This window comes from Ostrinia nubilalis, chromosome 7 (assembly GCF_963855985.1).
Source record: "Ostrinia nubilalis chromosome 7, ilOstNubi1.1, whole genome shotgun sequence".
NCBI classification, from domain to species: domain Eukaryota; kingdom Metazoa; phylum Arthropoda; class Insecta; order Lepidoptera; family Crambidae; genus Ostrinia; species Ostrinia nubilalis.
Genome location: NC_087094.1, coordinates 9,453,224 through 9,597,402, shown reverse-complemented (window position 1 = coordinate 9,597,402; position 144,179 = coordinate 9,453,224). Strand labels below are relative to the sequence as shown.

The 144,179-nt window shown below is 37.8% G+C and overlaps 4 protein-coding genes and 3 long non-coding RNA genes across 7 annotated transcripts; 2 read left to right on the top strand and 5 right to left on the bottom strand.

Moving 5' to 3' along the window:
- Positions 1-25,999: 25,999 nt before the first annotated feature.
- LOC135073240 (T-complex protein 1 subunit beta) lies at positions 26,000-42,016 on the bottom strand. Its single transcript, XM_063967345.1, has 10 exons — positions 41,907-42,016; positions 41,575-41,748; positions 41,318-41,453; positions 41,004-41,223; positions 40,753-40,891; positions 40,468-40,676; positions 40,196-40,370; positions 30,445-30,622; positions 28,746-28,949; positions 26,000-26,559 (listed from the first exon to the last, which is right to left on the bottom strand). The coding sequence occupies exons 1-10, from the start codon at positions 41,907-41,909 to the stop codon at positions 26,387-26,389; spliced, it is 1,611 nt and encodes a 536-aa protein (XP_063823415.1). The 5' UTR covers positions 41,910-42,016; the 3' UTR covers positions 26,000-26,386.
- Positions 42,017-43,906: 1,890 nt separating this feature from the next.
- LOC135073239 (uncharacterized) lies at positions 43,907-47,769 on the bottom strand. Its single transcript, XR_010257603.1, has 3 exons — positions 47,612-47,769; positions 46,969-47,158; positions 43,907-46,398 (listed from the first exon to the last, which is right to left on the bottom strand). It is a non-coding gene; the product is annotated as an uncharacterized LOC135073239 (long non-coding RNA).
- Positions 47,770-49,172: 1,403 nt separating this feature from the next.
- LOC135073607 (uncharacterized) lies at positions 49,173-50,331 on the bottom strand. Its single transcript, XR_010257660.1, has 3 exons — positions 49,887-50,331; positions 49,635-49,791; positions 49,173-49,275 (listed from the first exon to the last, which is right to left on the bottom strand). It is a non-coding gene; the product is annotated as an uncharacterized LOC135073607 (long non-coding RNA).
- Positions 50,332-50,635: 304 nt separating this feature from the next.
- LOC135073238 (uncharacterized) lies at positions 50,636-55,986 on the bottom strand. Its single transcript, XR_010257602.1, has 6 exons — positions 55,511-55,986; positions 55,259-55,415; positions 54,843-54,899; positions 54,341-54,410; positions 53,698-53,887; positions 50,636-53,127 (listed from the first exon to the last, which is right to left on the bottom strand). It is a non-coding gene; the product is annotated as an uncharacterized LOC135073238 (long non-coding RNA).
- An 8,474-nt stretch (positions 55,987-64,460) lies between these two features.
- On the top strand, positions 64,461-65,834 carry LOC135073237 (synaptobrevin-1-like). The gene has a single exon (XM_063967344.1). The coding sequence runs from the start codon at positions 64,581-64,583 to the stop codon at positions 64,944-64,946; it is 366 nt and encodes a 121-aa protein (XP_063823414.1). The 5' UTR covers positions 64,461-64,580; the 3' UTR covers positions 64,947-65,834.
- A 9,492-nt stretch (positions 65,835-75,326) lies between these two features.
- On the top strand, positions 75,327-83,346 carry LOC135073236 (heat shock protein beta-1). Its single transcript, XM_063967342.1, has 3 exons — positions 75,327-75,679; positions 81,464-81,644; positions 82,472-83,346. The coding sequence occupies exons 1-3, from the start codon at positions 75,492-75,494 to the stop codon at positions 82,664-82,666; spliced, it is 564 nt and encodes a 187-aa protein (XP_063823412.1). The 5' UTR covers positions 75,327-75,491; the 3' UTR covers positions 82,667-83,346.
- A 3,796-nt stretch (positions 83,347-87,142) lies between these two features.
- LOC135073235 (ankyrin repeat, SAM and basic leucine zipper domain-containing protein 1) lies at positions 87,143-93,229 on the bottom strand. Its single transcript, XM_063967341.1, has 8 exons — positions 93,064-93,229; positions 92,622-92,733; positions 92,406-92,534; positions 91,980-92,206; positions 89,697-89,956; positions 88,999-89,250; positions 88,030-88,258; positions 87,143-87,347 (listed from the first exon to the last, which is right to left on the bottom strand). Exons 1-8 carry the CDS (start codon positions 93,136-93,138, stop codon positions 87,192-87,194), a joined length of 1,440 nt encoding a protein of 479 aa, XP_063823411.1. The 5' UTR covers positions 93,139-93,229; the 3' UTR covers positions 87,143-87,191.
- Positions 93,230-144,179: the final 50,950 nt, after the last annotated feature.

The following is a 144,179-nucleotide window of genomic DNA, read 5'->3' as shown; positions in this document are numbered from 1 at the left end:
TGGATAAAACTAGAAGGCTGAATTTTCATTAGCTATGCAAGCATTGTAAAGACACGGTATATTTCAAATTTCATTCAATTTGAACCAGTAGTTTAAGAATTATAACGGGTCAAACTTACTTAATTTTGTCACTCACTGACTCACTGACTCACTGACTCACCGATCATCAAAATTCTAAGGCACTTCTAGCAGACCTAGAAGCTTCAAATTTGGAATATAAGTAGTGTTTGGTGTATGAATTAAGGAAAAACTAAAATATTTGGGGGCACGGTAGTGCAACCGCCAAGTCGAGTAAAATTTTTCAATTTCGGTCCAGTTTTCTAGATACATAACTGCTGTCTACAAAATACAAAAAGAAATGAGATCCCATCAAAAACAATACTTGTCAAAAAAACCAAGTCTCGCAACTCAGTTGTTCTACGGTAAAAAGTTGTGAGATCCATGTAATACCAAGTCCAGGCCAGGAAATCTTTAACGTTTTACATAAATATATTGACTTGGCCATCGCATGAAAACACGTGTAAATTAAATTATTTAGTGCGATGGCCAAGTCAATAATTTATGTAAAACGTTAAAGATTTCCTGGCCTGGACTTGGTATTACATGGATCTCACAACTTTTTACCGTAGAACAACTGAGTTGCGAGACTTGGTTTTTTTGACAAGTATTGTTTTTGATGGGATTGGGATTGTCAGATATTCCCACTCTGACATGAAGTCTACGCTCTCTAGTAGGGTACGCTCAGAACCTTCCAGCCTTCCCTACTTACAGCAAACCCTTTCCTCAAACGTATCACCCATATATTTTAATAGAAACACGGATAAAATCAACCGAAATACGTGTGCAGGTGCTCTCGGGCCGCACATAAGTATGACCGTCAATATGTAAGTGGAGCAGTTTAATGCGCCGCGCTTTATATTCAGCCCACATCCACGCTGCGTTATTGCAGCCGACGCGATTTACGACACCCTCATTTTTAAAATAAAGCTATTCCTTCTAAAATATTGTCATCTACTTTAAATATTTCACTTTATGCGTCCCATAGGCGACGTTAAAAAAATTCAGCCGGATAATCTGAATGAATGGTTCAATGGATTCCCGATTTAATATCACCCCTTGGTGCTGTTTTCTTTAATGTTTCGGGAAAATTGTTTTTGTCATTGAGCTTACAGGTGAAGGTGAATTTTGTAGGGACCTATTAAGTATAATGTATTTTGTTGGCGCATTGAATCTTTCCACGACAAATTAATAGGAATCATATGTTGTGTTGTGATTTATAAACAGCGTAGGCGTTGGTTCTTGGGAGAGCCCAAAACATTCTTCTTACAATCGAAAATATTGTCTGGGTGAATGTAATAAATAACATAATAATAAATAGCAATAAAAGAAAAAACGGGATCATATTACGATGTAAGGTAATCATGACGAATGGATTTTTCCTGTCGTGTTTTCAGGAATACTTCATGTTTAAGTCAAACTTTTCCAAAGCTAAAAAAGCCTACTAGCTTAATTCTTAATCCGTGTTATTTAGACACTATACCAATAACAAAGGACATGGCATTCTTACCAAAATAGTTTCATTTTTATACTAATTGCCTTTTTGTAAGTACGAAAATTATGCGACTGTTAACCCCTACAACGCCAGCTCCTTCTGTAATTAACTTAAATTATTCTATTTTAAATAAAATAATTGTTAAACCATGTAGCTTGAATATTTCTAATTTATTTCTCTGGAAACCTCAATTTAGTCCTTAAGTGAATGAAACCATATCAGGAGTTGATGACTCAATATTCATTTCTCGCTAAATCTAGTAAGTTTGTAATTAACCGAGTTACCCTTAAATACCAATTAAAACGTACCCACTTTCTTTACCCATGCATTGTAACGTGCATTATGTACGAGCTCCTAATTAATATACACGCATAGGTAAAACCTAGTTGCTAATTAACAAGAATGCTGTGAAATCACGATTTGTCACGTAGATTTTAATGTTTTAATTCTGTTTACTTGTTTTGTTTATGGCCAGCCGACAGGTGGCGCTTCCCACGGAGCAATTAACGAGGGCCTGGAAGGGGTAGCTCTTGAACCTCAAAAAGGAAGGGCGCAAAAACATTGATGTGTTCACAGCCATTATTTTGTTCTTTGCCGCTTTACCTACGGTCGTAAAATATATTTAGAGAGCGTGGGCTGAAGGCAGTGTAAGTTTTATAGCCATAAAGGTAGGCAGGTACAGCCTAGAATGTACTTACGTTGTAATAAGATTTTACTTTTTTAGCTAGATGGAACGACGACTGGCAAAAGTTCACTGGGTGTGACAATCCCAAGATTTTTTAAAGGACGCGTATTGGGGGAAACCTATTCCAGCAGTGGACTGCTGTAGTTAGATGATCTAGGAGTATACTTACTATCAATTTAGTAATTAGAAAAAGTAGGTAGATTCTTACAGCTCCATTAACTAAATCCATTAATCATTCTGAATAAACAACATTATTTTTGATTCTGAAAAAACAAAGGGTGAGAACCCTTTCTTTAGCTTTTTTAACAATCATACCCTCAATAGGGGTTGTTAGGGTTCCGTAGCCAAATGGCAAAAAACGGAACCCTTATAGATTCGTCATGTCTGTCTGTCCGTCCGTATGTCACAGCCATTTTTTCCGAAACTATAAGAGCTATACTGTTGAAACTTGGTAAGTAGATGTATTCTGTGAACCGCATTAAGATTTTGATGCAAAAATAAAAAAATAATAATAATGGGCTCCCCATACTTAGAACTGAAACTCAAAAATTTTTTTTTCATCAAACACATACGTGTGGGGTATCTATGGATAGGTCTTCAAAAATGATATCAAGGTTTCTAAAATATTTTTTTTCTAAACCGAATAGTTTGCGTGACAGACGCTTCCAAAGTGGAAAAAAGTTGGTCCCCCCCCCCCCTCTAACTTCTAAAATAAGAAAATGAAAAATCTAAAAAAAAACATACATGATGTACATTACTATAAAAACTACCAACGAAAATTGTTTTGAACGAGATCTAGTAAGTAGTTTTTTTTTAATACCTCGTAAATCGTAAACCGCTTATTACCGCGTAATCTTTCATACAAATGAGTTAAATTAAAAAAAAAATACGGAACCCTTTGTGCGTGAGTCCGACACGCACTTGGCCGGTTTTTTTTTATTTATCTTTTCTTTTTAAACTCCCCAGGGTTACAAAACTTTAAAACTGCAGAAGAGCATTATGCATTTACTTAATATTTAAAAACTGTGGCGATCAACTCCACTTACATAAGGGCCGTGGATTTTTGTATACTACTGCGATTATAAAATTAAGATTAGTATCTTCCCAGCCATTAACTTAAATGAGAGTCTAACTTTTTAGAAGGCCAATTCTCATGCATAAAATTTAATGAATCCCCAGCGTGCAGTTACACATAAAAACAAAGTCGAGATTAACCCTGCGTGTCGTGAATATCTCGAGGAGCTGCAGCCGCTAAGTTAGCGCATGCAGCGGGACTGGCCGTAACTCCGCACGCAACATTAACCCGCGCCGGCCGCGACAGAGGTTACGCCGCGATACGCCTCTGGAATAGACATCTTACTCATAAATATATAAATAAATAACTTGCAAGTAGGTATACCTAACATTAAAGCCTACATTAACTCTAAATGCTTTGGGCACTTTGAAGAAGACTTTTCTTCTTCAAAAACCGCTGAAAAGTTCATCAAATCCCAAATTGGTACAATGATTGTTATAATACTTCGGCACAATGATTGGTATAACGGCCATTCTCAGATGAGCTAGTTTTTGCGTGTCCGGGCTGTTAAATCGTTAAAAATGACAAATTAGAGACATGCAATTATTTTTATATGTTACTTAACAACCCCACCCAGTTGTGCATTAAATCATAGGCCTCTATTTTAAGTATTTGTGACTTAATTAATTTCATGAACCTCTGTTCTCTAATTACCGTTACGCGTCCGCACACCGACTTAATGTTAAAACTTGGCTGTAATTTTTATGTCGTATAGATTTGGTTTACTCCATTCAACATTTTAAAGAGTACAAAAGATTGTCTTACGCATAGCAAAATATCTATTCAATAGAACCATTCTGTAAATAATTAGAATTAAAAAACTGCTTGTCCGAGCGAAAGTCCTAATTCCCGTGACGTTTTCTGTTTTTGGGCACACAAGCCTAAATAATAACATTTGACACATCATTTACGCGCGCGGCGCGAGCCCTTAGTTAGTTCTAAGACCTGTTAGCAAGTAGACGTCTATTGCGTTGGCGTACCGTCGATGAATTGCGTAAGAGTATAATTACCATATCTTTGGTTTTCAATTTTTCTATTTACCGTGTCCTTATTTTTATACTCGATTTTTGAAGGTAGATCCACGTTGTTAATTTAAATAGATTCAGTACTTTGGCCTTCATACGTTGTAGTAAGACAGTATTTTCATAGGCTGAAGATTTTGGAGATTTTGAAGAAAAACTATCGTTTTATAATTTCCGTGTACTAATTACCGTATATTTATAATCACCGTTGTATGAAATTATTACCTACAAATTGCACTCACGATTGAATAAGTATGATGATAAAATATGAAATATAAGACTTTTCTTCCAATCTGACAATCAAAATTTTAAAAAACTTTCGTTAGAGTAACCTCGAAATAGATTCGATTTCATGACAAATGTTCAGCTTCAGTTGCTGCATGGTTGTTGGATTTAAGAGTATATTTTAACCCCTAAGGTGACCCCACAAAAAGAAGTTACCTGGAGTGAAATCGGGGCTTTCTGATGGCCAGGAGATGTCACCCCTGCATGAAACATGTCTCGTACCAGATATTTATTTTTACTATTAGTATAATTGATATTAACATCTTAAATCATTAATTAATTCTAATATAATAACCATTAACATCTATCCATAATACCTTTGCCCTAAAAAGATGAGATTTTCCAACAGTAACACTTACCTGGCGTGATCACATTAAGAACAAAAGAGAACAAATCAACAGACAATGGGACTTTTCAAGGCAAGAGTGTATAGGCACTTTGTACCATCCTAAACTGCATCCTACCTGCTTTGTTATGCATAGAAAAAACTTCGTGATATGCAATGGGTACTGGACAGAAGAAGCTTGGAGAACAAACTAATACAAATGGATCCTAAAACCCATGTAGACATGGCATCGACTTAGCCTCGCAAATGTAGAAATACTTTAACGTTTTCAAAATAAAGTTTTAAAAATCTTGAGCTGTGCACCTTGGTTTACAAAGTCCACTGAAGTGATACCAAACGTCAAAGAGGGTGTGGAAAATCCTGTAAAGCTTACAACCAAAGACTAGACCTTCATGCAATCTATTTGCTGCATCCCTTCTAAATTCTAAGAATTCTGCATTTAGGCTCAGGAGAAAGCGAATAGCATCAATCTGAAAACTTAATGTAAAAGAATCGAGGTGACAAATCATGGGATATGCTGAGCTGGAACTGTCATTATTACAAATTCAATTTAATCTTATAATGGGTGATGGCTGATTGCAGATAGATTAAAAAGAGGAAAAATCACTTAAATCATTAACTAATTTTTCGATATATGCATATCCGAAAAATCAAATTTGTGAGATCTTCTGATCCATTATCTGTACGTTAAATCGTTTGTGCCACATTGAAATCAAATAAATGATGATTAAGATTCTGATGAAAAAATGTGACACGTAGCCCCTTCTGGCCGAAACTAAGTGTTCCTGTTATAGCCTCGATTATTGCAGTATACTGAAAATAAAATATATTGATACAATAAATAATAGAAATGAGTGTTTTCCTTTTTTCAAAGGGTTATTAAGTGTACCTACAGCGTTTTTTATGACGCTATATATTTATATACAAATTTATCAATGCAAGATATTGTTTTCTTGCTATTTTACATATTTTTTCTAATTACCGTTAGATTAAGTATTAGCCTTATCTAATTACCGTGACCATAAAATTTTTGGGTCTCATTTACGCGAAAACCGCTTGGAATAATTTGACGCCTTAACGATTGTTAAATTCGTACTTTTCATGTGTTTCATATTTAAATGCGTTTAAGTCAATTAAGCCAAATTTCAAAAATGATATGGTAATTAGGCTGAGAACGCCTTATCGTGAGAATGACCGATAATATCATAACGAATATTACACTAAAAGTCATGAAAGTAATTCATTTTCTGCAAACAGGCTTTTGAAAACCGCTTTTACTGCTTTTCAGTCTACAGGGTGGAAACGATAAGTCTTAGTGATCTCACTCGATTATTTCTAAACTATACAAGATAATCAAAAAACTGTACTGATCCTGAAAGTGATTCACGAGCTCTTTCAAACGGTACCAATAATAGGTTACAGAATAAACTGGATCCATTCGAAAATTCAATAGTTCCAGCTTCCATACTAAATGTATGCCAGACACACAATATTAAAAGTGTATTTTTTTATTAAATAATAAACTCGTAAAATAAGTTAGTGAATTGCATTGTTATTTAAAAATATTTATGGAAAATATTGGTTTTAGGCTTTTATTGCTATAATATTATCAAGAGATGAGTGCCACGTCTGTGGTAGAACTTAATGTATGGAAGATGGAAACATTGAATTTTTGCATAGATCCAGTTTATTCTGTAACCTATTATTGTATGGATACCGTTGGATAGATCTCGTGAAGTACTTTCAGGATCAGTAACCATTTTTACGATATCTCGTACAGTTTTTAATATTATGTGGCTTTACTAAATGTATGGAAGCTACAAACATTGAATTTTCGGATAGATCCCGTTTATTTTGTAACTAATTATTGATACCGTTGGATAGAGCTCGTGAAGTACTTTCAGGATCATTAACCAGTTTTCAGATATCTTGTATAGTTTAAAAATATTCGAGTGAGATCACTTATCGTTTCCACCCTGTATAGTCTCTAGATTGAAAATTGTAAAAACTCAAATGTTTGTGATTTTGTAAATCATGGAATGAAAAAGCTGTAAATACTAGTTACATTGAAAGAGCTGAAATTATGTCACGTTGGTATTGAATCAAACAGAGTTACTCTTATTTGATACATAGATGTCCGGCCAGTGGCAGCAGCAATGAGTATTGACGCACGCCTCCCGCGGGAAATCTGTCTAGGATACCACTAGAATTTAATCAGTTAAAATATTGGAAAAACAACTGGCAGTTGTCACGTTGCTGTTATTTATTAGCTGTATTTTTTCAAGTGACACAAGAAAATAGAGTTACAATTTAAAATAGTAATGAGGAGTAAGTACCTACTATTTTATTTTTCAGGTTTCACAGGACGTAAGCTAGTAGACACAAAATTCAATTAGATACTTTCTTCATTTCTTTTGAAATAGTTGACAATTATTTTTTAACTTAAACAAAAGCCACATCTATTTAATGTATGTTTAGGTCCCGTGCTATGCTGCACATATACTTACTCCGAATTCTGTTTAGCAATTTTAGTCACAATCTCTGCTTCTTTACACAAGTGTAATGGCGGAGTTACATTAATAAACATAAAAAACGATAGCTCGTTCGCACGCGTCGAGGCGATGGGCGCGACTGGTCAATAAGGTCGAGTTCCGCGGATCACAAAGCGCGGCGGCCGTTGAAAAGAGCGCGCCGGGTGAGCGCGCGAACCCGCGAAACTCAAGCCCGCCAAATCCGAATCCGAGCGTCAGAGCACAGATAATACAATACTAGTGTTTGGAGGGCCGTTACATACTCCCCCTCTAGTTCGAACACAGCGTCCTCGCGTTCGGACTAGGACTATACCTGCGTGGGCGTCCGCGCCTACGCTTCTCTCTAACAGGGGCCTCTACGTCACCGATGAATGGGCTTAGGTTGGATGCGTGATAGCGACCTATAAGTTCACTGTTCCTAATCCCCTCCAGCAGGTAAGTCGTAGGACTAACAACCTCGCGAATGCGATAGGGTCCATCCCTGCGGGGTATGAACTTGGCGGTCTGGCCAGGTGCGGCGTCGTTGGGCCCTTGGGTCTTTAACAAAACAAGGTCACTCACCTTATAATCCGGGGGTGCGCGCCTACCTTCGTCTGCGCACGCCTTCTGGGTGGCCTGCGCGCGCTCGTGCACGTCGCGGGCCTCCAGCAGCGCGGTGGACAGCTTCCGCAGGTAGGGTGTGATGCTCGCCACGAAGTTGTCGCTCTCCGCGATGGCCTTCATATCAGCCACCACGTCAGACGGGGCTCGCAGCTCTCTCCCGAAGGTGAGGTAAGCTGGTGAATGTCCAGTACTCGCCGTTACAGCGGAATTCATCGCGAACCTGATGGCAGCGAGGTGGGCATCCCACGATGCGTGGTCCTTCCCTACGAGTATCGCCAGTTGGGGCTTCAGGTCGCGGTTCTTGCGTTCAACGGGGTTCGCTTCCGGGTGGTACAGCGGTGTCAGCGACTGTTTGATACCCATCACGTGACAAGCCTGCTGCATTACTTCACCAACGAACTGCACTCCGTTGTCGCTGATCATCCGTCGGGGAACTCCGTACCTCAGGAACACTTCTGCGACGAGGACCTCAGCGCACTCGGCGCTAGTGGCGCTCTCCAGGGCAAAGAGCTCAACCCAACGGCTGCAAACGTCTTCAATTATTAAAATCCAGCGGTTTCCCTTCGCGGTCTTCGGTAAGGGTCCGAATAAGTCCACAGAGACGACTCCAAATCTCCGGGTTGAAGCAGGGGTCTGGAGTAGTCCGGCCGGCTTCCTGTTGTCTGCCTTGTAACGCTGACATGCAACGCACCGTTTGGTGTACTCGGTAACAAAGGCTCTCATGTCTGGCCAGAAGTAACGGCTCCGGATGCGTTGCAGAGTGCGATCGACGCCGAAGTGTCCTGCGGTTGGAGCGTCGTGTAACTCGGTGAGTATCTGCTCTCTCTCGTGCTGTGGAACTACGAGACACGTGCAATCTTCATCGTCAGACTCAGGTAAGCATCTATACAGTATACCGTCGGATATCAGGTATCCTCGGTTCGACCAGTTCCTCCCCCTGAATGGATCGTCGATCTCTTCCAGGTCTTCGATTATCTTCTTCAGCTCGGGGTCCTTCAGCTGGTTTGCACGCACGTCAGCTGGTGTCCTGTGCGGTACGTCGACGGTCACCAAGCACACTTCGCATCCACCTGGGTTTTCTTCGCAACAGGCGGGGCGGCTCAGTGCGTCGGCTATGACGTTAACCTTCCCGGGCGTATACTGGATCTGCAAGTTATACGCCTGGAGCGTCAGCGCCCACCTCGCCAGGCGGCCGCTGGGTGATTTTAAGCTCATCAACCAGCGCAGGGGTTGATGGTCGGTCTTCACGACGACTTCCGATCCCTCGATGTAGCCTCTGAATTTGGTCACCGCCCAGACGACGGCAAGGGCTTCTCGCTCGGTGGTCGTGTAGTTTCGTTCTGCAGGTCCTAGGAGACGGCTGGCGTATTCTACGGGCCTCTCGTCGGGGCCCTCCCCCTGCATCAGAGCGGCTCCGAGGCAGTATCCGCTGCTATCCGTCCTCAGGGTAAAAGGCTTCGTCTCGTCCGCCTGGCGCAGAATCGGCGCGGTGACGAGGAGCTCCTTGATCTTGTTGAATGCAGCTTGCTGTTCTTCGTTCCACACCCAGGTGCTGTTCTTCTTGAGGAGGTCAGTCAGCGGCTTAGCAACAGCAGCGTAGCCTGGTATAAACCGCCGGAACCAGCTGGATGTGGCCAGGAAACCCTTCAGCTGTCTTTCATTCTTCGGGGCAGGCATGTCTGCGATCGCTGATGTCTTCTCCGGGTCGGCCCGTAGGCCTCCAGGCACGATGATATGGCCCAGGAACTTGACAGAGTCTCGGGCGAAGCAGCTTTTCTTCCTGTTTACGCGCAAGTTGAACTTCTCTAACCTGTCGAGTACTGCTTCAAGGTCTTCTAGGTGGCCAAGGAACGATTCTGATAATATAATTATATCGTCGAGATACGCTAGGACGTTTACAGGCCTCCTATTCTGCAGAGCAGCGGTGCCTCCTCCTCTGTCCTTTGGCTCAGCATTATCTCCGTTAACGAACAGGTTCGTTTTGAATCTGTCGATTAGTCGCTGGAACGTGGCGCCAGAGTTGCGAAGTCCCATCGGCATCCTCTTGAAACGGTAGGTACCGGACGGCGTAACGAAGGCGGTGACGTCACGGCTCTCATCAGCGACGGCCACTTGAAAATAGCCAGATTGAAGATCTAGCGTTGTCATAAAGCTGGTGGTCTTGGCTGCATGAAGAACGTCCTCAATCCTGGGCAGCGGGTACCGGTCGGGTTCTGTCACGGCGTTCAGCTTGCGGTAATCTACGCACAAGCGTACTCCACCATCTTTCTTGTTGACAAGAACCACGTTCGAAGCCCAGGGGGACTCACACTCTTCAATAATATCGGCCTGCAGCATCTTCTGAAGCTCTTCTTCCAGGATCTCCTTTTTGCCTTGTGACAAGCGGTAGGGCGGTGAGGCGATAGGTTCTTGCCTCTCATCGACCCGGATCCGGTGCGTAGCGTAGCTGGTAGGTGGGCCAACCTCGGCGAACCGGTCGGCGCGGCGCGCTAGCAGCTCGTTCAATTGTCTTCGCTGAACAGGTGACAGCTTACAACCCTCGTCATCTCTCAGCGTCAGGGCCGCGGCATCGAGGCGCATCAGCTCTGCGGCGTCGGCGGTCGGCGGGGGCGCTGGTGTCAGCAGGTCGTAAGTGTCTACAAAAGAAAACTTCTGTTCAGGTAAATCGGAAAAACTCCAGCTACGTTGTGGTATATCTAACATGACGTCAGCGCGCACTATAAAATCATGACCGAGGAGGGTACGATTCTCAGCCCCAAGTATCACGTAGAAAGTGGTAGGTATGCTGCGTCCAGCCAGCACAACGGCGGTATTACAAATCAAAACATCTCGTACCTGCGAGGTTCCATCGGCGAGTCCTACTGTGTGACGTGCGGCGTGAAACTTAACACCATTTTCCAGAAGGATCGCGTACAGTCCAGGGCTAGCCACGGAGTGAGTAGCACCGGTATCCAGCATCGCGACACCCGCGCGGCCGGCCACCGTGATGTTAACCAGTGGGCGCGCGGTGCGCGTGTTGTCAACAATAACATTCTGAAAGTCAACTTTGTTACTTTCCCTACTCACACTCGCACTTTTATTCGCACAAGTGGTACATTTAGAGCGCACTGTACCTTCCTGACCGCATCCATAACAATATAACTTACCTGCCGGTCGGTTATTAGGAACAGGTGGTGAAACATTCGCTTTAGCAGGTGTAGGTTTCGATCTACATTCATCGGTGACGTGCCCAAAACGCTTACAGACATTACAACGTGGACGATTACGTATAGATTTCGCTGTGTTCGTACTAGAAGAGGTCGTGCTATTATGATTGTTGTCAACATAACTAGACTGAGCACGGGATGGGTTAACATGTATCGTGGTATTGGATTCACGCGAAATATCTTCAACACACCTCGCCTGCGCGAGTAAACTATCAAGGTTAACAATATTGTTACGCGGCACTAATTTTTTAATGTCATTATTAAGTAGGCCGTACACGATGTCAACTTGCACTTCGTCATCCAGTTTGTATGGTAATCTCGAGAGATTAGCGCGCACTCGCGATATAAACGAATCGGCGTTTTCTTCGCCTTGTTCCGAGGCGAAAATGTCCCGGAACACGCGGTAGGCGGGACGAGGGGCGCCGTACATGAAGCGTAGCCGGCGTATCGCGTCGTCCCAGGTCGTCACGGTGGTCCGTACGCCCTGCCACCACACGGCGGCGTCTCCGGTCAGCAACATGGCGAGGCCGCGCAGTGCGTGTTCGTCACTCACTGCGGCGCACTCTTTGTACACGACGATGTTCTCGATGAACGCCTCCAGTACTTCGGCGCTCCGGGTGGCACCGTCGAAGCGTGCGGTGCACCGTGTGAAGTTGCCGCCTTGCGGCGCGGTCGCGGTCGCTGCCGCGGGGTCGGTAACTCGGGTCGGAGTCGCCGGCGGCGGCCCGTGTAGGTCGCCGGCCGGGGTCGGAGTCGGTAAACCTCTGATGACATTGGTGATCAGTCTCGCCAACTGGTCCTCTGTGATGCCGATGACGTCGTTGCGGCTGGTAGTAGTCGGCGTCGTCGCCGAAGCTTCGCGGGCGGGTATGGCGGCGCCGGGCCCCGCGTTCACAGTCGCGTCGTCGTTTTCGTCATCGCTGGAATAATATCTCTCCTCTTCTTGGCTATCTTTGGCCGTGCCTCGGCGTGTCTTCGGTGGCATTTTCTCACTTCAACACAATTTTCAATCAACACGACTCACTGGGGTCGCGGTACTTGTGGTTTCTCTCGAACGTTCTCGAACTTAGAACGCGAGGCCACTCGTTGGGCGCAATTGTAATGGCGGAGTTACATTAATAAACATAAAAAACGATAGCTCGTTCGCACGCGTCGAGGCGATGGGCGCGACTGGTCAATAAGGTCGAGTTCCGCGGATCACAAAGCGCGGCGGCCGTTGAAAAGAGCGCGCCGGGTGAGCGCGCGAACCCGCGAAACTCAAGCCCGCCAAATCCGAATCCGAGCGTCAGAGCACAGATAATACAATACTAGTGTTTGGAGGGCCGTTACACAAGTTTAATAACACATTTACTCAAAGACATTTCTAGAACATACGTAATTAACTTTCAAATTAACATTCCGTACAATATTTAAATCCAATACAAATTCAAATTAATCTGCCGTACATACCTACGTATTATAATTAGATTTGTATGTAAGTTCATTAAAGGCAGGTATGAGAGCGATCGCGCCTTTGCAGTTAATGTTGTCTTAATTTATTCAGAAGCGGAACGGGATCCAGCCCGATCCTTAACAAGATCCATTAAGAAAATTAACGCTTGACTCGCTTCTCTTTTGAGACAAAATTCCTTGATTGGCCTGCTTACGTTAGAGAAATTTAATTATCACGCGTGATGTGAATAATGGAACGTATCGGGCATTAGCAAAGATTTAAATCCGGTAATTTCTGGGAGCAGCTAGTGTAACGAAACAGTGGAGTCCCGACGGGCTATCGTTTAAACTAAGTGCCTATAATTCGCAAGAGTTTACCCTCTGCTTCCCGCGGGAATCGCGCTCCGATGCTCTGAAATATTTCTGACGCACGTTCAAAACTACGCGCGTTTATTTATTTCCATTTATTGACTATCCACTATGATAAAAAGAAAGACCAAGATAACTAAAAAAGAGGTGTGTGTTCTGTGAGATGGTGAGTATTTTTAAAATTCGCTTCATTTGACTGTTTAATCAATAATACATAAGTTCATAGAGTTCATGTAACTTCTCTACATTTCATGATGAGCGATAATGTTACATTGGCACAAAGTTATAGATAGATAATTAATAAATGTACCTACTTCACTTTTAATAATTAATAATTATGTGTCCACTTTATAAACAAATAATATAATTTTGTAAAATTTCAAGTTCTGTAATATTTTTCACCGAAGTTGAGTCTATAGTGGTGATGGCCACTCAGATAGAATTTTCGGAGAGGTGACCAAAATGAATTTTGTTTTCAGATGCTTATTAAAATTGAAAAACTTAATATAACGGAACAAAAAATTTCAACTTCCACTCAACAAGTTTTTCGAATCACTGACCGGAGCGATTGTATCATTGAAACTCAAACACCGCATCGGTGGAATGTATAAAGTTGCTGTCTCGAGCAGCGTTTGGACTTGCGGAACATAGTATACTAAGTTAGTACTAGGTGGTTGGTTTCGTGTTGGTTCAGCTCAGTCTGTTCAGACGACTTCTTATTTTGTTGAGAACAAAGTATAGTACTTTGTACGAGTATCAAGTACCTATATATTTTTTTTACAAAGATAATATTGGTAGTACACTCGTATTTTTAGGTAGAGCAATGTAGGTAGGAAAACTTATGGCATTGCATTTACAGACTGTAAAAAGTTTTCAATTGGTCATACGTTATGAAGAGAGGAAGAAGAGGATTTTAACGCTCATCAGCTAAGATGAATTTCCAAACAAATCATGACTCCATTTGCTCAATACCAATAAAAACATGTTATAAATTTGACGCAAAAAAAGCTTTTGATAGTAAATAAATACATACAAGTTATATAATAATAATAATGACCCTGACCACCGGTAGCTTGGGCCCTGCTCCGCTACCAGCGGATTAACTATTTTTAAGTTTTTTTTTTATAATGTATTTTTAGTTTTTTTTATAATTTACATTGTAAAAAAAATATTAAAAATAAGAAGGAAAATGAATAAAGAGATAATAATAATAATAAAATGTTTATTGCCATTAAATCAATGTACAGAGTATTCTTATATCACTCGCCGTAGTCGGATAAAACGCCCAACCGCCAGACTACCTACATTTTTATTTGATTTCTATCGGTCACATAGTAAATGGCTGGTGGGGTGACGAACAAACGGGTGAAATGGCAGTTAATAGGGGTAGGTACGCGTATAGAGAATAGACGCTGCAGGGGCAGGGGCTACATGGTTTTATTGGCGTCACTAATGAGTTGCTAATTGAATTTCACGCGCGGAGCCGCGCGGCCGGCCGGTGCGACCGCCGAGCGCTTGGCTAGCCGTGTATTCAAATTCGCACTAACAAGAACTAAATTGTTGGGTTCAATTTGAACTTATTGGAACCAAATATGTACTATAATTTTAATGCCTGATAAATGATTATGTATTTAGTCAAATAAAAACCATTGGTCTTGTCTAACTTGTCTTGCCTAATCATCAATAATGTAGATAGGTTCTACGTGAGAACAAAACGCTGAGTAAACAACAAAGCAATAAAAGTGACTACGGATGCCGCGTTACGTTAAAAGAACATTGCTACGTGTAGGTACTGCGACACTCATCAATATGCAGTGGAGTCAGCGACGACGTAAGGGTGTCCCTGGCTTTATTGTCTTGTTACTTCAACCTGCAACGGTTCGGCTGCAGGTGGCTGGAGGAACCAAACGACGCACTATATTATTCATAGCCTCGGCGCACTAATAACGCCCAGTCAAAACACCGCTGCCATATATCTGATCGCTTCCATTAACTTAATGTAGCACATAAAACCTTTGTGTCTTCGGTTTATGACGATGCGGTCGCTCGCTCAAAGAAACTTCCCCAGGGCCAACAAATGAGGGAAACTTTTGATTCCCCCAAACCTAACCAATCTTTGTTCAGAAAATAGCTCTGCTTTTTGTCTAATCAAATTATGACAAAGCTTGTTCGGAAGTTTGAGATAGTTATTGGAATTGTTGTATGTCGCGTACAGATAATATGGAGTGGCACACAATGTAAAGTCAGGCTCCGGCTTAACTGGCAGCTTCTCTACAACAAAGTTACGAATCCGGGAAGAAATAACACACTTTGAAGTTAGCGAATTCAATCGCTGGGAGACGTGAACTTTACACAATTGTTTTCTTTCTCAAAGTGTAGCACTTGGACGAATTCAGCGGCAGGTGAGTGGCTGACGTTCTTTTTTCTTTGATAGTCAATTTGATTTTCAGTGAAGGTGAATAGGGCATGGATACCGGTATACCGGTATACCGAAATACCGGTATACCGGTCAAAATTTTCGGTATTTTGATACCGGTATTTAAGGGGAAAATACCGGTATTTCGGTTTTTCGAAAAAAGTGATCTAATTTTGCAATATCGGCAGTTTTTCAACTAATGGAAAGTCATTGATAGGTTTGACACCATCTCTTTTTATTTTATACTTATTTTTAACATTGATTCAGATGATAATGATTCGAATCATCATATCGATTCCAATAATCGATTGAGTCAAGTCAGTTCTGCTGATATCATTGAAGCGAGCACGAGCATCTTAATAAGCATGAAAATAAACGTATTAATTAATGCCCCTCTCTACGTCCAATGGCTCGTCACCACACGGCTCCCAAAACTTGAAAAGGGCCGTCTTAACCAGCGTATCCCTGTCAAGCCACACGAGTTGGATTTGCCTATCCTTGTTCCCAGCCGATCCTTAACTACGGTTGCTGAAACTCTTCCCAGCACTCTCTTGAACGACTCTGTGTTATCTACTATGGCTGCTCCTCTTCCTTGCACCCTACTGCACGACTGCGTTGTCTAGCCGTATACCTGGTCCAAGGTTCGACGCGACGAAATCAACTTTGTACGCGTGAAAATAGTTTGAATACATTTCCGGTGCTTGCAACATTTTTCTTTACTGCTTCGCCCCTATTAGACGTAGCGTGATCGTATAATATCCTATAGCCTTCCTCAATTTACGAGCTATCCCACACAAAAATAATTATTTAAATCAAACTAGTAGTTCCTGAGATTAGTGCATTCAAACAAACAAACTCTTCAGCGTTTTAATATGAAACTGTTGTTGTTGATTATTGGAGTCGAACCTTGGACCAGGCATAAGAATAGGCAACGCAGTCGTACAGGAGGGTGCAAGGAAGAGGGGCAGCCACAGTGGATAACACGAAAGTCGTTCAAGAGAGAGCAAGGAAGAGGCGCAGCAACCGTAGTAAAGGAACGGCTGGGATGAATAAGGATAGGCGAATCCAACTCGCGAGGCTTGACAGGAATACGCTGGTTAAGGTGGCCCTTTTCAAGGCTTGGGAGCCAGTGGGTGACGAGCCATTGAACTTAGAGAGGGTCATTAATTATACGCATATTTTTTACTTTGTCGAAGATAAGCACGAAAACGGTTTGTCTAAAATATATGAATTTCGTCTTATTCAATGCAGGATTAAATGCCCTTCACCTGCCATGAAGATCAATTTTCTATACTGCAAGTTCTTTATTTATACGGTATAACCATAAAACCGGAAAAACGCCCCTTTCGGGGGCCACACCTCCGTCGAAGTCGAAAACTTAGGATAGTCTTAGTGAGCAACAAATGAAGCTATTAAAACAAAACCTTTAGGAATTATTTCCGATTTGATTAATTTTCACGTCTTATTCTACTGGCCTATTAATAACTTTTCGCAAACGAGACTTACTAATCGTTCTTGGAAACATTTAAACAGTAAATAGCAGTATCTCAAGAAATACCGAAAAAATACCGAAATTTCGGTATACCGGTAATTGAAATTTCAATACCGGTATCAATACCGGTATAAAACTTATTCCGGTATTCCATGCCCTAAAGGTGAAGTCCCTAGACGGCTTTTTAAGGCTTTTTATAAATTTTAATCTAACTCTACACAAGTTTAAATTAAAAGAAATGAAGACAAAATAGTTACGGTCATCTAAGTAAAGATTCAAGGATCTTTCAGCCGTCAGTGACTGAAAACAATTGATTTTGAATCAGAATCATGTCTGTTATTATTAAAGAACTGACGATGAACTTTAAGCTCAATCACAAACAAAATAATCCGTTGTAAAACCTTCCCTTTTCAACAATAAGTCCTACCTACTGCTAAAAGCTAACATCTACTTATACCAAAGCGTGCATGGTGTGGTACCAAGTGCTTAGCCTTACAGATAGTGCTTTTAACATCTAACGGATGTGTCCCAATCGGGTGCCAAGAGCCAATGGAAAATATAGCTCAACTATCTTTGGTTCACATAATAGAATCACTATACCTAAAATGTAAGAACTTTTTAAATAAAGCAGTGCTTTATTAGGCCATTTTTATCACTATGTTCAACGTGGAAAGGATGAATAATTTAGATAATATTATTACCTAATAGCATTTAATCCAAGAAAGATGACTGTAATAATAAATAAATAAATAAATAAATACAATATTTATTTTCATGAAAAGCTAGGTACAATACAAGGCAGCAGTAGTTATGGCACTAGGCTCGCAGACCTGTATCGCAATAACTATAAGTAATAATACTTATTTATAGTCTTCTTTTGTCTGAATTAACAAAGTATTTGTTGTGAACTGCATTTGTTTAAGAAAAGAGACAATGTAGAGACCTGTTTTCAGTTACTAAAATGTCACAAATTGGCAATAGGGAGCCCTGCCGCTCTATTCGGCATTAAGTGTCGACTCACTAGTATCCGCCCATAAAAGTTTTATAGTTATTGCTGTCAGTTTGTAATGCATACGAGATTCAGTCACATGCAAAATAGCTAAGCAAACAATTGTATGAGCGAGCGCTATGTTTCAGTGCCAAGAAATAATCTCTTACGTGACAATAACATACATCATGTACAGAGCAGCTGCCAAAACTGTCTGCCAGCCCCGCTACTTACCAACTAAAACAATATTACTTAGCCGAGTTATCCGACCGCGGGAAACTTTCAAATTTACTTTTACCGTATTTTACACTGATACGTTACGACGTTTTGTAATAAAATCCTTTACAGCGTCTTGCCGAAACATTATTCTAAATAAGTAACTTTGAGCTTTTGTACTTACGCAACTTTATCCGCGTAGATTTTATTTAATCAAAAGCAGTTTTTGTGTAAGGATGTTACAGACACCCATGCTGCTTACAAACTTTCCAATGTAGTAATATATAGGAAATTATGCGCTATATTTCATACGATATGGAGGCTCTACCATTCAGATATTAATCCCAATTCAAATCGCATTTGAACCAAAACCCCCTAATATGAAATCGTCCAAAGCTAACGTAGAGCTATTAGCCGTCGATAAGTAAAGGTGTGCATTCCGTTAGTATTGTGGTATCGACACGGATTAGTGCCGCGCAAATCTCTATTTTAGTGGCGGGATCGTGCCCACCCGAACTGGGCCAATTAGAGCTTATGCGCACTAATCTCGCTGTCGGTGTGGGTACACTGGGTACGTATTATATCGCCCACAACGCCCTGCAGACATTCCGACTATGTACGATCTTGTTGTAAGCTACGCTGCATATTGGGAAGCTGGTTGTAACTTTTCATGAGTCGTGATTGGATCATATCTAATACCTAGGTCTGCTGATTCAGTTTACAAAGTCACAATACAGTGTACAAGTAGACAGAGACACGAACATTCGAACAAGGGATAGGTACGTAAGGTACTTCGAAGCAGGTGTGTAATTAAGCAAACTGGATACTGGATGCATTTGTTTCGTGACAAAAATAAAATACTACAGGTAATATATTACTTAGTTAGACCATAAAAGGCTGAAAGAGTGAGAGATAATAATAATATTTTCTTGAAAAGACACTTTTACACGAACAACAACGCAAAATTTAATTTTACAGTTTACTAAATTAGCTAAATTGAGTGTTTTTATTAGAAAATTTGTGATCGCTCAATTCATAAATGCGCGTCCCCTTTGACTCATAGATAGGTTATCGCCTATCGGCCAGTTATCACTTACATTATTGCTGACAAATCTGGAATCAAAATATTTTTATAGAGAAGGGGTGACACACTATGATGGGCTTGATCTCTGCTAGACGGTTAGATGCGGATCATAAACCACGGGTTAGTTTTTACTGCCGGGGAGAGGAAACAGAAAAGAAATGCTATTTTGAAAACATTTGGCATCTTTTGTCCTGAAAGTAAAATTGCGTCTTTGACCATTTCTGGGTTGTTATTGTTATTTTTATGTGCTTTTCATTAACTGAGAGAGAATGTATTTACGGACATAAAGCATTAATTAAAACATGTAAGTTAATGTGAGCTTAAAGTGTAAGATACTAAAATTAATTTTGCTACGTGGAGTATCCTACTACGACATACCTACCTTGAAACAACTTTGTGGTTTGGAATGCAAACCCACCAAATATTTTCGTAAAAAAAAACAGGTAACAATATCTACATCGAATGTTCGGATGCGACCGTAACCTGTGCCGTAACCCATAAATCGGAAGGTAAGTATGTAGGCCCGGTTATGTTCATATTGTGGCCGCGCTACGCCCGCGCCCCGGCTAATTTTCTAGTTATCTTCGGTAATCGCTTCGCGGAAACTCCATCAATTGTCTTCGAAAAACACAGATAATTTATGTTTACATCGACTAGTCGGATGCGACCATAACCCATAAATCGGAAGGTATGTAAGCCCGATAATGTTCATGTTGCGACCGCGCTTGAATACGCCCTTGCTAATTTGCTAGTTGGACGCCCTCTGCCCCATCTAGGGGTCTAGGGGACATAGGACCATAACATAAGTCAAAAGTAAGTCAATTTGCTAGTTATCGTCGGTAAACTCCGTCAATTGTCTTCGAAAAACGCAGATATGTAATTTATGTTTACATCGACTAGTCGGATGCGACCATAACCCATAAATCGGAAGGTGTGTAAGCCCGACATATTCGTGTTGCGGCCGCGCTTGAATACGCCGCTAATTTGCTAGTTATCGTCGGTAAACTCCGTCAATTGTCTTCGAAAAACGCAGATATGTAATTTATGTTTACATCGACTAGTCGGATGCGACCATAACCCATAAATCGGAAGGTATGTAAGCCCGATATATTCGTGTTGCGGCCGCGCTTGAATACGCCCTTGCTAATTTGCTAGTTATCGTCGGTAAACTCCGTCAATTGTCTTCGAAAAACGCAGATATGTAATTTATGTTTACATCGAATAGTCGGATGCGACCATAACCCATAAATCGGAAGGTATGTAAGCCCGACATATTCGTGTTGCGGCCGCGCTTGAATACGCCCCTGCTAATTTATTAGTTATCTTCGGTAAACTCCGTCAATTGTCTTCGAAAAACGCAGATATGTAATTTATGTTTACATCGACTAGTCGGATGCGACCATAACCCATAAATCGGAAGGTATGTAAGCCCGACATATTCGTGTTGCGGCCGCGCTTGAATACGCCCCGCTAATTCGCATGTAATCGTCGGTAATCGCCACGCGGACACTAGCCAATAAAACTCCAGCCAGTTAAGCACCCTCGCGATAGCCTGTTTAGCGTTGCGGATTTTAATTATGCAATTAATTAACCGTTAATAAAACAACATTTAGGCCCTCTAACAAGCTAATAAAGTATTGACAAAACAGTAGCACTTGGTTCGAATTTACATAACAATTTGTTGCCAGCTACGGAATCTAGGGCATTCTAAAATAACGTTATAAAGCTAATAAAAGAGAAGTTTAAGGCCCAGAACAGACGATGAAACGCAACTGCAACCAAACTACAACTGCTTTTTACTTTAGTTACTTTTGAGTTGCATCTAAGTTTCTGCCATAGCGTCCGTTGAGAGACCACACATGACGCGACCAGTTTGAAACTTTCAGTTTCAGTTTTATTCATCAGAATCATCAGAAAGTTGCAGTTTCGTTGCAGTTGCGTTTCACCGTCTGTTCTGGGCCTTAGTTTCTATTTATTTACGGGCTGGAACAAACAAAATTTTAAGAAAATAGAGTTCTGCTTTTCGGACTCTACAAAAAGTTACCTTTAACTTTTACTACCTTTAACCAGTATTATAACCGACCCAGTATTTAGAATACCTATTAGTACCTACTTATTTGGTTCGAATGTCTACGTAGTAACTCTCTAAAGAAAGCTAACAATAATATAAATTAAGGCTTACGCCTACGCAATTCTACTCAAAGTACCTAAATCTCCAATCCGTTCGCGCCTACGAAAGGTGCATTACTGAAAGAAAATAAGGTAGTGGCTTATTTACCAACTAAATAGGCAACGTAATTATCCCCTGGATCCCGGGCCAATTCCACTGTTTAAGAAAGATAAACGAGGAAAAGAAAACTATTCCGACGAAGCTTGTAACTTTGCTCGGATCACAATGGTCTGGTGATTACTGCCGTCTATCTGGCAAGTGCAATTTTAATCTTACAAAAGCGGAGACAGGAAAATCTAGGTGTTGTCAAGAATTATTTTGATGGTGCCAGTCATATATTACGGGAGATGTGAATGTCAGGGATAAAAAAAATATTTACTTACTTTTACTTCATAATTTTTCAAGATTTTCAGAAAGATAAATCATACCAACAAAATTAACTACTCTACATCTTAACTCTGAATGTAGGTATCTCTTCGTACCTATTCATCAATCTATTTCCCCCAGGAGATTCAATGATTCAATCACGACTAACATTGTCGTTCGAAGGTAGAACCATAATAAAATTGTAAAGGTACCTACAGTACTTTTACATGATGAAAAACAATCATTTACCATTCATAAAAACTTTCGTGTTAAAAATGTTAAAAACAGTTATGTAAGTATTCCTCGTTATGAGTTTGTGAAGCTAATTTTAATTAAGTAATTTGTTAGCGACAAGCGTGTCACTTCACAAGCAACCAATCCATTTTTATTGAGTTCATTTTCCCCGGCGGGATCATAAAAATGATAAAGGCATGCAGGCGCTTCAACGCGAGCGCAGAGTACACCTAATATTCATGCTCCACAAAGATCTTACGACAGGAATAGAAATGCCATTGTTGAAGATGGCGCCCGGAAGCCTCCGCGAGCCACTCCGGCCGCCGCGCGGTGCGTGCGTGATAACTCTCTAAATATTCCACTTTATTGTGCTCGTTGTCATGTGAAGAAGTTATGTCAGGAGGCGGGCCTGAATAATTTACCCGGGCGGCGGCGGATGTACCATTTATCCAAATTGTCGTCTCCGGTATAGAAGCAAGGGTGGGAGTTAAAAATGAACGAGCTGTCAGTTCCGAGTCGGGTTCGCACCGATTCGCCCCGGCAAAAGTAACACTATACGTAAAAGGGTCCTATTTATGTTTGCCTTTCTGTGTCACAGTCAATTCAGCAAGGCGACTCGCCTTTGTAGGACCGGGCTTAGATTTATTTTTATTTTATTTATTCCTAGTTCCGCCGCATACATCATTCGACTCTACAAAACAGGTTTATACATCAGCTCGATTCAGGTAACTTGGCTGATGAATGTGATAAGTAGAGTAGGTGTATCAGAATAATTTATATCATAGCTTTACTTATGCATGTAGGATTGAGTTGAGTTTGTGCCTAAATGGTTTCGAACAAGCTTATCGTCATAATTATTAATAGTTGTAGGCTAAAGGAAAGTCATAACATTACTGAACCAGTTTTCCTTTAACAGAAAATGAAATGTTTTCTTCAAAACCTTGGGTACGTGAGCTTTATTAGCCTCAGTGGAAACGAAATGACTCATAATTATAGCAATATTTGAATTGCCTTTTTCCATAAACAACAATCGCATGTTGGCAGACTATTTCAATGCGGCAAAATGATTATTTTGATGTCTTTTCGACGCGAGGCGCAGGCGCCCGCCCAGCGGGTTAACCGCCTATCTACTTAAATATCAAAGTTACATTAAGTACGGCTATTTTACCATGATAATAAATAGCTGTTTGTTTCCATAACATTCACCTTGAAGTCTCAAAACCTATTAATAGTTGTTGGCAGGAAAATTATTTCCTCTAATAAACTAATCGTTAATCGAACGACGCAATGTTTGGAAACGTAGATTTTCATGATTTCCATTAAACACTTTGTACAATAAAAAAACTGATTCCTATTTGAACATGAGTGCACAACTTTAAAGGTAAGAAGTATTTAATGCCGGCTTTTAATACAAAGCTGTGTGATAAAATGTAATTTTCTTATAAGGGAAACTGAATAACAAAATACATGGACCCAGTCGTGTTGAATACCGGACTCGTAGTAACAAGAGGATAACACTATTGCACCGACATAAAATTGAAGGACCAGGTAAATCAAATAATAAGGGAAAATTCCATTATCGTTCCGTTTCAAATGGCCGAACATTTCTCGCGAAAAGGATTTTCAGTCAATTCTTACGCGCGTTTGTACCTAGAGCTAGAGCGATACCTGTACAAAAGTAGTGAAATCAATCTAGAATCTAGATGGAGAGAAAAACAGATTGATTTTAACAGATTTTTTGTTTTGTAGTAGGTACTTAGATACTTAGTATACTATGCATAACTGCAATACGAGTTTGTTTATCTTGTAAAGAGACATAATAATATTATTACAAGCTGGGGGTGACGTGGTAGAGGTTAGAGATACGGAGAGTCAAAACGTTGTGTAATTCGTTTTAGATTAACTTTTAGTGGGTACTTTACTTACTCTTACCTATTTATTTAAATTACCTACTTATAGTGATACAAAAAATGAATTGATTTGATTTAAAAAGAATAAACATTATGGAGGCCGCGTACCGGAAAACGCGCAGCGTGAGACGTCCACCTACAACGTGGACACGACACCATAAAGGTAGCAGGAAAGCGCTGGCTGGACGCAGGCCGCTACCAATCGATCAACATGGAAAGCATTGGGGGAGACCTACAAAAATTGAATTGATTTGATTTAAAAATAATAAACATTTTGGAAGGCCGCGTACCGGAAAACGCAGCGTGAGACGTCCACCTACAAGGTAGACCGACGACATCATAAAGGTAGCAGGGAAGCGCTGGACGCAGGCCGCTACCAATCGATCAACATGGAAAGCATTGGGAGAGGCCTATGTTCAGCAGTGGACGTCCTATGGCTGAAATGATGATGATGAAACATTACACAGTACTTTTTAACTATTACTCAAAAATAATAAGTCCTACCCAAGTTGTCTGTAATAATAAATAAGTAATGAATATTAAATTCGTGGTGAAGCAGAAAGTAATTCGGTAATAAGTCATCATCACTTACCAATGTCATGTTGCGTGAACTTGCGTGTAGTCGACCACCCTGTATATTTCTAGCAGTATAAAAGGCCAACAACGCATCCTTGAAAGAATCGGCCTGTAGGTACACTCCAACTGTAATCAATCTGTCAGTAGCGTTAGTGAATCCGGTTGGTACTAAATTATGCAAACGGTGGAGCAAGTGCGATTCGTTATTACCTGTCTCTCTGAGTGGTGCCTTCGTTGCCTACTGTCCGTAAAGTTAACATGCTGTTCACCGTGAATAATGTAGTGTTACTACAATATTGTTTGACGGCTGCCTGACTTGTTCGGTATGAGAGCTATGTATGTTACTTATTTGGTACAGTCAGCGTCAAATAAATATTTGATGACACCCAAAGTAGCCCTACAAAAAGTTCACAACATGAGGTTGTGTTGTCAACTTTCTGGCTATTTTTGGTGTCACGAACTATTTGACCCTGACTGTACCAGTGAGTCCAGGAGGTGTTTAGATGGTGAACACTGACCTATCTGTACCTCTAGTAGGAAAAACTTTCGAGTTCGTTTCGTTGCGTATTCAAAGTGTCATCGAAAAATTTTGTATGAAAAATTAAACAGCGCCCCCTAGGGCGGCTATAATATAGGGGGCGCTGTTTAATTTTTCATACAAAATTTTTCGATGACACTTTGAATACGCAACGAAACGAACTCGAAAGTTTTTCGTACTAGAGGTACTGCACTATAAAAATCTCACGAGCTTAACGCGTCGCAGTCTTCAATTTGTGAAAAATATAAAAAAAAAGCAATAATTACCAGATCAACCGCATATTCGAAAAAATAAGGCAAGTTTATTACGAGTACAAGTTACATAATGTGTTCATCTTTATTGCACTGTCAAATTGGGCCCGGATTGCCTATTACGCCGAGGGCTTACTTACCTACTCTCGAATCTCGATGCTAGTATCAGGGTCTAGACTCTAGACCAGTGGTTTTTAACCATTAAGTCACGAGGGACCATTTTACCAAATTTCTGTTTTGTCAGGGACCACTTATATTTTTTTCAAAATCCTATGAAAGGGGAGATCGATTTCTCGCCCACTGTGCGCCGTTTGCGTTGTGTTGACTCAACTCATCACGTCACGTCACTTGTTTATTACGATGTCTTCGTGGACCACCTGGAATGCCTCCAGGGACCACCAGTGGTCCGCGGACCACCGGTTAAGAACCACTGCTCTAGACCCTCATCCATGAAATTGGTTTAAGCGTGGGTTTTTTACCTTTTTAGTGAGACTAGCGCACCATGTATTACACTGTATACGATGTATGTAACTAATGCGTATCGAGAGTTCGGAACCTACCGGAGGGTAGCTGATTCTCAACTCAGAAAACGATTTCTTTTTCTTTTTGATAAGGAAAAACTAAGCAATAACTAAATGAAAAATATTTCAATATTTCGTGTGTTAAGTTTTTATTAAATCTAAATAGTTAATACATAAAGGCACCTGCAGCGATAGAAACTAAAGCCTATTCATGAAAATTATCTTGCAGTTCTTCGTCATTTGTATTTTTCTAGCAATACTAAAACCAACTAAAATTAATCACAAATAAAATGTAATTGTGACATAAAAATAATTATTTCTCATTCATCACAAATAAATGTTTAGTTTGACAAATCAAGTGCATTCATTTTATTAAAAGTTAAAAACTCCTCTTGTGAAGTGAAGCAAAATAGTATACGTTCAAACCAGTTGAAATTCAATGTTTTTCAACACGATCTGACAAGCTCACATCGCATTAGACGTTATAACGATAAGCTGGATATAAGATAACTCCGGTGCTTAGCATGGGCGACGATCGGGTCCGCGACGACGCGGCGCCGACTTGAGGATGTTGTCCACACGTAAGATGACCTCAGCGGCTTCGGACGCTGAGAGCAGAACCTGGCGCTTCACTACATAGGACTCGGTGATGCCCAGTGTCTTCATGTCGCCCACGCGGCCGTTCTCCATGTCTGATAAAGGAGATTAGATTGTTAGCTACAGGTAACGAGATAAAAATATCTAAAGAGAAATCGATAGCATGAATAAAATTTAGTTGCTTATAAAATTACACCACTACAATAGTCCTAGTGTTCTCGCCCTGCGCGTAGCTGGCCCGCAGGCGCGCGACGTGCTCGGCGCTGTCATAACCAGCGTTGTCGGCCACGGCGCTATGGCGAAGGCTCAGTCACCGCCTGTCTGACGTGTGACGTAGTAACAACAGAGCACTGACCTACTCCCATGGTGTCCCCATGCCACGGCAAAGGCTTCAGTCACCGCCTCCTACCGACGTGTAACGTAACAACCAGACCACTGACCTACTCCTATGGTGTCCCCATCCCACGAACAAGGTTTCAGTCGCCACCTATTGTCTGACGTGTGACGTAGTAACAGACCACTGACCTGGTCTAAAAGTCGTCTCGTCCTGCATCGCCTCCTATAGACTGACGTGTGACGTAGCACCCACACCACTGACTGACCTAGTCCTATAGTGTTCTCGCCCTGCGCGTGGCTGGCCCGCAGACGCGCGACGAGCTCGGCGCTGTCATAGCCAGCGTTGTCGGCCACGGCGGACGGCAGTCGGCGTAGCGCCACGGCGAAGGCTCAGTCGCCGCCTCCTTTACCGGCGTGTGACGTAGTAACAGAGCACTAACTTAGGCCCTTGGTGTCCCCATCCCACGGGCAAGGTATCCTATTGTCTCACGCGTGACGTAGTAATCAGACACTGACCTAGCCCCATAATGGTCTCGCCCTGTGTCGCCTCCTATAGTCTGACGCGTGACGTAGTAACCAGACACTGACCTAGTCCCATAGTATTCTCGCCCTGCGCGTGGCTGGCCCGCAGGCGCGCGACGAGCTCCTATTGTCTGACGTGTGACGTAGCACCCAGACCATTGACCTAGGCCCATGGTGGTCTCGCCCTGAGTCGCCTCCTATAGACTGACGTGTGACGTAATACCCACACCACTGACTGACCTAGTCCCATAGTATTCTCGCCCTGCGCGTGGCTGGCCCGGAGACGCGCGACGAGCTCGGCGCTGTCATAACCAGCGTTGTCGGCCACGGCGGACGGCAGCCGGCGCAGCGCCACGGCGAAGGATCAGACGCCGCCTCCTTAGCGTGTGACGTAGTAACAGAGCGAGCACTAACTTAGGCCCTTGGTGTCCCCATCTCACGGCCAAGGTCTCCTATTGTTTCACGCGTGACGTAGTAATCAGACACTGACCTAGCCCCATGGTGGTCTCGCCCTGTGTCGCCTCCTATAGTATGACGTGTGACGTAGTGACCACTGACCTAGTCCCATAGTATTCTCGCCCTGCGCGTGGCTGGCCCGCAGACGCGCGACTAGCTCGGCGCTGTCATAGCCAGCGTTGTCGGCCACGGCGGACGGCAGCCGGCGCAGCGCCACGGCGAAGGATCAGTCGCCGCCTCCTTGAGGCGTGTGACGTAGTAACCAGACCACAGGTGTCCCCATCCCACGGCAAAGGTTTCAGTCGCCACCTATCGTATGACGTGTGACGTAGTGACCACTGACCTAGTCCCATAGTATTCTCGCCCTGCGCGTGGCTGGCCCGCAGACGCGCGACTAGCTCGGCGCTGTCATAGCCAGCGTTGTCGGCCACGGCGGACGGCAGCCGGCGCAGCGCCACGGCGAAGGCTTCGGTCGCCGCCTATCTGACGTGTGACGTAGTAACAGAGCGAGCACTAACTTAGGCCCTTGGTGTCCCCATCCCACGGCCAAGGTCTCCTATTGTCTCACACGTGACGTAGTAATCAGACACTGACCAAGTCCCATAGTGTTCTCGCCTCCTATAGCGCGACGTAGTAACAGCCCACTGACCTAGCCCCATAGTATTCTCGCCCTGCGCGTGGCTGGCCCGCAGACGCGCGACTAGTTCGGCGCTGTCGTAACCAGCGTTGTCGGCCACGGCGGACGGCAGTCGGCGCAGCGCCACGGCGAAGGATCAGACGCCGCCTCCTTAGCGTGTGACGTAGTAACAGAGCGAGCACTAACTTAGGCCCTTGGTGTCCCCATCTCACGGCCAAGGTCTCCTATTGTGTCACGCGTGACGTAGTAATCAGACACTGACCTAGCCCCATGGAGGTCTCGCCCTGTGTCGCCTCCTATAGTATGACGTGTGACGTAGTAACCACTGACCTAGTCCCATAGTGTTCTCGCCCTGCGCGTGGCTGGCCCGCAGACGCGCTACTAGCTCGGCGCTGTCATAACCAGCGTTGTCGGCCACGGCGGACGGCAGCCGGCGCAGCGCCACGGCGAATGCCTCGGTAGCCGCCGCCTCCTTGCCTGGAGTACGCGCAGCCGCCTTGGATACGGCTTCGGCCATTAACATCTCGCTGGCGCCTAGAACAATTTGTTGAAGTTGTAGATTTGGCAAGATAGAAAATGGAACTTCTTCGAGAGAGAATTTATGTCATACAAGTATTTACAGTTTAGAATTCATATTAATTTATCATGCTCACTCAAAAAGAGCAATAACAATAGGAACTACAACAAAAAAGACAGACAGCATTGCCCCTAACTTTAAAAACAGTAAACATAACTAAATACACAACTACATGCGGTAGATCTATGACACTGGATGCGGGCAGCGCAGGACAGGTCTTCGGAGAATTACTTGGGGGCCGTTTTCGTCTAGCAGCAAATTATGTACTATAGTTTGATAACTTGATAAGTGTATTACATTATTTAACCCTTCATTTGATTTTGTTCACTGGGATGAACATTCAATTGAAAAAAATAATATGCCGAGTGCATACGTCTTAATTTCTGGTAAGTTTTTTTTTTTCACTAGAAAATATACTTAAGTTTTGGTAGAAAAATATTTTTATGTGCTAGTCACAGTCTGAAAGTGTTAATTTTAGCCAAAATGCCGGCCATAGCGAAGACCAGGCTTTAGTGTCAAGATGTTTATTCAAGTTTTACATGTTTTTTATTATAATTGAGTAATGACAGTGGTTTTAACGTATTGCATAGTGTTCATGCTTAATAACTTGATTGATTTACAATGCTCATTTAATAAATAAGCCATGTTATACCAGGTCAAAGTCGAGTGTTCATCTCAGTGAACATTGCCAAATTACTAATAATCTTTGATTGTTCATCCCAGTGAACGTTGTCAAATAGGCTATGAAACGTTTATTTTTGCTTAATTTTATTTCAGTGGACTAATTTCTTTATTTAGAGTAATTTTTTATTTTGTTTGGGATGTTGGCAGCTTAATACTGTATATTGCATGAAATGTAATATCAGAATAATGTTTTGTTACTGGTAAAAGTGGACATAATTGTTTTCTAAATTTTCATGCAAAATAATTACATATTTTAATTTAGCGGTTGTTTGTAGATTCAAAGTTTGTAGTTCCAAGGAATATTTTTGATTAAAATCATTTTTACTTTTTTATTTAAACCCTGAAGAATATATTTTATAAATGTGGGAGCTGTTTTTTATTATTTAGTGCGACTTGTCCACTTTTAAGTTACATGAACAAAAAATTATGATTTTTTCTTTAAAAACATTAAACATTGTTTTACCTCAACGATCACACAAAATTGTATGGTAATAGTTACTTTCTTACTACTTTGTGCACCAAAAAGCGTTTAATAATATAAATTTTACTTTTTATATGAATAATTGTTTTAATTTAATGCCGCTACCCTAAATTGGCAATGTTCACCCCAATGAACATTGTTTTTTTTCTATTTGGTGAAGTTCCGATTTTTTATATATTTTTTTCTGACCTATAAATAACCCTAAGAACATAAATCTGACGATGTATTTTTATTTTTTGATAAATAATGAGTCTGCCAGATTAAGGGTTAAGAAAGTGTCCACTCACCTCCGCCATAGACAACTTTGGGCTCCTTCACGGTGGCGGCGAGCACGCACAATGCGTCGTGCAGCGAACGCTCGGCCTCGTCGATGACCTGTTGCGTAGCGCCGCGGATGACCACGGTGCAGGCCGAACCAAGCTCGACGCCGGAGAAACGGATCAGGCACTCGTCTCCGATCAGCACCTGCATTTGTTTATGTTATTTAGTAGTTAGTCTTTTGTCTTTCTTAAAGAACTGACGTCATAAGCCAGTCATGAAACTTTAAAAGCCAGAATGGTATAAATCAAGCTTATAATGTACTAGGCAAACTGGAAATCTATGTATATCTATAAAAGCGAAAGGTCACTGACTGACTGACTCACTCATCACGAAATCTCAGAAACTACAAGTGCTAAGAGTCTCAAATCTTAATGGCGGTTCCTTTTAGAATGTAGGTAGGTGCTCACTAAGAACGGATTTTACGAAACTCCACCCTTAGGGGGGTAAAACGGGATCCACGCGTACGAAGTCGCGGGCGGCCGCTAGTAAATACATAAAAATGAAAATCGACAGCTATATGAGAAACTGCAAGTGTAAAGAGTACACCTAATGTGTCTGCTTTGTAGAAAATTTCATGATACCTAAATAATACTTTGTATTGTGAAGCTTATTTAACCTCGTAGCGCCCACGCGCCTTTTGATAACCCAAAATAAACATGGCGACTACAGCCCAGAACTTTTTTCAACTAACTTTCAATTACCGCCCATGCGCCTTTCAGAAGGCCATATTATTAAACTTTGTCTAGATTTTTGAAATTTCGCGGCTTAAAGAAATAATTTAATTCGATTTCTGAACGAAATATTAGGGAACAGTTTCCGGTATGCTACCATTGGCTGTCACAATTGACAGATGGGATTTTTTGAAAAATGGCCGGCGGTATGGACGGCTCACTAACACGTAGTTAGTAAATCGCATTTTTTTATGATAATCCGTGGTTGTCGAGTATGTTTTTATGCAAAAAGTTGCTAACGAATAGGTATTACTTAAATAGAGATAATTACTTTGCATTTTTAGGGCAGAAATTCTGCGAAATCTTGGTTTGAAATAATATGTACTTTGTGAAGGCGGTTGGGTCGAAGCTAGTACTAAAAATATCATAATATTTTTAGTTTGTGGCTTTGTGTTATATTGGTTTATGGAATATTACTAATATAAAAATGCAACTTATCTTTCACTAATAATTAATTTAATTAATTAATTATTTGTCGGCCGTTTGGTGTAGTAGTTCTAAAAGGGACTACTATGCCGAGAGGTCCCGGGTTCGATTCCCAGCCGGGCAGAAATTGAAATGATGAATTTTAATTTCTGTGATGGGTCTGGGTGTTACTAGTATAATATGTATGCATTTAAAACGTATATAATGTAGTTAGGGAATGCAAAACCGGTTAATCGGAAACCGAAAAATCGGAAAAACCGCTCTTTTTCGACGAATTCTAAAACCGGTTTTAAAAATCGAAACCCGGATTTAAATCGGTGTTTCTATCTGTATACACGTAACAAATTCCATAAATAAGAAATATCATTTTATTATAATATAACCTGGGTATTTTGATATTTGACGAATATTTGGTTATTTTACAATTTATAACTTGGCAACATTGTCACTTGGTTACTCCGTCGTTTACCTTTGAACGGGGAATCCCCGATAATTATTTAAGACGCGTACCGCCCGCGCCCGCCACCTGACATGACCCACCCCGCGATTCAGATTTTTTAATGAAAATGAATTTTTTAAAACGTATTCGTTGACAATTATTACGTACAATGGAGATAAACTACCATCCCTTGAGTTAAATTTAGCTTATTCATTATTCAGACGACTGGAATAAGGGGCTTTTAATTACTGTGCCAAAGAAAGGGGACCTAAGCCAGTGTAGCAATTGGAGAGGTATCACTTTGCTCTCGATATCGTCAAAGGTTTTCTGCAAGATTATCTTGGATAGGTTATCGGGGGCCGTTGAACCTCTTTTGCGTAGGGAACAGGCTGGCTTCCGCCCGAACCGCTCGTGCACCGACCAGATCAATACTTTGCGTATCATCTTGGAGCAGGCATCAGAATGGCAAAGGGAAGTCTATCTTACCTTTGTAGACTTCGAAAAAGCCTTTGATACGCTAAAGTGGGCTTGCCCAATTTGCTATATGGTCGCGACTCGCTGACATTGGTGTCCCGCCGAAAATTATCGATCTACTGAAGGCCATCTACAAGAAATATTCTTGTAAAGTCACTCACGACGGCCTTATCTCCGAAGACATTGAGGTGCATGCGGGCGTCCGGCAAGGCTGCCTGCTTTTGCCGCTTCTCTTTTTGGTAGTCTTGGATGGAGTCATGTGTCGTGCATATCAAAACCAACGGCGTGGAATAGAGTGGGGTATAATCGGAGTCTTAGAAGACTTAGATTATGCCGATGACCTCTGTTTGCTGAGCCACACGCATCACGATATGCAATCCAAAATTGATGACCTACATCGAGAGGCGGGCATCACGGGGCTCAAAATTAACTGCCGGAAGACCCAAGAGATGCGATCTGGAGTGAGGAATTGCACACCATTACGGATTGGTGTAGAGGATGTGGAACGTGTCCACAATTTTACCTACCTCGGGAGCGTCGTGTCAGAGACTGGAGGTACCGAAGAGGACATCACTTCACGCATTGCCAAGGCTAGAGCCACCTTCGCACAACTTCGCCCCGTATGGCAGTCACGGAAACTGACCCGAAGGGTCAAGATCAAAATTTTCGGGTCCAACGTTAAATCCGTGCTGCTCTATGGGTGTGAAACGTGGAAGGTCACCAAGGTCATCTCGCACCAGCTGCAGGTCTTCGTCAACCGCTGCCTTCGCCGAATTCTCGGCATATACTGGCCTGAGAAAATCTCCAACGTCGAGCTATTGGAACGCTGCCACGAAATTCCGATCGACCAGCAGATCAAGCGCCGCAAGTGGAACTGGATTGGCCACACTCTCCGAAGGGATCCCGATCACATCCCCAAGCAGGCTCTGGATTGGAACCCCCAAGGAAAACGCAAACGTGGTCGCCCCAAGCAAACTTGGCGGCGCACTGTGGCAGACGAGGCGAAGAAGATCGGCAAGACTTGGAGCGAGATCAAACACATAGCTCAAGACCGAACGCGATGGAGGACTGTTGTGGACGCCCTCTGCCCCATCTAGGGGACATAGGACCATAAGTAAGTCAAGTCATTATTCATTATGTGCCTATATAATGCCTAATGAATAAGCTAAATTTATCAAACTGTTATAACCCTCTCTTAAATAATGTAATCTAACACAAAACGGACAGGACGTAACAAATCGCTGTATGTAACTACTAGTTGATTGAAAAAAAAAATAGAACGATAATAACCGATTAAAAACCGAAAACCGGTTTTTTTTCTTGGAAACCGAAAAAAAAATCGGTTTTTGATAAACTTTCGGTTTTGCATACCCTAAATGTAGTATATCCGTTAAGCGAGCACCCATAACACAAGCATATTAATTGCTTACTATGGGGCTAGATAGCATTATGTGTGAAATTGTTCAAAAATATTTATTATATTTATTATTATTATTAATTTAATACTCTTTACACTACTAATTTTTTGTATTATTTAATTTTACATCACTTAATACTTTCTTTTAATCTAGAATTTGTGGCCCGATGGCCTTTGTAAAGAACAAAAGGTAGATAAATAGCGACGTTTTACCTGAAAATAAAACGTTTATTAAACATACTTACCTTATTCGAAGCCTTTATAATGAGAGTAGTGTCTGTCTTTTCCTGTTTGAGTACTAGTTTTGACGTATAATCTGCCCACGTGACTTCCGCTCCGGTCCCCCACCGCCTAAGCACGCCTCAATTAACGACACTAGCGCCACCAACGGTAGCTCGAAACTAGGTTTCGATATTCTCGCCATTGTGTTTTATGACACCAGGTAGATTTAAAAAGTAGGCTTCGAATAAGGTAAGTATGTTTAATAAACGTTTTATTTTCAGGTAAAACGTCGCTATTAAACAGTACTGTACCGTTATTCGAAGCCTTTATAATGAGAGACGTGTCTATTATCTCCTGGTGGCGCTGTGTAATCGCCAATGTGATCAATTGAAGAATAAGACATTGATCAGTGAGAAATGTTATGAATTAGTTTGAACTTTAGCTTATCTGTCTACTGAGTGGTAATGTACTGTGTGTAGGTACATTATAATATTTTACAGAACGCAACTTGCATCTGCATCTCCGTAAATTCACGTCTAATGCATCGTTTATTAACAACTATGTAATAATGAACTATCGGTTACTTTACGTTATGTAAAAGGCGCAAAAGCTACGTTCACTCTCAGTATCAGACCGTTGGATGAATTCAATAAGCTTCGGTAGGAGTGAATAATTATTAGGTATGGATAAGAATATTCACTGGTACAGTTAAGGTCGCTTGCCGATAGCGGGCGTTTGATGATCTCCAACATTTCCCACATTTAGGTATCAGCTCAGATTTTAATATTTATAAACCTTTACAGGACCGTAGCCTAGGTGGACGGTGTAATAAATAGGTGACAATAGCTAGCCGGCTATGTATAGGTACGATACTTTTGTATTGCCTGAGTATTCCGCGTTATCGCTGTTCGCTAGGGATAGCGAAGTTTGAGTCGGAATTGATAAAATTTATAATAATACAGACTTTACTAGTACAAACTTAGTAAACTTTGCGGTTTACAAACGTCGGTGCTGTGGTAAGACTGTGCGACCATTATCTTTAGGGCTAACAGTGATAACTTGTCAGCTAGATCAGCTTATTGACGGTTAGTCAACCAGCTTAATTCAGAGCAATCTTAATATGTAATTATGTATTATTGTAATTACAATTATGATAATAATGTTATAGGGGTGAACAAGAGTTTGTTTGCATCAACACAAAAACTATCTTTGTGTTGGAGTCCTTTAACCACGAATTCTATGTATAAAATCATAATAACATCATTCTACCACCAATAGTAGCGGAGCATCAATTAGAATGTTGCGAAAGCGGGAAAAGTTATGCAAACGAAGTCGCAAGCACAGCTAGAATTAAATGATAGTTTCGTAGCCGATCTAAACCTTATCAGGTTTCATCAAGGCCCTTAGGGTGGGCATCGGATTTAATTTCGAATGATTTATTTTCATCACCCTGAATGCCGTTCACTCATGATTCATTGAAGTGTACATACCTAAGTTGCCAGTAGGTAGGTAAGTACTAATTTTTGTGACAATAGTCAGCAGAGACAAATTACTTTATTGACCTAGCGAGTCGGGTAGGTATTAGAATATTTCACGAGGCTGTTGTACTTAAAACAAGTTAACTCGTAAACAGTTGTGTGTGCCACAACATTTTGCTTGTGACTACCTTCGTTACAGTATAATAATTGATGGATTTAAATCACATCAAATACGAATTTTGTAAATTGTACTATGTAGGTAGGCGAAGGACTTTCGGCCCCAAGCAAAGAGCTTAAGAGTGCGGCACATTACCCAAAATTAATTCCAACCATGTTTCTGTACTTCTGTGTGACCCTAAGGTCACAGTGATAATTGGAAAAATCAGAGTTAAATTACTTTCTTGGACTGAAGGTTTTGATTCATTCCCTTTAACTCCTCGTAAAAGTCGTTCATATTCATACGACAATTTTTATTGAACCACAGAGGTGCACAAAAGGTCGAATTAACAATATGACATGGTGTCATATGACATTAATAATAAATTATATTTATTTACTTAAATTAAGTAGACAAGACGTAGTCATTGACACTATAATAGGGCACACGGAAAGTTCAGTTAAGAGACTGAAGACTTGTGTGACTTTTGGTATGCAATCTTTTCTCCAACGAATGTAATGGCTTGTATAAATGAGAAAATAACAAATTGTAGTATGTAAAGCGGTTTAATATATATTTAGTAAGTACGGTTTACTAAAGTCACTGTTTTCGTTGTACAGTGAAATTCAATTGCGAAATGCGTTACCATGCAGCGTGCCCAATTTGTTTTAAGCTCAGATAAGCTTTATACTTTTGGTTATTGTGGATCATAAGTTTGGTATTGGGTGCCATGAGCGCCTCAAGTTGGCGGTTAAAATGCTCTTTGCCTTACGCAAATCATGAATTGTAGTGTTATAACATGAGAAGAGCCAATGCTTTAGGATTTGTAACGTTACGTGACTTGATCTGTATGTTTTTGGTAACCGAGACTCGGTTAGGCCATTTTGTATTTATGGAGTTCACCTTTTACTGTTACTAGTTTGTAAGACTATTATTATATTGTTTATTTAATTTATATAGGTAAGGACCGACTTCATTGTGTTTATTATCCAGACTTGTGTGCTTTTATTACAATAGGGGCATGGGTTATATTTTATCTGACCCCGAAGCAAGGATGGGTCCTGAGTTACCCCAGAATGAAGTCGTCCAATAGGTAAGGGCGCGAATGTCGCGACTCTTTCTGTGCGAATCAATTGCCGTCAGAACATTTGCATGAGTCTGTCGGTGTACTATTATTAGGTATGTATAGCAGACAAATACTTATTTTAGTATTCAGTACTTAGTGGTACCCGCCATGCGTCTATGAATGTATACTTTATTTAAAAGACTATCAGGTCAATAGTTGTAACTTTACTATGCAGAGGCTGCATAAAGGCTTAAGTTTATTTAATTTCTCCAGGCGTTAACTGTTCGGTACCAAAAATTCAGGGCGCATAGCTGCGGCCCCGATTAATTAACATCCTTCAAGATTCTGAAGGTTTAGGGCGATGCCCTTGTATCATCTCGGCAGTAATGAAATAAGCCAAACTGACACGAATCGAGTAATTTTTGCGTAATCTCATGATCTCTGTCTCCACCACTTTTGTCATGAATAAAGCATTTTAATTAGGGTTCCATAACCCTTGAAAATTATGAGGATTTGGGGCGATGCCCTTATGTCCTCCCGGCAACATTACTTTAATTTTGCCGTGCAAAATAGAATTTCAGACCCTTTTATAGTTATGCGGATTTAGGGCGAAGCCCTCATGTCTACTAGGCAACTTTACTTATTTTCGTTTGCCGTGGAATAAGGCGTTTGGGTTCTATAACTCTTCAAAAATTATGAGGATTTAGGACGATGCCCTCATGTCTTTGAACCGCAAATACAAACGAGCGAGGTTGCTTGGCTCGAAATGTAATGATTTGAGTCCGATTCTCCTTGGGTAATCTCCTATCCCAGTGGGATGAGGGATAACATGAGGGTTTAGAGCGATGCCCTAAGACCTCTCGATGTAAATAAAAATGAGCGAGGTTGCTCGGCTCGAAATGTAATGATTTGAGTCCGGTTCTCTTTGGGTCCCAATCTCCTATCCCAGAGGGATGAGGGATAACATGAGAGTTTAGAGCGATGCCCTAAGATCTCTCGACGTAAATAAAAATGAGCGAGGTTGCTCGGCTCGAAATGTAGTGATTTGAGTCCGGTTCTCTTTGGGTAATCTCCTATCCCAGTGGGATGAGGGATAACATGAGGGTTTAGAGCGATGCCCTAAGACCTCTCGATGTAAATAAAAATGAGCGAGGTTGCTCGGCTCGAAATGTAATGATTTGAGTCCGGTTCTCTTTGGGTAATCTCCTATCCCAGTGGGATGAGGGATAACATGAGGGTTTAGAGCGATGCCCTAAAACCTCTCGACGTAAATAAAAATGAGCGAGGTTGCTCGGCTCGAAATGTAATGATTTGAGTCCGATTCTCTTTGAGTAATCTCCTATCCCAGTGGGATGAGGGATAACAAGAGGGTTTGGACCAATGCCTTACTAAGACCTCTCGACGTAAATAAAAATGAGCGGCGTTGCCTGGCTCGATATGAGACTCCTTGAGTGTTTGAGTTTTCTCCTATCCCGGTGGGATGAGGGAGAAAAGGTTCTGGCTCCTGGTTTTTCCCTGTTTGCTCCAAGAGAACTTACCCTCGCTACAGGATTATGCTGCTGCGTTTTGGTTACACTGCCATCTAGCTTGCCGTGTAGCCAGTTTGAGTTTTCCACTGTAGGTATTTAGCATAAGGCGAAATCTCAGATCGATCTGCGGAGCAGAGTTGCGATCGTATTGCTGCCGAAAAATTTTCCAGACGCCGCTAGCATCAAATAAACTGCGTATCAGGCTGAATAGACGATGTTCATCCTTCACCGTTTATTACACAGACTCACTGTTTATCTACACAGTAACAGCATAGCGTTTTCCTGAAATCATAGTTTAAGAAAACCACAAAGGTATTATTATACCTACGTACCGTATCCTAATAGGACAAACTGCACACTTCACTCTTGGGTTATAAGCCATGCGTTAGACTTCCATAATGGCGGTAGAATAGGTACGTCGGTACGCTACCCTACCTAGTGGAAGTTTTCATACTTTCCCCGGATGCATATTGATAAAGGTAGTTTACCGTTTATTTATTTTGTTGATTTATAAATCAACACAATCCGTCCGATGGAATTCGTATGTCTGAAATGGTATTGGTAAGTTGGTACTTACAGCTTATTGTAGCAAGCAATCACATCTTGCGACTATCACATTACACCACACCATCCTTTGATTTGACCTCTACGCCAACTCTTGCTCCTCTTCTGCACGTGGACATAATATTTCCTCTTTCCTTTTGAAAATAAAGACATCTAACGGAAAACCCTTAGGAACAAACACAGCTAAAAAGGAGTGTTATACCGTTAGGAATGAACATTGCTAAAAAGGAATATTAGTTTTAAAACACATCTAACGAAAACCGTTAGGCACAAACATTGCTAAAAAGGAATGTTAGTTTTAAAACACATCTAACGGAACACGCCGTCAGGTACGAACATTGCTAAGAAAAAAAGTTAGCTTAAAAACATATCTAACGAAGAACCGTTAGAAACAAACATTGCTAAAAAGTAATGTTACTTTTAAAACACGTCTAACGGAATACCGTTAGGTACAAGTATTACTAGAGAAGAAAGATAATTATTTAAAATTACACTGAGTTAGATTGAATGCAATCTACCCCCGAACGGTAACACCGTTGTAAAAATAAATTACACTGCGAAATAAGTAATCACAGTAATTTTTATAAGTTTTCAGCCAGTACATAATAATTTAGAAGTACTTACATTATGATGGTAATATTTTACCTGAATCACGTCACGACTAGTACCTGTGAGATGGGTCGCGAACTAGCGGAGCTAATTCTACGACCGTCTCGAACGGGAACTAAAACACCAATGACGAGAATATCGAAACCTAGTTTCGAGCTACCGTTGGTGGCGCTAGTGTCGTTAATTGAGGCGTGCTTAGGCGGTGGGGGACCGGAGCGGAAGTCACGTGGGCAGATTATACGTCAAAACTAGTACTCAAACAGGAAAAGACAGACACTACTCTCATTATAAAGGCTTCGAATAACGGTACAGTACTGTTTAATAATTGAATTTAAAAACACATGCTAATATAATCATAATTATACCCTGAAAGTTTCACTTCAAACCGGTAACTCTAACACATACGAATTTCAACTCAAAATCTTGGGCTGATAGGACTATAACTATAAGTCCTATAAGAAGGACGGTCGGGTCGTAGTTAAAGAGGATCCAAAAAATCCGTGGGCGCTACGAGGTTAAGTCTGAATTAATGAATGAGCTACTAAATTACTTAAGTTAATGTAGCACAACTGTATAATTACAAGGTAAGTTAGTTGAGTCATTACCTGCTCAATAACTTTGCAGTGGCCCAACTTGACTTTGTCTGGTGAGTCAAATGTGGAGACAATTTCACCACCAGTGACAAGAGCCAGCCTTTCAATGCCGTCAAAGTCTGCGTGTTCAATAGCCATTACACCAGCATCGGCAAAAAGCTGCTCGGGGTAGTTGTAGATCAGTTGTCTGGAAGGAAGTAAAATAAAGATCATAATTTAATCCATTTTTACCTGTTTTTATTTGACTATTAATATCAAATGAATATCAAATGAGAGTAACCCACCTGTTAATAAATACATTGCATTTGTGTGCCAAGATTTTGTTCACTTTTTCTTTCATTTTCTCTTTCTCAGCAACTTCAAGCTCAGCAATTTTAGCCATAGAGTCAACCTTGATTGTGGAGCCAAATACTTTGATTTTGTCTGTGTCCATGGGAGTGTTGGCGATCAGAATATTTGCATTCTCAACGCGTTTGGGTTGATGTACACCAACCTATTTAAAAAAAATATATAGTAAAAGTTTGTGTACTTTTCTATCAACAAGAAAAACAAAAGATATTTTTCTTTACCTTCTTATTGAGTAGAAAACCTTCATCCAAGAATGACTCTTCCAATAAACCACCAGATATTTTAATGATTTGAATAGCCTTGAGGTTGCCAGACCCCTTGAGCCTCAGAACTGCATCGACTGCCAGCTTAGTGAAGTGCCTAAATTGACAAATCAGACATGAATTTAACAATTAATGAATACAAAAAATTATCTTGTTCAAATATTCTCCAAAAAATTGTACCATGATAATTTGTTAATGCAATAACTTACTCTTTGTGGTTTGACAAGATCTTTGAGCTTAATGTGGTGCGAGCAATGTTTTCCAAGTCAGCTCGGAGAGCAGCGTCATTGAAGTTTTTGTTGTGATCAAAACTGGCTTCCGCCAGAGCCTGCTTAGCGGCATCTACCGCAATGCGCCATCCAGCAATAATGGTTTGAGGGTGCAGCTTCTGTTCAATAAGTTTTTCAGCTTCGCGGAGTAATTCTGCAGCTGAAAACCAAAATTGAGGTTTTAGACTCAATAATCAAGACCTTTTCATTTCCCGACGTGGTTTAGTAAATACTATATTATTATAATAATATACCTAATACTGTTACTGAAGTAGTTCCATCTCCAACTTCATCATCCTGAACTTTAGCCATGTCTACTAAAATTTTGGCAGCAGGATTATCAACACCAATGGACTTTAAGATAGTGGCACCGTCATTTGTGACTTCAACCTGAAATAAATAATTCACAAATTAGAAAATGCCTTTGAGGTTATGTTTGTTACATTCTTCTATTACTTAGATGTACACAAATGGTAATATTTATCACATTTCTTTCCATTTAATTACACACCTGGCCCGAATTTCTGCCACAAGAAACCAAGATTTTATCCATTCCTTTGGGGCCCAAGGTGCTTTTGACCAAATCACCAATAGCGATTGCCCCAATAAAGCTGGACATACGGGCTACTTCAGCTTTTTCTTCTTCTGCTTCATTTTTCAAAATTCTTATCGGGTTTAGCGAAACCTGAAGATGAATCATTCAGTTAGTAAGTCACATGTGCAACAGTATACGGGCCGACACCAGTAACATTATTTACTGAAAAAGGAGAAGTTTCTAGTTTTTCGGACTTTTGACTGCAGTTTGACTATAGATCAATGAATAAATTTTCATTAATTACTAACCATTTTGACGTTTATTTATATAAAGTACACGAATATTGAATATTTCTTGAAGCCGAACACAAACTCCGGCAGCCAAAAAATTTTATGTCAAAAAAAGCAAGAGCTGCAACCAAAGACAAAGAGTTATGCCATAGAGTATTAAGAAATGTAGTGGTGCGGTACAGCGAGCTAATCAAAGAGCTAATTGTAGCTCAATCCAATGTGCAATGTTCGGTCCGAGCGCGAGCGGTGCTGTATCCACAAACGTGTTCGTGATGCATTTGACGTTCGTTTGAGACTTGAAAGAAAGTAGCTTTCTGTCACGTCAGCTTTTACGTAAAGACGCTGTTGCACTCCGCCAGGCCTGGCTCACTCCGCGCGGTACATCCGATAATTACCTACAGCGAAGCGCCCCGCCGCACTATGGAGCGAAATTGCGATTTATGGACATAGCGATTTTTTTCACAATTTCTATTTGAAAAAAATACCTATCGATAGGTTACGTTATTCTGATGAATAAATGCTGCACAAGTTTTTCTCTAAAACCAATAGTTTGACTGGAAAAAAATATTTTCCATTTTCGTTGTATGGAATGAAACATAAAGTGGTCGATTTCGACTAAGCCTTGACAGATCTTGCTTTGAAACTACTTGAGCCTTGTTCTATGGCTTGTTGACTGTAATCCTACGCTATCAGCGCGCATCCAAAGTTGCCCGTTCACAAGTTATGAGGTTCTGAAAAATTAAAAAAAAGTAAGGAAAAGCGACTTTTTTTTGGAATATCTTTAAAGATTTAACAAAAATATAAAGATTTTATACGTTAATAATGTAAATTAACCTTAAATTACTGCTAAAAACACATTTTAATAAACTTAAAAGGAATTAAATCAGCGATTTTTTTTTCACAATTTCTGTTTAAAAATAATACCTATCGATAGGGTATGTTATTCTGATGAATAAATATTATGGACGTTTTTCTCTAAAACCAATAGTTTGGCTGGAAAAAAATATTTTCCATTTTCGTTGTATGGAATGAAACATAAAGTGGTCGATTTCGACTAAGCCTTGACAGATCTTGCTTTGAAACTACTTAAGCCTTGTTCTATGGCTTGTTGACTGTAATCCTACGCTATCAGCGCGCATCCAAAGTTGCCCGTTCACGAGTTATGAGGTTCTGAAAAATTAAAAAAAAGTAAGTAAAAGTGACTTTTTTTTGAAATATCTTTAAAGATTTAACAAAAATATAAAGATTTTATACGTTAATAATGTAAATTAACCTTAAATTACTGCTAAAAACACATTTTAATAAACTTAAAAGGAATTAAATCAGCGATTTATTTTTTTCACAATTATTGTTTAAAAAAAATACCTTTCGATAGGGTATGTTATTCTGATGAATAAATATTACGAACGTTTTTCTCTAAAACCAATAGTTTGGCTGGAAAAAAATATTTTCCATTTTCGTTGTATGGAATGAAACATAAAGTGGTCGATTTCTACTAAGCCTTGACAGATTTTGCTTTGAAACTACTTGAGCCTTGTTCTATGGCTTGTTGACTATAATCCTGCACTAACAGCGCGCGCCCAAAGTTGCCCGTTCAGAAGTTATGAGGTTCCGAAAAATGCAAATTAAAGTAAGTGTTTCGAGCTCAGGCTTTCGAATATATGTAGGAATAAGGGTCTCTTCAATGACTAATTATTATTGAAATTACGGTTTTAACGTTTATTTAAAGTGACAGGTTTACAGACTGTATGCAACGAGATCAAATTCACAGATGAGACAGGGACAGATAGGAAACGGCCCTATGATTGGTCCGTTCATAGTAAAAGTTCCGGCATCTATGGACTTCCATTGGGTAGCGCTAAAAAAAAAAAAAAGATCGTAACTTTTTAATAACGACTGCCTTAGCGACGTTGCAGTACCGCTTTAATATATTTTATAACGAGTAACGTTACCGCACCAATAACGGTACGGGTACATTATTATTTCGAATTATTTATAGAAATAAAAAACCAAATACATAAGTTTTATTAAAAAATTTATTTCATAAAAATACAACTTAAAAACTAATGCATACAACTATCGACAAAATTACAAAGGTGGTCCTATCTTTTGAGCACTTGAGTCTGAACATGAAGTACATCTTAGAATTATCTACACGTTCGAAGATAATATACCAAGCGGATGATTTCTTATTCCGTAAGGAAAATTACAAAATAATAATGGAATAAAAAATCATCCGCTGAACTCGATAATTATAAGTAAGCACCATAAACTTAGGAAACTATGAAATACTATTAGTAAGTAAAACTATACAGTCATTAATTCACAGAATCATCAACTGTAGGTTTTTAAGAAAAATAAAAGAAAACCTACCGCGCCAATAGAAAATAAAGTCTAGTTGGGCTTTATTTTCATCAATAACATTGAGACTGAACTATTTATGACATAATATTTAGTAACTAGCTGCTGCCCGCGGCTTCACACGCATGAAATTTAGTTTGTCAAAGATCGTCATAAATTATACAGGGTGGAACTTTGTAATGCCACCTGTAGGGAAAGTACTCTTAATACTGTAGATAGAAAATTTTACTCAAAGGAAACATTCCTTTATTTTTGTAAAGAAAGGGAACTGCATTCAAAGATATTCTGGGTTATAAAGTATAATACTGCAGTTTCATCAAAATCCGTTCAGTAGTTTTTGCGTGAAAAAGTAACAAACCTGTTAACATTCAGATTCCAGACGTCCATACAAACTTTCGCATTTATAATATTACATAGTACGAAGTAGGATTTGAGTAAATCTATCTTTAATTGCCAAGTAAGTAAATGTTAAAGACTCTTAGTTATTTTATCTCTGTTTGAGTCAATTTCAGTCATAAAACCCATTATACAAAAAAAATTAAGCCCGGGATGAACCTTAGAGAATTAAACCTCCTCTATGAAAGGGATGAACACTGGTTTAAAATTACATTTCCATCGTTCGTTTCAGCCAAATGACGTCCACTGCAGCTGGACAAAGGCCTCCCCCAAGGTTTTCCACAATGAACGGTCCTGCGCTGCCCGCATCCAGGCTCTTCCCGCGACCTTTACCAGATCGTCGGTCCACCTAGTAGGAGGCCTGCCCACGCTACGTTTTCCAGCCCGTGGTCGCCACTCGAGAACTTTCCTGCCCCAACGGCCATCGTCTCTACGAGCTATGTGCCCCGCCCACTGCCACTTGATTTTAGCAATTCTGCGAGCTATGTCGGTTACTTTGGTTCTCCTACGGATCTCCTCATTTCTGATTCGATCACGCAGGGAAACTCCGAGCATAGCCCGCTCCATCGCCCTTTGGGTGACCTTGAGCCTTCTTATGAGGCCCATAGTAAGCGACCACGTTTCGGATCCATATATCAACACTGGCAACACACACTGCTCGAAGACTTTTGTCTTGAGACACTGCGGTATTTCGGACATGAGTATATGGCGAAGCTTCCCGAACATTTCCATACTAAATGTCAATTTTACCTAGAGTTTAACTTATTGAAATAAATAGGTACCCACCATTGAAGCCAACAGAACAGAATAATATAAATTAATATTAACTTTTTGCAATAATTGTTTACAAAATTTCAAGCGAGCGAACATTTCTATTGTCGCTGACTATAAATCCTACTATATTATAAAGGTTGTGTAGATGTTTGTTACTCTTTCACGCAAAAACTACTGAACGGATTTGGTTGAACCTTTACAGTATTATTATTTGTAATCTAGATTAACATATAGGGTATAATTTATGCCAATCTGTGGCACTAAATTTCACGCGGGTGAAGCCGCGGGCAAAAGCTAGTTATAAATAAATGGTACCTAATTCTGTTTACAATAAAAATGATGATTACCTGTAATTGCGTAACACTAGACAGCCATTAACAAAATGAATCATTTTTACCGTATTTGCATGTTTATAAGAAACTAGCTGACCCGGCGAACTTCGTACCGCCTGTAAAAATCCGGTTATAGCCTATCTTCATTAGGGAAAATAAAGGATTCTAATTGTGAAATAATTTTTCAAATTGGTCCAGTACTTAGTTTCGGAGCCTCTTCAATACAAACAAACAAACAATCATATATGTCATCTTATAACTAAAATTTGTGTAGAAAAAAAAATACTACGATTTTCTTTAACTTGCGTAAAACTATACAGCCATCAACAAAAGACATTATCTACTATAAGGTAATGAAAAAAAATTACCTACTTAACAGTACAATTTTCCATAATAAATTATGGTATTAACAAGTAATTATCAGTTTCCAAAAAAGTGAATAATCTACTGCAAGTTTCTAAGAAAAAAAAGACGACAGTAAAATGTACCCTAATAGATTTATAAATTATTTTTTTATACAACAACTACGATTTTCTTTGACTCAAGTAAAACTATACAGCCATTAACAAAGAAATTCACAATAAGTACATTCTTGAGGCAAAAATAACAAAAAACTTTAGTTAAAAAACTATACACTGGGCCGGAATCTGAAACAATTTGAATTACATTATTATGATTCTTATTACAAATAATAACAGACTGAATAAGCGGTTTATAATAATAGAAAAAGAACTCAAATTGGCGACTTGTACCCGCACGTGATGTTTGTCGACGCTTATTCCTTTCATATTAAACCAGATTCAATTTGGTGTAACATTTACAATATTATTAAGGATAATACTACTACATACTGGGTGACTCTTTAAGGTGTTGCCATTTTTTATGAGCGACTCAGAATTATTAGTAAGTTAATCGATTTATCCATGAAATCACAGTCATTATGGCGCACGAAAATAAACCTTTAATGCCTTTACAACTTAAGGTATATGCACATGCGCATTATCAACAGATTATAGAGCAGTAGCGTAGTCAATACTGCGTTACCGCAACATATTTATGAACAGCTTATGATTACATTTGTCTGAATTTGTTTTAGATTTGTATGATCGTTAAAACGCTTACAATATTTTTTTAAATTGGCACTGCACTTATATTTATGAACTCGACTGTACATAATTTACATTTAAATGATATTATTGAGCGTTTGTCAAACCTACCAAATTTGGGGCTGTATCATTGCGGCAGTTTTTTCACTCAATACCTTCATTTTCTTGATCGTTGACTAGGCAAAATAAATATGTGGCGCAATAGCTCATACGCTTTCGGGCTCCGTTTTAAAAAACCAAAGAGTCCACCTTTTGTTTGTGTGTACCGCCTCTGCTTGATGGGTTTATTTGCAAGCTGAACCTGAAATAATTAATAACAATAGTATAATACATGTATTAAACATATTATAAACGCTTACTTAAAATTAATTATCTACTTTGAAAAAAGCATCAAAATATGTAACTGAAATACTTAATATTAATAATTTTAGAAGAATACTAGCGGCCGCCCGCGACTTCGTACGCGTGGATCTCGTTTTACCCTCTTCATGTATCTTACGCGGTTTAAATTTTTTCATACAAATGTTTTTTCCCGCTCTTTCCCGTTCACGTGGGAATTTCAGGAATTCCTTTCTTAGTGCATCTCTACGGTACCTAAGCTACGTCCCTTCCAAATTTCAAGTGCCTAGGTTTAGCCGTTTACGCTGTGCGTTGATCTATCTTACGCGGTTTAGATTCTTTCATACAAATGTTTTTTCCCGCTTACTCCCGTTCCCGTAGGAATTTAAATAAATTAAATACATTATTATGATACCTTAGGACGCAGCAATAATATTATCCATAATGACAGATGTGGCTCTGATGTAGATGGCAGGATATAGTTTCTGAAATATTTAATAAAACATAATTAAAATTTATTACACAATTAAAAAATTAGCATAAAATAAACCTATAAAATTAATTAAGTATGATGGTATAACCTGTGTTATAACTATGTAAAATTAATTTAAAAAGATAGTTAAAATTCTAAATTGTGCATTTACCGATAACGCCTGGAAACAGGCCTCTCTCCCTGTGCGTTTCGGAGGACTAGGCACACGTCAGATATCGCATATTGCCCTTCCAGCTTTTCTGTCTTCTGCGTATGGTACAGCCGAACTCTTTAATAAATTACTGTCCCCTTCTTTAGGGGTAGTGGAGTTGGCTCACCTCGCAGAGGCCAGAAACGCTTGGACTAGGGCATGCCCGGGAGCCGATCCACCTACCTCTCTATCGTCTCAGAGGCAGTGGGACGAGCCGCTCTGTTTGCATTTTCAGAGTGATTTATTGGCTTCCTCCGAAAATGCTGCAGAGCGTGCTCGCCTACTAGCGGTCTTTCAGGCAGAGTCCGGTTATTGGCTACATGCTCTTCCTTCGGCCAATATCGGGACTCTGCTTGACAGGAGTACACTGTCCCTCGCCATTTCCCTTAGACTTGGCGTCAAGACAAACCATCCCCATCGCTGTCGTTGCGGTACTCGCGTCGGTGAGTTAGGACACCATGGCCTCTCATGCCAAATGAGCGCTGGTCGAGTCTCCCGACACGCCTGCATCAATGACGTCATCCGCAGAGCTCTTGTCGCCGTCAATGTGCCAGCAGTTTTAGAGCCTAACGGCATATTCCGTGACGACGGCAAGAGACCTGACGGCATGACGCTCATTCCCTGGAAGCAGGGACGTCCTCTTGTGTGGGACGCAACATGCGCGGATACGCTTGCTCCGTCTCATACAGGAGGTACCTCCCTTGCCGCAGGCGCGGCGGCGGCCTCGGCTGAGTGCTCCAAGCGGCGCAAATATGCAGCTCTCAATGAGAGTTATATATTTGTGCCGTTTGGGGTTGAGACTATGGGACCATGGGGTCCAAGCGCTCGTTCCTTTTATAAGGAACTGGCAAAGAGGCTCACCGAGGTGACCGGTGATCAAAAGGCTGGCAGCTATTTCGGCCAGAGAATTAGCCTGGCCATTCAACGTGGCAATGCTGCCAGCCTTTTGGGCACCATTCCTGACTGCGGCGCTGGGGGTGAAGTATTTTTTATTTTGTAAATAATTTTTATCATTAGTAATTTTAAAATTTTAGTTTTTAAGTCATTTTAAGTGAATACTGCAACCTCTACTAAATATAAATATATTGGCAAAATCCTGTAAAACTTAATGTACAATTAATTATCATACAAAACAATATAATTTAAATAACTCAAGAAAGAGTTTTCTTTGCAGAATTAATGTAGGTATTGCTTACAAAACATTACAAAAGAAAAATTACTATCACGAAAAATCAGTTTAAATTACGTATTGAAATTATAAATTATGTTCAAAGAATATTGTAAGTGACTCATCAATTTAAAAGTACTTAGGTATTATTTACAACTGAGTTGAACATACCTTCACTCACAGCATTATCTGGCAACAACATTGAATTGAAGTTATCTCTATTAGCAGCTAGAAAGAAAAAAAATATAAATAATCATCTATTGCAACATCCTGTATTGAAATCTTAAATGTTAAAATTAATGTTTCAATTTTTAGTGGTAAGTTACCGTGTCAATAATATAATTTATGTAAGGTGCCTAATCCAAACAAATAGAATAAGGATAATTTGTTTTATTGAAATGTAGTAAAATATCTCTTTCTATTTTAGTTTTATTGACTAAGATTGATCTTAAAATAAAAGTAATACTTATTAAGAACATTGTTTACTTTTTTAGTCAAATCAAAAAATTAAACTTTCTTTATTCGTATAGACTAATTAAATTAGTACTTGCAAAACACTTTATGGTTGAATCTAGGTATATACTTACTTTAACTTACTGGATGACCTGATCAGCAACAGCTTGGATGGTCGCCGAGATGTTATTATTTTCTTCATGGATAAATAAAAATAGGACATCCATTCATCATTGTCATAACCAATAGATTGTTTTAGATTTATTTATCCTCAAAATGTGATTGGCAGACCTGAAACAAAAATCAGTCAGTTCAGTCCTAGGGAAATTGCAGCAAATTTTATAGCAATTTGGAAGGTTGTTTAATAACCTAAAAATATGACTTGCCTTTCTTTGACGAAGTTGCTCCTTTGTCATAGTTCCTCATAAAGGATTTGCAGGCAGGAGGAGGTACTGTATCCTTAGAGCCTGCAATGCTTCATCACGTGCTAGAGAAAAAACCCTGGACTTGGTGGACGAGCAACCAGTCACGATGCATTTGGTGATAATAAGAAACCATCTTGTTTATACGGTAAACAATGTAAATACGGTAAAATGACCATTATTTGTTTGCTTTTATTTCCGAATATTTCGGAATCAAGATTTTTTTCTCGGAATTTCGAAAAGAATTGAGTGAATGAATGATTGACTGAATGAGCGAGCAAAATCAGCGAATGAATGAGTGGATACTGTCCTGTCAATGTCATTAAAATGACAGTTGACGTAAAGGATGCTCTTTTTTTTTTTAATTGGCCCAATCCTACAGGCTATGTTTGCTGAGATTATGTGGATGCTCCTAGAAATGACATTTGACTAACCATCTGTCAAACACTATGGCGTTTCCACACAGATGAGACAGGGACAGATAGGAAACGGCCCTATGATTGGTCCGTTCATAGTAAAAGTTCCGGCATCTATGGACTTCCATTGGGTAGCGCTAAAAAAAAAAAAAAGATCGTAACTTTTTAATAACGACTGCCTTAGCGACGTTGCAGTACCGCTTTAATATATTTTATAACGAGTAACGTTACCGCACCAATAACGGTACGGGTACATTATTATTTCGAATTATTTATAGAAATAAAAAACCAAATACATAAGTTTTATTAAAAAATTTATTTCATAAAAATACAACTTAAAAACTAATGCATACAACTATCGACAAAATTACAAAGGTGGTCCTATCTTTTGAGCACTTGAGTCTGAACATGAAGTACATCTTAGAATTATCTACACGTTCGAAGATAATATACCAAGCGGATGATTTCTTATTCCGTAAGGAAAATTACAAAATAATAATGGAATAAAAAATCATCCGCTGAACTCGATAATTATAAGTAAGCACCATAAACTTAGGAAACTATGAAATACTATTAGTAAGTAAAACTATACAGTCATTAATTCACAGAATCATCAACTGTAGGTTTTTAAGAAAAATAAAAGAAAACCTACCGCGCCAATAGAAAATAAAGTCTAGTTGGGCTTTATTTTCATCAATAACATTGAGACTGAACTATTTATGACATAATATTTAGTAACTAGCTGCTGCCCGCGGCTTCACACGCATGAAATTTAGTTTGTCAAAGATCGTCATAAATTATACAGGGTGGAACTTTGTAATGCCACCTGTAGGGAAAGTACTCTTAATACTGTAGATAGAAAATTTTACTCAAAGGAAACATTCCTTTATTTTTGTAAAGAAAGGGAACTGCATTCAAAGATATTCTGGGTTATAAAGTATAATACTGCAGTTTCATCAAAATCCGTTCAGTAGTTTTTGCGTGAAAAAGTAACAAACCTGTTAACATTCAGATTCCAGACGTCCATACAAACTTTCGCATTTATAATATTACATAGTACGAAGTAGGATTTGAGTAAATCTATCTTTAATTGCCAAGTAAGTAAATGTTAAAGACTCTTAGTTATTTTATCTCTGTTTGAGTCAATTTCAGTCATAAAACCCATTATACAAAAAAAATTAAGCCCGGGATGAACCTTAGAGAATTAAACCTCCTCTATGAAAGGGATGAACACTGGTTTAAAATTACATTTCCATCGTTCGTTTCAGCCAAATGACGTCCACTGCAGCTGGACAAAGGCCTCCCCCAAGGTTTTCCACAATGAACGGTCCTGCGCTGCCCGCATCCAGGCTCTTCCCGCGACCTTTACCAGATCGTCGGTCCACCTAGTAGGAGGCCTGCCCACGCTACGTTTTCCAGCCCGTGGTCGCCACTCGAGAACTTTCCTGCCCCAACGGCCATCGTCTCTACGAGCTATGTGCCCCGCCCACTGCCACTTGATTTTAGCAATTCTGCGAGCTATGTCGGTTACTTTGGTTCTCCTACGGATCTCCTCATTTCTGATTCGATCACGCAGGGAAACTCCGAGCATAGCCCGCTCCATCGCCCTTTGGGTGACCTTGAGCCTTCTTATGAGGCCCATAGTAAGCGACCACGTTTCGGATCCATATATCAACACTGGCAACACACACTGCTCGAAGACTTTTGTCTTGAGACACTGCGGTATTTCGGACATGAGTATATGGCGAAGCTTCCCGAACATTTCCATACTAAATGTCAATTTTACCTAGAGTTTAACTTATTGAAATAAATAGGTACCCACCATTGAAGCCAACAGAACAGAATAATATAAATTAATATTAACTTTTTGCAATAATTGTTTACAAAATTTCAAGCGAGCGAACATTTCTATTGTCGCTGACTATAAATCCTACTATATTATAAAGGTTGTGTAGATGTTTGTTACTCTTTCACGCAAAAACTACTGAACGGATTTGGTTGAACCTTTACAGTATTATTATTTGTAATCTAGATTAACATATAGGGTATAATTTATGCCAATCTGTGGCACTAAATTTCACGCGGGTGAAGCCGCGGGCAAAAGCTAGTTATAAATAAATGGTACCTAATTCTGTTTACAATAAAAATGATGATTACCTGTAATTGCGTAACACTAGACAGCCATTAACAAAATGAATCATTTTTACCGTATTTGCATGTTTATAAGAAACTAGCTGACCCGGCGAACTTCGTACCGCCTGTAAAAATCCGGTTATAGCCTATCTTCATTAGGGAAAATAAAGGATTCTAATTGTGAAATAATTTTTCAAATTGGTCCAGTACTTAGTTTCGGAGCCTCTTCAATACAAACAAACAAACAATCATATATGTCATCTTATAACTAAAATTTGTGTAGAAAAAAAAATACTACGATTTTCTTTAACTTGCGTAAAACTATACAGCCATCAACAAAAGACATTATCTACTATAAGGTAATGAAAAAAAATTACCTACTTAACAGTACAATTTTCCATAATAAATTATGGTATTAACAAGTAATTATCAGTTTCCAAAAAAGTGAATAATCTACTGCAAGTTTCTAAGAAAAAAAAGACGACAGTAAAATGTACCCTAATAGATTTATAAATTATTTTTTTATACAACAACTACGATTTTCTTTGACTCAAGTAAAACTATACAGCCATTAACAAAGAAATTCACAATAAGTACATTCTTGAGGCAAAAATAACAAAAAACTTTAGTTAAAAAACTATACACTGGGCCGGAATCTGAAACAATTTGAATTACATTATTATGATTCTTATTACAAATAATAACAGACTGAATAAGCGGTTTATAATAATAGAAAAAGAACTCAAATTGGCGACTTGTACCCGCACGTGATGTTTGTCGACGCTTATTCCTTTCATATTAAACCAGATTCAATTTGGTGTAACATTTACAATATTATTAAGGATAATACTACTACATACTGGGTGACTCTTTAAGGTGTTGCCATTTTTTATGAGCGACTCAGAATTATTAGTAAGTTAATCGATTTATCCATGAAATCACAGTCATTATGGCGCACGAAAATAAACCTTTAATGCCTTTACAACTTAAGGTATATGCACATGCGCATTATCAACAGATTATAGAGCAGTAGCGTAGTCAATACTGCGTTACCGCAACATATTTATGAACAGCTTATGATTACATTTGTCTGAATTTGTTTTAGATTTGTATGATCGTTAAAACGCTTACAATATTTTTTTAAATTGGCACTGCACTTATATTTATGAACTCGACTGTACATAATTTACATTTAAATGATATTATTGAGCGTTTGTCAAACCTACCAAATTTGGGGCTGTATCATTGCGGCAGTTTTTTCACTCAATACCTTCATTTTCTTGATCGTTGACTAGGCAAAATAAATATGTGGCGCAATAGCTCATACGCTTTCGGGCTCCGTTTTAAAAAACCAAAGAGTCCACCTTTTGTTTGTGTGTACCGCCTCTGCTTGATGGGTTTATTTGCAAGCTGAACCTGAAATAATTAATAACAATAGTATAATACATGTATTAAACATATTATAAACGCTTACTTAAAATTAATTATCTACTTTGAAAAAAGCATCAAAATATGTAACTGAAATACTTAATATTAATAATTTTAGAAGAATACTAGCGGCCGCCCGCGACTTCGTACGCGTGGATCTCGTTTTACCCTCTTCATGTATCTTACGCGGTTTAAATTTTTTCATACAAATGTTTTTTCCCGCTCTTTCCCGTTCACGTGGGAATTTCAGGAATTCCTTTCTTAGTGCATCTCTACGGTACCTAAGCTACGTCCCTTCCAAATTTCAAGTGCCTAGGTTTAGCCGTTTACGCTGTGCGTTGATCTATCTTACGCGGTTTAGATTCTTTCATACAAATGTTTTTTCCCGCTTACTCCCGTTCCCGTAGGAATTTAAATAAATTAAATACATTATTATGATACCTTAGGACGCAGCAATAATATTATCCATAATGACAGATGTGGCTCTGATGTAGATGGCAGGATATAGTTTCTGAAATATTTAATAAAACATAATTAAAATTTATTACACAATTAAAAAATTAGCATAAAATAAACCTATAAAATTAATTAAGTATGATGGTATAACCTGTGTTATAACTATGTAAAATTAATTTAAAAAGATAGTTTTATAAGATAGAATACTGCAACCTCTACTAAATATAAATATATTGGCAAAATCCTGTAAAACTTAATGTACAATTAATTATCATACAAAACAATATAATTTAAATAACTCAAGAAAGAGTTTTCTTTGCAGAATTAATGTAGGTATTGCTTACAAAACATTACAAAAGAAAAATTACTATCACGAAAAATCAGTTTAAATTACGTATTGAAATTATAAATTATGTTCAAAGAATATTGTAAGTGACTCATCAATTTAAAAGTACTTAGGTATTATTTACAACTGAGTTGAACATACCTTCACTCACAGCATTATCTGGCAACAACATTGAATTGAAGTTATCTCTATTAGCAGCTAGAAAGAAAAAAAATATAAATAATCATCTATTGCAACATCCTGTATTGAAATCTTAAATGTTAAAATTAATGTTTCAATTTTTAGTGGTAAGTTACCGTGTCAATAATATAATTTATGTAAGGTGCCTAATCCAAACAAATAGAATAAGGATAATTTGTTTTATTGAAATGTAGTAAAATATCTCTTTCTATTTTAGTTTTATTGACTAAGATTGATCTTAAAATAAAAGTAATACTTATTAAGAACATTGTTTACTTTTTTAGTCAAATCAAAAAATTAAACTTTCTTTATTCGTATAGACTAATTAAATTAGTACTTGCAAAACACTTTATGGTTGAATCTAGGTATATACTTACTTTAACTTACTGGATGACCTGATCAGCAACAGCTTGGATGGTCGCCGAGATGTTATTATTTTCTTCATGGATAAATAAAAATAGGACATCCATTCATCATTGTCATAACCAATAGATTGTTTTAGATTTATTTATCCTCAAAATGTGATTGGCAGACCTGAAACAAAAATCAGTCAGTTCAGTCCTAGGGAAATTGCAGCAAATTTTATAGCAATTTGGAAGGTTGTTTAATAACCTAAAAATATGACTTGCCTTTCTTTGACGAAGTTGCTCCTTTGTCATAGTTCCTCATAAAGGATTTGCAGGCAGGAGGAGGTACTGTATCCTTAGAGCCTGCAATGCTTCATCACGTGCTAGAGAAAAAACCCTGGACTTGGTGGACGAGCAACCAGTCACGATGCATTTGGTGATAATAAGAAACCATCTTGTTTATACGGTAAACAATGTAAATACGGTAAAATGACCATTATTTGTTTGCTTTTATTTCCGAATATTTCGGAATCAAGATTTTTTTCTCGGAATTTCGAAAAGAATTGAGTGAATGAATGATTGATTGAATGAGCGAGCAAAATCAGCGAATGAATGAGTGGATACTGTCCTGTCAATGTCATTAAAATGACAGTTGACGTAAAGGATGCTCTTTTTTTTTTTAATTGGCCCAATCCTACAGGCTATGTTTGCTGAGATTATGTGGATGCTCCTAGAAATGACATTTGACTAACCATCTGTCAAACACTATGGCGTTTCCACCCCGTGATCAAATTGTCGAGTCTTAGAAACGTTCGATTTAAGTTGACAGGAGGGCGGAGCGGCGCGAAGTTAGCTGCGATCTTCACTCTGGTTCCGCGCCTTTGACGTCATGAGTTGTTTTCTTGCGCCCATAGATGGCGCTAACATACCGCCAGCCTTGAAAGCTCATGATTGACTTTCAAAATGTAGTCCGGTTGTAGGTTCTTCGATCTTCGTTTAGTTTCATTGATTGTTGATTGAAGCGATGCGATCTTCATTTTCATTTGTTGTAGGAAGCGGAAGAGGACAAAGTTTTGAAAACGCCCGCTTCACTATTCCAGTCGATGTTCTAATGTTTGCGACGCGTGCAACTCCATCTTTGCCGGGAAAAATTTCAGCAATTCTTCCCAATCTCCACTTGAGTGGTGGTTGTTGATCGTCCTTGATTAAAACTAGACTATCCAGTTTTATTTCATTTGTGTTTGTCTTCCACTTGGTTCGAATTTGAAGCTCAGTGACGTATTCAGTGGCCCAGCGCTTCCAGAAGTGTTGGCGAAGCTGTTCGATCCTGTCGTAGCGTGTCAGGCGTCTAGTCTGTGCCTCGGTGATGTCAACAGCGGCTGGAGCGGTCAGGGGGCGGCCAATGAGGAAGTGGGATGGAGTTAAGGGAAGGTAGTCGGAGGGATCTGTGGATAAACATGACAAAGGACGGGAATTCAGGACGGCTTCGATTTGTGCTAATACCGTGCTAAATTCCTCGTATGTTAAATTAGCATTGCCTAGTATGCGTCTCAGGTGATACTTACACGATTTGACCCCTGCTTCCCAAAGTCCCCCAAAATGAGCAGAATAGGGAGGAATAAATTTAAATGTAATACCATCATTTGCAGCTAAATCGATTATTTTATTACAATTAATATTAGAATAAAGCGGAAATTCTTTTTCTGCACCGACAAAGTTTTTTCCATTATCGGAAAATATTTCTTGAGGTTTCCCTCGTCTAGACATAAAACGTTTTAAAGCTAAAATATAATCAGCTGTTGATAAGCTACTTACGAGTTCCAAGTGAATGCATCGTGTTACAAAACAAATAAATAGGCAGATGTAACCTTTAATTAATTTTGCACCTCGCCCTTTGCGATTGAGTATAAAGACTGGCCCGGCATAATCTACGCCAGTACGTAAAAAAGGAAAACCTGACTCTAATCGTTCCACGGGTAAATTTCCCATTATAGGTTTGAAAACATTGCCTTTCATACGAACGCACGTTACACACTGATGTACTACCTTCCTGGCAAGATTTCTACCTGCTAGCGGCCACCAACTTTCACGGATAGTGCTCAACATGAGTTGAGGTCCCGCATGAAGTAACGTTTTATGTTGATATTCAAACAAAAGTATTGTAAATCGACTTTTGCTACACAACAACATCGGATGTTGTTTATTAAACTCAAAGTTGGTCGCATTACAAAGTCGCCCGCCAACACGAATTACTTTAGAACTGTCTAAAAATACATTTAGACCGATAACTTTATTAGATTCCTTGCATTTTTCTAAAGGCAATCCTTTGAGTAAGTTGTTATAAAGCGAGGGAAACGATTGCATCTGTGCGAATCGACACAACATTTGCTGCGACTTGCTCAACTCAGCGGCAGATAAGGAACCGGTTCGCCTCAGCTGTTTATTACGCGCGTTATAAATAAATCTAAGTAAGTAGGCCCCCGTACGTTTTAATCTGTTGAAAGATGAGAATCTATCAAAATCGAATATGTTTTCTGAATTGATGCATAAAGTACTTACGCTTGTAGTTTTTGTTTCAGGTAAGTCTTTACAATATGTCATTGGTTGTTTGCTAGGTGACCACTCAGAACAATGCAAGTAACTGGGACCATGCCACCATAAATTATTATTTTTGAGTTCGACAGCGTTTAAACCCCTTGACACTAAGTCAGCTGGGTTATTTTGGCTTTCAACATGAAACCACAATGTATCATTTGTTAGTTCATTAATTTCTGTGACTCGATTTTGGACAAATGTTTTAAGTAAATGCTGTGACATACTTAACCATCCAATGACGATGGTCGAATCTGTCCAGAAATAAACAGAATCGAATGTTAAGCTTAGAGACTCGATAATATTTTTATATAAGCGTGCACCTATCAACGAACCACACAACTCCAATTTAGGAATGCTGATAGTTTTTAGCGGCGCTACTTTACTTTTTGCACATAGTAAATTCATTCGTGTAGTGTTATCATTCAGTATTAATCGTACATAAGCACAAGCGCCATAAGCTTCCTGTGACGCGTCTGAGAAAATATGTAATTCTAAACGTTTAGTATGAATACTCCTTATGAATCGTGGAATTTTTATTTCGTATAAGTATTTTTTAATTGAATCAACGAAATTTGTGAACTTAATTGAGACATCGTTTGGAACGGGATCGTCCCAATCGAGTTTACACAGCCACAACTTTTGTAGAAGTATTTTCGCTACGATCACAATCGGCGCAAGAAAGCCTAAAGGGTCATAAATTTGCGAGACTACTGATAACATATTGCGTTTAGTCAATGATGACGTATCAAACGAAGTAAGTTGTGTTGTGAAATGAAATTCATCATCCCTATTGTGCCAGCCTAAACCCAATGTTTTGGTTTGAGTGTGTTCGCCTATAGCTAAATTCTTTATTTTCGCAGCGGTTGTGTCATCACAATTTAACGTCCACTTGCGTAATAAATAACCGTATTGGCCCAAAATGTATGACGTTTTTTCGCAGATCTCAATCAAAGTTTTAGAATCGTCATGTGATGTGAGAAGGTCATCTACAAAGAAGTCTTCCCGTATGACACGCGAGATCACTGCATCGTCGCATTCGTGCGCAACCTGATGTAAACATCGTATACATAAGTACGGCGCCGATGCAGTACCATACGTTACGGTATTTAATTGATAAATGCCAATTGGATCTGACGATTTTTCTCGCCACAGTACTAGTAGTAGATTTCGTTGATCGGGTTGTATGAGTGTTTGTCGATAAGCTTTTTCAATATCAGCACATGCAACCCATTGGTGTTGTCTAAAGCGCAACAAAATTGAAAACACCTCATTTTGAAGCTTAGGGCCAATATGCTGAATGTCGTTTAGTGACTTTTTCGTAGTTGTAGCACAGCTAGCATCGAAAACAACCCTTAGTTTGGTGGTCGTGCTGCTCTCACGAAATACCCCATGATGTGGGAGGAAATAATGTGGCCAAGTGTACGTATCTACTTTAGTCATATGACCTAAATTGCGATATTCTTTCATGAAATCTGAATACATGCGTTTATAATCAGGTGTACGATCTAATTTTCGTTCTAATGCAATAAATCGTTTATAAGCTGTCGTATAGGAGTCACCTAAAGAATCGGCTGAATCTTTCAGTGGAATACGTACTGAAAATCTGCCGTCTAATTCACGTTTAGTTGTATTTATAAATATTTCTTCGCATTCACGTTCGGAATTAGTAAGAGTGTGTTTTTTTGATAACTCTTCTAATTCCCAAAACTTTTTTAATTGTAAATCTATGCCGACATTTTGAATAAAGTTACATCGGACGGTATTATTTTTCGATTGCAATTTATTCGTATAAATAGGTCCTGAAATGACCCAACCTAATTTTGAATCTTGTAAATATAATCCTGATGCTAATCGTATTTTATTTTCGTTTAAAAGATCCCAAAAAACATCCACTCCAATCAATAAATCAACTTCAGAGGGTATATTGTAAGTAGGATCTGCAAGTTGAATATTTTCAGGTATTCGTATTGATTCTACGTTAATATTCATTGTTGGCAAGAATGATGTTATATTACATGGCAAAACATAACACCGAATAAGCGTATAAAAATCGTTTAATTTTGATCGTATATTTAAATCGCATAATTTATTGGATTGTGTGACCGACTGTCCCACTCCAGAAATTTGAACAATGGACTGTATATAATTCGTGTAATTTATTCGTTTACAAAACGCTTCTGATACAAAACAATGCTGACTACCGCTATCTAAAAGCGCGCGGGCTGTGTGTCGCATATTGTTTTCGTCGATCACTTCAACTAGCGCGGTAGGTAACAAAACTTGTTCTGTTTGAGTAGTCAGCTGAGCGGTGTTTAAATTATCGTGACAATGCGAACCTAACGATGAATGCATTACGGTCGACTTTATTTGAGATGTGCTTGACTCAGAGTTAACATTACCAATTGTATTTTCTCTTAATTCTTTATGTAACAAGCTATTGTGTTTACATTTACACTGTTGGCACGGCCCGAAATAACAGTTAGTTATAGAATGGCCACCGCGCAGACAATTATGGCAAAGTTTCTTTTCATTTACTAATTTGTACCTATCCTCGATTGATAAATTCAAAAACATACTACACATATATAAAGCATGATTTCCGCGACACATCTCACAACAACGGTTACGTTTGGTCGTTTTCCCGTTATTTGTAGCTACATAACTCTGAGTGTGTGTTTGTGCTACCTGCGGTTTCGAATCATGAAATTGTTTACTGTGATATTTATTGTAATGAGAATTAGGGGGCTTGTGAAAACTATGAGCACTATTTGCGTTACTATTAACGTTCACCATTTCCAACAAATCAGCTCTATTTCTCAGGAATGTTAACAAATCGTTTAATATTAATTTTCGTTTAATTTCTTGGCCTTGAAAACCAGAAATAAGTGTTCCCTTATAAGTTTCCCATTCGCGTTCGGTCGAAGAATCAAGTTTGCAGACAATTAAGTATATAATTAGTGTATCCCATGATTCTGTGGGCTCGCCCAACGATTTCAATGAACGTAAATTTCGCAAAATAGAATCTATGAGTTTTCTAATGAGCAAAGGAGATTCCTTATTTATATTAGGTATAGAAAATAAGGCTTTGACATGGTTGTGCACCAAAAGTCGATCATTTTGAAATCTATTGTGTAACAATTCCCATGCGTAGGTATAATTTTCTGCTGTGAACTCTAAAGCACTTATAACCTGTAAAGCACTACCGCTAAGTGATGACCGCAAGTAGTGAAATTTATGAATCGCATTTAAATCTGCCCGTCCGTGTATCATCGTTAAATACGAATTTTTGAATTCGAGCCAGTCATCATACGAACCACTAAAAGAGGGTAATTTAATGTCAGGTAATTTAATTTGTAACGATGCATTTTTGTCACTTGAAACCTGCGTATTTACCGAATTTTGGTTATTACTTTGGTCTTCTATAATTACTTTAGCGACAGAAACACTTCGAAAATATTGTTCTTCGAAGCCTTCGCGGTACTCAATATTTATTGAAAGATCATTATCATCACAAAACTGTTCGATTTTATCTTGAATTTTGTAAAACTCATCAATAACTGATTCCAACTTCAAAATTCTTAAATTTAGTTCAACTGCTTGACATTTTGTAATAACCAAATTCTGAAATTTTAAAATATAGCTTTCAAAAGAAGTTACACGACCTTTCAGAATTCCTCTTTGTTTTTTGAGGTCTGAAACGGTTAATTTAAGTTCTCTAGAAGGCGAATGACTACCCTCTCTTGACTTTGGTACATTCAGCTTTGATCTATCGCTATCCTCGCTCATTTTGAGAAGAATTTAGGAAACAAAAGGTACTTACAATCGTATAGATCACCCCGACGCTCGTTGCAATAGGCAGACCCGGCACCCACCAACGCGACAACGTAGGTAGGTAGTTGTAACGGTTGAAATATCGACTGAAATCCGCAAACACGACACAATATTAGCACAAATCGATTAAAATAGGAAGGGAAAGGAGTGGTTTAACCTGACCGTTATTCCAGAGCTGCTTCTTTCACAGGGTTTCTCTCTTGACACGCAACAGGTATCGACTTCTGTGGTATCTTGAATCCCGTCAGCTGGTGCGATGGAACATGTCATCCGGCGCGAAGGAACATGTTTCGAGCTCAGGCTTTCGAATATATGTAGGAATAAGGGTCTCTTCAATGACTAATTATTATTGAAATTACGGTTTTAACGTTTATTTAAAGTGACAGGTTTACAGACTGTATGCAACGAGATCAAATTGTCGAGTCTTAGAAACGTTCGATTTAAGTTGACAGGAGGGCGGAGCGGCGCGAAGTTAGCTGCGATCTTCACTCTGGTTCCGCGCCTTTGACGTCATGAGTTGTTTTCTTGCGCCCATAGATGGCGCTAACAGTAAGTAAAATTGACTTTTCTTTAGATAAGACGACAAGAAAAAGGTTCATTACATTACTAAAGTATATAATTTTCATGTTTTAGTTGAATCTTTAAAGATTTATACCCAAAAAAAGATACTTTTACTTACTTTAATTTTTATTTTTCGGAACCTCATAACTTCTGAACGGGCAACTTTGGGCGCGCGCTGTTAGTCTAGGATTATAGTCAACAAGCCATAGAACAAGGCTCAAGTAGTTTCAAAGCAAAATCTGTCAAGGCTTAGTCGAAATCGACCACTTTATGTTTCATTCCATACAACGAAAATGGAAAATATTTTTTTCCAGCCAAACTATTGGTTTTAGAGAAAAACGTCCGTAATATTTATTCATCAGAATAACATACCCTATCGATAGGTATTTTTTTTAAACAGATATTGTGAAAATAAAAATCGCTGATTTAATTCCTTTTAAGTTTATTAAAATGTGTTTTTAGCAGTAATTTAAGGTTAATTTACTTTATTAACGTATAAAATCTTTATATTTTTGTTAAATCTTTAAAGATGTTCCAAAAAAAAGTCACTTTTACTTACTTTTTTTTAATTTTTCAGAACCTCATAACTTGTGAACGGGCAACTTTGGATGCGCGCTGATAGCGTAGGATTACAGTCAACAAGCCATAGAACAAGGCTCAAGTAGTTTCAAAGCAAGATCTGTCAAGGCTTAGTCGAAATCGACCACTTTATGTTTCATTCCATACAACGAAAATGGAAAATATTTTTTTCCAGTCAAACTATTGGTTTTAGAGAAAAACTTGTGCAGCATTTATTCATCAGAATAACGTAACCTATCGATAGGTATTTTTTTCAAATAGAAATTGTGAAAAAAATCGCAATGTCCATAAATCGCAATTTCGCTCCATAGTGCGCCGGCGGGTATTATATCAGTCGAGTGTCACGCGCGCGCTCGTCAGGACGCTGGCGTGCGTTGTAGTATGATTATAATTCTATGATCGAAGTATTATTTAAAAATGGACATAAAGAGAAAGAAATATTGTGCGGCGTTCGGGTGTTTAAATTCGAAAAGTAATCTACCGGATTTATCTTTTTTTTTCGCTTCCCAAATATGCTGAAAGGTATGTTAGCCATGTAGGTAATCAATATTTCTTAGGATAGTATAGGAACCTAACCTACTATGACTACTGCTCAGAATGCGTTCGTTCGTTTCAGCCAAATGACATCCACTGCTGGACAAAGGCCTCTCCCAAGGTTTTCCATAATGAATGCATACTTACCTACCTACATACGTACCTCATTACAAATAAGTAGATTAATTATTTTTTCACTAGACAGCAACCCTAACAGCGTAAGAAGAGTTCAGAGGCACGCGATAGAAAGAGACAAAACTTGTAGGTGAATAAAATTGTAGGTACGTAGTGCTGTGCGAGCTGAATTCCACTGTATTGCGTCGTAGCAAGACTCGCATTTATTTAAATCGTCTTGCGGAGTAATCCTTCTGTACCTGTACTATTACTTATTCTGTGACTCCGCTTACATTTCAGCATCGTTTGAATTAGCTGTCATAAGTTAACTCTAAACGATACCGCGATATAGATGACCCACGCTGAACTGTCCCGCCAAACTCAATGACAGGGGGGCGCTACCATCGTTCAACTTTATGGTTTCCAACATGGCAAAAATCGGAACCAGCGATTCGGTATTGACGGTGGCGCCCCGCTGTCAATGTCATCGATAGGACAGTTCAGTATTTTGGAACTATACGCATTTGTGCGGATTTGTCAAAAGCTGATTATCGTTCGTCGTCCAATCGCAATGCAGTTGAAAATTTTTAGCGCAATCGGGGCCCAGTGAGCTAAGGTGAGCTATCACAAAATAGCATAGACAATAACCGTGTGTGAGTGACGTCTAGTGTTGCCAATTTAGACGTTTTCCCTCCAATCTAAGGGGAAAATAAATGGGATGGATGTTTAGGATTTTTTTGAGACTCCATATTTTTTCAAAATACTTCATCTTTACACCGAGCCTTCACACACTCACACAGTTTCACTCTGTCGTTAATTGTATATTTTTAAGAAAGTTATGTGATTCTTTCCAACTAGTGGATTAATATTAGACTTTTCAATAAATTAATAAATGAAATATCAATCAAAAACAATTCATTTTGTTTTTTGAGATATTTTTTAAAATATAGCGGGATTTTAGGGGGTTTTAGTATAGTTTTAGGGATTAATATTTTTATGTTGGCCACACTGGTGACGTCATTTCATGTGTCATTCTAATTGCCAATTTATTGCTCGCCATTATTTTTCTGTTCCTTGCTTTTTCTTTGTTTTGTGTTGTAGATTTTCATAAATTTGTAATTTTTATTTAACTACCAAAATGGAAGAACAAGGAGGAAGTTCTGCACCAAGAGTGAGTGACAAACGTTTGGCACAAACCCAGGCAAAAGTAGATGAAGTTGTTGGTATTATGCGTGTCAATGTCGAGAAAGTTTTAGAAAGAGATCAGAAGTTATCAGAACTGGATAATCGAGCAGATGCCTTACAGCACGGGGCAGCGCAGTTTGAACAACAGGCTGGGAAACTGAAACGAAAATATTGGTGGCAAAACTTGAAGATGATGTTGATCATTGGTGCTATAGGTGCAGTCCTGCTTATCATAATCATTGTGTACGCTACCTCTGGGGGCTCGGGCACTGCTGCAGCGCCGCCGGCAGTAACCGAATCCAACAATGCCGGTCGATAATCACATGATGTTAACTACAATTAAGCGGGAATATGCCTAAACTTCAAAGTTACTATTTACTGTATCTACAAAGGTGAATCTGTACCTACTTATTAATGCAGACCAAATTACGACTGAAATATTTTTTTAACATGAGATTATTGATAACGCACAATTTTCTATATTCCATTTTGATACATTTTTGATAGGTACATGTATGAAAGTGTTTATTGATACTAAAGCATAGCACTATTTTTGAAAGAATACTTTATTAAAATTGAAATATTGCGATTTAACTAATTCAGATTCTAAAATCTTTCATAGATTCTCTGTAAAGTGGCCAACTGATTGTACAGTTTAATGTATTTTGTGATAAGTAGTATTAATAAATATAAACAGAGCTTATTTATTGGCCAGATTAACCCGAAGAACTGATATTTACAAATTTTTAGACAGTGTAATTATCATAACACCATTTGTTGCTACTTGATGTTAATGTTATAAAAATATGTATTACTAATAATTGATGTTACAAAATTTCTGCTGTTGTATTTATAAACTGTTTATTGCACAATGTATAAAATATGTTATAGCACAATATGTAGTTAAGTTTATCATTGGTACACTAAGTTTCCATATTTAAACATTAATTAATGGGAAAGGTTTTAAAATAGTTATCAATATTATATCCTCATTTTAATTGCATTTTCATTTTACATAGGCACAAGTTTGGGTGAATCTTTATAGGGACCAACAATTTTGCCTTTGTACAGCACAAGTTCCATACAGTTTAATTTAGTTCATAGTTAATTTCACAATACAGTTGTTGAAACGATTATTATAAAATAATATTGGTTATCCTAGTTGTTTTGTATTACTTAAGATAATAAATATTATGTATTCTTCATTTATGTTTCGTTTCATTTCATTTCATGTTGTACCTAATAAATGTAATGCATAAATGTACATTAGTCATTTTTCAATGTACAAAGCTTATCTTATCAGTAATTGTGTTGAGCAAGATATACATGAACTAGCATATTTACCAAGAACAATACAATATATTTCAATGAGATAAATAGTAAAAGAAGTATTGAGATAATAGAGGGACTCAAATATCTGTATATCATGTGCCATAGAATTGTTGCCCTATATGTACCATAATAAAAAATCTGAATAGTTTTTCATTAAGTAGGTAAGGGTTTTCTCAGCAAACGCATTAAGTAGGTTTACAATGCCCAGTATAAATTCGTCTTTCCTTCCCTAGAATACAAGGAAGAATACATGTACCTATGTTACACATTGAAAAGCATTGTTGTGTGCGTGACGTAGCAGCCAATAAGTAGGTAGGAGGAAGTTATGGAAGGTATTCGCGCTTACGCAGTCTCAGTATACGCCTACGCGGTGGTATCTATCGTTTTACTTTATATGGTGATCCAGCATAGGAAGTGATATGTTTGTAAAAATTTAATTATGATGTAATGTAGATAATTTTATAGGCAAATTATTTTTCATATTTATCATTCTATTTGAAATATTTACTTTAACATTAACTATTAATTATTGGCATTCTAACGGTGTTGGTAGATATCAGGGTACTTACTAGCTCTATCTATAGGGTATAGGTACCTCGTAGCGTAATTTTGGTTTAAAAAAAATATTGACCCGACCAAGAATCGAACTTGGGGCCAAATATAAATTGTCTTCTTCTTCTTTGCTTTATGGCGATGAACTTGTGTTAACCCTTATTCAAATAAAGGTAGATATATTACCACTTCGTTTACTTTTAAAAAAGGATCCTAAATTTCGATATGGTGATACTTAAAGATATCGTGGTCACTTATTTATATTTTTAAATATATTTTTTTACTTAACTATGCCATCTTACAACTTTTCAACGTCATTTGTCACTGTCAGGTAATGTCAAAGTCAACCAAACGGTTTTGGTGTGAAAAATTTCAAGTTTTTAGCGCGCGTTTTTGGTATTTTTGAAACTTTATTCAACGAAAATTCTGATAAGTGCTTTTTCGATTCAAAATCCTAAACTATAACATTTATTGTATAGTCTCACTTATAGACAGCGTCTGCAATTGATTTATTCATATAGTTTAGACATTTTAAAGAAGTGGTAAATAGTTTACCACTGTCCGATCCCGTCTTGACAAAAGTTTGATGATATATAAAAATAACTGTTGTTTTTTGTATGTGCACAAATAAAACTAAATAAATAGTTGGAGAAATTTTAAGTTATTTTGATAACTGTTTACGTAACGTTTTGACATTACGTAATTAGTGAATTTATTGTTAGTTTCAGACTCAAGGTAAGCATAATAATTGTAAGCATAATGACCAATATCAATAAATATTATTTTTATAAAAACAATATTATTTCATTCCCAAAATATTTAATAAAATATAGGTAGAACCAAGAGGAAGTCACTAGTCAATAACCAAAAATAACCAAAACGGACAATGGTAACTATTTTACCACCAACATTGAATAATTTGTAGTCATGAATGGATAATGGTAAATTATTTACCACCCAAAAAACTACCCCTTCCCCTATTTTTTAATAAATTTTGATCAAAAATATGAAATAAGTGACCCACAATTACCCAAAATCCACTTCAACTTTGTAATAAAAATGCATACCAGCTCGCATTTGAATAAGGGTTAATATTGTCCTAATTCTAATACACAGGTGGGTCTATTATTCGTAGTACTTATTATTATTCTGTGATTTAACGTATAATTTTATGTTCCGATTTCGACCGACCGTGTGAACATGTAAGGTGAGCTCGAAGCACATCTACGAGTAATATTAAATGTCATCGAAACTTTAGAGGCTTTCTTCCGCGTAGGAAATACGCTAGCATGAGGTAGGCCTACCTGTTCCGCTCTGCTTGAACTCGACACCGTTCGGCCGGGATGCCAAATGTGGCTTTATTGACCGACTTAGTCACACTTTGTTATTTGAATGAGCCTATTAAACAACTCCAACGCCCTAACAGATTAATACGAATCCTAACATAGATATTATTAAAAGAGCGCTTTATAAGTAGTGTTTAACCGCCCGTGTGGTCTAGTACCTAAGTAGTAAGACGTCTTAAACCGTAAGGTCGCGGGTTTGATTCCCAGGGCGGGATTTTTTTTTCTGCTGCGTTTGATAAGTAGTAGGTGGTGGGTGGGGCTTGTTCTAAGTCCACCTAATTAGCTACCAGACCACCATCTTCCTAAATATGGCGTCGTATCAACATTATGTACCTAACTATCAGCAATGTTGTGTTCAGGCAGTTGGAGGGTAGATAGCCAATTTTTCTGTGGCTGAGGATTATGCACGAAAGCTCGCTCGCTCCACCCAAGGCCTGGTCAGATTCCTCCAGGTGATAGCTTCGTTGTGGTGTGGGTTGTGTAAATTGTTATTTCCAGCCTGTGCCAGTAGGTAGGTCTACCTACCTATCTTTAGTAGCTAACGAGGTACTAAGTGTCACATCAGGCATACAAAACAAAACCTCCTTTGTTGTTATCTACCTACTTATTTTGCCGCAAATCCATAGGGCTTGTATCAACCTACTCGTACCTTCTGACTTTCTATTTTACCTTAGTAGGTAGGTACCTTACCTAAATAGAAAGTAGGCTGGTGGAGGCCATCATTCATTTGGTATCTATAGGGAGACTAGGGAGCTATGCTTAACTAGGTTTCTCGACCAGAAACTAGCCCAGTTTATTTATATCATCAACAGTGTATCTAGGTATCGTGATGCCTTGGTTGCAGACGTAGTTACTTCGATACAAACTCAAAACAACAAATCTAAGCTTAGGAAAGCCACACCTTTTTCGTCCCGTATCCGTTATAAATACGGTGTTATCCCCAAAACTCGAGTTTTGATTCATAAATCTAATCAAAAATTTTGGCTAGTTCATTTGCTTGAATTTGCACATTTGCAGAGGCGTCACGTGCTAATACATTCCTACCAAGTCAGGTTACTTACATCATCACACGTTCGGCCGATGCGTTCCTTATTCGCGTGGTCATTCACCCACTCCGATTGCCTCCAAATAAGTTTTTATCTTAGGTTTTATAATTATAAAAAACCTGTCAATGAGAATATTTGGACTGCCACAAAAAGCGGAGTAGGTGTCTTATCTGTTTTTCATTGTAACAGCCACCCAGCTTCCCATCAAGGCGGGAAGTGAACGACCTCGTAGTTTATCGCTTTCATCAGCATTCCGGCCGGACTGTGCCGTGCTGGAGCTATAATGGAAGTCGTGGGCACGTTTGTGTGGCTAAACTCAATAATATAAATTAATTAGGTGTAAAATGATACCCAGATTAGTCCATCTCTAGTCCGTTATTGGGTCCGGTCTGGTCTGACGATTTAGACGCCTTATGTATTTTTCGAATTAAATTTAGGCATAAGCAAATAAGTTACCTGTTGGCTTACGTTTAACGTCAAGCAAATGAGAAATTATTTAGACTCTTAGGTAAATAAATATCAAGGAGCTTCGACCTGAAACTTTAGTAAAAGAAAGCATAAAAGTGTAATAAATCTACCTACAAGACAACACATATTTTCCCGTAATATGTAGTTCAGTGTCCCACTGAAAATTTCATGACCTTTGGCGACATGATCGGGGTCAGCTCGTGGCACCAGCGAGTCGTGTGAAGCGGCGCAGCGACGCCGGCGCCTGCCGCCTGCCTCGGGACCAAGATTCATATCACTAGTTTACGAGCAATAAACTCAGATGCATTGTAATGAAACAAGCGAGCTACATGTCAAGCTAGACTATTATTTATTGGTCAAATTGCCTGAGTGATTTAGGGTCTGCTCAATGGTGATATGTGTGTGTAGTCTACTTACCGAGTTTTGATTGATCATCGGAATAGAAAACAAAATTAAAGCCTTTAAAAAACAAAAAAACGTATCAAAGAGGTCCAAATCCTGTTGTAGCCGAATGAATAAGTATGTAGAAGTCTCTACTTACTCTCCCACTCTTAACGTTGAACTCTACCGCTCTTGGTTCGATTCCTAGGTGGGACATATTTATGAAGACTTTCCAGACTACTGAGTAGGTATGAAGAAGAATAACGGCACATTTTATTATAATTCTTTAAACATTTATCCTTTTTATCACGTGTGGAATAAACACTAACCTATACGTGGGCGCTATCTAAATACTTAGTCCATGTTTAATATTCCAATTATAACTAGGCAACATGCAAATGGAAATTGCAACACGAACAGGCAACTAGTGTGTTCAGTGGTTAACCCCGTTGAATAGACAGCTATTTTTACATCATTCACATACTCGTAAAGCCAAAAATACCTTTGGCGTTCACCAAACGTTAAATTTCCTGTCGGTTGAAAGAGATCCGACAGTTACAAATGGTGCATTAAGCGTCCATGGGGTTAAAGCTTAAAGCATCTTAGGGGACAAAGTTCGAAGTTGTTACGTAAGTTCAGGGTGGAAGTGGGTCGAACAAAAGCTGTAGGGCGTATCCTAAAACAAGTTTTGTGTTGGTCTCTCTCTATGACTTCGATATTAGAAAGTAAGTTTCGACTCTTGACTATTTATCGATACCTATTTGAAAGGACAATGGGCAAAATGGTACCCGGCTCCAATAGATATGTGTCTAGTATCGTTTGAAAGGTCTTACCAATATGAACAACTTTTACTATGACCACCAGCCTCAGATCTGGTTGTGTACGAAGATATACATACTTTTTTGCAGAATGGTACTCGGCTCCAATAGTTATGTTTATAGTGTCATTTGAAAGGTCTTACCAAGACGAACAACATTTACTATGGCCACCAGCCTCAGTTCTGGTTGCGTTCGAAGATAAAGATACTTTTTGTGTAACCTAAGTATCATACAGTATGAAGGGGGACGCGCTCGGGGCAGGGCACCGACGAGATGGTTGGACGCGGTGAGGAAGACGGTGGGCGGGAGTTTGCATCGTGCGGTCCACACAGCTTATGACCGCAGTCTGTGGAGGAACACTATCTGTGGTCGCGATCCTCATCAGTGAGGGACCGAGGAAGAAGAAGAAGTATCATACGTGTCCATTGTATGGTATTAAGGTTATGCGAGGCAGGAAGGGTTTACTGCTCCAGCATCCTTTCTTAATTCTATAATTATTGATGGGGATAATTGTGAAATAAATATTTTTATTTAAAGAAGTACTACCCCCTTATTAATAAAAAGTTACACCTAGGAAGAACCTTGGATTAAAATGACATTTCCATACCAAATGACAATTTAAGCCAGAGTTCAACTAGGGTGTAACTTTTATTAATAAAGGGGTTAAAGTGTTATTACTTCTTAAGGGTTTTATTATGGGTTGCTAAAGCGAATAAACCCACAAGACCCAATAAGTCCACCCACAAGATGGACCGACGGCCTCATAAAGGTAGCGGGAAGGCGCTGGATGCAGGCCGCCACCAACCGGCCATTGTGGAAATCATTGGGGGAGGCCTATGTTCAACTGGACGTCCTATGGCTAAAATGATCATGATGATGATGATGAAAGCGAATAAAGGGCTAATAGCTTGGGTAGTTCATCGTAGGTATAATCATTTCCTTTTCAATGCTTCTTTTAGTTATATTAATAGATTGTAGCCATAATACATACTCGTATACATGGATGATTGTGTTATACTTTCATTCTAATACTTAGTGGAATTACTGCTTTCAAAACGTGAATTAGAACTGGCCCCATAGCAGACATTTTCCTACATCTAAAGGCCTTTTCAAATATATATTGGTTATGGCTATTGGAGCGGGTACCACTTTCCATACATTTGTGCCCATCATCCTTTACCCCTATCCGTTTTATGGAAACACAATGCACAGGCAAACGTTACTTAGTTACTGGGCATAGGTTCAGTTTGTTGAAAAATGAAAATAACGGGAACATTTTACCTATACCTATTGAGGGTTTCATAATATCCTAAGAGTATTCCTGATATTTTGAAACTTTTGGGAATCGTATAGTACTTAATCTTACATACTTTTTGAGTGACTTGGAATTCGACTGCTTAAAAATAAATGTCTCTCTTGCTTAAAAGTCTGTAGAAGCTGTTAACTTTCGTAGTTAACTATGATCAGGATATTCACTTATTAAGATCTATATTTCAATGTTATTCATAAAAGAAAAATAAAAACGTACCATGGTTCATGTGTAATGTATTGCAGTATTATGTTACATAGCTTTCCGCCCGCGGCTTCGCCCGCGTGGAATTTTGTCTGTCACAGAAAAACTTTATCGCGCGCGTCCCTGTTTCAAAAACCGGGATAAAAACTATCCTATGTTCTTTCCCGGGACTCAAACTATCTCTATGCCAAATTTCATCAAAATCGGTTGCGAGGTTTAAGCGGGAAAGCGTAACAGACAGACAGACAGACAGACAGACAGACAGAGTTACTTTCGCATTTATAATATTAGTTGGGATGGGATAATAGGTATGAGGTATTGCAATTATTTTACACTAGCTTTCCGCCCGCGGCTTCGCCCGCGTGGAATTTTGTCTGTCACAGAAAAACTTTATCGCGCGCGTCCCTGTTTCAAAAACCGGGATAAAAACTATCCTATGTTCTTTCCCGGGACTCAAACTATCTCTATGCCAAATTTCATCAAAATCGGTTGCGAGGTTTAAGCGGGAAAGCGTAACAGACAGACAGACAGACAGACAGACAGACAGACAGAGTTACTTTCGCATTTATAATATTAGTTGGGATTAGTTGGGATTTAATTAAACCTATTTTAATAAGTAATCGAATCGACATTGTATTTTTCCTGTTAGCGATTGTTATAGCGATATCGTATACGTATACTTAATACCTAAGTTTTATAACTCACAGCATAGGTAAATATATGTTTAGGTAATAAATAATAGGTACTTTATAATAAACAAATATAAGAATTATAAATGAATACCTACTTATTTTACACGCACGCAGACCAGATGCGCTGAAATCTACATCACAGGAAAAAGGCAATTACATTTTTTTTCGTAAATTACATAATAATTTAGTTACATTACGGTCACAATCATCATACCCATACAAAACGATTTATTAATATTGCGTGGAGATTGAACCCACGAACTCAGGTATGGTAGATAAGTAGTCCGATACGCAAACCACTGCAACTTGGCCAAACATCTCAGAATACTCTGTATTCTGAGCCAAACATATTATTTTATTATACAATGTATGTAACGAGACATTAATATTTGTCGGATAAAAAAAATAATTTGAATTTGGAATAAGTATTTTTTCTTACATTATTTCGATACCCTAAACTTACTTATGTCGCACGCGCGGTGTAGGTAGACGCATCAGGCACTTCATGTTTATTATTTTCAAGTATGACTCGACATACACCCTTATTTAGTTCTACATTATGAACAGCTCCAATCTAACCGTAGGTTTGGATGGTGTTATAATTCTTAAAAATAAACGATTGCTTACGAAAGTCTTGTCATTGCGTAGGAGGAACAAAAAGGAAGCATGAGTAAGTTTCCTGAAATTACCCATCTCTTTACTAATTTACTCGAGGTTTGACCAACTCACGAGGATCTGACTAGATTAGTAGTTTTTGTAACGCACATGTTTCAGAAGTGAGTCACCAATCAAGGTTTCCTGGTCAAGTCTGGTCACAGATTAGACGAAATTGCACTGCGCTCATTCTCAATGATACAAACATTAGAAAAAACCGGTTCAACTTCGAAGGTCGGTTCGTTGGAATTCAAACACCTTGAACCTATTGTTTTCAATTGTATGTAGAATGATAAATTAGGTAATTTGTCCAATTCTGGTAACTTCTGCTAAATAAGTAATGGTTGTAAGGCCGACCTTTTGTTTTTATTATTCATAGTCACAGTTCTGAATAATCTGACAGATGTCTTAGCGGTGAGTTACACCACCAATTGAATATGTAACACATGACAAATGAGTAGGGTAAGTGCGCTAGTTTTCGTCCAATTATCGGAGTTGCCAACTTTGTGATGCGAAATGAATATCTTCAAATACCCTTACTCATATGTATCATATGTCATTTTAGTCCTTATATAGTTTACTTTACGTTAATATTATATGACAATAAGTAAATACCACGGGTTTTTTTATAAAAAATATTTGATGCAAAAGAGGCGATTTCACTAGTTTTCGTCCAAAAAAATCAGTTTTCGTCCTAGTGTACGCTAGTTTTCGACCACTGTGTAGAAAAAAGGGTGCAGTTGAATTGTTAACTTAAAACCAATTCTACAATACAGTAACTATGGATTGTGGTATATCATTTGAAAGGTAATTTTGTTAGCTTTCAAATGATACCAAAAAGATTTAAATAAGTCTCTTACCTAAATTTAGGAAAATATTTCAATACGTCGAAGGACAAATGGACGAAAACTAATCTACAGGAATAGCTAATTTTGGTTTTCGTCCACCCCAGTGCTTGCTCATGACGTCATGGACGAAAACACAACAACGTTTAAAGCTGTTTTTTGTTTTCGTCCACATCTTTTTAACGGTTTTTATGGGTTTATCACTGTTAAAAAGTGGACGTAAACTAAAATGTTTAATGTAATAGCAATAAAGATCATATTAGAAGAAAAAACATTGTATTTTGTAGGTCCATTGAAGTAAAATGATTATTAAAAATATTAACTAGGTGTCAGGGTTTCCGTCCACGTGGACGAAAACCAAAATCTTGCAAAATTGTTATGCCAGTATTAGTCCACTTAATTATCTAAGATTTCTATACAAAAACTTTAATAAACCCTTAAAATAGTGTTTATTATGTTAATAATTAGACATACGTGCCAAAAACATTACGTAAAGTAGCTAAAACAGTAATTAAACATACCATGAAAGTTCCCTACCGGCACGTTTTTTTTCTAACTTGACGACGTTTTCCATTCACCTGTGTGCAGCAGCAACTTCTGTAGATTTTTTTGGAGTTATTACTTGTCAAATTACATTTTCATGCAGGCAGAACTGTTACTTAGATATTATAGATTGTAACAAGTCCAAACTTGCACGGAAAGTTAGGTTTGTATTCTAATTTTCCGTATTTGTTTGTGGCAAGTCGGTCAAATGGACGAAAACAGGAGCTGGACGGAAAACCAGCGTAATTACCCTAACAGCACTCGACAGAAATAACGCAATGAATAAGACATTCATATTTAGGGTGATGTTGAAGTCCAACACCATAAGCAGAAAAGGTAGTCAGCGAAATGATTCATCAATTAAATTACGTAGTGGTTGCCGGCATCAAGAGAGTCGGCGTCGCGGGTATCTCGGCGAGGATAATCGACTTGGAATGAGCGAGAAGCAAAGTGTGGGCCGATGCCGAGTGACGCCGAGCGAGTCTGCGACGGCGTTCGAACGTGAGGCTATTTAAAACTGTGCGCAGGCCCCCTGGCGCCGAGTCTCGACTAATGATCAGTGCTGCCTTGTCTACCGTCGAGTGCGTAACAACACCGTGAACCGTGTTTACACAAGAACTATTCCGCCAGTGTTTGTTTAGTTTCAGCAGTTTCAACACTTTACACACGTGAAAATGGCTGACAGTGGTCTCAAGAGGAACATCCCCATCAAACTAGGTGACTTTTCTGTCATCGACACCGAATTCTCAAGCATCAGAGAAAGATTCGATGCTGAAATGAGGAAAATGGAAGAGGAAATGAGCAAATTCAGATCAGAACTCATGAACAGAGAAAGCAATAACTTCTTCAAGAGCACAACAAGGTATTTATTTTGAGATCTTTAAAGTTTTGTAAAGTTTGTTATTACCTTTAAATTAATAAAATAATGAAAATGATCCCGCATTAACTAAAGTTAACAGGTTTTGATTTGATTAACTCTACTTAACCTTACCAGATAAATCTGATTGGATTAACTTATAAGATATACTAAGTAGGTAGAAGAACATAGCATTTGACAAACATCGAACATAAAACAAAATTTACTCAACGTGGTTGAAAGGCATGCCTGAAAAGTAATCAATATTTTTTACTAACTGAACGAACGTCATTGCCTACAAGACAAGATTTCTCAATATAACAAGTACAGTTATTATACTTATTGAGTCAAGTTAAGTCGCAGTTATGTATAAATTGCATTATTATTCCGATCGCAGCGGTTACGTTACCGGCCCTGTTTTCCTAAAAGGGAATCTTGAATTAATGAGCGTGAGGGTTTCGCAAGAGTGTCGCCCACTTCGGGCGAGCTCGGAGGTGACTCCACGAAAGTTTATTCAAAACCCATTATTCGGGATCATTCCGCGGAACGGCATCTACTGCAGACATCTCAGTCGCGTCCATTTAAAGCGTGCAGCGATACGTAAGCCCGCGTCGGGATGATGTCATAAATAGAAATAGCGTCCGCAGCGCCGGCTCTGAGCGAGAACGTTTTGTTGCTAAAACACAGGAATGTGTGAAATTGTAAACACAATGTACAGCGTTTTACATCAACGTTACGCAATCTTCGTGAATTTATTGCCGCTGCCAAGCTAACATATCACACTGCTGCGTATTATTTGAAAGCACCCACAATGTTTCACAGAAAGTTCGAAAACCTTCTATTTGCAAGTTGCAACATTTTCATAAAACACGTGCAACGAATTGCTGCATTCCACTTTTGAGAATCCTTGTAGGTAGGCAGGCCTTCGCGAAAACAGGTTTACGATTATTTTATCAGCCATGGTGGGTGGTTAAAAGTTATGTTCGTGCGCGCTGAAAGCAATGTTTACAGTATGTGTACATGACCCAGTTGGAAAGAGCTGGTAATGTTTCAGGCACGAGCAGACAGGTGACGCAATCATCACCAGTATCTATGTGCTTAGGGTTAAATAACAGTGTTAGGCGCCGGTCAATGCTAAACATTATGTGCCAAGCAAACCAATTGGAATATGACGAGAAAAGTAAACACCATGAATGAATGTCGTCATCAAATGCTTTTAGGATATTGCTCAGCAACTCTAGTGTGGGCATTTGGTGACTGGTCCGCCCATACTCTTGCAGGGTACTTGTGATTCTGAATGTGTGGGTGGAACATGATTTAGAAACAAGTGACTGTACATATTAGGCAAAGCAGCTGTTGACACAGACAAAGAAGTTAACGAGACCAAAGCGTTTTGGACAAATATGTATAATCAGTCTCTGCTGTGTACTTTGACGTCATAAACTACGTATTGTTTGCATAATTAAAGAGTCTCGGCAGGCATGTTCATTTATTATGTGGGTGCTAAACAATACACGATTTAAATTATTATATTTGGCTTTGAAATTATTGTACTCGTTACATACCTATGAGATAGAATATAATTTATATTGTTTATACATACAAATTGTAAGGCATACAACTTAAAATGACTGCTTACAAATAAATATGTAGGTATATTTTGAATATTAAATATTTTTTCAAATTCACGCAATATTTTTATTTATCATGCATTATAATTAAATAATTGAATAAATAAATACTTTAGTATTTATGGATTATTAATGTAGGTAATTGCTTAAATTAACGTATTCTAGTAATAATTTATTCTAGTAGTAATTATTTATTATTCACATTAGGTACCAATTAAATTATTATAAAATACGTTTCTACTGTTTGATTAATATGATTTAAATTGAATTAAGAACAGTAATTTCATTGCCTAAAACTAATGCAAATAAGATAATTAAAATACTCGGCTTTACATTTTGGTATCAACTTTTAATTCCTATAATCAATAAACAACAAATTGGCCAATATAAGAGCTTTATAAAACTAACAACAAATATTGCTTTTTGCATGTCTTACAATTTCGAATCTGTTTCCTCCGGAGGAGTAACCAAGTCATCAGAGAGGTAAATCTAAAAGTATCGATGCACTTCAGTAATCGTATATTATATCCTATATTATCTGCATGTATTTGTGTATTAGTGCTTATTTTTATTTAGCATTTGATATGTAACTATCCGCTTCTTATACGTAATTATCTAAAAATTACTAATCACTATTTTATAACTAACGTATCTTTAATTTTATGAAACTGCGGTGATGGGTAGGTAGTGGGTTAGGTAAATTATAATATTTATTTAAAGAAATAAAATGTCCATGTTTATGACTGCAACATTGAGCTGTAAGGAAAATAAATAAACCGATTTTACGATCAATATCTGTAGAAGTCTGCTGCAAACGAAATTGCAGTATTTTTCAGGTTACATTGAATATCTTGGCGCGGCTGTTTACTGGTTTTAAATCGCTCATGATATCACATTTATTCTTACACAAAAGAATGCAATGACACAAAAAATGAAGGTACATTTGAAAGTTCTCATTTTATACCTGCGTGCGAATAAAATTGTAGATATACAGCTACGGTATTCATATAACTACAGACTTAAACGTGAGACAGTTAATTCTTGGATTTATTTATTTTCTCACGTGCACATTTAAGACTTAAATTATATGACACCAAGAGAAACAAGTAGGTAGTTAAATGCTTATCTAGAGGGCGTTTGCAAATGCAAATTATCTTTTTTTGTATGTCTGCCTGCTGTATCTGTCGTTTACTTTAGAAATGCGGCCAAAATACAATTTCTTCTTACAGTTATTTAGTAAAATATTTTGAAATTGGAAAACATACTCATTTCACCCTTGAATGCCAAAAATTAATTGATGAGTGCATAGGCCAGTAGAATTAAACACAAAAATTGATTAAATCGGAAATAATTCCTACAAAAGATTTTTTTGCTTTAATGGCTTCATTGGTTGCCCATTAAGACTCTCCTAAGTTTTCGACTTCGACAGAGTTGTGCTTAAGTGGTGGGGGCCCCCGAAAGGGGCGTTTTTTCGGTTTTCCGGTTATACCGCGTAAAGGACTTACCCTATCGAAAAGTGGTCTTCATGACGGTTAAAGGGCACTTAATCCTGCATTGAATAAGACCAAATTCATTTATGTTTTGGACAAACCGTTCTCGCGCTAAAGTTCGGCAAAGTAGAAAATATACGTATAATTAATGACCCTCTCCACGTCCAGTGGCTTGTTACCCACATGCTTCCAAGCCTTGTAAAGGGTCGCCTTAACCAGTGTAACCCTAACAAGGCTCACGAGTTTGATTCGCTTATCCTTGTTCGTCCCAGCCGTTCCTTAACTGCGGTTGCTGAACCTCTTCCTGGCACTCTACTGAACGACTCTGTGTTACCTAATGTGGCTGCCCCTCTTCCTTGTACCCTCCTGTACGATTTCATTGCTTAGCCATATGCCTGGTCCAAGGTTCGACGCCACAAAATCAACTTCGTACGAGTGAAAATAGTTTAAATACTATTTCCCGTGCTTCCAACATTTTTCTTTACTGCTTCGCCTCTATTAGTCGTAGAGTGATTGTATATATCCTATAGCCTTCCTCAATGTATGAGCTATTCAACACAAAAATAATGATTTCAATCAAACTAGTAATTCTTAAGATTAGCGCGTTCAAACAAACAAACAAAAAACTCTTCAGCATTTTAATATGAACTTGTTGTTATTGATTTTTGGCGTCGAACCTTAGACCAGGCATACGGCTAGGCAACGTAGTCATGCAGGAGGATACAAGGAAGAGGGGCAGCCACAGTAGGTAACACAGAGTCGTTCAGGTGAGTGCCAGGAAGAGGTGCAGCAACCGCAGTTAAGGAACGGCTGGGACGAACAAGGATAGGCGCATCAAGCTCGTAAGCCTTGATAGGGTTACACTGGTTGAGGTGGCCCTTTTCAAGACTTGGAAGCCTGTGGGTAACAAACCATTGGACATGGAGAGGGTCATTAATTATACGTATATTTTCTACTTTGCCGAACTTTAGCGCGAGAACGGTTTGTCCAAAACATATGAATTTGGTCTTATTCCATGCAGGATTAAGTGCCCTTCAACCGTCATGAAGACCACTTTTTGATAGGGTAAGTCCTTTACGCGGTATAACCGGAAAACCGAAAAAATGCCCCTTTCGGGGGCCCCCACCACTTAAGCACAACTCCGTCGAAGTCGAAAACTTAGGGGAGTCTTAATGGGCAACCAATGAAGCCATTAAAACAATAAAATCTTTTGTAGGAATTATTTCCGATTTAAAAGCTAATTCTACTGGACTAGCAATAGTTACATTTATTTAAAATGTAGAGTTGTTTTTCATTATTGAAACACGAATAAAGTAGAAAATACATGGCATTTTGCCTGCTACTGACAATTTAGGTGACCTTTCGCGAACGATAAGTACACAATCGGTAACAAATTACATTGGTAATGCCCACCTACTATGATATCGATGAGCTCATTTGTTGACACTGGCCTTGTATCTCATTCATGGGCATGACATCAGCTGTTGTATGATAAATCTATTGCAGATGCGGAAATATTTGCAAATCTATACAAATCCATCGAAATATCAATGCATAAAACATGCAAAGATTGCGAAAATCGAGTTTGCCCGTTAGATTTTATGGCCATACTTATTTATAGAAGAGAAAATGTAAATTCGGATTCCACTTCTATTGGGGCTTTCCATCCAAACTGTTTATGCTAAAACACACTCTTGAATACATATTTAAGTAGTTAGGCACAATTAATCCAGTTGAAAATGAGTTTCACTGTAGTTGGCAGGTTTCAATCAATTCTGTTATGATTTCACTGTCTAGACCGACGGCGTGTCGTTCAGCCACAGCATTTAGTTAGGCTTGCGCAAACCAATTAAACTTTAATGCATCATAAACATGGACTTTAGCGTTTTGCATGTCAGTAAGTGTCTGTAAAATACCTTCTCATTATTTTTTGCAAAGAGCAATTTGTATGTTATTTTTAGGAAATTTATGAATAAAAACTGTATTACAAAAAATAAACTCGAACTGCTATTTAAAATTATTATTTGGTTTACTGTAATTTTTGCAATGGAATGGCGTATGTTATTTCGTAGTAGGTAATGTAAAGTGTTCGTAAAAGAATTGAATATTTTGAGGGTGAAATCATGAAAAATATTTGCATGAAGTGTTAAATCACGATCTTTCACTTAATAATTTAATAACGTCGGTATTATGCAATACTTCTTAAACACAAACTGAAGAATAACATGTTCTAACAATATGTAATCTCACGATGCACAAAAATAAATGTCTTATGTATAATCTCAAGGTGAAACCGCCTAGAGTTCACGAAGTGCAAGAAAATGTGATTAGCACTGGGGTTATTAGCAATAACTAATTAAATTTAATACTTGTACAATGTTATGAGACAGGATTTAAGCGCATGTTCATATTAGCTTGTCAAGATTCGATCTTTACCAAATTCTGATAAGCGTTAGATAATGGTTTTGTAACATTATTAAAATTAATGTGATATTGATAATAATCATTGCAGCGTTTTTTTTATTTAACCTATTGTGTTATCATGTTATTTTGACAATCAAATATGAACACGCGCTGAGACCCGTTCGGTGTCCCGCAAGGTTCTATTGTATGTCCAATACTGTAACCTATTGGTATGTATTATAAATTGACATTTGTGATATCCTCAGCTCCACTACATCGTCACAACACAGCGACAGCAGACAGTTGGCAGAGCCCAGCCACTGGGATAGCCTGAACTCCCCCCTCATCCAGGATGAGGGTGACGGCAAATCACTAAAACTCCGTTTCGACGTCAGCCAGTACACACCCGAAGAAATCGTCGTCAAGACCGTTGACAACAAACTATTGGTGAGTTTATCGAGATAATTTTAGTCTAGAAATAAAATAACCATGAACTCGTTAATTAATTGAAGAAGATAATGTTATCTTGGTGAAATAGATTAATTAAAACAAAAAATGCGAAAATAACGCGCCAAAAACGGATGTTTACGTGTTTTGGTTTAAAGTTAATAAAGCAACCCCTACATTGACGATAAAACGTCACCTTTTTTACTATGCCGAAACAGTCGCTATTCAGTTTCGTTTCGGTCTAATGAAGATTAATTATCCGCAAAAAATAATGAATCTATTTATAAGTATACGTAATTGTAAAAAAATATTGGCTCAAACTTGCCGGCGCCGGCAAAATGCCAAGCAACGTTCACTATCGCTTTTGTGTACGCAGTTTCGATTTTTAGTGGGGTTGACGAACGTCTGTTCAGACATGCAAAAATGTTGGGCGCAGGCGATTAGAATCTGTATGATCATAATAATCAATATTCTTGGCCATTTTACACTGCGCCATCTAGGCCTGAACTAAAGCTCGTACAGGCACGAACAAGTGAATGGATACTTTTTCATTGGAGTTTTAAGTTTATTGCAAAGAAATGCATTGTGAATTTATTTGCTCGTGTACTATGGGTCCAGACAACGAATAAAGACATCATCATCATCATCATTTCAGCCATAGGACGTCCACTGCTGAACATAGGCCTCCCCCAATGCTTTCCATGTTGATCGATTGGCAGCGGTCTGCGTCCAGCGCTTCCCTGCTACCTTTACGATGTCGTCGGTCCACCTTGTAGGTGGACGTCCGTGAATAAAGACATACTTAAATGCTTTTCTGTGGTTTCCAGGTGCACGCGAAACACGAGGAGAAGTCAGACACAAAGTCCGTCTACAGAGAGTACAACCGCGAGTTCCTGCTGCCCAAAGGCACCAACCCTGAGGCCATCAAGTCCTCGCTGTCCCGGGACGGAGTGCTGACCGTGGAGGCGCCGCTCCCTCAGCTGGCCATCACCGATAGGAACATCCCCATCCAGAAACACTGAGCCACTCACCAGCGAACACGGCCGCAGCTATTCCATACTGTTAATAATTTATTTTAATTTACGTCTTATTATTACTGTAAGGAGTATTCGCGATATTCTCATCTTTATCTAGAATCTTATAGAGAATCTCAAAATTGATTAACACTTATTTGTTATTGGTCAATTACTGAGCTATTCCATCGTTCATTGTAGAGCACAGTTGCGTCTCGCACTGTTCACGTTGAATGTTGCTTTAGTGACATTGCTTTCACTGTGATTGTTAGGAGTTTGTGCATTCATTAATGCATTTCCCGATATTATTTTGGATATTCCGTTTGTAGGAAAGGATTTAGAAAAATTAGTAATATATCATGTGATTGTTTCGTTAAGAACACGAGATGTTAATAGATAAAACTAATGGCCTAAGAGCTTACAACGTGTTCATTGATATTATATTGTGCAATTTGTATTTGGTGTGAAAAGTAATTATTCATAAAATTGGCTATGACAACGACGATTGGAAGTGTCTTAACTGTAGGTAAATATTAAGTCCATTTTTGCTTAACACAACCTGCTGCCAGCAGCGATAACAGCCTGTTTCGATACACAAATTTAACAGCTTTTAACTTGATACACATTTATATTTTAGTACAAACAGTTGTTACGAACGTTTTAAATGTCAATAAAACATAAAAAACCAAGCTACTGTTATTATTTAAAACTTCCAGCGATTGACGGTATATCTAGTAGTACCTCACCGACGGTTAGAATGATTTGGAATAATAAATAAGTCTAAAATATGCAACATAAACGCTGTAGGTAACAAAATTTAAATAACATGACATTTAATCTGGCTGAAGTTTAATCATGAATTTTTGAAAGTCATTGCAGATTAAATGCAAAGTAATAAAAAACTAAATTAATACAAAAAAATTAACACGTAATGATTGTTCATACAAAAGAATTTGCTACCTACTTTTTGTTACAAAGTTAATCACTTGTTCACTCAACAGTCCAAAAACCTAAAATAAGGAAATAATGTACCTAACGATTACAACAAAGATAAAAAGTATAATTATGGACACAGGTACCCAATTAACAAGTAAAGAAATAGAAAGTATACCTACCCACAATAGGTACCTACCTACTAATGAAAATCAATAGGACGAAGCTCACGAAGGAGAAATACGACCTTTTGGAGTTAAAGCTATTATTCAACTGTTTTTCGACATACGTCAAAGCAGGTTATTTATTCAGAACTATCCGTAACAGTCTATACAGGGTGAAAGATGAAAGTACTGTTAGATAGTTAATACTGTACCTAGATAGATTCTATTATTATTTTAAAGAAAGAAAACTACATTCAATGATTTTCGAAAATTCACCACCACACCATACCATTTTTTGTAATTAATATTTTAAGATTTCATGAGTTTTCCTTTCATTAGATTTATCTTTATCAAGTTTGTTAGAGTGATTTCAGGGTGTAATTTTTATTAGATTTTAGTCAGTTCGATTCCCAGGTGTGGCAAGCGAATTTTTGGAAATCTTTGAGTAAAATTTTCTATCCACAGTATTATCAGTACTTTCCCTTCAGGTGGCTTTACAACATTCCACCCTGTATACTATACTACACATACGACGCCCATCAACCGTAACTATCGCTATACAACAATACCTGCTAAATACCAATGGCCATTGTTTCCCAAGTGGATTACGAAACAAAGGGTCGGATACTACTGCAATTAGAACTAAGCGAGTAGCTACTACGATGTTTTGAAGTAAACCTAGATAATACATACAGGGTGTTTTTATGGTTGATCAAACAAAAAGGATTGATTCTACTTGTCAAACACAACAACCGACCGAAGATAACAAACAAATTCCATACAAATTGTCATCAACCATCAGTCAGTATGGAGACGTTTCATCAATTAGTTTTTTAATTCGGATATTGGACTTGTGTGAAAAGCAATTTTATTCGAGTAATACAATCATTCCTTTTATTTGACCAAGTCTAAAAAAACATTCTGTATAAAGATAACTTAATAGTACCTATTTAGGATTTTCGCATAAAAGCGATACTTGAATCCACGATCTCCCGTGCCTTGCGACTTTTTTGACCAACCGTTTGAGTGTGAAGATTAAACAAGAGCCTAACTAAAACAAGTCTGAAAGACTTCCGATTCAATGGATCGGAATTAATATTGCCAAATATTTGAGAGTAATTTAAATAGCACGACTATTGACGATGAATGAAATAACACAAAACGTGTTACAACAATAATAACATTGAGGCGACAATAGCTGAACAGTTTCGGTAGTTGTCGGATTGGACCATCGATTCGATACTCAATTATTGCATGACCATTGACTATCAATGGAGGAGCACTAGGTATTATGTGGTCGCGATCCTCATCAGTGAGGGACCGAGGTAGAAGAATTGACCATCAATGTCGTTATAGATCTCCGTCGACTGCTGAACATTTTGGGGCTCTAGGAATATTGCTTGAAATTTCAACTGGCTGATATGTTGCGACAACTACGAAAAAAACATTATTATACTTTATAGTTATGGAAATACTCGTGGGTCTGTAAATTAAGGCCAGTAACGGTTGTCAATATTTAAAACTTTAAATAGAATAGCATCCACATGAGGTCATCGACAAATTAAATTCATGACTGTCAACGCGTCATTTTTTATGTCGGTGCGCTGACGCTCCTCGCTAATTACGACTGACACGGCCGCATTATTAATAATAGTCGAAATTACTTTGTAGCGACATCATGTAATGAATTTCTAACAAATCTTAATTAACGCCGAAAGGAATCCTGATCCTGTGCCAAATGGATTAGACAAAAATAACTGACAAGGTCGGCTGTTTGATATGTGCAAGCAAACGACAGTCATAATTTTCAATCTCCCGGTTACATCAGTGCGGTGCATCTCGTAAGTTGAATGAATTATTGTCGGAGCGATGGGTGTGGTGAGTAACGAATTGTGCGAATATTAGGTCAAATGAACGCATCGCCAGTTTTAACTGTGACTACAGCGTTCATTATGCTTGAATTTCTGGGAATAACCGTCTGTTGCATTATTTTTTGTAGTTCAAAGTTATTGCTTTACTTCAAAAGAAGTTAAATTGATCTTTTTTATAATACCGCTAATGTGCTTGTTGAAAAATAATAAACTTAGTTACACATAGCTCACGAATAGATGCTTAGCGGGAATATAATGATACAATGCAGCATCATAAATTGGTGCGATCACGATACTAATCTTAGTAAATAAGTACAGTGTAATTTGTATAACTGATCAAACAAAAGGGGTTGACTTTACTGTTCAAATACAACTACTTTTCTTGCAGGTACAATATCTTAAAAAAAATGTTTAGCCTCCATGACTGATTGCTAATGACAATTTATTTAATTATACAGGGTGACTGGAACTGAACCCGCCATAGCTAATACGCGTATAGAGGAGGTCATTTGCTAATTATTTAACCTTACTTTCTATAGCTTAAGTTTTATAGTTTAGGAGATATGTAAATTTTTATACTTTTTCGGATTTTTCCGAAATTTGACCTAAAAACTGCTTCAATTTTTTTTCTTGCGTGATTTCAAAAGTTTTTTTTATTCGATTTTAATATTGAATATGTCTTTATTCAAATAAAATAAATTTCTGATCCAGATAATGATTGAATAGCTAGTTACGAGCCGCCAAAGTCTAACAAAAGTACAAACCACGATAAAAAATTCTACTTCGAATGAGGATCAGTACTGTTGTAGAAAATTCAATAAAACTAGTATCTACGTTAATCTTTAAGACATAAGAAAGATATATCTTTTTGAATTATCCAAATCGGACCATTACATACGAAGATATTAAGTAATAAACATAGGCCGTTTTTGCCGCTAAAAGACAACGTACGCAGGGCCGCGTGACGTCACTATATCCGAATCGAGCGCAGCCGGCGTACTATTGGGATGGAAAATATTTTTTTCCAGCTAAACTATCAGTTTTAGAAAAAAACTTTTAATAACTTTTATTCAATTTTATTTGAATAAAGACATATTCGATATTAATATTAAATAAATAAAACTGTTGAAATCACGCGAAAAAAAAAAATTAAGCAGTTTTTAGATCAAATTTCGGAAAAATCTGAAAAAAGTGTAAAAATTTACATATCTCCTAAACTATAAAACTTTAGTCATAGAAAGTAAGGTTCAATAATTAGTAAATGACCTCCTCTATACGCGTATTAGCTATGGCGGGTTCAGTTCCAGTCACCCTGTATAGAAAGCTTATATTTTTTTAAATATTTAAACTTCGGTTAATTAGAACAGTAGAAGCAATCCTTTTGTTAGATATGGTATAAAAATGACACCCTGTATAAGTTGCTGCTGAAACGCAACGCACGCATCATCGATATGACGTCTCAAAATCACCCTGACACTTACAATTAATTTTAATAATTAAAAATTGAAATGACAAGATTCTTTTTGAAAAATATAATAGAAAAACAATAACGAGAACAGTACCTATCTATTTCTTTAAAAATGTAGAAATGAAGGTCTTGGCGTGGTACGCTAGCAGTCCCAGAGAGCAGACGAAGAACGCCTCGGTCGCGTAGCCCGCAGCTATCTCCTGCAGGGTCTTCTCTTTGATGAGATCCGCTGGTTGAGGGTTGTTTTTGTTTATCTGAAAGCAAATTGATTGTCCTTGATAATGGAAATGGGGAAAGTAATGGGTAAACTTCGCCCGCGTGGAATTTTTCAGTTTTTTATATAACCTATGACACTCAGCAATAATGTGGCTTTCTATTGGTGAAAGAATTTTTAAAATCGGTTCAAACACACAAACTTTACCTCTTTATAATATTAGTATAGATTGAGTGATGTTCAATCATAAGTTTAGTACCTAGTTGTGTTCTACTAAGTTGGTATTCTATTTTCTTACGAGGTAAATGGAGAGGGATAGGACTACTTTAAAACTGGCACTTGGGAGGAAGAATGTGTTAGTTACAATAACTCGTGGCTCCGTTTCATTGGGCTCCGAAGGACACCCGACGGGTTTTAGTGGGTAAGTCCCGCCCTTCTGGCGGGGAGAGTCCCACATAACCCACTGGCCGTCACCATTCGCAAAACATTTGCCGACGTCAAAAAGTGCACAGTGGTATGTTGTAATTAGTTCCTCAATCAAGAGTAAATGAACTGAAATTTCAGGTATTATTACGGCTTGTGACTGATTGCGATTAGTTACGCTTTAGGCCTCATTAATACAAAGGTGCCGTTTTTCATTTTAGATGTAAAGGCAGGTAATATTAGACTGGAAACCACTGGAAAATTGCAAAATACGGGCAAGAAAATGAGGAGATAAGTACCTTAGTAAGCACATTCTTCATAACTTTAACCTCGCGTCTAATACTATTGATGTTGGTCAACATCTTTTTGGCAGCAGTCTTCATTTTGAGAAGGAGCGGTGAGTCGGGAGGCTCAAATTTAATTTGATTTTGAATCTTGTTGTATTCCCGTAGGACATATTGTAGAGTAGCGTCCAAAACATAAATTTGCTGTAGGTGGGAGCCCAATGATGTTAGGCAGTCTATTACACTGAAAATAAGTAGTTGTAAATTAATTTGTGATGTGCGTGGGAGTTGATGCAAGTGATAGATATATTATGACATCAAAATTAAAGCTTCCGTTGCTTAAAATGCGAACATCGAATTCTTGATATGATGTAATCCTACCAATTTGGTAGCAAACAGAATATTAAATACGGATTGGAGAACACATAGGGATGATGACTGGGTAATGAAATCGAAATTCTATTTAGTCCGTTAGACAGATAATAAAAAAGTTTTGGACACATATTTTTTAATTTTTTTCATAATAGAATAATTAATTACAGTATTATATTGAGTTGAAATTTCGCGTGACGTCACTTTTGAGTAAAAAATCTACTCAAGCGTGACGTAACGCGCCATTTCAACTCGATGTAGCACTGTTATTATAATTATGAAAGAAAATAAAAAATATGAGTAATATTTTTAATTATCTGTCTGACGGACAAATAATTGAAATTTTGTCATCTAGCCTATTCAGTTTATAGTACAAGCAACAACTAAAACTTGAAACAACATTACCGGTGTTACAACTCGATCGAGTTAACTGCGCACCAGACGTGACGTCACATCGACGGACGAAGCGAACTCGACGGACGAAGCGAACGCGGGGAGGTGTTCGGTAAGTGAGAGGGAAAGTCGCATTCCAGCAAGGTGCGCAGTTAGCTTAATCGGGTTGTAAGAATCTATGTTTTATATTACAAAATGTTCATTTTTTTAAATACTCACGTAAAATGTTCAACTTTGCGCGCATATAAACCAGAAACAGCATTTAGCTTCCAGCCTCTTACATGAAAATTGTGCAGACCTATCCTCAATCTTTGGCGTTCGTATGGCATGTCAACGCCTAGTTTGATCATGTCATGTTCTTCCATGAGCAAAAAGGTTTTCAAATCCATTCCACTGGCTTCAATCAATGGTGTTAACCTTTCACAGCTCATTCCATAGAGAAGATGTCTGATTTCACAAGCATAATTTGGCCTGTAATGGGAAGAGATATAGCCTTAATTTTTGAATAAAAAACTTATGAGAACACACATAAAATTTTAAGAGAAGATCAAAATCTATACAGGATGTCTCAAAAATACTTCGCCAGATGCACATTGGAGATAGCTATAGAGTTTATAGTAAAAGCTCTATTTTATATGTATTAGGTATATAATAGTAATGGGTAGTAAAATTAGTATAGTTAGGGTATTTTAATGATTCAATTTACTTAAAATACTTGGAATTTTTAGAACACTGGCACTGTTTAGTAAGTGAAGAATTAAATTATACAATGTGACCCATTGGTGAGTGATCAAACAAAAAGGATTGATTCAACTGCTCAAATGCAACAACTTATCCCAAGAATCCTTTTGTTTGATCACCTACCAATGGGTCACATTGTATTTAAAGAAATAAAAATACAATTGTTGTTCACATACTTATCTCCTTTTTTAATTCCTGGGTAAAAATCAAACCAGGACCTAATATGATCGATGTCTGTACTGCAATATTCAACTACATCAGACGTGTCCTTTTGCATGTGTTTATTAAAAATTTCAATGACATTTACATGGTCATGTGACATAGCAATATCCAAAGCTGTCCGACTTGATTTGTCAACTTCGGTAAGCCTTGCACCGTTAGCTATAAGCATTTCTAAGATTTCAGGCTGATTATGGTGAGCTGCCCAGAATAATGCCTGTGGAAAACTTTTTAAGGTGAGATTTGGTCTATTAGTACTACTGTTTAGCGTATTTAGTACCTGTGCACCTACGTTTTTTAAGCAACAGATGCAATGCTAAACCATGTTGCAAACGCAAACAAACTGCTCTGTAGGAAATACGCGCGCATTTAAAAAACGTGGTGTTCACAGGCTGTAACAGCCCTTGTACAAAACTTAATGAGAAGGCAGGAACATATGAAATTAATGGTCACTAAACTACCCAATGGATGCTATGGTATTATAACTAACCCCTTTAGCACTTTATTAAATTTATTATAGTGTCCGACCGAATGTTCGGTTTCGGTTTCGTTTTCGGTTGAGTTTCGGTAAAAACACGAGTTTCGGTTTAGTTTCGTTTTCGGCGGCAAACTTGCCGAAACTACGACCGAAACCGAATATGCATTACGATCATAGTTTATACTTAATTTATAGTACAGGGTGTTTGGCGGAAGGTTAGACAAACTTCGTGGGTGTATAGGCAGGACTGTTCATCTCCGCAAGTTTACATCGAAAACAAAAACGCACGATGGCCCCCTACAGGATTACACAAGGCCTCACATACGAACGAACATTGACTCACGCACGCGTATTCTTGTGTATGATGGAAAAATAAAGAAAATGGTGTACTAAATACTGTGCAGTATTTAACTGCCTAAATAATAATAAAAACACAGAATGTACTTTTTTAAGTTGCCTGAAGTCACTGAGAGGTAAATAAGTAGTTAATATTATTCATGATAATTCATGCTCAATCATGTATTTCCTCCGCCATTTTCTGCAGTTTGGCACCTCTCGTCACATCATTTTACCGAAGTCAGCCCTATAGCTTCGGCGCAGTACCGATCACTGACGTTTGTCAACAAAATGGTGCTTAACTCTTGAGACACGCTAAATTACACCATATTGTTAATGACATTGAGCATACATTTTTTTAAATACCTTCGCGAAGTTAAACTTCTGTACGTAGTACTTATTATTATTCTGTGGTATAGGTAAGGTCATTTTAAGAATACAAGTTCGCCCATTTGCCCCTAAGTGAGCTACTTTTTTTTATCGATATTTTTGTTTTAATTTCTTTTTTCCGAAATTTGCCCTGAAAACTGCTTTATTTTTTTTTGTCACGTGTTTTCAACCATTTTTTTTTATTTGATATTAATATTGAATGTCTTTAGTTAGATAAAATAAATTTCAGATCCAAATAGAGATTGGATAGCTAGTTACGAGCCGCCAAAGTTTAACAAAAGTACAAATCACGAAAAAAATTCAACTTAGAATTTGATTTAAAAAAAATGAGTGGTGATATCGGATTGCCAATGATCTTGAAAACATCTCTAGCTTTACTTCTTTCCAATGATATATCACACGTAGTAGTTCGATATTGAAATTCGTCAAAAATTCAAAGTTTAGGGAAGAAAATGTAAAAAAATTCAAAAAATAATAACGTTTTCTTTATTTTTCCCTCAAAATATGAGCCTTGTAAGGAAGTTTCGGTTTCGGTTTCGGTTTCGGCCGAAATAGACACCGTTGCCGAAATTCGTTTTCGGTTTCGGTTTCGGTCGTAAAACTAGTTTCGGTCGGACACTAATTTATTAATAACAGTTAAAGGGGCAAAAATTACTCAATAAAATTGGCAGTGAATTTTTTTTACGTTTGCACTATTTCAACTACAATATAAAATTAACTGCTTCTTGCAATGCAGCATAATATGGATAAATATAAAGAAAAATTTAATTCATAGACTAAAGGAGTTACGTACATAATTATATATGTATGAATAATACAAATACAAGAGCTCAGCTGCCACAGATTGTGTATCTAAGTTTTAAAGTGAACCAACATTAAATTCCATGAAATGAATCATTGAATTGAGTGCTTTTCTTGCCTTGACAAAACGTGCCTTTATTCTAGCAGCTAAACAATAACTATCAACTTCAAACAATGTTTTATGCAAACAATTTTTTTTTACTACTATTAAAGCAAACATTTCTACTGTACTTACTGTCCAACCTTGTTGGTCTCTCATTTCTATGTTGACGTTTTCTCCTAGTAATTTTTCAACTACTGCAACAAACCCGCTACCTATGGCACGCATGAGTGGAGTTTGTCCGTACTTATCACCAATATTCAGGATACAACCTTTATCTATTAATCTAGTTATTATGTAATAAATTGTGTCTTTATTTGCGCTACTATTTGAGCAAGCTGCCATAACAGGAGTGACGGAATCTGAAACACATCATTTCTAGAATCAAATATTGTTAGACTTGAATATAAAACAGATATAATTATTTTATATGCAACAATACTTTATTAATTATAAAAACTGAATTTTTATTAATTATCATGTCATCTTTATTTATGAAAGGCTAGCTCCACACTCTCTCTAAATGTCTTTAAAAAGTCTTATATCTGTGCATTTTCTTACCAGCATGTAAGTTAGGGTCAGCGCCTTTTTCTAGTAAGAGATCCACAATTTTGTCCTGTCCGTGGAAGCAGGCGTGCATTAATGGAGTCCATCCACTATCCAACTTTAAGTTCACATTATTGTGCAAATCTGAAATTATTTAGTGTAAAAAATATCAAAAATTGCTGTTTTAAGAGTGTGTTCAAAGAATTCATAATATAAATGGAAATTACATACCACAAGTGACGATTTTCTCCACTTCTTTGACATTCCCATTGATAATAGTGGTTTGTAAGGTATTTTCAATAGTTTTACGTACACTTACTTGTGGCACATGATATTTCTTTGCCTGAAAAATGAGTACAAGTCTAGGTCATGAATGAACCCCTGGATTTACTTACTTCTCAATTTAATCACACAATATCACCCGGTAAGTATGTGATAGATGTTAGGAAATGTGTATTGGAAGTACGGAATATTACAAATCTAATGGCTTTTTAAAGTAAATCATACCATTAAAGTATTTGGACAAATCTTTGAATTAGTAATGTTATTAGAATATTATTATTATACGTGATCGTGCATATTTCGAGCTAGGTACTGTTTCAACAGAATCAGATGAAAGTTAAATGAACAATTCAGTAAAATCAGCAATTTGGTAGACTTGAACGTTACGAACCGGCTTTTCATAGAATCCATAATCATCACTGTCCGAGTCTTCATCCGATAATCCTGCAGGTCTAAAATTTGCCATGATGTTATTCTATTTACTAAAGAAATGGAATTTATATTTTTGAGTTTATTTTCAAACATTCCAGCTTTCTTCAATTTCACTCATCACTGACATGACATTGTCACCAGTGTTGCCAGTCGGGTCTAGTCAGAAATTACCAGAAATATAAAAAAAGTAACCTTTTTGAATCAAAAGTTGTTCATGGATGGAAAATGAATACAATTGATCATCTAAAACCAGTCGTATAAAAACGTTTCATGGATTTGCGTTTTATTATCGAAAAACATTCGCTAAAACTCATTTTTTTTTAACAACTAATAAATCAAATTCAAGTTTAAATGCACTTTAAATTGTCACTATTAATATTTTTTACTGAATAACCTGTAAAGTTAATTCTACAATTTCTGAAAAATCACCTAAAAGTAACCTTTTCATTAGTGTAACCTAAAAGTAACCACAGCAGTTCAAAAGTAACCTAAATGGTTACAAAAGTAACCTTCTGGCAACACTGATTGTCACATTTTGTCACATTTGGTTGTTGTTGACAATTGTCAATTGACAATATCGGTTTAAAAAGGACCAATCACATTCGATTTAGTGAAAAGCCGTCCAATGACGTGCTTGAATTAATTAGACAAATTTTGAACACTGTTGAACACCAATGAAATCAAAGCAGAGCCCCGATTACGGTAACTTTTAACGTCTACAATCCAGACGCGTTTCTGATTCTGCAATACGATTGGTCAAAACAGCTGACGTACGCTGTTGAACGACCAATCGTATCGCAGAATCGAGAAGCGTGTCTGGATTGTTGACGTTAAAAAATACCGTATAGATGACCCACGCTGAACTGTCCCGCCAAACTCAATGACAGGGGGGCGCTACCATCGTTCAACTATATGGTTTCCAACATGGCAAAAATCGGAACCAGCGATCCGGTATTGACGGTGGCGCCCCACTGTCAATGTCATCGATAGGACAGTCCAGTATTTTGGAACTATAATCGGGGCTCAGGCAATTTGACAAGTAGATTCCATAGACAAACTATTGGTGACAACTTGATTTTTTTCACAGAAGTGCAAAGAAAGCGTTGGAACCACAGATATGGATATCTGTGGTTGGAACAGACGAATGTGCTTACATGTTGAACACAAAAGATGGCGCTACTATAATCTCAGTTTGATCAGTTTTTCAACTTTAAAATTGTTTCAACCAGTTTCAACTAAGGTAGATACCAGACTATATTTTTTTCAATGCGTAAGCGTAGCAAAATTTAAAGAGGCTGCTGCTAATGTAAATGCTGGATTAAGTATTAGCCTATTCTAATTCATGGACTTGGTTGAAAAATCCTGAAAATTCTATTGATTTAGATGCACAGCTTCTGAAGCCAGGAAACGTAAACAATTGTTTTATAGCAGACCAAAATTAAAGCCATGTTTATGGCTGTGATATGTGCGGCCAGCTGGCTGAGAAGAGAACATCATGTGACTTTCGTCGGAGAAGCCCTTGGACACTTCCATGGTAGAATCAACAGCCTAATTTTACTGTGCTAACCTGAGCATTTTATATGTTAGCACTTTAGTATGAATTCTCGATAAAATAATTAACTAATATTTTTTTATTAAATACTAAGTAGGTACAGTGGTTCCCAAAGTTGTCTGGGCTACGACTCATCTAATACAAGTTCCCAAACTCGGGATCCACCTTTAAGAAATTTCACCCGCTGCCCAGTGGTTGGATCGGTAGGGTGGTGTGTCGTTAGTCGTTCTACAGGCAGGGCCCACTCAATGTTCGCCGTTCGCTCCACCCATAGTTTGGGAAACCGTGCCTAAATAGGTATTTAATTTAAGTACATTCTGTAACTCATTAAAAGTTTAGTGAACCTACCTACCCACATAGAGCTTACGTTTCTGTATAGCTGCGCTTTACTTACAGGCTTCTAGGATGTACTACTACTTACATGTCGCTACAAACGGTTCCTAAAGGAAAATCTCACATTTCCACTTGTTAAAAAGCCGTTCTTTTTAAAAGCTATTCCCACGACGATGAGCTGCATGCATATCTTATTTATTAGCAAAGCTATTTTAATTCCCAATCAAACTCATCTTGCGAGTGCCAAAAAGCTATTATACAGTGTTGTCGGTGGGTTGGTAGGTACACTTTGTACGGTCTACGGTGGCAAGGCGTCACTTCCGCAAGAACTTCGCTTAACGCTAATTAAAGGGAGGCATTAATTCGAGTGGCCCATTACGAGGCGAGCCAATTTCATTTTCTTGTGAATTAAAGCTGAGTAAAGAAATTTCTAATTACAAAGTGTTTTCTGTTCCGTAAACTGTTAACCATTTTCGTGAAAATGATAAATATAAAATGATCGTCTTAACTATATTGCCTTGTTCTTAGAATTTAATTGTTTACTTACTTACCTATGGAGTCGTAAGGTAGATAAACAAATGGTTATCTTATGTAACAAGCAAAACTTTATTTCCAACCATTAAATTCCTTCATATTTAAGTAGTTAATCAATGTAATCATATTCATCAGCAATTAACAAATTCGACGTCACATAAGCAGAAGAGAGAGAGAGAGTTTGTAGTCCATCCACGACTGTTTTACCTACCTTTTAAAATAAGAAACAATTAAATTTTGTGGCTTTTAACATGATTCTATTAAATACCTAACTACGTTGCTCAAGTTACGTTAATTTATTAGGTACCCAGATATCGTTATTTGTAGTTAATGATGCTCAAAGAAAATAATTCTGGCTGCCACTTAATTTGAAGAACACCGAGTAAGAAGTCTGAAGTGGTGTTGTCGAGCTTGGAAGTCATTCTCCGCGTCGGAAGGTAAGGATAATAGGCAACAGTTCCAATTAGGCGACGAGGGCGTTTGTTAACATTTAATTAACGTCAGGGAGCCATTGTGTCGTCGGCGGGCTCCAGGCCGGCTCCGCTGCTGCGCCTTGATGAGCCACAGTCACACCGTTTCGCATTACAGCCCAATCTGTCGTCTAGCCGCAAACAACAATTGCATTGTTCGTCATACATCGCCGCCCTTGTACCACCTTTTGTATCGGCTTCAGCTTCAGCACAGCAAACGATAGCGAAACTACAATGCCGCAACGCAACGAAGTCCCAGTTGAGTCGTAACGGTAGACGGGGAGATGCTCGCAGGTGTCGCTTGCTAATGATGCGAATATGCCATGGCGCCTCAGGGGCTGACATGGCAAACTCTCATTGGTGCTTCTTCAAACATCCTTCCTCTGCATATACATTTAATAGGCGCCTTTGTGACTTATTCATGCGGAAGCTTTGAGCTGCAATAACAATGCATGAAAAGAAAATTAATAATATTTTCAAAATTTACTCATTGAAGTGTGTTTTTGTCTCTACAAAAGATTGCAGTATCATCAATTTATCAAACGTCTGTGATACCGGTCACTAACAAGGGAAATCTCTGTAGTTGGATCTCTAGGGCGGACACTATCAGTATGAGTGTGCGTTTCGTAAGTAGCGAATATAATTGGATCGTAATTTTTTATTTGGAGTCAAAGAAAACGTTTTCGAATGTAATAAGGATTTTTCTCATAGCGACGCAGAAGGTAAGAGATTTGATTTATAGCAGCGGGCCGGCTGAGCCGCGCTGACCGGCCGCTCGCCGCCCGCCCGGACGCGTTATTAAACTTTTCCCCATATTAAACATTCCGGAGACGAATACATTTTATTGTTGCCTCGGACCGACGTCAGAGGCCCCTACAAAGCGAAACTCAAAGACGGCAATTGCGAAATATATTGAAAGCAATTTGATATTGCGTTGTAAGTAATAGCCGTCAGGGACCCCGCAAGTCTGTGGAAGACATTTTGTATGCAATTTAGAAAACTTTCAACGGGTCATTTGATTGTGGCTTTTTGGTCGGATGCTGGGGTCTGTTGTGGTTAGCTGCTGATTGATGACTTATTGTGATTTACTGGATAGGTGGTTGCTCTGTCGAGCATTTTGCCCTATTTTTCGGCTCACATAAGGACAAAGAAACGTTATGGAAAGTTCGGTATTGGTATTTTATTGTATTTGCTAAGTTAATAAATCTGCTCTACAAAAACGCAGTTTAATGATAATTTCATAGTAGAGCGTCGACAGTTTTCAGATTCTTTACACAGATTTTCTAATTTTCTTTTAAGAATTATTTTTAATTACAATTTAACCTACTTTTAAGACATCACGTTGATCTGTTCTCAGCCGTTGTTTATGAGTATGTTGATACGCAGTCGAGGGCCACGGTTGGGCGGGCAGGCTATCCGCGACTCGAAGAGCGATCATATTAATTCCACCCTTAATTGTTTTTTCGTGCCGTCCATCTCGCGGCGTCTTCATCAGTCGGCGGTCTAATCCGAAATCTCATTTCCGACGAATAATTGTAGGAAATAGACCGGGCCTCCCTTGCGTCGCACTGGAAAAATCCGATGCGGTTTAAGGTTTTAAGTCGCGGTTTAATGAAGAAACAGTATCAGTAATAACGGTTCTAAGGAGGTTCTTAAGAGCAGGATATTTTTTACAAGAATTTTGATGCATCAAATTCGTATATATCAATAAGTATTAGAATAATAAATGGTTCAAATATAGGCCAGGTCTGGATTATCTAAATTACTTGTTTACTTCTGGAAAATGTACTTATGAGACTCACACCAAAGCTGTTTTATTTATGGCTCTACAATACCCCACTGTGCATAAAATTCTGCTTATGTGAGTAGTATAGATTTTTATATAATTGATGAATCAAAGTCTGGACTACCTAAACCTAGACTCTAGGTACTCGTCGGTTAAATCTATTTAAGTCATGAAAGGCAATGGATGCTCAATCGACAATAATAAAAAATGCAATCGTCAATCAAGAATTCAAGATCGATTCAAGCTCTCTTTTCAGAGGCCATCACACCCTAAAATATAAAATATCCTTGTCGCAATATTGAAAATAAAATAAGCACATAATAAATCTTTTTGCTACCAAATTAAATTCCCTAGACTCTACAGTTCAAAGGGTTCTTACAGTATTGCAAATGGCTTCTGCAGCTCTAATAATATGTGCTGAATGACTTTCAGCAGCGTTGGCGTTTGATTAATTCATTTTTCTGATAAAGCCTGCTCCGTTATCGCTGAAGTAGGTAGCAATATAATAAAAGGATCGTAGCTTCCAGACGCTTTTGCGGCAAGAAGTTACTGTTATCACAATCAGCAAGATCCCGCATTACGATAGCCTGTTTACCATAAACCAAATTTTACGAGGGACGACGAAACACATGCAGCAAATTATATAGATCCTGTAAATACATGAGAGGAGCTCTTTGTATAAGTTACGGAGGTGGAGTCAACGCTAAGTGATTGGCTTGGACATTATCTTGTGTTTGCTGATTTGTGCAGAGCCTTCTAGACTCCTTTGATTCAATGGAAGTGATTGGGGATAGCTATCAAAATCGTATGAATACCATTCGTTAATAGAAAATTGTTATTTTATTTCGGAATCTAAAAACTAACTTCTTTAGTACTAATATAGAAACTTTTATTTCTATTAATAATATAGAGCTGTTGCTTGACCCTTCTGTTGCATGCAAGTCAGAGGTCCTAGTTAAGTTGGGTAGAATTTTAATAGTTAATATTGAAACCATATAAAATATGATTTCTATAAATATTGAAGTGGCGTAGATACCTAGGGAACAATTTTATTATAGCTCAGTTACCTTAGTGTGTGTGGGCTTACCTCAGTTGGTTGGCTCTGAAACTTCAAACGCTTAATTTATTTTAATAATACAAAACTAATAATGTTATTATTAATTTTCCAATATAAGTATTTGATAAAAGTTAACAATTCCAATCATTTCGATAAATTGATTTCGCTCTTTTCTAATATTACGTCGAATTTATTAATGTCACATCTTATTGTTTGTTCTTGGTATTGACTCTACATATTTTCTCTTTATATCATTAATTTGCGAAGGAAAAATGAATGGATAATTTATGTGCATACGTATGTACTTAACTTATTTAGGTAGAGATATTGTAAGAAGCGAGAGAATTACGAGGTAGACTTATGGGTTCCATTCAGTAGAGGAGAGATAATGCTTGCAGGCAATCACATAAGTGGATCAAATAGCTGTAGTCCATTTGGATAATGAACTAGCGACTCAGTATCTCCAGTTACTTCTTTTATTTTATAGTCGCCGATGTACTAATAGCGCTTATGGAATAGGTTTCGATGGGATTACTTCAGTATTTTAGCTGATGGTTGTTTATTTATTCTATTGTTTCAAATAAATATGATATTATAGATCTTTTTTTATAGAAATAAACATAGAACAAAGAACTAGACTCTTCCTCATCTTTGTGTGAGTTGAACTAACTCTAGTTGATTACAAATAAGGCATAAGGTATGGGTGAATATCAACAAACTCGTTTTTTGCCTAATTCCGGTGGCGAATTTTAATTTCCACTTTCCAAAACTTTTTTGTGGCAGAAATAATAGTAAATAACTTGTATTATTCAATGATATGGTAGAGATCAAAATATTATTAATACTTCTCGAGATATGTCAATTTGAAATTATCAAGAGCCACCGAAATTGTATTTGAGCCACCGGAATTAAGAACCAATCCACCGAAATTTATTTATACAGCGGACTTCGGAATGTTACGGATGATTGTCTCAAATTACTTATTTATTTGTAATCAATTAAGTATTATTATCCAGTAAAGATGTTTATAATTAAAAACAATATTCAGGCCTGTGCTGTGACCCTAAAAAAGCATCAAATCTTCCCACGTGAGTCGTAATAGCCGACTAAGGAATCAAAATACTGGAGGGTGGGCTGCAGCATCTTTCCGGGTATTATACTACCATACTGGAACTACCAACCAGCCTGCTAAGCATGGTGATAACGACAAAATCCCTCCATAGAGAACAAATCCAAAACTTTCTGGCTCTAGCCGCCAACAGCCCCGTTATTCTAGAGTCATCACAAAGACATCATACATGACCCTCAAACCCAGAAACCATCTAGTCCCGGGAGGGCGACCAACTGCCCCAGGTTGGTGTTAGGTTTATCTTCCATAAGTAAAAATATTGGTCCAGGCTAGCCAAGTTTTCATGATGGTATCATACCTATCCTATACTCAGAATTACGCAACTAATTATTCGCTAAAGACCATGCGAACTGGAGATTAAGTATGAAGATATTTCTAGATCTATACCAGCTACTGAACTAACACATTACATATTTGTGACAGGGTAATTTAACGGAAAACTATGCAAATCTAGCGACAATGAGCTAGATGAAAGTAGTACAATTAAGAAACGGAGGACTAAATCCAGCCAGCCTCATAGAGAGAGAAGGCCTAGCAAAAGATGCCAGAACTGTAAAAGCGTACTGAGCTGCACCCTAATAGTACTGCAAAAATCAAAATGTAGTAATCATTTTTAGACGAACAGGCAATTTAATCACATTTGCATTCTCCGATCACCACACAGCTTATGACCGCAGTCTATGAAGGAACACTATCTGCGGTTGCGATCCTCATCAGTGAGGGACCGAGGAAGAAGAAGAAGTCATCACCGAAATAGAAGAATGCCGAATAAAAGATGCTCAAAAGCTGTCGACTGATGAAGCCTAAGCCACGACCAGTGCCAATCCAGCTCCAAAGCCCCACGAATTTTCATCTCGAGTGGCAGAATAGATTGCAACCTACGAGACTAGGGAAATTTTAGCTGTTTCAGGACTATTCTCATCTGTTTTTAAGATTCTGCTTAGTATCGATGTATAAATAGCTATCCAGGTCCTCACGCTGATACAAAGTGTATTATAGAGACGATTTTTTGTAATAAATCGAAAGTATGTATTTGCGAGGACCAAATTGAATATACCAACATGAATAACGAGGATAGCAGAACCATTTTGGTAAATGCCTAAGCTGCTAGGAGAGATTAAGAAGCACTACAGACTAGTAATTAGGCTGAAGATCGAGATTATTCCGACACTTTAGCGAAGATATCCTAGACTTTAGCAAGAGTGAGATTAGAATGCCCTATTAAAAACAACAAGGTATATACCAGGAGATAATGAAATCACAACTGAGCTTATGAAATCAGATGGAATGCTAGTACTAAAGTTCTCTTAAATACCACCATGTTTATTGGTCGATAAACCAAAAAATAAGACATGGTGGTGGTGCTAGAGACTGGAATGGAATGGACGTTGGCGATGGTCCAGAGTCAGGTGAGGCAGCTTTTTCCTGAAACATGACACTCTCGCTATCCAACATCCAGTCTCCCAGACAACCTCATTTTCGAAAAGACGTTCGTAATACTACGTACATATTTAATGCTGCGTCAAATTATGCAGAAGACTGAGGACTATAATCAGTCATTATTATTGGCCTTTTTGTAACTTCTTCGATTCGGTCAAGAACTGGGCTGTGCTACAGTCTCTTTAATGGCGTCAAATTGACTGTCGATACATGCAACTTCTGAAGTATTTGTATGAAAACTTCATCATATCAGCCCTCCCCCAAGATCAGAACTCGAAACTTATCTGATTGCTGCGAGGGTTCAGAGTTGGAGACACCATAATCTCTTAAAGTCTTCACTACCTCCCACTTAGAGGTTTTCAAGCTTCTGAGCTAGACCGAGCTCAGTATCAAGATACGGCGAGTACATCACACAACTTCGATTCACTGACGATATTGTAGTTATGACTGAGACCTTAGTAGACCTAGGTACAATGCTCCAGAGCCAATAAGACCAATTCCGGCAATAGATTCGCCACCGGAGCCACCGAAATTGCGCCACCGGAATTGAAAAACTGTTACAAAATTCAAATTATAAAGAAAACTATAATTCTGATCAATAATTTCTGTATGCAGATACAACAAAACACCAAACTTTAATCATGTTAAAGAATCGTTTAGCATCTAAGTAAGTAGCTTTCACTCATACACTTGCCAGCGAAATTGAAAAATTTTGTATTCCTGTGCCGCTGATACAAATATTTACGGGTCTGCTGGAAAAACAATACCACAAGTCGCAAGTCTTTATAGCCCGATCAGGAGGACACAGTTGAGTGATGCAGGGAAGGAGAACTTTACGTCTCTCAAAGCTTCTTTGGAGAAGTAAGAGAGTGTCGAAATTGAGCCACTGTAATTGCTTTTTTTCGTGGGACAGTTTTAAAAGGCTATTTAAAACACTTAAAATATGAAATATCACATTTCTTTCATATCATTTGGAAGTCTTATTTAATGTATTTTATGGCTATACTATTTTTAAATTACTAGAATCCCCGAGAAAGAAGGAATAAGACAATTTATGAGTAGAAATAGAGTTAGGACGCGCCACCGCTATTAGATTTTGGGTCTTTGAAAATTTTTTTAGTACATAAAATAACTACCTATTGTCCTGAAGACTTTGCTATCGTGTAAAACGCTGTATAAACTATATACAGAAAAAAAATCATCGCTCTAGTTACATTTCTCCCATCGATTCTCAGCTCCGCCGCGTAAAAAACGTGTTTGGGATATTCACCCGTATACAACTGTACCTCCTGTTGCATAAGATGCTTTTAACCGCGGAAATCATTTTCTTTTCATCGTTCCAGCCTGCAGGCAGAGTATCCGAATTTACATAGGGTCAAGTTTTCTTATCCTACCCTATTTGAGGCGTTTACTCCTGAAGGATCTCTTATAATCTATGCTCAACAAAAACTATTATTTTCAGCCCTACCAATAAAATTACAGCAAATCCTTCCATAATCAAACTTTACAATCTCGGTGACGCAGAATTTCCATTGGAACTTCTGTAGCGGCGTGTATCGACAGGGCCGTACTCAAAGCGGTATCTGATCAATCCATTACGCGTAGTCTGTCCAGGAGCTGTTAGGCCGCAACTTGACGACACACATTTTCCATTTCCCCCCTTGTCCTAACACCGGCCCAGTTTCGCCTCTTCCATAATTCAATCCATACCGAGACCATTGTGCGATACACTAGTGGCGTTCTAAGAGTAAATGCTTGTTTTATTAAGGGTTTTCAGTGGTCAATAATGGAATTTTTAAATTGGTGGTTGTTTATATGAAAACTTTTAAGGTGACTTATAAACTCTACTTTTCAATTTGGTGGTGACTGGTGAGTAATAAAATATAGGGGCTTATTACAAAAAGTTAAACAGGCAATGAGCACTTGTATAAATTGTCATTTAGTATAGTAGAAGTATCAGCGTTTCACTTTTCACGTGTAACTAACGTATGTTTATGTTTTTTGGAATAACACCAGTAGGTAGTATTTATAAGTGCTCCTACTAAGTTATGTTTTCATAGATTAATTTTCAAATCAAATCAAATTAAAATGTAAAGTAACAACATTTTCATCCCTAAACTCAAATGTATATTGGTATAGATGGCTGCCAGTGGCTGCCTAAGTACTCACAAATTCAGCATTTGATTTCAAAGTAGATTGGACTAAATTCCAATAATATTTATGGACTGAATGTATTAGGGACCTCAATCAAACAAAGTGACCTGCCGGACTGCGCCTGACATATTCAATCCTGGACGTTAGAAGCCGGAGCTAGGAATGCACTAACGCAATAGCGAGTCGCGTTCCCTTGATCCAGTCTATTTCGGCGAGATCCATTACCTCGGGAGTGGCGGCAAGAAGCAATCTCATTGAATGACCGTCTTCACCCCCACCCCCCCACTCCCACTGATCCACGCCAATCGGTAAATATGCGTGTTAAATATGTATGCGCTGTAAGATGCTCGTAAGTGTATTAGATTTTGCTTGCTTTTTCATTCTGTCAAGCCGTTATGTACTTATGTGGACATAGACATCCCTATTTGCTTACGCAAGACACGCATAGATTTATTTGGTCCATGAAACCTTTTACATAGATGGCAAGAAGTTTATCTTATTTTTCCTAGTGAGAATTTCTTGAATATATCACTCAGATATGAAACTGTTTTGGTTTCTTTGAGTGCTCATGATATAATTTATGCTTTGAGTTAGGTTCCAATATGCCCCGCGCTAAAAGTACCTATTCCTGAATTTTTTAAAGGTAGTACCTAAATAATTAATGTGAAAAGTGATTTTTAGTTTTTCCCCATTATTTCGTAAATCAGAAGTAGGTACCTAAAAGATATCTCTCTAAACTTTTAGGATAGTTAATTGTTAGTAAGTACTTTAGTAAACTTTGCAATACTTATTATTTTAAACTGGAATTTCAAGACGTAGAGCCGGCCGTAACGATCGTTACAACTTTACCTATAACTTGTTGTCTGCTTAAGGCTTAAGTAATAACTTCTATCTGGCAGAAGCGAAAACTTGGAATGCACTTCGCACGAAGTGACTAGACTTTTCCATTAGGGGCAATTATCAGGCACAACAGAGGATCCCTTGCTTTCACCACTCCCATCCCGACGACGAAACCTGTTAGAGATAACGTCATAAAGTCGCCGATGCACAGAGCCGGACTAACGTCTTTGCTGTTGCGATGCCCTCACCTCGGGATAATGGACCGCACTCACTCCGACCCCGTCCCTCCCTGCGCCTGCCCGGCGCGAATTTACAAAAGCTGAGCCATTAAGGCTTTTGATGGAACCTACAATCGCTTACTCAAGATGTAAGCGGGACAGTTTGCTTTAGGAATAATCTTGGTTTCCTTACCATTACTTTTGATGGGAAATGGCTGGAGTAAGTTGGCAATACTTTGGAGTTTTATAAACTTAATTGTTAGCTAACATAATAGTTAAGTACTTACTTATAAAGTAGGTAATAAATACCAGTCCACTGAAAAAAACATTGTTATAAATGTGACCGTTGGCTAATAAAATTTCTTAGCTTCGGTCTCTTGTGTACGTGAATCACGTTTAATTAAAGTAAGATTTTTAATATAGTTAATAAAAAAAAATATGCAGTTTTTTATAAAACCATCAACAATTTATTCACAACAACTTATACACTTAACCAAAAGTACACACACTAGACATAAAAGTTGAACTCAGGCGCGCTAATCGATATCCATTTGTGGAGATGTCCGTCGTAACATACGAGTAAATAATCGGCTTATGACAGACACATAAGGCTACTAATGAACTAATGGCGTATCAAGCTTCCCGCCTGGCCCGCACTCGGCCTCCTCTCAGTTAATGGAGCAATGATGGTCCGTCACTCTACATTTGACTAGGCGGCTTTCACATCGCCACTCAGCTCTGAGCTTTATAGTCTAAACTATATAATGGATGTATCGGGCTGGATCGTCAGCATTTCCAAATGCTTTTAGCATATTGCCCCTTAAATATCAAGCTCTATTAATACCTTGTCGATATTTAAATTTGACTACAAAAGCGTAAGCTTAGTCACAGCTTAGTCTTTTCAAAGTTCAGTAATTGTGATGTTAACAAAAGTCAAAGAGAAAATAAAACGAGCCAAACGAAATATTCTTCCTTCTCCTCTTTTGCTGTCGGCTGTTTGAGTGTCGTTTCAGTAATGTGCCGTCCGGATTTCCGGAAGCATCTCAAATAGTAAAAATGCGAGATCTTTTTAGGCTTACGTCCAATGTTGAGTGGTTCCACAAATGTCGCTAAAAGGCTGGACGTCATTGTTTATCCGGGCAACATTAGGCGGGTAATCGGACACGCGCGCGCTGAGTGCGCTACAAGTATCCGCTTTCAACTCATTACGGCGAGCGTGGTGCGTGGGCAGCACCCCCTCTCCCACTCCCGGTCGTCTTTGTCCTTCAATCCCTCTTACCATCTTCGATCCAATTTCGAATACCCATACATCCATCCGTTAGACTCGCGTTAGATTAGATGACGACATTAGACCGGCCACCGCATTATTGGGAGCAAACAATAAGCTCGCATCATTGTCTTTTATTCGATGAACGTTATTATTATCCTACACAAAGGAGTTCCTTACAAGGACTTGTCGCCATAGTAAGAGATATGAAGGACAAATATTGTTATCTACGTGAGCCCAATTACGCAGATTTATTCGAAATTAACAATAAAGAAGATTGCGAGCTCATGTCAGATGTAATCGCAAAATAAAGTGACACAAGTATCTTAATCAAGTGTCCATTCCCGGGAGTTAGAGCCGCCGGAGCTGTCCGTTATGGGCGATTCTGTATAAAACTGGTGGCGGGGCCCGGACCGTGCAATAACAGTTTCGACAAATTGAGTCCACCGACATTGAAGCGGATCTGAGGGGATGTCCGCTACATATTTATATTAATTAAATATCCAAGCGTTATTAGGCTTACATGTCTTTCGGCAACTTTTATGCCCCATCAAAACTTATCAAGCCCAGTTAGTGAGCCATATAAAGAGTATTATTTTTTTCTCATAGAGATACTTGGGTCAACGTGGTCTGCTATAAATAGTAGCGACCAATCATGAAAATAATAATTGCCATTTCATCCATTGCTCCGGCAGATTTCCTGACATTAAACTTTACTCAGCATTTTTATGGAAACTATTAAACCGAAATTGATAAAATGTCTCGACTAAATTGTACGTTAAAAGCAATTTTACGAGAAAAATCATGGCGCTAGTCGCGCGGTCGCGGGGCAGCTTACGGACCGCAATAACATAACCGTTTGGACAAATTGTGGCTCGCTGGGGTCCGGATTAGCGGCTTTATGGAACAATTCGCGTATAGAATACCAGCTCCAGCTTCCTGATAATTGATATCAATGCTCTACGTCCAGCGGCGAGCGAAATTAAGCGCTCATTTGTCTGTGTTTCTTTTTATTACTTCGCCGCATGACTCCAGGAGCTAGATCCGGAGAGATTAGGCGCTCTAATGAAATGAACGGATATGAATCGTGCGGCCTATAGGTGCGTCGGCAGCAACGTTTACTTTACGTCTAATTAATGTGATGGCCATGTAGACACCGATGTTATTAGACAAATAATATTGACGTCTATTAAGGCGCATTAAGGCGTTTTTTTCTTCTTAACTAATTCAAATTTACTGCCGAGTTAAAAAGCACTTAATAATTTATTTCAAGACATTAGAGCTACTCCAATTCATTGCTGAACCATTATCATAAATTGCATATCCTTGCAAATTACACTTTCACAGATAGCATGTTGGAATAATCAAGGCAGTTCATTAAAATGTTAAATCAGATAAGTCTTAGAACAGTCAACGTAAATTAGTTTTTTCCAACATAGGCCGTTCTGAATAGTAAACAAAATGAATGGGCCGCCCTAAGCAAAGTTTAATCCGTTTTTATTACAAAGAAAAGAAGTAATTACTCTACCCTTAGCCGCTATAGAGGGTTGGAGCTCGAGGTAAAAATTTCCATAGATTTATCATAAGCAAATTAAGTTTATAATTAAAAACAGGAGTTTTGTATAGACGTAATTTGAATATGTAAATAATATTCAACGAATTGCTTATAATGATAAGCAATACAATTTTTCATCTTCTGAGGTGTCTACGTTTAAATTTTTGTAATTAACTTTCGCAATTCTTGTTTTGTAATAACAAACGTAGCTGCTAATTAAGTTGAATCGTTTGGAAAGGTTAATTTAATTTGGTGTAGCTACAATTTAGACACATCATTATAATTGAGCGGTTGCTTATTATTTATTATACTTATAGATTATATTCATTATTAAATAAGTACGACATTAATAATGTTTCGTCCATCACAAATAGATACACAGTTGTCTGAGTGAGCACACGGAGGGCACGAACTGCCTTCGCAATTACCCTCCTCTCAGCGACGCAATTATTCCATTAGCTGAGCAAATAATGATAAGCCCACTGATTAACTGTTAGCTCGATTAATCGATACATCAAAAGAGCTTTTGCAATTCCAATTTAAAATTCCAAATTAGTCTGTAGATGTGTACTACTGTAATTAAACTTGATTGCAAAAGTTTCGAAAATATATGCACGGTTATTAATTTAAAAAAAAGTATCTCCTCTTCTACCTTCACTAAAGGCAATCTCACGGCAAATATACATGCAACTAGATACGAATAAACAAATATGAAAAATGAGTGCGATTTAGTCTAGAGTTTTTCATACGAAAAGCACTCAATGCTGTAACTGTAGCGTCCTGAACAGTGGGGGCTTATTTAGAGTGTATTTTTCGAGTGTCTTCTGTATTGACGGGCGTTTCAATTAAGTTTTCTAAATTCGATTCGATTTAGGGTTGCTACTTTATTATTAGCTAATTTATTGTGAGTCCAAGTAGTTACAAATTTTGTAATAGAGCCTACTTACGTGCGATTTGATTCAACGTCAACACTGCTATTGGCTATAGGGGCTGGAAATTTAGAGATAGCGGTGTTAATGTGAATGATCGGTAATTTGACCGGGACTGACAGTTTATCACTTCATCAAGATACCAGAGGAATCAATTTAGAGCCCGTAAGGCCGAGCGGACTCACCTAAGAGTCCCTAAAAGTCCCGAAGGCGGGCGTCCCTGCCGCCCGTCTCGTTCGCTCGTGCCCGTTTATAAACGGTTTTATTGCTTTCGGAGCAACCGAACATTATTAAACTTTTCCAATTTCGATTTATCACGTAGCTGTCGGAATTTAATACCGCCCTACCTTCGGCGGAGGCGATCGCCCGCCGCGTGATTACAATACACGTCGTTAATAATACGGCCGGGCGAGTGCGGCGCGGTGCGTTGCGGCGCGCTCCGCCGACGATTATGACGGCGCGACGCGTGAATCAATGCGACACCTCCTAGCCCCACCGAATGACCTATTGAATGACAAGCCCCAAGGTGAGCGAACATTATCCCCCCAAAGTTTGTCAACAAACTATATTAGCAGCTCTATTACCGATTATTCAAAATCACTAGATACCTCGGCTGCTTCTTTGAAATACATTTCGACTATTATAATCTTAGACATAATCGCCTTGTCAAAAACTTTTTTTAACAAGCAAACTTAAGTGTCGTCGCTTTATCTTGTGGCCTGTATCAAGTTAACTTAATACAATTTTCAATTTGTTGTGCGAACTCCACGTTGGTACAGTGAATTTCATAACAAAATGAAGTCTAATATCAGCCCGGGTTAAAATTATGAAGCTAAAACTGTAGCTTATTGAAAACGTGACTTACATTTACATGGGTTATATTTACTGAGATTTCATAAGACATACGAAGGCTACTTTACATAAAAGATGTTTGTAGCGGTTTCATTTGGTGTCGCTTGTGCGAGTTGGATGAGTATAAATAAGGTATGAGGCGTTAAAAAAGTAGGTTGTTTTGACGTGATTACGAAGAGTTGTATGAATGTGTGAAAATTGGAGTTGGTGAAATGTGCTCGAATCATGAGCGATGGCGGGCAGCGGCTAGCGATGCAATCTACTTTCATTCATAGGGCCAATCAAGCACCGACCGCCACCCGCGCCCCTCGCGTCCACCCTCCACAGGGACGTATTTTTAAGGGGAAAATAAAAAAGGACTGAAATACCTATAGTATACTTTTGATTCTGGAGAAGGCAGCAGTTGCATGTAGCAGAACAAATGGCTGAGAATTTTAATTTATAAGTAGATAAAATATTGTGAATTTATGAATGAGAATCATTACCATCGACCGAATGAGCTCATGATCGATTCGTTCGTTATGCGAATTTAACAAATCAAATCCTTTACTGAAATATAACACTAGCTAAGTAGTTGCACTAGGCTGCTTTACAAACATAAGAAAGAGGTCTGACATGGCTCATTAGTAGTCTGAAATAATTGATACTTGTAGCTGAATTCTCAAAATGTTTGTTTGTGTTGAAATCCTCCACAGCACCAATTACCGCGATATTGTTAGCACATTGTATCGGCGTGCGTAATTAGTGTAACGTAACTATAGCTAACGAGTCAAGTCGCCGGCGCTCCGGTATGCTTGCAATAAATTTGTTTTGGTTTAAAGGCTAACAAGCAAAGTTGAGGGAGCCTCGTTAGATCCAGCCGATATTAATGAGGCTGTCACTCCTATTAAAACTCTTTAGCCTTATTCCACTTCGTTAACAGTTGGCAATGCCCGTCTTCAAACACGATATCGATTTACAGCAAAGTTTTGCTTGAGCGTGATTAAGTTAAAAAGATGTAAGTATACTCGTATGTATTATTGAAGCAAAGGAAAGTTGAAACTCAATATTATTTACTTTTATTTTACCTCTTTCTAGACTTACTCACCCATATAATTATCACTTTCATTTAATTTTATCAGTTCAAAATGCATGTTTATTAATATTTAATGAGAAGTAGAGTGTTGTCTTCCTTAAAAAAAAATCCATATTAGAAACCAAAATAAATAATAAAAATGGCAACAATTTGTTTCGTCCAAATACGGCCCTGCGCGCAGAGCTCACGTACGACCGCTCGTAAGTTCAATGGAGGTGTTGATTAAAAATATTTCCCATGTGCGGGTGGATAAGGCCCAATTGGGTCGGCAATCAACCGCCCCAGCCCCCGCTAATCATGCGAACTACCTACTTGCTTATTGTGCTGAGCCTTTTTACACTTATCGAATTACGATGCAGTTACTGACTATAGCGTGTGACGGATTAGGAATGTCACTAGTTAAGGGGCGATATTTTTTCAATTATTTGAGCCTTTCTTTGTTGTTTCATAACCAAGCTAGTCCTAAACCTTGACCAAAGTATATTTAAGACCCATATTAATTTAAGTCTAGACGCAGCGCTTGTTTTTTTAATATTGCCCAAACTCATATTCTGACGACCGCTCCGCTCGCTCTACACCAGGGCCGGCACAGGTTATGAAATTCAATTATTTGCATTCTACATAAGCACGTCATTGTTATGATGCTGATGGGGTGCATAACATTTGACAATCAAAATCCAACAATCGATGGTACTGAGAGCTTTCAAAGCATTCGGGCTGCGGACACAAAATTAAAAGCAAAGCATTAACTTCTTTACAATTCTTCCAGACGCATTGGACAAATATTTTTAGTTGCTAAGTGAGTCTAGACACGCCGTGTGACCGGCAAGTCTGGCATAATCGGCTAATACTCGAAATGTCCCGGATTGCGCACGCGGCTCTCACAAAGCGGCGAGACGCACAAAAAGACAGCCGTCTGCGGCGCAGTGCGTAATTGCTGCGTTAGTGACATGCCCAGTTAAGCACCATTGTTTAAATGAACTTAATTTTTTATCTATATTTAAGAGTCTTTGTCTTAAATAAAGAGAAAAAGCTTAATGACCACGCCGAGTCATTATTACGTCAATCATCATCATCACTTCTGCCAATAACAGTCCTCTAATGGACGTGAGCTTCCTCCAAGGTAAACTTCACAAAGTACGATCTCACGGTTTTTCAGTTAGCCACTGCCTAGCTACCATCCTCTAGCTAAAGGTCGATACTATAGTCCATCTAGCAGGTGAGCATCTCTCTCTATTTCTTCAAACGTTAATGTAATAAATTAGGTATTTACCAAAATATAGAAAATAATTAATTATGATGAGATGAAATTAAATACTGTAAGGTATTATTGAATCAGAAGACCCTATTCCAATTTTTATTGATTAAGTTTCAGAGCTTACGTAACTTCACCATGCCCACTCTGCGCGCACGCATCACTATCGTGAAATGCGTCCTCATAATTTTCGTAGACAAGAAGCTCAACACATCGCAATTCCTTTTCATTTGAGCACTCCAAACGTTTTAATGTAAAAACTTTGACAGCGCCGTTGGAGATCAAGCAGGATGGGTCTCTTTGTTTTTTCGCTATTGATCTAAATTCATCGCCGGTCTCGCGCACGTCGTATCCGTCGCATGCGCACGGTGCGCGGCGGATTCCGAGCTTTTTGCGCGCCACACTGTCTAACAAGATTGAAATAACTGCTCTTTGAACAAGGATTTGATCACTTCAAAGAACCAACACGTGAATGCCAATGCAAAGACATACAATTCAAGCATCCTCATTAGATATTAGCATAAGTTTTAATTAAAAATACCGGATGTATTTGGCCATTTAAATATTTAAATTCGTTTTACACATAAATTACAATATTAATCACGTAAGAGCTCTCAATTTCACTAGCGTGTACGCAAATGTACCAACTCATTAGTGGGGTTACCTTTGTCCAGTTTTAACTATTTCATTCGGTTACGTTAAAGGTATTAGAATATTCTCATTTACAATTAAATTGAAGTCAGTGCCATAGGTGATTTATTTAAAATGTCTATTTGGACTCTAATGTTTATTTTAAGGCAAGGTTCCGTTAGTCGTGTCAATTATTTTATCAGGCACGTTACTAACGCGAGTTGTCACATCCCTACGCGATTAGACACCGTTTACTTTATTGAAGCACCTACTTTCGTCGGTAATGTTGGTTTTTGCCTCCATTCCCTTCTCGAGTGCATTTGCCAGTTTGACGGGATTGTACCCGCATTTTATACTGCCAAGTAATGATACATTTGTTTTATCAAATTTATTTAATGATGCTCTAACAGTCCATTTTTATTCGTGATTAAAATTAAGATGACGATTTTACTCCAGTATCTTCTTTTTAGTTACCTATACAAACACCACCTACAAACTTTCAATAAAATAAAACTCTGTTTTAATCAACTCAAAAAGTACTAACAAAACAAACTCATTGAAATCACCTGTAACAAACAATTTAATTTGTAAAACGTCTATCTTTAATAATTACAAACGTCACGGATATCAATAGAGATCGTTCTTCAGGGACGTCGTTTTAAATTAATCATTCATCCCCTTAATTTGCTAATTACGAAGGGACATTATTTAAATTAATTCCACCAGTCAGAGGGCCGGTCTCTAATGAAATTATTTGGCCATCGCACACAATGAATAAAAATGCTTAGCAGTAATTATGATTTATAATCGGCAGATTCAATTTAGCTGCGAATATATTTCTCGTTTTAATTGTTGTATAAAGTTATTAAAGTTGCTTAATTGAATCTATTCACTTTAACAGTAGTGAAAGCATTGTAAATGAGCGGCGGCCTTTGAATTATCACGAAAATAAATTCCCAATCAATCAAATTGGTCATTACATTAAGTGTCAATTAAAATGCTACACATTTTTCTAACAATGTTAATGTGAATTTTTGTTTTAATTGCACTAATGGTCCCTGAAACTGATGTACAATGTTGCTATGTAGTTACATAACATTCCTTTTCCATTTATTATTAGATGGAAAACATTATCGGAGTAGTAAGGAAGTAGTTTAAATGCCTGGCAGCTGATCTGTGTGGTTAATGAGCTAGTCTTCTTGGCGAATGGTCCATCAGCTCGCAAATAGGAGAAACAGAATAAATAAAGGATCCATGTAATTTAATCCAGTAGAGAGTTTTAAAAATAATTAATAGAAAAGTGCTAATAATATAAATAAGGTAGAAAATAAATAAATTATAAGTGATTACGCAATACTAATGTACCTAAATGTAAAAAGATTTTCCAAAAACATGTGCCAAGTAGAAATTCTAAGAAAAATAACTCTTGGGGCACTATTTTATTTTCCATGAATTTCGTAGATTTTGTACCCACTTGATTTAATTTTAGCGCTGTATAAAAATCGTTAAAATACAACTTTGTAATGCCACTTTTTGGAAGTTCTTAATCAACTAGACATGCTACGAATTATGCTACGGTGAATTTCGTAGCACGAAACGCGTGACCCATTTTTTATGGAAGAAAGATTTGATAGATAACAAAGAGATATTTATTGATAATTATGTTTTTACGATCATTTTATTCGCTCAGGAGAGTCTTGCTATTATAGGTCAATCAATTTCATGGTAACATTGTTAATAAAATATTAACCGCCATAAAATTTCACAGCGAGTTCATTACTGCATAGTCGTAAGCTCTCAGAATTATTGTTTATGGTGTGATTAAAGTGGTCGGTGGTCAAGGCGTCTTCGCCCGCATACTGCCGCGTGCGCCGCTCGACATTATGAACATTTCATTAGAACATTCTTTTTGAACCAACATCGTAATCGGAATGTCGCATAGTGCACCCCATATGTGCATCATGAATGCAATGAGGATCAGTACTGTTGTAGAAAATTCAATAAAACTAGTATCTACGTTAATCTTTAAGACATAAGAAAGATATATCTTTTTGAATTATCCAAATCGGACCATTACTTACGAAGATATTAAGTAATAAACATAGGCCGTTTTTGCCGCTAAAAGTCAACGTACGCAGGGCCGCGTGACGTCACTATATCCGAATCGAGCGCAGCCGGCGTACTATTGGGATGGAAAATATTTTTTTCCAGCTAAACTATCAGTTTTAGAAAAAAACTTTTAATAAAATTTATTCATCAAAATAAAGTAACCTATCGACTAGTAATTTTTAAAAATAAAAATTGTGAAAAATAAGTATCGCTATGTCCAAAAACCACATTTTCATAGGATTCGATGCAATGCGGAGACGCGGTTGGGGTGAGTGTAACTTAAAGATTGTCATACAAGTCATACCCAGTTTCTGGCATTTCTGGCATGGGGGGGGGGGGTGTCATACCCAGCTTCTGGCCGAAGGGGAGTCATATCCAGCTTATGCTTATGGCCTGGGGGAGGGGCAAACCTTACCCAGCTTCTGGCCTGGGGGGAGGGGGAGGGGTCAAGTCATACCCAGTTTTGGGCCTGGGGGGGGAGGGGGGTAAATCATACCCAACTTCTGGCCGAGGGGGAAGTCATGCCCAGCTTCTAGGCTAAAATTAAATAGATTTCCAGGAGGGAGCAGCTGTCCTTTCCTGCAGCAGCTGGCCCGCCCATGGGAACGGCGAATAGATAGGTAGGTACGTAGGTTTAACTCAGAAAAACTAAATAACAGGTAGGTATTGCGTGTACATCGAAATGATCTTCATAGCAATGTCTTGTAGCCTAGGCAGAGTGTATCTGCCTCAGCTATACCTTATTGTTAGAAGTAAATAAATTAATACTTATACATTTTTATATTTTACTTGGAAGAAGACAACACTTATGAACACTTTATTTGAATAAATCGCCAAATATACCACCGCGGAGACCCCAATCGCGTCTCTGCGTTCCATTGAATCGTATGAGCGTATGGATTTTTTGCGTTATTTATAATTTTAAAAATTACCTATCGATAGCTTACTTTATTCTGATGAATAAATGTCATTACAAGTTTTTCTCTAAAACTGATAGTTTGGCTAGAAAAAAATATTTTCTATCCACGCAGTACGCCGGCAGCGTTCGGATCGGATATAGTGACGTCATCGTCCCCGCGCCGGGCGGTCAGTGAACTTTTTTAGTAATTTGGCCATAACTTCGTCAATTTTTGTCGTAGAACAAAAATTTTTGGACTGTGTATTAAGAATTTCTTAGCCCTATAAATCTGCATTCACAGCTAAAAATCGAAATGATCCTCATTATAGCGATTTTTAATAATTACTGCTTAGAAAGAGAAGAAGCTGTGTTTATTTTGGTTTTTGAGGCATAACATTAATAAAACGCGTAAATATTTATTGTATTTTTAATAATGAAAAACCAAAGTTTAATAATGAGAAAAATATTTCTATATTTTTATATAAAAATATAAAAATATTTTTGGAAGTACAATAATAACAGTATTTTTTTAAACTTTTTAATCATATTACGATATTACTCGTACTTTCATCTCATTAAATTGGCCAATGATCATCGTTACGAGGAATGCTCACTTTTTAATTTGTTCGAGTGCACGCAATTTGAAAATGAGACCAATCATGCCATTAAAAATACATACACGCCGAGGATATTTACGACTAATAAATTTTGGTATAAAGTAAAAAGATATGGGACATTTTGTGAACCCGTTCTTTTCAGTTTTACGATTTCGCGTGTGGGTACTCCTGGCGCCATAATACGAGTGATTTAATTAACAATAAAAGTGGGATTGTGGTATTTTTATGGTTGTTGACTAAAAAGCAAAATGTATTGGGTGGTGTGGCTGTTGACGTTATTGTTGCCACGATAGGTCGGAGTGCTCCAGTGTGAGCTTAGCCGAATCAAGGCTGCGCGGGCTCTGTCGACTCACTCGGTTTCCTTTATAGCGCCCACTCTCTTGCGGAAGTGCTTGACGGGGAAAGAATAGAGGGGATAAGGTGTGCGTTAATGGAAAGGTTTCTCATTATACTTCTATTTTCATTATACCTCGCTTGTATTAAGCTATACTGTAGCTACAAAATTACAATTATAAATATTTATTTAAATCTAACTTACGACTAGTAGCTTTGATTACCACCATCATAGGATCTGCATACGAGTAGTAGAGTTAATACTTTAAGACGAACTGGGGCGAGGCTTGTATCCTAAATTAAGAAGAGTATTGGACTTATTTTACAAAGGATCTTTGTTATGCGGAGTCTCATAAATAACAATACCTATAATACTTACATAAACATTTTTTAAATTAGTCGTATTCTACATATTTTCGTAATAAAACGTAATGTGGATTCAATTGTTACTACTTTTAAGAGCACACTTTTTTCCTTGTATTTTATCAAGTACCCATGTTATTGACTTAGAGCTCTCAAACGTTGTATGTGTTCGTTCGTTTCAGCCAAATGACGTCCACGGCTGGACAAAGGCTTCCCCCAAGGTTTTCCACAATGAACGGTCCTGTGCTGCAAGCTCTTTCCGCGACCTTTACCAGATCGTCGGTCCACCTAGTAGAAGGCGTGCCCACGCTACGTCTTCCAGCCCGTGGTCGCCACTCGAGAACTTTCCTGCCCCAACGGCCATTGTCTCTACGAGGTATGTGCCCCGCCCACTGCCACTTGATTTTAGCAATTCTGCAAGCTATGTCGGTTACTATGGTTCTCCTGCGGATCTCCTCATTTCTGATTCGATAACGCAGGTTGTATGTGTACTCGATATTAAAAAAAGAATGTCCACAAGTTTCAATCTCATGGCAGCAATACTTTTAATGGATCTTGTGAGTTTTTGCCTTTATTTATACGTTACGATGTGCGCATAATGGATCAGTAGACGAACACTTAGTAGATATGCGATACTGTATATTATTAGCCTCCTATACTGTGCAAGTATGTTTGCTTTTGCCGTGCCATACTTTAACTGGCTTAAGGAATCTGGTTGGTTTTATTAAGTGCATTTGTGTGAATGCCCATAAAGTTAAGGTTCAATAAATGCAAAGGCTGCAATAAATGTTAAATGTGTTAAGAATTAATGACTCTGTTATGAGTTTCGCGATAAGTTTTTATTCGATCTTGTCATTTAGCCGCGGCGCCGCAAAGAAATCTTAGCCATTGAAATGTCATTATATTTATTGCATTATTAAGTAGTTTTTAATTATAAGGCTCAAATCTGGAGTGCAGTTTTCAAATAAAGTTTTTTTGGTTCACGATTTACGGAATGTCGCTTGATTTGTGACGCCTTCTCAAACCTTTTCTTTATTTGTCATCATAAACTTTTTTAGCACTACAAGTTTTGTTAATTGGGGGAAGGACTAGATAATGGCAGACTAATAAAACAACTAGGTAATCATTGTTTTTTTGTCTATTGATTAGACATAAAACTTATTGCACATGCACTTAACGTGTTTTCTTGGATTCGCAAAAACGGTCCATAAAACACTTGGAAACCTAAAAGCGTATTGTGTAGAAATTAATTTCACCAAAAATGTGTAAACATCGTAACACACAGTTAAAATAAGCTCTACTCACCAGTGAGGCACGTAAAAACAATTAAACTTGCACAATGAATACTCTACACATAGTGCTAAGCGCCAGCCATTGTTGCTACGAGTATTAATCGAATAAGTCCGACGGTTAAACTGCGCTGTGGATTTTGTTAATTTATTTAAATAGTTAACGTTTCTGAAGATATGCTTTCTCAAAAGAAACTGAAGAAAAACAATGTTAAAAGCGATAGCGATACATATATTTAATTAAATCAATAATATAATGTACCATCTCTTAGATTAGTTTCGAACATTAAAATCCGTTTCCGATTTTATATCGCTATCTAAGTATACTTAAATGAAGATAACATATGTTTTGAGTTCACTAATTTATTTAATTGATCGCTTAAAAGACATCTGAAGCACATAATCTAGAACTAATAGCCGCATATTTATTAACTTAGCTGATAAGAGATTGTTAAGCACCGATAACTCAGTCCACATCAGACTAAGTATTAGGTCGTGCCCACGCGTCCCGGCAGAAGGATCGTTTTGTGTCGTTTTGTATCAAAGAGTGCTTCAGGCTTTGATCCCGGCACAAATTCTATTGTAATAATAATATGTAGGAGATATTCTGTGTAACTGCTAATCCGATCCCGATTTAAATATACCTGTAGTTGTGCTACACTTAAGTACTTACTTGCAATTATTCTGGGAATGTCACTGTTGCTGAAAGCCGCTTGAAAAGTTTTCCTGTGAAAGGTTGTGTTTTCATACGATTGGAGGGCGGCGCTTAACGTTCCACGAGAGTTATCTCTTGTGGCCGCAGCTTTAGTTTATGATTTACATAAAACGTGCATTCATGTTTATTCTTTCAATACTAGAGCCATTAAAAATGCATAATTAATGTTAGGCAAACTTGATAAATAAATAAATAAATAAATAAATAAATCTTTGGACAATTTCACACAGCGCCAGCTAGCCCCAAAGTAAGCAACTTAATGCTTGTGTTATGGGTGCTAGCTTAACGGATATACTACTTATATACTTTTTTTTTTTATAAATACATAAATATTATACATAGTCACACCCAGACCCGTCACAGAAATTAAAATTCATCATTTCAATTTCTGTCCGGCCGGGAATCGAACCCGGGACCTCTCGGCATAATAGTCCGTTCTGAACCACTACACCAAACGGCCGACAAGATTGATGACCAAATATTTAAATAAAAAATGTTAATTGCGGCGGATTCATTTATTTATGCTAAAATTAATGGGAAACAAAAAACAATCGAGCATCGGTTACACAGGGCAGCTTCGGCTAGGTCGGCCCAAGTGAGTTAATTAACTGGGAGCGTGTAAGGCGACGCTCACGGCCGCTCTAATTGCGCGATTATTCCTCCGCGACGCCTAACTGCTGGATGAAATTTAATTAAAGTTTGTTGTTCAAATAGATTTAATTAAAGTAATGTTGTAGCGAGTGGCGCGCCGACGCCGGCGCGAGCCGCGGCTCAATCCGCGTGAGTGCTGCGCAACTTTTCTAATTCATTACTTCTGAAAGCGTTCCCGTGATGCCGAGCACTCTTAATAATTTGTATTGTGTAGTTATACTCGTTTTAGTGAGATCCCACTGAAACTTGCGACGCTCCGCCACGGATACGACGCTTTGATATCGCGGGATCTCATGAGTGCCCACTCACGCTAATGGATATACGATTTCATCATTACCGGAATTAAATCGATACCAAAACAATCTACGAATCGTATTCCAGACAATATCGATTGAATTATTCATAAATTAAAATTAAATCGCTTGATATATCGCCATTAGCGGGACAGTCGTATCGGCTATTACATGGAAATAGTCTCACGGATACAAATGCACCAATAAAAGCTGCATTTAGATAAAAGCTGTATGCCATAATTCTTATTAATTATTAATAGGATTGTCAATTAAGATGGAATAACGTTCGGAAGACCTTCTGGAAATAGGAAATGTTTATCTATCCAAAAATAACAATCGTAGCTGCGATCCGCGCCGTAAGCGAGGAACGATGTTCGCGTCAATTAGGGCTAATGGAAAACTTAAATTATGATAAAAGCTAAAGAGCACGGGGATGCTGCGTGTCCACGCTCTAATGATCGGGCCGTGTTCGGACTCCTCAGCCCTGGCACCTCTCTATATCGTGTACATTTATAATGAACCCCGCTTAATCGTGCACCGAATTTGGAGCTAATTGCAATGGCCGGCACTGAACACGAGCACAACATCCAATTATAGACAAACCAATATTGATTTTGTTATTTACTGCGGCAACCTTAAGCTCATTATGCTATTGTTAATCAATCAATCTAAAGATATCGCACACCTAGATCTAAACTGAGACAACTCAAAAATTGTCAATTTTGACTTATACCTGTATTCAAATACTCGGTTATCATACGCACCTTTCCAACATAACAGGTTTAATAAAGCCTTAATCCATTTGCCGCTAGATGGCGATAACTTACTTTTGTTGAATCAACGCTTGTCAACCCTTTCCACCTAAACAAGCGTTTTGTCAGTTGACCTTCGCTAGTATCAGAGAGTGCACGTATTAAAATAAACGAAAACGCGGATATTTAGATTTGTTACAGTTAAGCAGAAAATATATAATGAGTTAATTTGAGTAGTAACAGTATTGATGAATTGTTCTGCAATAGTTAACCAAAACATTTTGACTTGTTACAGTTTTGTTTGATAAAGCAACTTATATTTTTTTACTATTTTGAGTTGAGTTGGTTTTGATGAATCAACTTGTGAATTTCTAGTTGGCGTAGTTTTGTTGGAACAAATTTCAGTTCAATGTTTTTCTATACACAACGTGTAGTTTTGCATATTTCACCTAAAATCAGGTACAGTATGATAATCCCTGTTTCTAAATAGTGTTAGTTTTATTCAAACTATCTCCTGTTTTGTTTGAGAAGAGTGTTTTGAGTTAACTCACTATTGTTGGATAAGCAAAACTTACAGTGGATATTATTTTTATTTTCCGAAAAAAATTATGCTGGGTCGTTTTCTTGTAAATATTTTAAGAGAACAGTGTAAAGATAATTAAAAGGCAATGTACAGACGACGACACTTCAAGTTAAACACTGTAGTAACTTATGTAGTTGTAATACAAGTGTATAGTCTGATATTCTGTTGTCTGCACAAGAGATAAAACCTTCTTTATAATGTAGAAATATAAAATAATGTAGAAAAAAGGTCTATAATAAGTAAATAAATTAATAAATAAACATATCTATCGGCTGATGCTAAGAAAAAGTGACTGAAGAAACTCAAACACCTATCATGTTCACCATGTCATGAAATCTTCATTTATATCTCTTATGCTGATCCAGATCGTGTTCAAAATGAACTTTTTTCTTAAACAATTCCTAAATTGATCATTTAGGATATCGAAACATTCAATGAAAACCACTTTAATAGTGCAGGAAGGGGACTCAGTCACATCTTGAAATTTTGAAATACAGAGGACCAAAGAACGTGGAAGAGATGACATTTGGAAAGTTTTATGACATTAAAATCTTGCAAAAAATGTGGGCAACTAATTTGGTTTTAGACGAAAATCGAAATCAAGTTAAATGGCACGATATACAAATTTTAAGAGTGGAAAAGGAGAACTCAAATCTCAAAATGTCCAAAAAAAACTGATTCAAGTCTAAATGTACTTTATTATTTATACAAAGTCATTCTCCTAAAATGTAACAACTAAAAAAACTGCGATTAAAGGTAAAAAGGATAGATTTTTTGACCCAGTTTATATACAGGGTCCTTTCACAGCCTATCAATAATCCAAAATAAAACTGAGTTTCATAACTTCCCTAACAAAAAATGTAGTAATACGTTTTTTTCGCCTCCTGAAAAATGCCCTTTTTTGAGTTGTCTCAGTTTAGATCTAGGTGTGCGTATAATAAGAATCAATGGTTTATCTTAAAAAATGATCAGTCGTTTTAAAAATAATTGAACGATTCCATATATTTCCCAATTTATAAAAGAGAACAGAAGAATGATTGACCAAGAAAATTCTACTGAATGTTGAGATTGTATAGTTTAGGTGGCACGGCTTATAGAAGAACACATTTTCTTTGTGTGACTAGTGGCCCAGCCAATCGAGTCCGGAGCCGGGCACGTCTCTTTATACGGACTACATGTAGACCGGCACATCTGTTGCAGACGGGCGCATCAATTAATTTAACAACAAATATAAGCAATCATATACAAATAAATGGATGTTTATAAGATCTTAATGCAAATTTTGAACTCTATCACACGTAGAGATCTCACAAGATGAAATATTTACTGAATAATGTTAAGCATTTTAAATTAAATTACAATAATATACGACTGAACCCTATAAAGTCAAATAACGTGACCACACTTGATGCTATCGCGATCTATATTTGCTTATGTTATTTATTAAAATTAAATGTCAAGCTTATGTAAACAAGATAGTAACAGAGACTTTAATTGGTGAAGCTCGCTAATTAAGCAGCCTACAAGACATCATCTCATATTAAAAAAACACCTCTACACAACAGCTGATGTCTGCGTTTAATACTTGCTTAAAGAGCTTTTTTATTTTTAAACGCTTCTTTTTCCACGGAAAATTGTTTTATATTTGCAGTATTTATTATTCCTATAGACAAAAGAATAACTAAACAACTAAGAGTGTGTATTTTGGACATGTTTAGTCGCTCGTTTGTAGCAGCGCGCGCCGCCCGCCGCGCCGCTCCGACCCACAAAAGCTCTCTGTCGGGCAGCTTTCAGCCGATTACCCGCGACGCGGAGCCTAATTTGATTGCCGCTCGCCATCAATTACCTCGCGACCACCGCAGCTTTTTATTTACTGGTCCGCTTTCGCACGACTCCTCGCGACTTTTCGATTATTTATTAAACGCTCAGATTTATTGCGAAAGCTTTGAACGGCTTTATTGGCATTGTTTCTCCGACAACGCTCATTGTTCAAACCTCCCCGTTCTAATTTCGAATCATTAAATCTGACCGCCCCTTCTATTTGCCGCCACATACTGTACGGGTTACCGACTGCAATCAATTTAAGCGCCACTGAAATATTAAAATGAAAGCAATCCTAGAGACAGATATGAAACAGTGAGTCCCCGGACACGCAAAGCGTTCGTCGTACTGCGGCGTCGTGATGTAAATAAAGAGTGGATTGCGTTGCGTTGTCTGCCAGTCAATTTCCTTGATGAACTCACAATTACGGAAATTGGAAGCGCCGCCACGTTCACTACGTTCAGCCACCGAGCGGCGCGACGCGCGGCTCACTCCACGAAACGCTTTGAAAATTTTATATTATCTAGTATGTATCGTGAGTGACGAGGAATTTTTAATTTAAACACCCCGTGACTCAGCACGCACATAGTTACCGCGCGCCGTAAAAAACGCGAAACGACATAAAGAAACACATGTCATTCCTAAAAATTAATTAAGTCTCGGAACGGTCCGACGGTTTGAAGTCAATTAGACTGTTGTGTGGCGAGGTTCCCGTTTCAAAAGTTCCACTAATGAGACCCATGTGGAATTTAATGTTTTAATAAGCGTTTGTGGCGTCGTCGTCGCTATAATCAGTTCAACCCTCTTTTGGGAGTTTATCTGAAGGAATGTAGATTGCTATGAGAATCCTTATTGAAATCTTTACTGGCCTCATTGTTCCATTCTCAATTTGGGCGTCCTTGCAAGTTTACGCATCTCTTTCACGAGTAAATTGCTCTGCTCCGTCGGAGGAGTCATAAAGAAAATTGCTATACAGTTGATAAATAATTTATCTGAAAGCCCGCCCCAGTCACCGAAACATGCCCGGGGTAGCACTGCTGCTACTTCCACCTAATATTACTTTCCTTTTGTACAATTTTGCAACAGGGCCGTTCGCACGTTCCCTTACTTTTATGGGCAATAAGTGGAACGCAATTATATTTATGGAAGAGGAATGGTTAGAAAACTAATTTTGCCAAGTATTGGCTCGTGTGAGTACGGTTTAACTAATGAGATTTCGACGAACGCTCATAAATTACTCACGAACCATATATTAATCAAATAAAACGTACGAGTACCTACCTATACTGAAAACGTGGGATATTATATTTATTGAATTCATTGACCAACCACTGTTATATGGATATTACCTATTAACTAAAAATAATGCTCTCCTTTAAAAACAAATTTAATTTTCACAGAACTTTGGCAGTCGTACGGGGATGCGCAAAGGCATCCTTCGCGCAAGATTGTGTAAAGGCAATCGACTATACCTTATTCAGTCATATTACCACTTGCATCTATGTATATTTTTGGTTTAAATTACAATAAAACTATTTTTATTATAATTTTAGAATTAGCACCCCTCTTCGGTAAACTTCAGGGTAAATAACCCTTTTTAGTTATTGTTATTAAATTAATAGTTTTTTTAATTACGAAATGAACACAATGTCTGCCCGTTGCGAATAAATTAATGTTTTTAATGATATAAATACCGCCAAAATTAAAGTCAAAGTGCTCTGAAGTAGAAATGGTTAATGAAGTTTGAAGTATTTTTTGTCATAATTGAAGTTAGCGGTGATGTTGCCGCTAATTGGGAAAGTTAGGTATACAGTTTCTGGAGCAGTGTGCCTAATTAGTAAGCGGCTTCTCATTACGCAGTGGCTTTAATTACGCGCACCAACAAACCTAATATAGCGTTTGATTCCTGCTTGTGACACTGCTTTTTCTCCCTAGTAAGGCCTGAAGTTGCTTGGTATGTTTAGCACTAAATCAGGTAATCAAATAAAAATAATGTGTTGTGAAGAGCGGATTGATAGTGGTGGTATGATTATGGTAAACTTAGACTAACCAAAATCAATTTCATTCACATTTTGTTGACAATAGTAAAAGATGTGACTATTTCAGCCTAGGAAATAGATTTTCCTATGATGCTGGACCTGGATCACATTATATCGCCAAAAAATACCCACTAAGCTTCATCAGGTAAAACATCGAATTACTTATTGCCAAAAAACCTACAACTAAAAAGATTTTTTTTAATCAGTGCCAGAACATAATGCTAACGCCAAACATTTATGCCAGTCGCAGTCATACACGTGTAACCAGTAAGACAATGTGACATTAGATTTCCGATTGAGTGTTACATTGTCTAAAGGCATTGAATATTAATTTCATATAACGTTTTATTACACGCATTTTATTGTGAATGTTTATAAATAACACGAACTTTATATTTATGTTTTCTATTATGAATAACCATTAGCATTTGAATTATTTAAAAAGTTATTTATTAAAATTTTATACGATACGGATCGATTATTGATTCCATGTTTGCATAATTAAATATACATTACCTACATAGGAAACACCCACATTCATACAAACATGTTCATGCACATAAATGTATTGAGTTTGAATGGAAACCGCGACGCGTCAGACATTTGGTACGTTTACCTCTGAGCTATTAGGCGGCTGTTATTGGAATTTTCATGTTTAGCGAAATAATACTATAATAGGGATTTTTAGGGCTTTTACATAATAGGTATAAATTGCAGCGCACCTAATTTTTCACGAAGCCGCTAGAGCTTATTTCTTGGGAAAATTCTGAAAACGACAGAAGAAAATTAATTTACCACGGGCAAGAATCGCCTAATCTGTAAACTCTAAACCTAGAGGTTGTTTATTCAGCTGTATTAATTACCAGCAGTGGATTACAGGGCAGAGGAACGTGCCCTAATTAGAGACGCCCATTCCGCCGCATCCAACGTAAGTGCGTGGAACGAAACGTTTCAAAGCGTATGAAATAAACTAACTATACCTTGATTTTTTAGAATCCAGCAGAGATGTAAACAAACACTTTCATACACAATTACACCATAATCACTTACGCGTTCATAATATCATACACATTATTTAACAAGCCCATGAAACCAACTTCATTTTCACGTTCATACAAGTTTGAAATCAATCTTTGAAACAAATTATTTTAGCAAAATACGTGGACGATGAAAATTTGTGAGATTTGTCAAATTGACTTGACGTTTAAAATCATGTGTTATCTCCATATTGTCTATGACTTGTCTCTGACACATCAGTGCTGTAACCTGTGAGTCATAGACAATAATCTGTAAATTTAATCGATATTATTTTAAGTATTCACTTATTCCGATTACTGATTAATTTTAAATAAAAAATATAAGATACTTTGTTTAGTTTTCCAGCGATAACTTCGACAATATTGGAGATAACGTAAAATTATTTTTCTACTTTTAGTGTATACTTTTTCGGAGTCAGTTTAATTTTTAGTCGGTTTTATTTAAACGAAATTATTTTACTTTTTTATGCAATTATGCTTACGTATTGTTCCATTCCATTGCTTATTTTCCTATATAACTATAAAGGCACTGGGTCTCTATCAGAAGGAACTCTAGGGGTGGAATCTCCATTGGCGTGGGTTAGCGGGCAAGGAGATAATATGTTGGATGGTTGACAATCACTTTCCCTACAATTTAACGTTCCACCAAACTCAATACGCTTTCAAAGATAACCTCGCAGCCGCTTGCTCACAATTGACATGACACAACTGATTGACAGTTACCTTTTTCTGCGCATCAGTCGGGTGTTACGTTTAGGAATCACAAACCTTCTGCTCTACAGATTTATACAGATAACATAATATTAAGATTGGTACTATTAATCATCAATATTAATTTGCAGCATCTGTGTCCGGCGCCGACACGGCCAGCCTGACTATCGCACGGCCTCGTGCGCTTAGTCCAGGGTTTGTCCATCTGTAAACATTCAATTTCTCATTATCACAGCTCGTCCATTCCTGACTACAGAGCGTGCGAATATCAGATCGTAGAAACACAATAAATACAGCTGATCAGGGCGTGATGACCCTCGATCAGGAAACCAAACCATTACAGCTGGCCCGGGCGCGAAGCCCTTTCAACCAGGAAACCAAAACATTACAACTGGCCCGGGCGTCAGGCCCGACCAGGAAACCAAAACATTACAGCTGGCCCGGGCGTGAGGCCCCTTCGACCAGGAAACCAAAACATTACAGCTGGCCCGGGCGTCAGACCCGACCAGGAAACCAAAACATTACAGCTGGCCCGGGCGCGAAGCCCCTTCGACCAGGAAACCAGAGTTTAGGTAACATGGCCCGATGCGCAAAGCTTAAGCCAAGGCTCCTTCAACCAGTTACCTCAAACCCAACTACCACTATTACTGCTGATCCAGGCATGCAGCCGTGCGACCAGGAAACCAACATTACATCAGCGTGGCCCGGGCGTAAACAGCCCCTTCAACCACGGCAACAGGGTGGCCCGGGCGCCCTTGGCCCGGCCCCCTCAACTCACTCAAAGGCCCTTCGAGTTTACGTCAATCACAATAATTTCCGGCAACCTGCACCAACTCTCAATGTCTGAGTCAGCATCCTCCATGTAAAACTTGATGAGTTGCGTAGGTGTGCATGCTGAAAGATTTATCTCCTTGTTTGAATAGTGCCCTTCGAATCCCACTTCTGATAAAGGCATTGGGTCTCTATCAGAAGGAACTCTAGGGGTGGAATCTCCATTGGCGTGGGTTAGCGGGCAAGGAGATAATATGTTGGATGGTTGACAATCATTTTCCCTACAATTTAACGTTCCACCAAACTCAATACGCTTTCAAAGATAACCTCGCAGCCGCTTGCTCACAATTGACATGACACAACTGATTGACAGTTACCCACAGATATAGATATACCTAGATAACGCGAATGCACCTACTTCGCGTGTCCCGGTCCCGATAAATCATCGGAAGGAGCTGCCGCTGCTTACAGTCCACGCGCGTCTGTTGTTGCATGCGGACCGGCCGCGAAAACTAGAAAAATGCCTCAATGTGTGATAATAAATTGCAATAAGCCAAAAACTTCGAGCTCCCAAAGGCAAGGACATATTTCCTATCACGGGTAAGTTATTTTAATATTATATTATGTGTTAATTCATTTTAAAACATTTTTTTAAGTATTCCAAGCGTTGGTTTCAAGAATGTACCTAAAAACCTATAACTTACCATTCAAAAAATGTTTTACGATACATTGCCGGGTTTGTTTTGAGCGTTTGATCTGACGTTATGTGTTAAGAGGCGATGTATAACGGACAAGCGCCACTGTCGCGCATCGCTTCGACTTCGTTGTACACGCAACTTCTCATTCGTCTGTCAAATTTTGCTACTAGTGTTGTTCGTTCTACTACTTTAATCAATAATCGATTATTATCGATATCGGACAGACGAATGATACTAATTATTATTAAAAAATAACTCTCATATATAAATAAATATTCTAATTAATGTGTATTTGTAGTATTTATATGTCTTTTTTTTCCTAGTTTCCCACAAGATGCAATATTAAAAGAAAAATGGATCGCGGCTACGGGACGGAAAGACTGGTTTCCAACTAAACAAACATAGTACCATTTGTTCAATTCATTTTGAAAGTACCTGTTTTATTGACCCTTCAAAAAAGAAGAGATTGTTAAAAAAACGGCATGCCCCACTATACATACATTATATTAAAACGGGTTGACAATGATGATGTGGTTAGTGAATAGGTTTAATGAGTAACAATATTTTTATTAATAACGTATAAAATACTAGCTGTTACTCGCGACTTCGTCCGCGTGGAATTTTCGCAATAAAAAGTAGCCTATGTCCTTTCTCAAGGTCTAGACCATCTGTATACCAAATTTCATACAAATCCGTTCAGTAGTTTTGGCGTAAAAGAGTAACCGACAGACAGTTGCTTTCGCATTTATAATATTATTATATACAGGGTGTTAGGTAAATGGGTATATGAGCCGACACTACCCCATGTTAACATGGGCATATAAATGGTATGGTGAAGTCAGAAAATTGATATCTTCATTTTAATTATTTTAATTTTCATACAAATCGGATTTTATAAAAAATATTTTGTATGAAAATTAAAAAAAATTAAATGATGATATCAAATTTCTGACTTCACCATACCATTTATATGCCCATGTTAACATGGGCTAGTGTCGGCTCATATACCCATTTACCTAACACCCTGTATATTATATACATATTATACATATAGTTAGGATTAGGATACATATAATATTATACATATAATATTATACATATACAGGGTGTTAGGTAAATGGGTATATGAGCCGACACTAGCCCATGTTAACATGGGCATATAAATGGTATGCGCGACTTGTGTCACCCCCTGATGCTTGGCACCCGGGGCGGACCCCCTTAAATTACCATTAAAATTCAATGAAAATATTATCTATTTAAACATTCCGTTTAATATCATTCGTCTGTATATCTCATTCGTCTGTGTATCTCATTCGTCTGTCAGATAATCGATTTCTGTGATCGTAGCGGTGCGTTGGGGCAACGGCGGCATCGGCATCTTTGAATCGATTACGATTTCCCGTCACTAAATGTTGGCTGTGACGTCACAGTAGGTATTAAAAAGTCGGCACGCTTGGTTTTAATACAGATCGTGTTACTTGCGTTATCTATGTATATCTATATCTGTGCAGTTACCTTTTTCTGCGCATCAGTCGGGTGTTACGTTTAGGAATCACAAACCTTCTGCTCTACAGATTTATACAGATAACATAATATTAAGATTGGTACTATTAATCATCAATAATAATTTGCAGCATCTGTGTCCGGCGCCGACAAGTAAATAAAATAAATGAAAATAAAAATATTATTTCAATTGATAGCATCTTAAATTACCTCCCTAGCGGAATAGAGCAACAAAGAGCTGAGCGAGCGAGATGTCACTAGTAGCAACACTGTCAAACAGAACTTTTTGCAACTATTTGAAGTTTAATAACTTTACGGATATCATTGATTGTTTTACTGTCCAGTGTGTTTTTTGATTACATCTGTGCATACAGTCAGGCCTGGCTCACTTCGCGCGGTACATCCGATAATTACCTACAGCGAAGCGCCCCGCCGGCGGGTATTATATCAGTCGAGTGTCACGCGCGCGCCCGTCAGGACGCTGGCGTGCGTTGTAGTAGGTACCTAATTCTATGATCGAAGTATTATTTAAAAATGGGCATAAAGAGAAAGAAATATTGTGCGGCGTTCGGGTGTTTAAATTCGAAAAGAAATCTACCGGATTTATCTTTTTTTTCGCTTCCCAAAGATGCTGAAAGGTATGTTTTCCATGTAGGTAATCAATAATTCTTAGGATAGTATAGGAACCTAACCTACCATGACTACTGCTCAGAATGCGTTCGTTCGTTTCAGCCAAATGACGTCCACTGCTGGACAAAGGCCTTTCCCAAGGTTTTCCATAATGAATGCGTACTTACCTACATACGTACCTCATTACATATAAGTAGATTAATTATTTTTTCACTAGACAGCAACCCTAACAGCGTAAGAAGAGTTCAGAGGCACGCGATAGAAAGAGACAAAACTTGTAGGTGAATAAAATTGTAGGTACGTAGTGCTGTGCGAGCTGAATTCCACTTTATCGCGTCGTAGCAAGACTCGCATTTATTTAAATCGTCTTGCGGAGTAATCCTTCTGTACCTGTACTATTACTTATTCTGTGATACAGTTTGTTTCCTGTTCTCGAAAATTTCATAATCAGATCACAATCACATTCAATGTTGCGACTTTGTTGCATATTTTTAGTATTTTGACGATCACCCGGCGATGATACGCAAGTACTACAATAATTTCACTTCGCGATTAACGAGAGGTTTTGTCGCATCACTAGTTCACAGACTAAAAATATTTTTATGTCAGTTGGCCATTTTTGATGACATTTCTGCTGAATTCTAAAAAATTAGACTGTAGGACTTATTGTATTGTTTGATAAAACATGATTTTAATTCAAAAATATTTAATTAAAATTAGAAGTTAAAAAGATTTTTTGTCATTAAAAATGTACTAATTACTCGTATTTTATAATTTAACATTAATTGTAATATATTTTTAAGGCATAAGAATAAGCATAGACTGATGAGCAAAATGGCTGTATGTTATTATAGACGCAATTAATATTTTTTGTAAAATAAATACTTGATGAAATTTCGAACAGTAGGTACTTACTAATTAGGCAAAATACAAAAATATTGTTAGTATTCCATATTATGTCAGTAATAAATAATGGTTTACATTTCCATAATGATGTTTTAATTAAGTTTTCTGTTATTTTAATTGGTAACGACTGGCAATATCCATTAGATTTTAAAATGAGGATATACAGATAAGCTAATGTCAATTTTTAAAGTGGAAAGCGAGTCACGTTAAGTCAATATTGATTTATTGTAACTTTATGTTTTGATTAGCCAAAAAACTTTCTACTTACTTGTATCTTTGGAACTGCCAATAAATATTTCTGAGTCTGTAGTTTCTTTTGTTGAATCAAATTTCAAATAAAATTTACAAAATCAGTATATTAAAATATGGCTTTTAGGACGCATAATCTAAGTCTGAGGCACCACCTTATTTTAACCGTAGCAATCCGGTGCTTGTTGTATGGAGTTTGACAGATTTTTGACGTTTGTCAAAGTTAAAGTAAGATGGTGCAACTCAGCATAAGTGTAATGTTTCAATTAAACTAAAAAGTAATGTTAACTAATACTCTTCCCGGGTATATGCGCAGGACCTCCCGTCGGGAGTCCAACTTGCTACACGTTAGCATCAGAGTCGAAACCTATTTATAGATCAGCAATAAACAACAGTCAGTCTGTATACTATGTCAGCGGAGAAGGTCGACGTAAGCAGCGAAATCAATTAGGTTCGTTTACGAGTTGCTCCAATAAATACTGCTATCGTTAATTAGAATCAATCGCGGGATCGGGCGAGTCTATTCTGAAATCAGTTTGCGTCGCGTAGGCGGACCGGACACGCAGACAGCAATTGGCTTATTAAGCACAAACAGAACGCAATACTTGTCCCGGATTAATTATATCGTGGCAGTCGTATTGACAGACGCGTGTAATCTTGCATTGTGTTGAAATTGATTGATGTACAAGGCATCTGTCCGCTGTGATTTCAATTTAATTTGGGTTCATCACAAAAGAACTATCGTAGTCTCAATGTTGTGTGGATAACAGAATTTTCAGAATCGAATTAATGTCCATTGATTAAGGAATAAGCCTCAATAGATATTTAAAGAGAACTCTGCGAAAGCTTAAGATTTTGTCTTACTATTCAACTATGAATGCAGTAGGTACTAGGTAGGTACATTTTAAAGTATATGTTACGGTCAAAGTGATAAATGTGAAAATTATGAATAATCGCCGGTTATTATGAATAATTACCGCAAGATTTGGTAAATGTGATTAATATGAGGTCATTTATATGTGTATAAAACTAAATAGGCGGCTTAGGGGTGGCCCAAGGGCCACCCCCGCCGCACCTTAACCTATTTTTCACTTTAAATCAAAACATTATGTTATAGGCATAATGGAAAAGTAATATTATGCAAAAAACATTCCAAACTTATTATGCCAAATTATATTAATATATGATATCAAAACGTTCAAAAGTTTGGCTGTACAGGAGCATGTACACAAGATGTTGTTCTCTTTTATGAAATTTGTTAGTACTAAGGTTGAATTATTAAATAATCACTGTTAAATGTGATTAATTTATCACTTTTACCGCGACTGTCGGTAATTATTCATAATAACCGGTTATTATTAATAATTTTCAATTTATCACATTAACCGTAACATATACATGCCTGCCTACATTTGAATTTAAATGCCCGTTTCCGTTGGAATCGTAGCGAAGAAAATTGACTTAATTGTACTGTTGATCTAGAGCTGCTTGCTGATAAGGCAGTACAAGCAGTCTAGACTTAAATCTGTGTAGGCTTATCACCTGCCCGCATCATAAGTACGAAACGAAATAAATTGAATTCGCAATTATTTATATTTATAATACCTAATCTAACTCGCATCTAAGCCGATGTACATGATGAATGGCCATTACCATCAGCAAAACAAACCTGTAATCACAATCTTACGTGATGTAGCTCTGTGGCAGCTCTGCTGGTGTCTATTAATCATTCGATTTGCATCGATTTGAATGCTGATTGGAATTATGTGGGCTCTCCAGCCGGCTGCAGGCCGGTCGCGCCCGAGGCGTTTCAACATGTCACCCCGACAGGTTAACACTGATCAACTTTTGATATTGAAATTACCAATTAACGAATAGCATTAATATACATAAATGATACCTCGTAATTACTGCGTAATTAAGAACGGCAATAAGTAAACTCTGAGAACCAAGTTAATTATAATTTTCCCAAGGCATCAGGTGCAATTTTGTACCTGCTCTAATTAGGCGTTTGTTTACTTGTTTATAGCCTTCAATTCTTCCGAGGATTGATTTTTGTTGTTGTTTTTGTTCGCGTGACGCTTTTAATATGACCTTGGTTAAATTATTGACTTACTATTTTTATTCCCTATCTTTAATTTACTAGGGATGTTTTCAAAGCTAAAGAAGTATTTCAGTCCAAAATCGTAGTTTATTATTCTCTGGTAGTGTATTCAATTACCCAGTGTCGAGGGGAGTGCCTTATCTGTAATTATGATCGAGTGTCGCAAGTTCTGGGACCTCAGACATAGCTCCCCCTAACGCTCAATTCTTGTTGCAGACAATCTGCATCGTATCTCAGTGATGCAACCTACATTTTGTGTAGGGAATTAAAGGTGTCGGTTCTGAAATATTTTAATCTGATTAGTAAATGAACGTAAACAGGTGCGAATCAAGCTTTAAGCTGAAAAAAAATAAAGCAATTATTTTCTTATTACAGCCTGTCAGCACATTAACATGTTTTTGTTTATATCATTAGTTAAAACGGGTAGAGTCTGCATTAATTTTTACCACTAAAACTCCATAAATATACGTAATGAAAGTTCAACAAATCCGCTCAACGAGGAAATGTTCTGTCCCTCAAATGAACCCATCATTTATGTGTGTGATTCTGCTTCAATTTGTTCACACAGCCGTGCTCTACGTATACGGCTTGCGTTATTTAAAGCGATTGCAGTCTGGCGACACAATTGCCGACAGTCGCATCGGTCGCAAACGAGATGCGAGTGACGGGGAAGTCAGTCGTTATCTGTAATTAGGATCGAGTGGCGGAAGCGCGACACCGGCCCTGCGCCATGTTTTGTGTACTTTTGTTCCGTATTAGGGAGGTGGAGATGATCGTTATTCAAAAACATTAATAGTAAGTAAATAGTCAAGGTTGAGTGAGTCGAGTGTAATGATTTGATGTAAAGCTCAAATCGATTATTCCATTGCTGCAGAACACGCGAATGATCTGTGAATGAACGCGAAAGGAGCAATGCCATTAAGACAAACTATTTATTACTATTTATTTTTTAAACTCAATAAATAAATAAAATATTTTATGATTGATATTATTTCACAAATTTTTAATTAATCATTAAGGTTTTAATATTGTTTGCTAATTTAATTCAGAAGCCAGATTTACTAAATTGGGGACAACTATTCATTATTTGATAAGATTATGAGTCAAAATTTTTGAGGTGAGGTCTCAAAATGCACTGGAATTAGTTGACCATGGTCAAACAAACAGAATTACCCACCTACGTTATTTTTAATTAATGTTGTATCCCTCCCCCTCACTGTTGTGAATCGTGTCGCCCGTTACCCCTTCACTTGGTTTTACTGATCTGATCATCCCATGATTTTCGATTTATTGGCTTTTGTACCACCGAATTCTTTGAATAAACCTTATTAAGTAACTTTGGTAAGCTTCGGAGAATCGATTTACACGTGACACGCAAAGCAATATAGTAAATTACAATAAACAATTTATAATCATCTCAAACACGGCGCGCGTAACAAGAATGGATTGTTGTTACTGACTTAGCTTAATTAAACAAGCCGGGAGTCGACACTCAGACGCATAATACTGCTAATTAAACGCGGGGTTTACAGAGATCCGAAAAAGAGCCACTCAAACACGCTTAGCCGGTATTATTACAGTGTATTCAGGAGGCTCGGCAAACAGGCCCTCGTCGCTCGCTGAGGGTGCTACTCTCAAGTTTCGCGTTTAATTAGACAGATAGAGGCGCGGACGGGCCTTATTAGTATTGTCTACGGGGGCCCAATTAACACCCGGGAGGCGCCGCACGGTGGGCTGATATTAGAGCTTCATAGACTTAGCGTCGCTCAAAAATCAAGTGCCTAATTTTGAAAAAATAAATATGCCAATGTGTTCCTTTACCAAAAAGGAATATTTTATGTTATGTAACGTTTCTTGATAAAGTTATTATTTAATAAGTTATTGACAATTTCCTTTTTTTTTGTATGGAGCTCAACATTTATTTTTATTTTATTCGTTATTCTCAAACTTTCTTAAGAAATTGACTTTTGTATTATGTAATGCAACATATAAGCTATGTTATCACCAAGTGTCGCATTTCGGAAATCTTCGGAACATTGTCATTTTGGACTTTAAAATAAAAAAAAATAAAAAATTTAAATAACTGCCAAATTTTATAAAAATAACTACGCCAATGTGTTCCTTTGCCAAAAAGAAATATTTTATGTTATGTAACGTTTCTTGATAAAGTTATTATTTAATAAGTTATTGACAATTTCCTTTTTTTTTTGTATGGAGCTCAATATTTATTTTTATTTTATTCGTTATTCTTAAGCTTTCTTAAGAAATTGACTTTTGTATTATGTAATGCAACATATAAGCTATGTTATCACAAAGTGTCGCATTTCGGAAATCTTCGGAACATTGTCATTTTGGACTTTAAAATAAAAAAAATAAAAAAATTTAATAACTGCCAAATTTTGTAAAAATAACTACGCCAATGTGTTCCTTTGCCAAAAAGAAATATTTTATGTTATGTAACTTTTCTTGATAAAGTTATTATTTAATAAGTTATTGACAATTTCCTTTTTTTTGTATGGAGCTCAACATTTACTTTTATTTTATTCGTTATTCTTAAACTTTTTTAAGAAATTGCTTTTTTTATTATGTAATGCATCATAAAAGCTATATTATCACCAAGGGACGAATCCCGGAAACCCTCGGAACATTGTCATTTTCGACTTTAAAATAAAAAAAAACGAAAAAAAATAAGTGCAATGTTATGTACTTTCTTCCGTACTACCCTAACGAGGTGAAGAACTAAGCACGTTTTTTATAGTGGTGTTCCCAGGAGGCCTAATCCACTTGTAAGATTATTAAAATTGTTTTATGGAAATTAAGCCAGTGTGAAGTTAAGTTTATTGGTTATTCAGAGTCAGTTTCTGAACCGTGAAATAGGCTAATATCTACCAAAGTAAAGCTTTCTTTCAGTATCGGTATCAGCCTCATTATCAAATTGATCATTTATTAATTAACTTTTTGCTGCTGTTGATAAAACTTTGTGTTTTCTATGAAGTTTATATTATTATCTATATCTGAGAATCAGATTTTAAAAATAAATTGTGTAAAATATCTTCATTAGTTGCTCTCCTGCAAAATTCGAGCATGGTGTAGTACTTTCTGATTGGAAGTAAATATATTTTCCGTGAGCAATAATTTTGTATGCTTGCAGGGATATACGTATATAGAGCTCCATGTACGTAGTATAGTTTGGTCTGCGAAACAAAATTTGCAAAAATGATGATTCTAGCGTTTTAGGGCAACTTGTAAGTGCCCAATTATGAACGTTCGGTTTGATGTCTCCAGATAAAACTTAATGGATGCGGAAATTGAAAATTTAATAGATCGTAATTCTGGAAGCAAAACAATCTCGTAATAACTGATTCTCACTTGATAGATAGAAAAATAATATCGTTGATAAATGGCAGCTCTGCACAAACAGCGATGTGATATTTGTAAAGCCATATCAAAAGAAATTAATAATTTAGACGTAATTGCCATCAAGAATGGTTTTTAACACCACGAAAAAGTCCACTACAAATGATCAATTTGATGTCTAGGCTGATACTGAGAAAGAAATATTTACTTTTGTAGATTCAGAAAGTGGCTCTTGAGTCTAACCAATAAACTTAACTTCAAACTGGCTTAATTTCCATAAAACAAATATTATAGGTATTATAGTAACCTTAGTAATCATGTGGATTAGGCCTCCTGGGAACACCACTATAAAAAACGCGCTTAGTTTTTCACCTCGTTAGGGTAGTACGGAAGAAAGTACATAACATTGCAGTTTTCTTTTTCGTTTTTTTTTTATTTTAAAGTCGAAAATGACAATGTTCCGAGGGTTTCCGGGATTCGTCCCTTGGTGATAATATAGCTTATATGATGCATTACATAATACAAAAAGCAATTTCTTAAGAAAGCTTAAGAATAACGAATAAAATAAAAATAAATGTTGAGCTCCATACAAAAAAAAAGTAATTATTGTCAATAACTTATTAAATAATAACTTTATCAAGAAAAGTAACATAACATAAAATATTTCTTTTTGGCAAAGGAACACATTGGCGTAGTTATTTTTACAAAATTTGGCAGTTATTTAAAGTTTTTATTTTTTTTTATTTTAAAGTCCAAAATGACAATGTTCCGAAGATTTCCGAAATGCGACACTTGGTGATAACATAGCTTATATGTTGCATTACATAATACAAAAGTCAATTTCTTAAGAAAGTTTGAGAATAACGAATAAAATAAAAATAAATGTTGAGCTCCATACAAAAAAAAAGGAAATTGTCAATAACTTATTAAATAATAACTTTATCAAGAAACGTTACATAACATAAAATATTCCTTTTTGGTAAAGGAACACATTGGCATATTTATTTTTTCAAAATTAGGCACTTGATTTTTGAGCGACGCTAAGTCTATGAAGCTCTAATATCAGCCCACCGTGCGCCGTGGGTGGTTCCAAGTTCGTTTTAATAATCAAGGGATACCCTTGGCTTCGTTAGCCGAATAATAGGATCGGGTGGCCGATGCCTGTGATCAGAAAAAGGTGCCTTTATGACACATACACGGTGGCTGCACAGGTGTGGTGTTGTGCTTTGTCGACGTAATTTGATCTCAGCTCGCTAATAAGCGCTTTTAAATTGCCGCGTAAAATAATTTGTTGTCTACCGACTTAGCGCTATTAAAGGTTTATATTAATGGCACACTATAAATGAGAGAACAAACAGCGTGGAGTCGCACATGCTTTTGAAATACAGTATCGTTTTTAATCCTTGCGCTGAAGATATTTTAAGATTTGATCTATCAATATTAATGGAAGGTAATATTTCTTCTGCCTCGAGTATAAAAAACGAATCCGTTTAATTGTAATTAATTATCCCTATCTCCAAATTAGAACAAAGTTAAAGGTTGCCTTTGTTCTTCTTCCTTGACATAGGTCAAGGACTTAATTCCATTTGGAATCAGATCGTTCGGTGAAGGTTGACGTTCTGTTTACTTCTTTCAATGTACCTAATCCAATTCCGTTCGTTTTCATCGTAATAACGAAAATATGAACAAAATATATTTCTGTAATAACTGAGTGCAACGGCAACAATGCAGATAATTCGCAATTGTTTGTCAACGTTTGCACGCTATTAGGAAACGTTGCACATGTGTTGTTCACGGTATCGCAATTGCAATTAAATTGTAGCCAGGTAAGTCATTACACGGTTGTATGAATAAAATATTTCAATTACCTATTAATCCTTCGATTTCCTAGCCCTCTGTACATTGTTAATAAAAAATAACGTCGTCCATTAGTGGTCTCTACTGCATACTTTTCCTCAGTGAAAGGGCAGTATGGCAATTAATTTGTATTAATTAGAAGCGGCTTACTACGGCAAGCAAATTGCGTTATGAGGCTTGTCTTGCAGGCCTTGCAGCGCGCTGTAAAACGCATAAAACTACCATTATATGAGCAATTACTCTCATTAGCGAATACTGCTGAAACACGTTGTCAATTAGTAGGCAACGCTAATGGGGATTGATAACTTTTATGTACCTTTCATTATATTTTTATGGTTGTAACGATGGATGCGTTGAGTATGGTCGAGTCATTCGTTAATGTCTGTCTTGTGCTAATAAATCGGCAATTGGAATTTTCCGGCGAAATTCCTATTAATGGAAATGCCAAAGATGAAACAGTACAGAAATAGCGCCATTTTAATAGGCACAAAATGAATTTTTATGTCCATTTTATAGTGACTCATTATCATAATTATGTCAATTGCTTTCTGGAAGAAGGCCTCCCCGCTGAGTTGCAACCTTAACATAGCAACATTGCTTACGTTGTCTCCAATAAAAAAATGATAAGCCTATTTTACAGACACCTTATATAAAAACGCATTTTTATTCTTTGGATTTCTTATTTCAATATACTTAATTACTTTTAAAAACTTATACAAACTTTCCTATTTCTTTTATGAATTACTTCTCAATCAAAGGAAATTTAATATTCCACGTCACACCAGGCAATATACTTCTGTTGCAATATCGCACCTATTTCAAATACACAAGATACAGTGCGTTTAGGTGCTCTACCAGCGGCAGCGCTACGCAGTAAATTGCGTAGCTTATGCGGCCGCATGCGTACGCGCCGCGCCGCATGACTTGTCGCCGATAATAACTTTTAACTTTTTAGAGTATCAGTTCTTGATGAAGTTTTGATTGTGATTTATGTTGTAATTAAAACATCACAGTTATTTTATGTTTTTAAACTGACTACAATCAAAAGACTGCTGATTCGAGGATCTGTATTTTGAACCCTGTTGTCCATTCCGTTGGGAATGTCAAGCTAAATTTATTTAGCTTAATTAGAGGGATTAATTACTAAATCTAATATTCTTCATTACAAAAAGGCAGCAAGCACAAAAGCGCTCTCCCAGAGCCTGCAGTAAATTGCGTAGGTTATGCGGCCGCATGCGTATGCGCTGCGCCGCATGACTTGTCGCCGCTAATAACTTTTTCTCAAAACACTAATGAATAACTCGTTCCTTATTACTGGGCACGTTCCCCCACTGAGAGCGCGGGGCCAGTGCCACAGTGGAGTAAGATATCGTAGGTTCATTATTCACATAAAATATGAACAAGAAAAAACATTGTCTATCAGCTATCGAGACAATACTTAGGGTACTTTTTATAGCTTCTACAAGGTTTTTTGTTGAATTTGTAATATTCAGTTCACTTAGCGAATCTTTTGGATAGTTTCACATCATCACTCACCATATCTTTGATATTGTATAACTTTTAACTCAGATTCACAAATGATCCTACTGATATCTACTGCACTGGTGCCCCGCCTCTGGCGCCAATCTTACTACTTACCTAACATAAAGTAATTTTCATCAAGATTCATGTTGTACTTAATGAACTTTCCGTTGGAAATGCACTTATAATGTTTTACGCTTCAGATGCTGAAATAGCGGAATAAAGGAACTTTGTTTGGCAAACTTCGCTGAAAAAGTATAACATTTTAAAAGTTTTTTTTGTGTAACCTAATCATCCAAAAGTTGAAGATTGTGATGTACCTACATTTTACTCGTATCTGAATTATAACAGATACCTACTTACCTGACAAAAGGATAATATCTGAAAAAGCTCTGTCATGGAAAATATAAAGGTAGCTGGCAAATGGTTGTTATCATCCGTAGAAAGGGGTAGATTTCATTGATTTACATTTTCTATGTTAACTATTGCACTTTCGTTAGCGTCAATTTTTATAGACCGTCATTTCAAGTTCCTCCTAAATTGAAAGTTGTTTGTTTAAGTTTAAATGCGGCAATTAAATATACCAGTATCGCGTGTATCCAATAAAATTGACGTAAAGCCTCTTTAGTCGTTTCGTACATTCAGTGTGTTTCATTCTATTTAGATTTTATATTGCTCATTTAATTTCATTAACGGCCGTTCTCGCTACTAAACATCTGGTGAATAACACTAAATAACTTAGCTAGAACGTCCAGAACTAAAGTTTTATGGTCCCAGAGTAAAAAATTAGATGCCTCCGGCATTGTAAGGTGTATACTTAGTCAATATTAGTTAGGTATGCCTCGTTTCCTAACAGCCATTAACTCAGCTTGATGCTGCTGTCGTTCGCATTCTACAACATTGTTTATACGGATATCGTTATGCACATGACATTTAATTAGAGAACTTAGCAGGCACATTATATATTTAGCTTGGTACGTATAAGGAATTAAAGTAATTGACGCCGGTTTAATGGAGCATTTATACAGGGTGGGTGATTACTGAGGCCATAAGAAGTGCAATTCCCGGAGTTAGCGTAGCGCGGAGCCAATTTAATTTACAAAGTTGTCGGTCAAGTCCGGATTAAGCCCGCTGATCGCTGCCGTCCTTAATGATGACGTGCGCGCTCCGCCGAGCACGATAACTGATTGCGCACATGGACGCCATTAGAAAATGTAATGGGTAGTCAACACCGTTAAACCGATAATTTCAAGGCACAACTTTTCCTAAAGAACATTTCCGAGCCCGGAAAACTTACCTACTTTTCAATAGACCGTAAAGTATGATTTTAGTGATACCTTTAAAAACAATAAGTGACATCGACAGCTTATCTTTACTAACGCAAAATCTATAGAAGGACCGTGTTTGGACAGCTAATAAAAGTATATCAGTTGACTAGTGATGACACCAGCCATTTGTTTATGTAAGTACACCTACACACGATGACACGACTTAATAAATTGTTACAGTTGCACGTGTCAGTAGGTAACTCAATATATTAAATTGTACACAATCTTTGCTTGATTAGTGGCTCACGTTGCACAGCTAGACTGTATTGCAGCTTCACCAATGCCTCTCCTAATAAAAATGCCTCTTTCCATAATCGCACATCACGTTAGCTCAACCAAAGACAACATTTACTCGTATCTTATGTGCGTGGGAAAAGATATTCGCGCGGCATTTTTAACAAATTATCTTTTATGAAAAATGATTCTAAAGATATTATAATATTTTCCACGCGTTGAATAAAGTCGCATTAAAGGCGTGCAGATTGGTCATTACATGCTCGGTCGATGTAATTACCAAGTTAGCTCACTTGTATAATAATATACTATCATATTTTATTTATTTGTTTTAATGAACAATATTCGGGAACCTTGCAATTAGTCACGGTTTTACTTATACGAATACAATAACAAAGCAACGCCAATTACAAGTTTCCACTTATAGTTAACTATTAATAATTCACTATTCTTCGATGATTAATTACTATAAAGTTGGGATACGCTACTAAATAACAGTGTTATAACTGGTTACACGTATTTTGACATAATGATTTTTGCAACCACTGAGTTACGATCTTTAAGATGATGTAGATACTTCTTTCAGAGATCCGTTTTCTAAGTTGAAATTATTTAAAATTACCGAAATAACTTGTTATTTAATTTTACAGCAATTCAGTGTAATAACTAACAAGGTGAACGCGAGCGCAAAGTCGAGGAATTCAAGCCAGCCTACGGATACGAGGATAATGAAAATAAGTACGAAACTACAGTGACTTAATAACAGAAGTTTGTCGTGGGGGGCGCGCGTTTAAATTTCGGCGAAACTGACGTAAGTGTAATTAAACCGAATGCCGACAATAGTGCACTTAATAAAATTACACGCCGGAACATTTGAGTCTATGAAGCCTGTAAATTGTTTCGTTCAGTTCGCGGTTAAGATGGAGCCTACTTTGTAAGTTGACTACGACTACTACGAGCTACGAAAACTACAATTTTGATATTATTGGGTTGTTGGATTGGTGAAGACTAAACTACCTAGTAAACGCAGACCAAGACGAGTGCTGTTAAGTATCTACCTATCATAAATATTAGTTACTCTTTTTAAAAATATTTTATAGAGTGGGTTTTCATTTCTATAAATAGTAAATTACAGTGAAACTATCGTTTTTTTTTATCTTTGTGAATTTATCACTCAAACATCTTCAAAAATACATTAATAAAACAATATTTACTCGCTAATGGAAGCTTTTACAAGTTATTTCTTGGTTAAGTGACATAAAATATACTGTTATAAAAATACACTGAAACAAATTGCTATACCGTCCGTTTTTATATGTCTTAACATTTTAGCTCACCTTCATCAAGTTTATGACCTTAACATTAACGCGAATCCGCGGCGGAGTAGCTCTCATGAAATCCTGCTAATGGATCGGGCGAGGCGATGCTTTAAAAATATCCATCTAATCTCGAGTCGATTTAGCTAAAACACTCCGAGCCATGCGCGGGGGCAACGGGAAATGGGATGTCTCGCCCACTTATGAGGAGTCCCGTACCATCAATGTACTTGCTAAGCTAATAAATAATGCAACTATGTACTGGCTAATTTATCTTCTATTTTTTATTGAAAACATGTTGATTGATTTATGGTTTTCGCGGATTAAAAACCAATTAAGAGTTAACTAGCCATATTTAAGTAGGTACTAGTTATGACTTATGTGCAGGTTCATATCTCGCGATTCACTGCGATATAAATCGTTGTTTGGATTAACACACTCTACTTCGGATAGCAAGCCTAATGGTGTAAGCGGCCCGCATAGGGTGGTGGATGGTATTTATTCAGCATTAGATAGCAGGCATTCTCTGTTGATGCGGCACTGACATATCCGTTAATGCTTTTTCCATTTCCCCGGCTCTATACCATACACCCACCCCCCACTGAAGGCTTGACCGAAAAGCTTCATGTGATCGTTTCTTCTTCGTGTCACTTTTTATTTGGCCCCATTATAGCACATGTATCGAATTTACTTCGATTTGCGCCTCGAGGGAATGGGGATAGTAATTGGAAAAACAACTTTGCACCGTAGTTATTCGTCCGTGAAAGTTAAATTTAAAATGCACAGTTTCCAGTTTTTAATTTCAACAGTTGTATTCTGCTAAAAATGATGTTTTTCATTACGAACTTTATGTCGAATAGTAAATATAAATTTTAATGTTGTGTGCATATAATTTTTAAAATATACAAAAAGCTTACGCATTTAAATGAAGTCTATTTATGTTGAAAATAACCAGGCGTGTCACCAGCTTATTGAAAATGTACAGTAGTATGATAATGTTAATTAGAATAGAACTATAGTGGATTAAGTTATAACAAAATTAGCATTATTCAAATGAATGTGATTATAAAATAACAACAACAAAAGTTTTAATGGTCTTAATTTGATAAGTATATTACATATAGTTAAAAGCTTCTAGAACAAAGGGTGCAGCCAAATTGCCAATCACTGGCTAAAATTTTAACAAAACGGACATGCACGTCCTTTTAAGCACTTAGTTGGTGTGAGGCGAGGCAATCAAAACGGTAATTCGCAAAAAGTGAGTGCGAGGGAGGGCCGGTCCCCGCGCTCGCGGTTGCCCACTGCCCTTTTGAT

What these genes read in the sequence shown, in the direction of transcription:
- LOC135073240 (XM_063967345.1), bottom strand. An exon ending in TACTTCAGTAACAGTATTAG is followed by an intron (nt 41,224 to 41,317) that starts GTATATTATTAT and finishes TTTGGTTTTCAG; the next exon opens with CTGCAGAATTACTCCGCGAA. An exon ending in TGCAATGTATTTATTAACAG is followed by an intron (nt 40,371 to 40,467) that starts GTGGGTTACTCT and finishes ACTTCCTTCCAG; the next exon opens with ACAACTGATCTACAACTACC.
- LOC135073237 (XM_063967344.1), top strand. Translation starts at nt 64,581, where the DNA reads ATGGAAGAACAAGGAGGAAGTTCTGCACCAAGAGTGAGTGACAAACGT.
- LOC135073236 (XM_063967342.1), top strand. Translation starts at nt 75,492, where the DNA reads ATGGCTGACAGTGGTCTCAAGAGGAACATCCCCATCAAACTAGGTGAC. An exon ending in TTCTTCAAGAGCACAACAAG is followed by an intron (nt 75,680 to 81,463) that starts GTATTTATTTTG and finishes TGATATCCTCAG; the next exon opens with CTCCACTACATCGTCACAAC. An exon ending in CCGTTGACAACAAACTATTG is followed by an intron (nt 81,645 to 82,471) that starts GTGAGTTTATCG and finishes TGTGGTTTCCAG; the next exon opens with GTGCACGCGAAACACGAGGA.
- LOC135073235 (XM_063967341.1), bottom strand. Translation starts at nt 93,138, where the DNA reads ATGGCAAATTTTAGACCTGCAGGATTATCGGATGAAGACTCGGACAGT. An exon ending in GGAGAAAATCGTCACTTGTG is followed by an intron (nt 92,535 to 92,621) that starts GTATGTAATTTC and finishes AAATAATTTCAG; the next exon opens with ATTTGCACAATAATGTGAAC. An exon ending in CGCAAAGTTGAACATTTTAC is followed by an intron (nt 88,259 to 88,998) that starts GTGAGTATTTAA and finishes ACTTATTTTCAG; the next exon opens with TGTAATAGACTGCCTAACAT.